Raw genomic sequence first — 144179 nt, forward strand, 5'->3', positions numbered from 1 at the left:
TTATTTATGATTTTTACACATATAGTCTTTTTTTTTTTGTTTGTTTTTTGTTTTTGTTTTTTCAAAAATGTTGAATTATTGTGTACTTAGGAAAAGACACACTTTTTTGCCTTTTATTTTTTAAATGTTCTCTGTCAACTTTGCAATATACTTTTTCACTTCGGACCCGTCACTAGTCGCTGAGGAGGAGGAGCTGTATCTTTATTAGCAGACAGTGTTTGTTAGAAAAATGTCTCAACGTCCAGTTTTCCCCTCATTCACGTGCGGTGTGTCTTTCTTTTCAGTTAGCTGTGTGTGAGAGCGGAGAGTGTGTGATGTCAATTTGTCTACCAAAAGTCTTTATTGATGGTGATTATTATTATTAGCTTTTATTTTTTGTTCATTGTTTTGTTTTTTATTATTATGATTACTATGATTACTGTTTTTATTATATTATTATTATTATTTTTGTTGTTATTATTATTCAGGGCAAAGATGACACCAAATTGAACAAAGAAATAAATGGGTGATCCCAGACAGCGCTGAGAGCTGGACAGTGTTGTCCGTCTAAAGGTTTCTTTTACTGGCGAGGTGGAGCAATCGTTTTTTTTTTCCTCTCACCGTTACGCTGTAGTGTCTGTCCACCTTATTTACACCGCCACATAAAGATAACCTCTGAACTGAAAGTCTAATAGTATTTTTTTATTATTATAATTATTATTATATATTGTTTTCCTTTGATCAGATATCATGATCGATTTATTTCTTGTTACCCCTGTTTGGGTCATAATTTGTGTGCTGTTATTTAATTTCTGCCCCCTCCCCTCCCCTTCATCCCTGCCCACAGCTTTTGGATTTTATTTTTTATTCTATATTATGGTTATTACATTTTTTTTATTCTTTCTGGTTTGTCTGATGCTGTAGTAGTGAGCTGATTGGTCAAACAACAGAGCTTTTTTTTTCTAATGCTGAGACTGTCGTGACTGATGTTGCACTTGTGATGGGTTTTATTTTGTTTTTTTGTTTTTTTTCTTTTGTTTTGTGTTGCAGATTGTTGTGCAGAGAGGAGAATGTTGGATGTTTTCCTTATTTTCTTTTGAAGTCACAGCAGTTATTTTATCAATCATAGACATCTGTGACACAGAGCAAGAAAAATGATTCTACAGTGTATTTTTTTCACTGATATTTATTTATTGGTCATTTGTATGTTTTTTTGGTTTTTTGTTTTTATGTGTATTGCTTTTTTGTGGAGGGCAAACAGGACTCAAGGTAGAGGAGTAGTCTTTCATTGGCATTTTTACCATTATGTGTACAGAAAGCAAAATATTGTATTCAACCATCACACTAACATACGATCTATAAAGTAACAGATTAACAGGTTAAAATAGAAACCTACAGCACAGTAATGTGGCTGTCTGACTTCCTGACGTCCATTATTTTGTTTACTGTTTACCCTCTCAGAAGGCCCTGACAAACAAACTGCTCCTGGGTTAAAGCTGATAGCCACAGCATGGTGTATTTGAACTCTAGTGCTTTGCTAAGAACTCACAGTTAAAGCTTGTATTGTTTGAAACTTGGATGGTTTTTATCAGTGCGTATTGAATGCCAGCAACAAAGCAGACTAGATTTTATATTTTGTTTTTAAGTTTTAGATACTTCAGCTGATGATAACTACTATGATAGTGGACTGATTGGCTTGTTATTAACCTGCACTCCCTGTTAGCGAGATGGGACACGCCTGCTTTGAATTATCATTGAGGTTTGTTTCTTGGATTTTTACTAAAAAGCAGTTCTGAGTCTAGATTGCATGACTTTGCTAGTTTGCAGGGCGGGGGGAGGATTGACTTCAGTCACCGCTGTTGCAGTTGAAAGGCTTCTTGTGTGTACGACTCCATGGATTTATTGTCTTGACAGTTGTATCAATCGACACAGCTTTACTGCCCCCCCTTTATTATTTTTTTTGTTTGTTTGTTTGTTTGGTTTTTTTTTGTTTTGTTTTTGGCTGTATTTTATCCCCTCCCTTTACCCCCCGCCCCCCTCAAGTCTCATTTCAAACAGAATAAATGCCATTATATTGTGAATACCTCAGGATTTTTTTGGAGAAAAAAAAATAATAAAACACTTAAAAATCAAATAAATAAATAAATAAAAACTCATAAAAAGTTGATGGTGGTGTTTTTTTATTTGCTAAGTGCATGTTTCATAAAGAAACAAACAAAAAAAAGAATATTTGCAATAAGTGGCCTGGCATTTTGAGGAGGAAGAAGGAAAAAGACGAATGGAAAATACAGGAGTGTCCATTAGAAGAAATTCCAGGACCATAATTATTTTAATCTTTTTTAATTAAAAACACTTTTAAAAAAAAATTGTCTCGAATCCACACACACACACACACACTGGTTGTTTTGCATCACCCAGGTTTCAAATTCACAACCTCAGACATGGAGAGCAGGTCATGATCTTGTTGAGCTACCTGTCATGTTAGAAACCATGGATGGCTGCACACTATGACTGTGGCAATCGCCAAGGCGGATTACAGCCCAGTGTCGCAAACAACATGGAGATGTCTGTAATTTATTACAATATTTGATTGCTCCATAAGTGACAAATGTTTAAAGAGCTTTATTTCCATTGACTGCATAAGGGTAGAATTCAAAGTAGTCAGAAAATCTGAAATTTACCGTCTATATCTACCATGACATCAAGATTATTTTCATGCACATTGGAGATTTATTTAGTAAGAAGCAGTAGCTGCATCGTAGTGAGTTTGGTGTCAATTGAGCAAAAACTGGGAGGAAAGAGATGTAATTATTATTAGAGTTTTTGAGGAAAACAGAGTGATGGACTTCATTATTCCTGCCAGCTCGAAGCATCTGACCATTCCTGCTCACTGGGCTTTTTTGACCCAGTTAGTTTGGCATAAGACTGGAACTACGTGCAACGTTTTGTTCATTTTCATGCATGAGAAGACAGATTTCCTCATAGAAAGAAGAAGATTGGCAAATACAACAAGGACCAGCAGCAGATCTTATCAAAATCAAAGCAGTAGACTCTTCCTGTAAAGTTAAGCTCCCATTATACTAAAGCCTACAATGCCCATACAAGTCCATTCAGGCTTTCCGTGACCCTGGTGAATTCATCTGGGTTATTTGTGGAAAGTTAAAAAAAATAAAAAATAAAAATAGTACGCCTCATAACAAGTAAACTAAATGTTGTGTAAAATCAGAATCAGAAATACTTCACTGATCCCTGAGGATCTTACAGGTGCTTCCATTCAAAAACAGAAAAATATAGTACAAGCATACAGAAATTTAATAAAAGAAAATAGAAAATAAGTAGTATGTAAAAAATGTATTCATTCTTCTACAACATAAAAAAAGAGATATACAACAATAACAAAATATATACATACAAGTGTGTAATGAAATTCGTGCCTTATTCTACAATATATACCAGTAATATATAAATAAGAAACAGCAATAATTGGAAAATATAAGACATAGAAATAACCTATATGAAATGTAAGAACTTTGTACAAAAATGTGCATTATGCTACAAGCATATATAACAGTGTAAATAATGCTGTATGTATTGCACAGGCGACTTATTGTACAAGTTATAATAATTCAAGTTAGTAAGTAAAATTTGAGGATTGTCCCATATTTCAGACTATATTCAACATGATCAGACTTTCAATATTCTCAAAATTGATCTAATTTCTTTTTCCCCACAGGCACTCACAAAAAACTGGTTGGTTATACTAAAATGCAAATTTGCAACTCAAAGGCCCTAAAATGTGAACACACTTCAGCTTGTAATTGCCAGTTTTGTCCACAGTGGGGTGCACTTTTCACTCAGTGTTAGTTTGAGACTGATTTCTTCAGCTTGGCGTATCAGTGCCATACCAACAAAGAAATCCCTCCACAACTGCCTGTTTCCTAACATTTCCAAACTGCTGTCGCTGTCTCAGATAATCCTTGAAGTACTTTAGAGGGGCAGCAGGTGAGTGATTGATGGAGTGGATTTGGCCGAGTGATACTGAGTTTGTGTCACTGAACTGCTTCACTCATTTATCTTAAATAACTCTGACATTGTAGGTAAAATCTGCCCTTTAACTGCTAAACACAGGCAGGCTGATGTGCTCAAACATGTCAGCATAAACTTTCATGCAGACCTCCAGACACCAGTCCTACAGCACTTTCCCCCACAGTGAAATTTACCTGCATGACATGACATGACTTGACTTGACATGACATGACTCTAAGCCTATTTTTGCCCCTAGTTGAAATCATGCACAACAAATAAGACATATTTTAGCTCAGTTAACTAACTTGGTTTAGGGGTGTTACAGTCTGTGTATTGTGCAGAAAAATAAGATTGATCATCTTAGACAGAGGCCATTATGAGGCGTGTGAGACGGTTTCCCTGTTCTGAAGCGAGCTGCAGGAAGTAGCCTTATATGTGGAGCAACAACAGACTGTGTGCCCTGTGGCTGTAAAAATGAGCCAACAGGATGATATCAGACATTTAGCTGACGTCCTAGGTGACATTTGTTTTCATAGTATGCACATTAAAAACACCATAATACAGTACACAAACAATGAAAGATAAATGAAAGATAAACAATGAATTTGCAAAAAATTAGCAAAACTCATCCTCAGAGTTGAGTGTTTAGCGTCACTGCGAGGGTGAATTTATGTAAAAGGAGAGATGGTTGGATGTTAGAGGGACAGAAGCTGAATAAAGGTTGTTACAGTTTAGGCTTTAGTATCTGAAGCAGGATAGAAGGAGACTGAAAAATTAACTTTTAAGAGGATAGACTCAGAGTTTTTTCAACTTTCTCAAAACAGAATTTAAAAAACCCCACTTCCAAAAAGTTTGGATGTTGTGTAAAGTGTAAATAAAAAGAGAATGCAATGATCTGTAAATCCCTTTTGACTTCTGTTCAGTTGAATACAGTACAAAGACAAGATAGTCAATGTTCAAACTGATTACCTTTATTGTTTTTTGTAAGTATACCTTCATTCTGAAGTTGATGTCTGCAACATGATTCAAAAAAGTTGGACAGGAATGATAACACAGCAGAAATGCTAACCCCCCCCCCACCACCACCACCTATTTAGCACATTTGACACATAAACAGAGCAAGGCTGGGGTGAAGCTCAACACTTTGTGAAAAATGCATGAGCAAATAGTGCAACAGTTTCAGAATGACATCGACAATCCATAATATCATTAAACGATTCAGAGAATTCAGAGAAACCTCTGCACGTCAGGGGCAAGGCTGAAAACCAACATTGAATGGCCGTGACCTTTGACCCCTAGTGTGACACTGCATTAAAAAAACCAACATAATTGTCTAACAGATTCTACATGGGCTCAGGAACTCACTATGCAACAACATGCAGAAACACTGCTGACTTCTCTGAGCTCGAGCTCATCTGAGACGGACTGATGCAAAGTAGAAAACTGCGCCGTGGTCTGTCGAGTCCACGTTTCAAATTGTTTTCGGAATGTCGTGGATCTCCGGGCCGAAGAGGAAAAGGACCATCCGGATAGTTACCAGTGCTGGCTTCAGTAGCAACAGTGATGGTATGGGAGAGTGTTAGTGCCCACTGCATGGCTAACTGTCACATCTATGAAGGGTCCATTAATGTTGAAAGGTACATAGAGGTTTTGGCGCAACGTATGATGCCATTCAGATGACATGTCTTCTATAAATGTCCTTACTTCAGCAAGACAATGCAAAGCCACATTCTGCCTGTGTTACAACAGTGTGGCTTCAAAGTAGAAGACACTTGATACCAGACTGACATGTGTGCAGTCCAGGCCTGTCTCCCATTGAAAATGTTTGATGCATTATGAGTCATATGTTGAGCACAGAAAGAAGGAATTTCACTTTCGAAACAATTAGTGTCCTCAGTTCCCAAAGGCTTGCTGGGTGTTACTGAAAGAAAAGATGTTAACACACTGGTAAACCCCTTGCACAACTATTTTTGGAACATGATGCTGGAATCAAATTCAGAATGAGTTTATATTTACAAAAAACAAAGTTAATCAAATCATTACATTCTGTTTTTATTTACATTTACACACCATCCTTTTTTGGAACTGGGGTTGTACTATAAATCTAAAAGTACATTATGATTTTATGTGATTGCCTACAATCACACCAGTCATAAAACACAGTGCATATACACCACCCACAATCCTAACATTGTGTGTGTGTTTGCTCTGTTTCATTCATGCTGCGACACGCTGCCTTTGCATTTCTATCAGCTCATCTTTGATGTGTGACAGATATGAAACAACAGGAGGACCAGGGCTGCGGGTAATGACAGGGTTTTGAAAAGAAACTTTACACCACAGCAGAACACAACAATAGACCACGCCTCCCTCCGCCTCTCAGCTCTGAAACCTCTTCTCTCTTTCTGGAAATCTTTTTCTCTTTCTTACTCTGTCTCCTCTCTCTGACCATATATGGTAGGATATTACACCAGAAGCTCATTGGTGGATGGAGGTGCAGGTAGACACTTCCCCTTGTTTGGGATATGTTGTAGTAATACACTAAGATCATGTCTTTTTTTGCCTAATTTATGTTTTGATATCAAGTAAATACAAGTTAGACTTTAATTTGTTTTTACAGAGAGGATGAAATACCAGAAAACAAAGCAGAGCGGAGACCATCATTTGTCGCTAAAACTATTAAAACATAAACATTAGAACACACTCTGTGTGTAGCAGTCGTACGTGTTCGTTTGCTCTCTTTACATCTGCTTCTTCTCTTCACAGCCAGTTATGTGTTTTGTTTCCACCCTGGACACATCAGCAGTGCCACACCCCTGCTACTGTTGCAGGTACTGACGAGGCGCTGCATTCCTACACACACACACACACACACACACACACACACACACACACACACACACACACACACACACACACACACACACACACACACAGTATCTGACCAGATGCTTCTATAATCATTGACTCTTGCAACATTTCTTAACATATAGACGCTTTATGAAGAAATTAAGAAATGCACATTTTCACTTCACACTGGGTGTTAATCCTGCTTGGCGAAGCTGATGCCCAGAATGATGGCGATAAGTCATGTTTTGTTGACGGTGATACATATTACATTGATAATGGTTATGTTGCTAGGTGATGTTGACACTATTAAATGTTCATTACATTATTTTACTGCCTTGTTTCTAAGGAGCAGCTCGCAGAGGTGTAGCACAAAATTCTGGACCCTGTGCAAAGACGTTCTTTATGGGCCCCTCCCCAAATCCACGACTGTTGATCATGGTAATATCTTTGTGGGCCCTCCTCACATGAAGGCCCCCACGCCTGTGGAAAAAATTCTTCATCTAAATAGTGAGAGTTGCTAGTTCTCTGAAGAATTACCAAGACGGTGTGATGAATCAGATCTCTTTACTTCATGCAGCATGGAGAGAAGACTCTAGCACAGTGTCCTCTGAAGGTCTTACAAAGCATCTTGCCTTATATACAAAAACAACAGTTGCTGATTCTGTAACAGTGTTGATTCAATCATTCCTTTAACAATGTGTAGGCACACTAGTCTTCCTGAGTATACTGTTCCACTGATTTGATTGATTGATTTTTCACTCAGGCTTACAGTCACCTTCCTCTTTCACAACTTAAATAGAGACTCACAAAGTTAGTACATTGATTATTCATCAAATTTGTTCATCTTCCACATTCCCCCCTTTTGACACGAAGTGTCAACACACTATATTGGGAATTTCACATCATAATTTCTTAAACTTTCAGTGTCCCCAAGGCTTCCATTCATTTTGTTCAAACAACTGTCTTTGTTTCCTCATTAACAGCTTGGTTGTGGCTGTTGTGGTGGCATCTTCTCGTGGGGCCATTTGACTCTGTGTAAGTGGCATGCCAATGCCACTTTTGATGTCATCTTCTTCTGGGGCTTTTCCACCCTGCGTTGGTGGCATGCCAATGCCACTTCTCCCCTCTGTGTCTTCTTGCGCCCTCGGTGAGTCCATGTGTTGACAGCTGTTGGTTCTGTAGGCACTGTCATCTTGTTGCTGACCTGATGGCCAGTATTGAACTCCAACAACTGTGTTGATCAACCCAATGATGAAGATGGCAATCAAGACCTTGCAACAGAATTCCTCAGCCAGTCTTCCTGCCTTAGGTCGTCTGTCTTTTAGAAGAAGCATCACCGGGGAAAGGTTTGCACTGGGATGCATGGATCCACGTGTCCCTCTCAGCTATGTGGATGGCAGTTGGAGTCGTCAGCAGCACCTGGTATGGTCCCGTCCACCGTGGATGATGCCAGTGCTTCCTTCTGAGGTCCTTGATCACTACCCAGTCGTCGGGCTGGATGGTGTGGAGTTGTGCTGATGCAGGCTCAGGAAGGGCAGCTTTTATTAATTTATTATGTATAAATGATATGAAAAAGAGACATTCAGAAAATCTGCACAGCTGTGAAGCTGAAGAATGCTTGTCATTTTTGATTGATAAATGACTTGAAAGTGTGAAGTAGTCGACCCCAGGGAGGCTTCAAACAGTTTCAGCTTCAGGGGAGGCTCAGAGAACGCAAATTATCAAAAGGGGGATCACACAGAATAGCATAAATGTGTGGGATTTGGTTAAAGAGATAGTTCAGAGACAGTATTGAAGAAATTGTACTGTTTTCGCAGTCAGTAAATTCTTTCGGACAGACCTCTTTTTTTATGTATTTAGTGTAGTCTGATGTTATGTGAAACAGCAATATTAGTCTATCTTGGCTTAAATGTTGAGTGTCTACAAGATCAAATAAAATAATCATGATCCTACAGACATCCAAGAATTGAGTGAAACTATGGGGAGTCACCTGTTCACCTTTTGTCTAAAGGGAGGTCACAACCCTAGACTTAAATGATTAGTCGATTATCAATATTGGTTGCTGATTATTTTTTCTGCTGAATGATAATCAATAAGTCCAATGATTTTCATACTGGGGTCCGTGGACCAACAGGGGTCCTTGAGTAGGTTGTTTTCAGCAAAAGGTGGAATAGAGTTTTGGAAGTTTGAACAACATGGGAAGAAATGTGGTTAGTTATTTTGATTGACTGCAATTTATAGAGATCCTAGTTTAATCATTTATAGATGGTGAACTTTATTATTTTCAACAGAAGAATAAAAAATTACTCAAAAGACAGAATCTTCTCAGACTGGAGTATGTGATCTAATTCGCATCTATTGTGGGGCCCCTTGACATGAAAGTTTGAGAACCTCTAGATTAGTCGACCAGTTTTTTCACCTCTAATAATTAGATTTTATATTTTCTTATGAATTATTATTGAGCACGTAGTATATCTGAAGTATGTAAAATCTGCCTCAATTGGCTTCATCCACCAGTTTGCAACACCAAGACGCATCTATCAAAGTGATGAGAACACTTCTTCAGCAGCTCCTCCATTGTAGGAATGGGATCCGCTTCGGTTCAGAAGCACTTGTAGCGACAGCTCTTTTTTTGTTTTTTTCCGTAGAGCTCTTGAACGCAGCACAGCCCGAGGGGGAGGGGGCGGGGCGTTCCCTTCAACTTACCTGCGAACAGTAAAACTGGGCGTATTAAAGGTGCGACCGCTCATCCTCGCCGATCTCCGCCTGAGCAGCTGGAGCGCATGAGAGAGAGCCGAGAGACGCAGCTGAAGACAACAGACAGAACAGACGAGGCTTCACCCTCCTCTCCTCAAGTAGCAGCTGCCTGTTTTGTTTTTGTGAACGTTGTGTCGTCGAGCAGGACTTCACCGCTGCTGCAAACACGGACACAAGAAGACGAGGCAGCCAGCTCACCTACAGTGCCTGCAGCTGAAAACCAGGTGTGTGTTCTCGTTTGTTTTCTGCAGGGCAGACAGAGCTGGGTGGTTATTAACTGTCTCTGCAGCAGGAGGGAGTTCTTATGAGCTGCCGCACTGTTAAAGTTGTAGAGTTTAATGAGGAAAAATACAGTTTTTGTTTAAAAAGACAAGTGGAAGTCTTTTTGGTTTGCCGAAGATGAGAAATGTGGCGCACCTGGCCAGGAGTTTTCATCAGGGGACGCAGAGGAGCCCCCCCAAAACTGCGCATGCTCACCTGAATGTATCTAAATATTGATTTATTTACAGTATGTAAGTTGATAAAACCTTCCAACAGGACTTAGTCTGAGTCAAGATAATTACTGCAACATCTAATTAGGCTTTAATAGAGATTAATCAATTACTTGTCAAGTATTAAATTGATCACCAGCTATTTAAAAGAAAGTCAATCGGTCAGTCTGGTCTCAGCTTTTTAAATGCGAATAGTTTAGTTTCTTCACCCCTCTGTGACATTTAGCTGAATATTTTTGGGTTGTGAACAAAACAAGACATTTGAGAATGTCATCTTGAGCTTTGGGAGTCACTGATCAGTAATTTTTACCATTGTCTGACATTTTATGCACCGAACAACTAATCGATTTATCAAGAAAGTGACTGACTGATTAATCAATAATGGAAATAAGTGTGGGTTGCAGTCCTACATCCAATAGCCCATTGAATCACTTATCTTCATGATGACAAACAGCCATCAGTGTAATCAATGTCAACCAGTTTTATTTTCATAAGGAATGATTTATAAGGAATTATATAATGATTACTTTCAACTCAAACTGTTCTGTGAAATAAATGTTTGCTTATGCTTAGTTTGTATGGACACAACTTTAATCTTTTAGGACGGTTGTATGTTTCATTTGTTAACCAAGAATAATAATATTCTCATTGTCAAAAACAGGAAAATCAGGCTCATCCTGGGTTATGAAAATTCAGGGTTTCTTCTTCACTATTTAGACTTTGGCTTATGTCTTATATTTACCTAGTTTGGATCCTGCAGTGTCTCTTTGTCTTGTTGTTTGTCAGGTGGTTTGCACGAGATGATTTCTTTTTTTTTTCATAAAACAAGCTGCACACACCCTGCTGCTGTCGGTGTCTCTGCCCTCAGGATACAAAATTGACATGCAGTCACAAAGAGGATTTAGCTCGGCGGTGATTAATGAGGAGTTATGTCGTGACATGAGTTTTCAACATGATCTTTTAAAGACGTCTCTACTCATGTGAGAATAGTTGGCTGAACAAAATCTAGTCTTCCTCTTTTTGTTCAGTCCGGAAATTGGACAGCAGTGCTGCCACATCTGGAGCCACAGCATGTCACGTGGTACTGTCTCATCACCTTTACTTAATAAGGTTAAATTCTGACTTCTCTCCCCTTGTTTCCACCCATTTCACATCTTCAGCGAGCACACAGAGCATCTATGTATGTGCCCATTCCTGCTCCACCCCAAAACCTGAAAACATTCATTCACTGAGCTAATCCCCAACCTCAGCGCCAAAACACTGTCAATCTCTTATTAGTCAGTCACCCCGCCAGCCTCGTATCAGCAGCTGAGCTGCAGATGGCCGAGCTCGTGCCCTCTGTGTTAGGTAAGAGCCACGGATAAAGTGGGGGATTGACTGGAGGCCAAGAACAGGAGATGCTGTTGTAAACGTGCAGGATAAGACAGCAGAACTACAAGAGACCCAGATTAAACGGGTCCGTGCAGATAATGCGAATGCATCTGCAGCGAAAACTAAAAGCTTATTAGGTCAGCGAGGTTAACAAGGTCTGCAGGGATTCTGTTTCCAGACGGGGTTAAACTTTGTTCCTTGTGGGAAAACTCATGAAGTCAGACTTAATTCTCCATCCTGACCTCAGCAGAGGTGTGGGACGTGTCGTTTGGACAAGAATCGATGCGGAGGAGGGCATGAGAAGAGTGAGGTGGTTCATCTTGTCATCTTGAACCGCAGAGTGTCAAAATATGCAGAGGCTGGGTTTGTGCAACTTCCTGAGGAAGTTAGCCCATGGATAGCTTTAACAGTGAAGCTGCATGTGTGAATGTCACAAGTTTTCTGCGTAGGCTTCTTGTTTAATGATTCTGAGGTTGAATATTAATGATGCATTCATACCCATCTGTAAGTATGTGATGCTTTCAGTTGTCTCTCACCTCTGGTGATGCTTCAGCTCTGCACACTTTACAGGAACTCAGCACTGCAGAAGAACTGTTAGTGTGCTCCTCTTCCTCCTGCACTGATCTTAAAGAGTCTGAGCACATAATGAACTTAAGAGGGACACAGATGACACCTTGTGCACTGATCCCTTTATCCCTCTCTTTATAAATGCACACACACACTGTGTCTTTATCTCTCCACACACACACCCACCCACACACACATCCTCCACCTGAGTGGAACCAGCTGCTTTTAAACTTAAGCTATACAAACACTGATATGTAAATATAAATGACAATGCCTTGCTTGGTTTTAATTCACAGTAATTATAATGTGAATTCTCATGTTTTAGTAGTTCTCTGAGATTTCTTACTTATTTTTCTCTGTTAATTTTTATTGTGAAGTTATTCCTTCTCTGAATTAAGGGTCTAAGGCACAGACTATGAGAACTTCAAAGCAACAATTTTACTTGTATTCAAATTTTTACTTGTATACAATTTTTTTGTATACAAAATTGAAAATACTGACGAGTGATACTGTTCTTGCACAGTGAATCAGGGTGTGGACATTATTGCTATTTATTTTGGATTATGTAGATATTGTTTGTTGTAATTTACAAAGTCCTTTTTTTTTTTAACCTTTGAAGGTTTTTTACAACCGTTAGTGCAGATTTTTGTGTATGAGGCTCCTGATTGGGTTGTCTCTAAATGCCATAAGAACATCTCATTTGTTCATGTTCAAGAGCATTAAATTTAATGACTCAGTTTATTGGAGCAGTTTTTTATAACCATAGAGCTCTAGTATGTTTTATTATAAATCACTAATTGTTTCCCAAACTGGGAGTTGTAGAATAAGTCTGTGGGGTTGCGAGATGATTAAAGGGCAGCTCCAGCTGCATCCTTTTCCGGGGTTTCAAATGGAAATGCCCACTCAGCTGTAAAAAAAAAAGCAGTGATGTAGGTTACAGTATTGATTCCCTTCCCCTCCTCAGCCAAAGGTGTTTATATGTAGCAACCAAGTGGCACCTTGGTTGAATGCACACTAATCACAAAGAAGGAACACTGTGCTTTGTATGAGCTGAAGTCTTAATTTATTTTATTAGTTTATAAAGTCATCTTGCAAGCCATCACCTTAGTCTCTACAGAAACGGGTACAAAAAAAAGCTTTATATTGTAAACCTCCCATTAATTGGAATAACTTGCTGTTACATATTGAATCCATAACCTCTAAGATAATTAAAAAACTAGCTTTATTTCTTAATAGAAATCAAGTTGCTCCTGCATGTAATGTTTACTTTTATATTCCAAAGTTAATATTACAATAATGATATAGTTTAAGTAATTCGTCATGTCTTTGTTTCCTACTTTGTTTCTTAAATGAAACTTTATGACTTGCAGGACCATCTTGAAAGTGAGATGATGCATCTAAAGGGATTATTCCACAAACAATAGATTAGTTCAACATGGCATTGATGAATACAGAATCCAGGTGACTGATTTTTATCTTGTTTGAGGGCATTTTAATTTTGTCTGATGAAGCACTGAGTCTTTCTCCAGGGTGTGGTTGGTTGGGGAATAATGAAATTTCTCTCTCTGCCCAGACTTGCTCCTGACATTCCTTCCTGCCTCTCTGCCTGCAAAGCATCATGCTGCCGACCTTTTACCAGGACTTTTGCATAACTTGCGGTACCAGAGGCTTTACAGGCACAGAGCCGGTCTCACTGTCCTGAAGAATGATGTGTAATAGCTGCACATTTATCTACCCGTGGCGGAAACTGCGGCTCTATAAAGAGCGTTGTGCATAATGAGGAGTGGGACAAGGAGTTGGGAATTTGTGGAATTCTGTGTAATGGGCTGGTGAGGAAGGAATGTGGGTCTGACGGGAAATAAAGGATGGAGTCATACTGTAGAGCTCAGGTAGAAAGTGACTAATTGTTTTGTCTGACTGTTAAACCTCAGGTCATGAATACACAGGCAAGGATTGAAACTCAACATGTTTGACTTCAGCTCATAAATTAACATTTGGATTTTTAAGTTTTTACCTCCTTTCTCACTTTCTTCTCTAAACTGAAGAGCTTTAACACACAGTTGGGTTTATAGGTCATAGAGTTAAGAGGTTGTGTCCTCATAATAATAATACAGTGAAAGAACATGAAACGACAGCTGTTGCGGTGATAATGTGCCCAAACTTGTACTGTAGCAGCTCATGTTACATGCTAACAAACAAAACTCTTTAAGGTGATGAAATTTACTGGACAGTCACAAGCTCATGTGACTCCTCATTTGAATTTTGACTAAAACTTTTGACATAAATATTTAACCGAGTTAAGACTTATCATACAAACTCAACAAACAGACTTAATGTCACACATGATGAGTGACAGTTTTAGTCGCATGACAAGCGATGACAGCAGCTGTTGTAGTCAAGTTTCAGGACATGCAGGCGGTACAGTTCAGGTCAGCATGATATGATAAAGAAAATCATATTGCAATTACTTTATTGTATTCTGATATGATGCATGATGAGTGGGAAGGATCATTTTTGCATCATGATTTTGATTTTCACTGAAAAAAAACTTAAAATTATAACGTTGAGGCATTTTTCGGGGGGTCTGTACCAAACAAACGTTTTCTTACATCTGGAGAACAAGATTTGTAGGCAAGAACATCTCTGCAGCACTGCACTATTTCATTATAACTGTGCTCTTGTAAATTTGCATTTTAAATGTTGCATGTTACATAGAAAGCCGTTTATAATTTGCTGCCTCCCTTTTGTAAGTAAATGTTCTCAATATAATATTGTACAATACAACGCCACTAATATAGAAAACCATAGAGTTCAGTCTATGCCAGTTGACAGGATGACTTACAGATTGGAAAGTGTTCAATGTCAGTAACTCTGACTTGGCTGCAGAGGCCTCTAAATATTAGTTATCTCATTTCTAGAATAAATATGTTTTGTGGCATGTGTACCTTCATTTGATTGTGAGAAAACACAGGAAATGAGGAAAGAAAGGTGTTATGACATTAGAACAAAGCCGGACTTGAGCAGTTCCCATTCCTCTCTCGGACGCCCCGTGTTGTGAAATTTTTAATCTGACTTTTGATCTGTACCAAAAAAACATACAGTAATAGAGAGTAACGTTTGACTGTTGATGGCGTTGGTTTTAAAGAACAGCACAATCCTGATTTTGGCCCAGGAAGGAACGTTTTCTGCAACAATGAAGAGTTATGACCACTTCAATTCATCAAGAGGTTTTTGCTCCTCTTGTGGGTTTATTATCATCACATTTTGATGGATCACTCCGAGTTCACAATTCAAGACTCAAAGGGACACTCTATCTGTGTTCTTTTTTCCTTCTTTTGTCAAATGCAAATGCCCTTTCAGCTGTTAACAAAAAGCAGTGACGTAGGTTACAGTGCTGATGCCCGCCCCTCCCTCAACCTAGGGGGTTTAAAGGTAGTAAAGTCATCATGCAGAAATCTATGTCAGGTCATATCAGAAAATGCTTATAGAGGTGATTGGGGAAAATTGCATTTTGATGCTAAAATGTACATACATTGATCAAAATTTGATTTTTCAGATTTTAATCTAAATATTTTAGGTGCTAAATTGGGAAACTTGGACTTTATTTTATTTCTATTTATTTTGTGAAGTGGTGAGAAAACTGATGTATGAAGAATGTAAAATAATAGAAAATCAGAAATGGATGTGGCTTATACTATTTGAGGGTAAATTATCAATATTAAACCAATAATTATGTTTCATTATCCATGTCCATAACCTCCACTGAACTATTTTCAAATCCTGCTGAAAGTTGTGAGAACATAATCTTCCTAGTGGAGCAATATAAGTGTTTAAACCAGGACTGTTAATTAAACATCTCTTGTTTTGTTCTAAAGCTACAATGACGGACGCAGACAAGTTCCTGTATGGGGACCGCAGTGGGGTGAACAACCCTCTGGCCCAGGCTGACTGGGCCACCAAGAAGCTGGTGTGGGTCCCCTCTGACAAGCTGGGCTTCGAGGCCGGCTCTGTCAAGGAGGAGCACGGAGATGAGTGTGTGGTGGAGCTTTCGGACTCTGGCAAGAAGGTGACAGTTTGTCTGTTAGCATTATGGATGAAAAGACAACCATTTTAATTGATATGTTAAAGTTTATCTTGAAATCACATTAAAAGTTTACTTTTAACAAATGTTTTATTGTCCAAGTCATGTCTGGGAAGCCCATTTGACAGGTGTGCTGTCTCTGTAAATCACAGGTGAAGGTAAACAAGGATGACATTCAGAAAATGAATCCACCCAAATTCAACAAGGTGGAGGACATGGCGGAGCTCACCTGCCTGAATGAGGCCTCTGTGCTGCACAACCTGAAGGAGAGATACTACTCTGGGCTCATCTATGTGAGTTTGTGTGGATATATGTGTTTATATGGTGAAAGCATGATCAGATCTCTCTTCATGTGCAGTTGATTTTTATTTTAATTAGTTGTGGTCAGTTATTTGACTTGATGCATTAAAACTCCGACTCTACTCTGACAGTAACTATCTTCTGTCGTACCCAGACGTACTCTGGTCTCTTCTGTGTGGTGGTCAACCCATACAAGTACCTGCCCATCTACACCGAGGACATAGTGAACATGTACAAGGGCAAGAAGAGACATGAGATGCCCCCTCACATCTATGCCATCACAGACACAGCCTACAGGAGCATGATGCAGGGTACCACAGTTGTATTTTTCTTAAAAAAAAAGACTAGATTAGATATTTAATTCACAATGATGTCAAAAAAAAAGAAGCAAATCTTCCAAAAAAAATTTGAGCGGCTGGATCCAGATAATGTTTTTGCTTCATTGATAACTGATATACTTGTGATGTGGACTTATTAAGGTGAATTCTCCAGTTAACTTATGAGGTAACCATAGATTTTGACCAGGAGCAGATATCATCAGGTGGTACCTGACCTTCACTGAGTGTTTCAACCCCTAACCATGACACTCTCCTCTTGGTTTTAACATTTTTGCTTCATCGATAACTATATATTTGGCGATTAATTTTCTGCTAATCAGCCCTTCATTTCAGCCGTGCATGGCTGACACGCAGAGACAGAAACAGAAAGTCCAAAGTAAAACAATCACATGCCTAATTATTCTCACCTCAGCTGTTTGTGTTTTTCTGTTATGTCAACATTTTGTCCCTGATCAACATTATTCCTCTTTCTCTTCCTCTCAGATCGGGAAGACCAGTCCATCCTCTGCACGTAGGTTACTCTGTTCTCTTGGTGTTTTCACAATAACTTTGTTTAGAACAGTATGCGGTATTTTCTTCAGTGGTCAGTGTTTTTTTGCATGCATTCTTACAGTCAGTGTCTATGGGTCATAGAATGAGTCTTGAATTTTGTTTTCCCATCAGGACTCCATTGACTTAGTTTTTTTTACAGTGAATTTTATTTAGTTTCTGTCAAGTGTGAATGAACTATGTTTTGCAATGGTCTTCAAGGTAAAATTCTACTTAGTGTGGTTTTGAGGACCTCGAAACGTCACTGGTTTCTGTTAGCAGGGAGGTGTGGCGGAAGAAGTCAACAACTCAATCTTATTGGAAACCTTGTCTTTATACTTGTGTGATGTGTTGCCTTTAATGCATTAGGATCAATATATTTCCCCTGCCATGATGTTCAGAGCGCTGACCCTTCTGATTGACACATTTGTGTCTCAATCTTTCTGTGTACTCTGTCTTTTTCTCCAGTGGGGAATCAGGAGCAGGGAAAACAGAAAATACCAAGAAAGTCATTCAGTATCTTGCCCATGTTGCCTCATCATTCAAGTCCAAGAAAGATCAGGTCAGTAAAAACTGATTTTCTGTTTAATTCCTTCCTTCCTTCACGATTGATCTGAAGTTTTGCAAAGACCCTGTTGTATTTTTCTTGTCTGATACTCCTTGCTCTTTCCATGTTGCTCCATCTCTACAATGTAGTCTACCTGTACAAGCTGTGTGAAGACTACTGCGCATTCCTGTTTCAGGCCTCGACGTGCCTGCCTCTCCTCTCTGCAGTGACTTGAAGTGAAGCAGAACACAGATGTGTGTGTGTGTGTGTGTGTGTGTGTGTGTGTGTGTGTGTGTGTGTGTGTGTGTGTGTGTGTGTGTGTGTGTGTGTGTGTGTGTGTGCGTGCGTGCATGCAAGCATGCCTGCATGTGTGCCTGTGTGTGTGCTTGTACTCTTATTCCTCATATGTAGGTTATTTCACAAGGCTTTTCATGAAATGTCTGTTAAATAATTTCTTCATGATTCACCAGGTGACACCAGATTTCCTCTGCAGTTATGTAATTTGTGTGCTGAAGTTGGTATCAAATGTGTTGAACTCTCTCCTTTTTCACCTCTTCTCCAGGGCAGTGCAGTTTTGTCACATGTGAGTTCATCTCTCTGACTCCATATGCATGGTGTCTGACCATTTATGCACATGTACTACTCTACTAACAGGAAATGTTTTGTTGTCTTTGTCTGGGTTTTCAAGGAAATGCATTAAACATTACTAAGAATAGCCTGTTGCTTTAGAGGAAGGGTTGATCATTTTGAGGCATATGCTTATTAATTTTCTTGCTGAGAGTTGGACAAGAAGATTGATACCACACTCATGCTGGTACACAAAATATGAAGCTGAAAGCCAACAACTGGTTAGCTTAGCTTAACATAAGGCTGGAAATGGGGAAATGCTAACCTGTCTCTGACCAAAGAAACAAATCTCCCTACCAACACATTGCGTCTCAATTTGATAATTTGTACAAAACCCAAAAAAGTGTACGAAATAGTCTGCTACATTTCAGTTGATTGGATGAGTACTTCTTGAATGCTGTCATCAACCATACTGTGGTTCTCAACAACATGGCAAGCAGCACTTTCAGAGGCCAAGCAATCAGCTTGCTCTGATTGGCCATGACCCAAATAGACACTGCATTAGTACTTCAAACTATTGGAAAAGAAAGCAAATAAGATTTCCGACAATGCCCAATTATGTTTTGAAAATAAGGAAAGCCAAGCAAAATAAAGATTTGTCCCTCATTTGTTTTAGATATATAAAAAAATTGTTTATTTTAAAATATGAATGAGTTTTTTCTTGAATAATAAAGAGCCTGGTATCGGTCCAGAGAATAAAGGCATGTGTCTGCTCATAATCATTTCCCTTGTGGCAGTGAACTGCCCAGCAACACAGCAGAACAGTTGAGCAGTAACCTTATCTGAGGTTTGTCTCAGATGCTGGAGCTTGGTGTTTATGCCTATAAGCTGTATTAGGTGACAGTATCCCGCTCCGCCCAGCAGCTATTTTTTTTTCTCAATCTGGTCAGTCTCGATTTTGACATTGTTGTGTAGTAGTTTGTAGTTTATTTGGGGTGTCACAGTGCACTCCAGCATTTCCTTTGGGGGATCTTGGCTAACTGGCCTGTGTGCTTCTTGTGTTCTCTTGTTTGTGCCTGCATGGACAGGGATGGTCTTTTACAGGGTTTTTGTGCTTGAGTGGGCTTGCTGTGCTGCGGGAATGTGTGTTGGAATGTGCAGGATTCAGTATTTGTGCGTGTGTGTGTGTGTGTGTGTGTGTGTGTGTGTGTGTGTGTGTGTGTGTGTGTGTGTGTGTGTGTGTGTGTGGTTGATTGGGCAATGATAACATCCCCTGAGGTGATTCTTTTGAATAGGCAGCCTTAAATACACTGAATGAGTTATTGCGCAGGTTTGTGTTTGCCAGGGAAAGATCTGCAGTGCTTCAAGAAAATGCATGATTTTAAGTTGTCCTGGTTTGACTAATGTCCACCTCATAATCATCATAAAGTATTATTACAGCCTATTGTTTGCATTGAAACTGTGTCCTCTCTGTCAGGGGGAACTGGAGAAACAACTGCTGCAGGCAAACCCTATTCTGGAGGCCTTTGGCAATGCAAAGACCGTGAAGAATGACAACTCCTCAAGATTTGTAAGAACAACTTGAAGCCCCTGAAAACTGTCTTGAATCTTGTTTGTTTTTTTTTCAAATAACATAAAATTCATGTTTAATAAGCACCAGTCAAAATAATAGTGGAATAGACGTTGTTAGTTATTAAGTATGACTTAACGGTCCTTTTTAAACCAGTCAGAAGATCACTGAGAAAACAACAAATGCAGAAGTCTCATGTAAAGTGACAAATTATTGCGTGCATGTCAGAAGCATAGACTCTATTATAAATAGTTGATGTAGCCACCTTGACATCACCCATTGGTTTGTGGGTGTCTGTTTTTAAGCCTTGAGTTTGGCATTAAGGCAGTAGCCATTTTGCTCTTTTTGGAGCCAGAAGTGACCATATTTGGATGAGAGTATGGTGCTGGGGAGAATGGGCATTGCTATGCCTCTATTCTAACTGGATGTAACTAAGAACCTAAGGAAATGCTGTGGTAGCCACGCCTAAAAGCATAGCCTTTGTTATCATCGATTTTACTCTAAATGGGACCACAGTTTACTAAATGAACATCATGCTGTATTGAAGAAGAATTATAACAAGCAATTGAATTCATTAGAAAAGGGTTTTACGATCAGACTTTCTTTGCAACTAGTGGAGTCGCCCTTTACTGGCCATTATAAAAATGCAGGTATAAGACACTTTTGTGTTAGATTCACCTTTCAGACACTGAAGCTGTGTCCCCTATGTATACAGTCCATGGTTAGAACTCATAGCTTTTAGTGAGAAGCAAGTTGAGAAAATAGGTTTTCACTGCTTTTTTTTAATGTGTTCAACCATACAAACATCACCAAGTTTTATTGCTGCATATCAAAATGATTTGATTTGTTTTCTCTTGTAGGGGAAATTCATCAGGATTAACTTTGATGTCAATGGATACATCGTTGGAGCCAACATTGAAACTTGCATCCTTGTAAAAATATGCTAATTATTTTCTCAGTTCTGCGGCCCTGGGCTGGATTAACCTGCCAGGTGGCTCTGGCCCCAAACTGAGTTTCCTCCAAACCATTCTGGGAGGGTGACACAAACCAAACAACATCCCTGTGGCAAAAAGTTTAAAAAGTAAAAATCTCCAGAAATCCTGTGGTGGTCAATCACATAAGCCTGAGATCAGACTGCTCCACAGTTAGTCCTAAATATCTTTGAAACTTTGTACTATCCAAGGGAAAGTCCCACATGTGTCCTTGCCTGGTTTATTTCAGGTATCAAGCTTTGACCTCTGGGGCTTCCTAGCAGTTTATGCTGGAACATATCAACACCAAGAAACTTCCTTCCAGTATTTTCTGGTTGTTTGACAATGGTTACGTTCTAAAGCACAAATAAACATGCCCATACTCTTGTACAGCCCTGTGCTAATTGCTGCCATGTCCAATTTGGTCTGACTGTAGTCTAATGCTCTGCTGCCTCAGGTTTGCTGTTTTGTGCTTGCTTAGTTTGTAATAATTAGACTTAGCAAATTTGTTACGTGTTAGCTCAGTGTCAGCTGACATGTTTAAAAGTATTTAAACTGTTTTGGATGCAGGGGCCCTCTACAAGACAGGGCAACAAGGTTGGGTAAAAATGCAGGGGCAAGTGCAACCTCAGGCCCTTTAAATATAAGTATTTAATCGTCCTTTAGTAACACAATTAATCACACTACAATCACCAGCCTTGCTTCTACACCACATTTGAAATATGCTGCTGTCCTGCTGCGTTTGTATTTGTTTGTCCTTAACTGAAATGTTACCAGATCTGCTGGAGAAGTCTCGGGCCATCCGTCAAGCTAAAGACGAGAGGAGCTTCCACATATTCTACTATATGCTGTCAGGAGCAGGGGACAAGATGCGCTGTGAGACATTTTATTACAACGTGACTGCATCAAACTGGGCTACGTGAATGAAAGTTGCAGAAAGTAGCAGAATAAATGTGGTTTATTGTTGGCTGAACATGACTTGCAGTTCAAGAACCAAGACATTTATTAAGTAAACAGGAAGTGGTTGATCTAGTCCACTTACGAGTTTCCCATTTCTTAGTTTAGTTATTATGTTAAATACAACAGCACTGAAGTTGTATATCCCGTGAAAATATATTGCCAGAGCCCTCTCGTCTTCACAAGTCTGTCACAATTGGTAATTTTCTCCTATTTTTCACTACCTAGCTGAGTTGTGTTTGGAGGACTACAGCAAATACCGTTTCCTGTCCTGTGGAAACGTGACGATTCCTGGGCAGCAGGACAAGGACCTGTTCACTGAGACCATGGATGCCTTTAAGATCATGAGCATACCAGAGGAGGAAAGAATTGGTACATACCATCTTATTATATTATTTTCATCGTTAGTTAAAGCTTCCCTGTGGAGGTTTTGACATCTAGTAGCTCTGAAAATATAACTTTTGTTTACAAAAAACTCCACAGGACCCCTTGAATCTGCAGATTATTTTCTCCACTAATCAATTTAAATTTGTCCATCATAATTTTCCACAGTATTCAAATGTCTTGTTTTTGTTTCTACCAAGACTCCAAAATCAAAGGTATTCAGTTGGGCAAAAAAACCCAAAAACAAATTCATTTAGCTATAATATATGACAAAGAAAAGTAACAAATCCTCATGTTTGAGAAGATGGAACCATCAAAGTTTTGTTCATCAAAATTGTTCTAATTTTCTTTCAACCAGTTGATTAATCATTTTCAATTTTTATTTCATATTTGGATATGTTTTTGAATAAAATAATACCAGTTTATTAGTTAAAATTAAACAATAATAATAACAACAACAATAATAATATTATACAGATTGTGTTTATGTTTGAGAGTATCAAATGTATGGTGACGTAAATTATTCACTATGTGATTGGTTCCTGTGCAGCACAGTGACCTCTTGTGTTTGTTTGGCTGTCAGGTCTGTTGAAGGTGGTGTCGGCGGTGCTGCAGCTGGGGAACATGAGCTTCAAGAAGGAGCGCCACTCTGACCAGGCCTCCATGCCTGACGACACTGGTACACACATTTACACAGACATACGATCACCATCATCATTTCCTCTGTGCATGCTGTCTGTCTCACTCCATTTGCTCAGAGTGTCCCAATTCGTCCAACACCCACCTTTTCATCCTATGACATGACCCCCATGTTTCACCCCCAGCTGCCCAGAAAGTTTGTCACCTCCTGGGCATCAATGTGACCGACTTCACACGAGCCATCCTGTCTCCCAGAATCAAGGTCTGCATCACGTGAAATGTTACCTCTTCTTGTAATGACTGTGGTTGCACAGTTTGTGATAGACATTTCCATGTTTTGTCTCTCACTTGATGTGTTGTCTAGACATTTTTTCCCACTTAGTTTAAACCTTTTGTTCTTAGTTTTTTGTTTCATGATCTAAATAGATAAACAAGATTTTGTCAATGAACCAGTTTCCATGTAATGATAATTATAGTATCACAGGATGACATTGGCGTATTTCTTTTTGCAGGTTGGCAGGGACTATGTCCAGAAGGCCCAGACCCAGGAGCAGGCTGAGTTTGCTGTTGAAGCTCTGGCCAAAGCCTCTTACGAGAGGATGTTCCGCTGGCTGGTGCTGAGGATCAATAAGGCGCTGGACAAGACCAAGAGACAGGGAGCCTCCTTCATTGGTATCCTTGATATCGCTGGATTTGAGATCTTTGAGGTGAGCTGTTCAGGGCCTGACAGATTGATAGTTATGGATCATAGTTGTAGTTCTATGATCAGACACAACACTCTGACGGGAGTCTGTTAATGCTAGATCCTGCAGAGCAATGTCAGACAGACAATGTTAAATCAGATGTGGAGATGCCTGCAGAGGAAGACTCATCTGTAATGATGACGTTTGTGTTTATCAATACAAACTGAGTCTCAAAATTAACTGTGATGGAGGTGGAGAAGGATGACTGATGCGGAGATCAGCTGACTCCGGTGTGCCCATTTGGCAGGAGAGATACTTAATACATAATTGACCCTTTGTAAGACCTACACTCACTTTTATGACTGTAATCTAATGTTTTCACATCACAATTGATGAATAAAGGCCACACAGCGTTACCAACCTGCCCACTGACTTGCTCCAAACACTGGGCTATGTGCTCAGCCAATCTGAGCACATAGCGTGGATATGGCGATTAATAACAAAAAAAAAAGAACCCAAAAACTGGTACAAATTGAAAGCAAAGTGAATTTTCACCTGATGTCATTCATGCAAATTTAAAAGGTGGACTTTATTCACCTCAAACATTCAATATCCCCTAAACTTACTAACTGTACAGACAGGCTTTTCTAGAAAATGACCCGCAAAATGAGCCTGTGTCCGTTTTTCTTCTACACCTTTGACTGAAGGCAGAACTCACCAGCAACTCTGGTTCTTACTGAAATTTCCTTCTAGTCTCCTTTCTCTTGTTTCCTACATTAACATTTTTTTTTAAGTTGCTAATTAAATTTCCTGTCACTTGAGTAATGGTTTCTCAAATTCTTTCCTATAGCTGAACTCATTTGAGCAGCTATGTATCAACTACACCAATGAGAAGCTGCAGCAGCTCTTCAACCACACCATGTTCATCCTGGAGCAGGAGGAGTATCAGAGGGAGGGCATCGAGTGGAGCTTCATCGACTTCGGTCTTGACCTGCAGCCCTGCATTGACCTCATTGAAAAACCTGTAAGACAGCTCCCAGTTACTATTCATCCTCCTCTAGACTTAGATAAGAAACACTGATAAGATACTGATCAGCCTGAGGTAACACTTAAAGATCAGTTACAAGCCCTCTGCAGAAGTCACTGCCTGTATTTCCTGCAACAGTTGTGTGACACATGTCAAGGCATGTCACTGCACTGGATTATTAACTCAAGTCAGAATTCCTTTGAACTGCAGACTGACGTGTGTATGTCCTGTTTGTTTTTTTCCACCGTTTGTCAAAGGCTGGTCCTCCAGGCATCCTGGCACTGCTGGACGAAGAGTGCTGGTTCCCCAAAGCCACAGACAAGAGTTTTGTGGAGAAGGTGGTTCAGGAGCAGGGAAATAACCCCAAATTCCAAAAACCAAAGAAACTCAAGGACGACGTTGATTTCTGCATTATACACTATGCTGGAAAGGTCATTGATGGTTGATTTTCTGACTTCTTGTTTTTCCTCTTGACAGTTAGTTCTGTTAAAATACAAGTTCCTGATTTATTCCAATAGTTCTGTCCATATTCTTCAAATGGAGTGAAATTTTCTTCCTGGGTTGTTTACCACAATACAAATGTACTCTAACACAAGTGAAACACAGTTTTTAAAAAAAGTAAGATTAAGTAGTATCAACAAAATGTACTTAAAGTATCTAAAGTAGTACCACTTGTTCAAGTGCAGTGTATTATTATAGTGAATATTGTTATTGTAGTTGGTGGAATTTTGGTTGGTTTATATCCTATGAAATAGTTTGAATCAGAAATACATAATTGATCCTGGGGAGGAAATTGGAGAAGTAGAAAGAAAATTGAAGAAATAAGAAAGTAATCCTTTACTTTTATATGAACAATCTTAATATACAATTTAACTTTTTTTTATATAAATGTACTGGAGTGAAAAGTACATCACTTGCTTAGATGCTGTGGAGTAGATGTATAAACTAGCATAAAATGGAAATACTCAACTACAATACAAGTAGCTGAAGAAGTAAACAAGTTATTGCTTTACTGCACAGTTTATACAATGAATTTGTACCTTAAATCAGTGTCATAAATACTTGCATTGTGCTCCAGAATAAGATGTGGCAAGGCAATAAGAACAATAGTTTGCTGGTAACCTCAACTTGGCAGGTCTTAATGATTGTTAATGAATGGTCTCCTCTGGTGCAGGTGGACTACAAAGCAGACGAGTGGCTGATGAAAAACATGGATCCTCTGAATGAGTGTGTGGCCACTTTGCTCAACCAGTCTACTGATAAATTTACTGCTGACCTGTGGAGAGACAGTAAGTGGTGTAACTGAATTTATCTGAAACTGTGAGCCCAAAGAGCTGCAGTCTGGATATCAGGATAGTTATTTGCTATCTACATGAAAAGATGTGACATATAAACATGTTTTCATTATTAAACATTAAAAGATATTCAATTTCAGTGTCCTAAAACACACTGACAGAACTATTGTTCCTCTGTGTATCGTCACAGTGGACCGTATCGTCGGCCTGGATAAAGTGGCAGGAATGTCGGACTCCATGCACGGTGCGTTCAAAACCCGTAAGGGCATGTTCCGCACTGTGGGCCAGCTGTACAAGGAGCAGCTGGGTAATCTCATGGCCACGCTCAGGAACACCAACCCCAACTTCGTCCGCTGCATCATCCCCAACCATGAGAAGAAGGTACAGAACAAAGAATGACTCTTAAGTGTCGCAGGGGTTGCAGCGTTTGAAGCATGAGTTTTGTGCTGTGGGGAGCTATTAGTAAAGAACATGGCTCATCTTTGTAGTCTGGACACGTGGTATATTAAAAGCCATTTTTACACAGAGATCGCACCATGTCGCTGTAAAGAGGAATTGCCTTTGCTTTCTGTATTTACACTTAACCAAGCAGCACAACAAAGCTGCCCCCGTGTGTGCTTTTCAATAGCATGCCGGCATCGCAGAATCAAAAGAGGTGTGACATTAAGCAACAAGTGATTCTGCTCTTTTCTGATTGAAGAGCACTGATAACCTCATGGATTTAAAACGGAAAGATTTTATGTGCTCGCGATAAACATAGTGTTGCTTCTTCTGCATCAGTTAAGTTAAAAACATTACCATGTGTGATGATCTGATGGGAGCGATTTCTCAATATCCTCAGATCCTTGATTTAGATGAGAAAAAGTCAGTACCACAACTATAAGAATAACAACACTGACAAACAATATTATTGGGATTACTCTCAGAGTCATTTGATGGACAGTGTAAACACTGACAGCCAATCAAAATTAATTAAATGATTTACCATTAGAAAAATATCTGTGTTTGACATAAAAGCGTCAGAACACACAAACGGTTCTTTAATATTGCTTTATATATTTGTTTCTTCTTCAGGCTGGTAAACTAGAGCCTCACCTGGTTCTGGACCAGCTGAGGTGTAATGGAGTCCTCGAGGGGATTCGCATCTGCAGACAAGGCTTCCCCAACCGCATCGTCTTCCAGGAGTTCAGACAGAGGTGACAAACAAATGCAGATGTTTCTGCAAACTCGTGAACTTCCATATTGAATTTTGTCCCTCACAATACATTTTTAGAAACAGATTTAAATACATAAAGACCAATTCTTCAAAGTATTTTTCCTCTCTTTTCTCTTGACCATCCTCCCACTGTAGCATTGTCAGACAAAACATGCAAGACAAACATTGAAAAAGGACAAAAACAGACCCAAAAAATTTGATAATTCTGTAGCCATTAGACATTTACAACGGTGAATGTGCCTGTAACTACAAAAGCAAATAGTAAAGTAAAATACAGTGGCATCCTTAATTCTAAAACAAATGTTGTCATTAACTAAACATTTGTAATTTTTATTTTAGAAGAAAGAGTCAAACTACTGTGATTCTGCTTGTCTGTTTCTCAGGTATGAAATCCTTACTCCTAATGCCATCCCAAAGGGCTTCATGGATGGAAAACAAGCCTGTGTGCTTATGGTAAGAACAATAAATCAGTTTAAGTAAGCATTTCATCAGAGTAAAAAAGTTTCAGTTTGCTCCGTGTCAGGCTTTTTTAGTTGTCTCAGAGGTGCTTCTGTCTTCTTCATGTCAGATCAAAGCTCTGGAGCTGGATCCAAACCTGTTCCGCATCGGTCAAAGTAAAGTGTTCTTCAGAGCCGGAGTCCTGGCCCACCTGGAGGAGGAGCGAGACATGAAGATCACCGATGTGATCATCAGCTTCCAGGCCTGGTGCAGAGGATACGTGGCCCGCAAGTATGAAGGATGAAATTGATCCAGAAAATATCACACAGCAACTTTTGTGTTTTAGTACAATTGAATAAATGGAACATAACAGATTGAGAGAACATACTTCTAGACAAAACGGTAAATATGTTCTGTACGTTTTTTTTTTTTTTTACCTCAGAGCCTTCGCCAAGAGACAGCAGCAGCTGACAGCCATGAAAGTGATCCAGAGGAACTGTGCAGCTTACCTCAAACTCAGGAACTGGCAGTGGTGGAGACTTTTCACCAAGGTAAGAGATTAATGAAGGCAGTTTGGTACTTTTTATCAGTGTGCCACTAAAGGTTCAGTCTTGGAACCCATTGTCAATTCTATAGATGGAATTTCTCATGTATTTCACAGCCATCTCCTGGCGCCCTCCTGTTTTGTTGTTTGTCCCAGGAAATTCACATAATTTGCATTGGCCTTAAACTTTATTATAAGCAATCATCATACACACATCCAGAAGATTTTTTGTTTGATTATATTAAATTGTCAGATCGATCATTCCCACACTACATAATACTAACCTTCAATATTTTACAAAAACTAAAACCATTTAGAATACTACTTGTGTGAATAGGCTAATACGTTTCTTAATGAAAAGGTAGTTCCCCTTATCTAAATTTGGAGTTCCATGTTATTCTGGTGCAGGTTTGTGTTTTATATTTTAGAATATTTATGGGTCATCAAGTTAAGTCTCAAGTCAAATCAAGTCTTCAGGCATAACAGACCAAGCTGAATTGCAGTCCTCATTTTTGTTATTATCTCAACTTGGGTCCAAGTAGGAAGTCTATAGCTCTGGATTCAGATTTTTCGATTTTTTTTATTACTTATCTTGACTTAATCTTTGACATCCCAATCCGGTCTTTATAGAGCACTCAAAGTTTATTTTACTGTGTAATGGTAATGCTATTTTACGCTTGAATATTTTTTTTTAAGATTTTTGCCTATGGTTTCTCTCCCTGATTTTTCATGAGAGCACCCAAGGAAAGTCCAAATATCACCATGTGTTATAACATTTTAATTTTTAACAGGCTAATTTGTTGTTTTTTTTTCCTCTAGGTGAAGCCTCTGCTCCAAGTGACTCGGCAGGAGGAGGAGATGCTGGCAAAGGAAGAGGAACTGGTGAAAGTGAAGGAGCGACAGCTGCAGGCTGAGGAGCAGCTCAAAGAATATGAGCACAAACAACAACAGGTAAGAGTTTCTGTAACACTGGAGGAAGCTCAGTCTGTTGTTAGTCTTATCATAAAATGGTGAAAGTCAAAGAATTTATTTGTAGATTTGAAGAGCTTTTTTCAGTGTGATTGCAGCAGTATGTAGAATGAATCTGTAAAAACGCAAATCATTATTTTGACAAGTCTTCTTGCTCCTGTCTGCCAGCTGAATGCAGAGAAGCTGGCTCTTCAGGAGCAGCTGCAGGCAGAGACAGAGCTCTGTGCCGAGGCTGAGGAGATGAGAGCCCGTCTGTCTACTAGGAAGCAGGAGCTGGAGGACATCATACATGACCTGGAGTCTCGCATGGAGGAGGAGGAGGAGAGGGTTGCCCAGATGCATACAGAGAGGAAAAAAATGCAGCAGAACATCACGGTCAGTTATGAGATGTAATGAGGAAAAATGTACTCAAAAATACAACGGCGCTGTTTAAAAAAACAAAACAAAAAAGCATTAACATTGCAGATTGTTTGTGTTGTTCCTCCAGGACTTGGAGCAGCAGCTGGATGAGGAGGAAGCAGCTAGACAGAAGCTTCAGATGGAGAAAGTCACCACGGACGCCAAGCTGAAGAAACTGGAGGACGACGTCATGGTGCTAGATGACCAGAACAACAAGCTCAACAAGGTCTCATACAACCTTTTCATTTAGCCCAGTGTGCTGTATTACTGATTAATATACAGTTCAGTCAATACGACAGTGACCATGCAGTGAGGTTGTATGAAAGAAAAGTGCAGGGTAAATAAAAAAAAAAAAGAAACAGTCTACCTGGGACAGCAAGAAGGTCATTTTCTTTTGATTTTTTTTTTTAACCTCAGGAGAAGAAACAGTTGGAGGAGAGGATGTCAGAGTTCACTACCAACTTGGCCGAAGAGGAAGAGAAGTCCAAAAGTTTGCAGAAACTCAAGAATAAACATGAAGCCATGATTACAGACTTGGAGGGCAAGTATTTGCTGTCCACGTTATTGCTGTTTTGTTTTTGTTTCATTTCATTGATAGATTTTATTAGACAATTTCATAAACAAAACACTACATTGTTGTCCCTATGGGAAGAGGGGTGTACAGGAGACATAAGAATGAAAATAAATAAATAAATAAATAAATGGTAGAAAACACTACAATGTAATGTAATACAGTCATCACTGGTGGCTACATTCTTTCTCTGCAAGTCATTCACTGCATTAACAACATCAGTCTCTACCTCAGTGCACATCAGATATAATATTTCAACATTTTTTCACAGCCCTCTCAGTAGATTATATGTAAGTGGTACATACTTATTAAAATGAATAAGCTACATCAGTACAAAACCTAGAAAAATTGAGACATGGTTGAGGTTAAAAAAAAACACAAAGCTGGCACTTATGAATCATCTTATGTTTACACAGTAAGTTCACACAAAGATTATGACTGATAACAAACAACTGCAAGTTAAATGAATAAATTCCAACTTTTAAATTGTGTTTCTCTGTCCTGTCACGCACAGATCGTCTAAGAAAAGAGGAGAAAACGCGTCAGGAGTTGGAGAAGAACCGCCGTAAGCTCGAGGGAGACTCCACTGAGCTCAATGACCAGATTGCAGACCTGCAAGCCCAGATCGCTGAACTCCGAGCTCAGCTGGCCAAGAAAGAGGAGGAACTCCACACAGCGCTGGCCAGGTTAAAATACATACATAAATAAATAAAGATTTAAGATTTAAAAGCAACAAAAATGACAAAAGATCGACAAAAATAGGTCTATCATCATAGTCATACTGTACAGGCTATCTAGATTAATCAGTTTTTCTTCCTCAGTTTGTCTCAACATCACTGAAGTTCTCTGCCACACAGTTATTTGTTCTCATTTCCAAGAAAATTCACATAGACCACCTCCATGTCGATCTCATCCCTCCACCTTTCACCTCCAGGATCGAGGAGGAGGCTGCAGCCAAGAATGCAGCCCAGAAGAAGATCAGGGAGCTGGAGGCTCAAATCTCTGAGCTGCAGGAGGATCTGGAGCTGGAGAAGCAGGCGCGCTCCAAGGCTGAGAAACACCGCAGGGACCTGGGAGAGGAGCTGGAGGCCCTGAAGACTGAGCTGGAGGACACACTGGACTCCACTGCGGCACAGCAGGAGCTGAGGTAACATTCACTTCCAAAGAGGCCCCACACTTCTGCAACAAGACTGCATAAGTTTTTCTCTAACTCATAGTGTTATTTATCCATCTAAATTCTTTTGGTGTGAGTTGTGGAGTTTTGGAGATATCTGTTGTAGAGATGTCTGCCTTCTCTCCAATATAATGGAACTAGATGGTACCCATGTTGTAGTGCTGAAAATGCCAAAAAAAAAATACATCTGATTAATCTAACAACAACATCTCTTTTCAGAAATCATGACCTGCTTACTTACTATGAGTGGGTGTAGTTTGGTAGAAAGAAATAGTTCCTAGTTGAAACTGCTCACAACAAAGTCTGTGGATTATTTTGAATAACAGTGTCATGATTTCTGGAAAGAGACATTGCTGTTGAGTTTTCCAAATGTACTTTTTGGTGGTTTGAGCACCACAAGCTGAGTGCCATTAAACTCCATTATATTAGAGAGAGGTCAGACATCTCTATGGCCAATATCTCCAAAACTCTGCAACTTGCACCAAAACTATCTAGCTCTACATGTCAGAGGAAAAATGTGTCCCTTATGGTCAAGCAACCTAATCAAAGGACAAGTTCTAAATCTCAAAATGTTGTACTTAACACTTCACCATTTGACATCATCTGAATCTGGACATACTGTATGTTGTGAAGAGATCACAGCTCAAACAAAGTGTGAAGTGTGCTCAATGAAATGTAATGAGATCAAAGTCAATAAGATTTATCCTTTGTACTCAGGGTTCGAATTACACAGTGGCTTTCAGGGGAGCCCTATTTTTCAGTGTGCACCGCTTCTGTATGCCTTGGAAGTGTGCAGCAGCGCCATTAATTGCAGGGTTATTGCAAAAACCATTCTAGTGTTACGACTACAGACAGTTAATGCTGTCAATAACATTTCATAGATGCCAAATAACAACAATACAAGGCTACTGTTTCAAACGCAAAGAATGGACCAAATCTCCCCATGGGAGTCGATCCATCAGTGGTTGAGATAATCCGACACTTTAGACCCAAGTGTTCACGGGGAAGACTGAGGGAATCACGATTGTACAAAGATATATAGATGTAGTTTTTCTCTTTTCACATATCATTCTTGGTTCATTCACTCCCTTAATCTTTCTTTCTAGGACCAAGCGTGAGACAGAGGTCACCCAGCTGAAGAAGACTCTGGAGGAAGAGGCCAAGACCCATGAGCAGCAGATGGCTGACATGAGACAAAAACACAATCAGGCCTTTGAAGAGCTCAATGAACAGCTGGAACAGGCCAAAAGAGTAAGGGATGGGTGTAAATCAGAGGAGAAAAATGCCAGTGCTTAGCAAAACATCTGAATAACACCAGTTACATGTGTGGCACTCCTGCAGAACAAGGCGTCAGTGGAGAAAGCTAAGCAGGCCCTGGAGAGCGAGTGGAACGAGCTGCAGATCGAGTTGAAGACGCTGACGCAGGGAAAAGTGGATTCTGAACACCGTCGCAAGAAGGCCGAAGCCCAGGTTCAGGAGCTACAGGTCAAATATGGAGAAAGTGAACGACAGAGGCAGGAGGTGGCCGAGAAAATGACCAAGATGCAGGTACAGTATGGACGGAGTGACCGCTGAGAGGTGATTGACAGGATGGAGGGCTGTGTGAATGTTTAGTGTGAAATAAAGGATGAGTAGGTGGTTGAAAGGTTTCTGATGATGTGTGGTGGATGATTTTAATAATGATTGCTTTTCTCTCTATCTGGTTTCTAGTCGGAGCTCGAAAATGTAAACGGCCTCCTGAGTGAAGCAGAGGGCAAGAACATCAAATCCAGCAAAGACCTTTCTTCTGCAGAGTCTCAGCTGCAGGATACACAGGTACAAACATGCACACATTTTTTTAACTACTATTGCTCCTTGTCTGTCTTTTAATCTAAAAAAAAAAAGTGGTCGATTAATCAGCTCTGTAGATAATTAATCAATTCTTCTAATCAATAATGAGAGTAATGCCTTTTTGCAGCCCCAGTCTCTTACTGTATTTATGTACTTTAGGTCAGTGGTTCCCAATATTATACCTTAATGGATTACTTTTTTTTTTTCATAGAGTAAACTGATAACCCCTGATGAACTGACATAATTTATGGATATTTCATATTATATTTAATGGATAATAGTAATAACCGTAAAGGATAACTGATAAACTGTAGAATTAACACAAACATTAAACTCAAAAACTTCAAGATGTTTGTGTAATTTGGATGAATTTTGAGCAGATTATTTCTGGTGACTATTGCATCAGAGATGAGTGTTCCTCATATTGTTTAGCAACTTTTTCTACATTTCTCACATTAAGAATTTAAAAAAAGTTAACAATCATACATACTTAATGGATAAGGCGGTGTAGCATAGAGTGAAGGCTCTCAACTTTTTATAATTAAATAATAATCTAAAGTTAAAAAAAATCATTTTGTTTTCTTCACAGAAATGAATGAAATGCTGAGATGTACTTAGAAAACTTAGGCCTCCTGTATATATTTTTTAAATATATTTTTCTTACACCCCTTAAAATCAAAAAGACCTTAATTGATGGACATATAAGTGTACAAACAACGCAGTATCTGCCACAGAGGTTTGCCACTTTTTGACTGAGGTCTGAGGTCTGAACACACAGATTGGATGCACATATTTTTAGATGTACTGACTTTCCAAGGATATAAATATCCCCAGCGTACATAAATCTGCCAAGTACTCATATAAATAACATGCTCGTCATAACTTCAGATAGTGCCTGATAATGATCAGTTTTGAAAGTTTTCCTCACTATTAGAAGTTAGAGTTCCTGTTGGCAGTGTCATCATGAATGTACAGAAACTGCCAGTAGCTTATTCACTGTGGCTTTTGATCATGCAGATGTAACAAATATGAACAAATACAGGCAAAAAAAAAAAGAGTGAAAAGGCAGAGGGTGCTGAAGAGTTGTGAGTGTATTTTTTCTCATGTTTTTTTTCTGTTTGTTTCCCTTCTCTTAACTCCAGGAGCTGCTCCAGGAGGAGACTCGTCAGAAGCTGTCCCTCTCTACCCGCCTGAGGCAGATGGAGGATGAGCAGAACAGCCTGCGGGAGATGCTGGAGGAAGAAGAAGAGGGCAAGAAGAATGTGGAGAAGCAGGTCTCCACTCTGCAGACCCAGGTCGGTATCACATGCATATATGCATATATCAACAGTGCTGCATATGTTCCTTTTCCTCTAGTGCCACCAGCTGGTTGACATTTGTGGATCAGATGAAATATCTTGACAACTATTGTATGGATTGCCACAAATAATTACTGTAGATATTCAAGTTCCCTAGAAGTTAATTTCTTCATTAAAATTTATTTTTATAGCACCTTTCAGATACAAAATTACAAATTGCTTTTCACTGGTGAAAGAAATAGACATTGTCTCAACAGCTGTTGGATGGAAATTTGGTTCAGACATACAAGCTCTCCTTGGGATGAATTGTAATAACTTCAGTGTTATCTAGCACCATCATCAGGTCAAAACTATAGTTTTTCCAGCACTTTAACATGCTAGTGTTAATATTTAACTCAAACCACCACTGTGCATAAGGCAGAGGTTCTCCAATTTCAAAAGCATATTTCTCTCAGTGCATGCATGACATAAAATGCAGATTCTGATAGTTTTAGATAACACAAAATAAAAATATCAAGTATAAGAAATAGAATTTGTAAAGTAGGCCCATTTAAACGTAAAAAGAACAATATTGGGCCTAGATTGGGACTCATCATAGCCCTATAATGTTGTTTGTGGAAAGGAAATAGTTTGTGTAGTGTAAGTAAATTAACCACTTGCCACAGAGCTTTTAGTGTGGCAGAGACTGATAGACTGTAACCCTTTTTAAAATAAGACTAAACTCTGAAACACTTCCTCTGTATTGGCTGAGACAAACAGCTAAACACTTTGGCAGACTGGATGAAAGGTGGAATGAGGAGACCAAAGCAAGAATCACAATGCTTCTAAGAAGAGGGACTTCCTCCTGACCATAGCCTTCCAAAATCCAAAATAACCCCCAACTTGCCCACATTTAATTATTGTCCTACTAATCCCCTGTCTTTTATTTCATGTCTTCAGCTGGCAGACATGAAGAAGAAGCTGGAACAGGAGGCCTTGTCCCTGGAAGGGGCAGAGGAGGGCCGCAAGCGATTCCAGCGCGAATTGGACAGCGTGACGCAGCAACTGGAGGAGAAGACCTCGGCCTACGACAAACTGGACAAGACAAAAACACGTTTACAGCAGGAGCTGGATGACCTCTTAGTGGATCAGGACCACCTGAGGCAGATCGTCTCCAACCTGGAGAAGAAGCAGAAGAAATTTGACCAGGTATCATGTTAATAGTGTATTTTGTGCAATAAAGGGCTGTTTAATGAGATGTATTGGATGTGTCACATTAAAGGGAAAGTACCAGTCAAGAAAAGAAGACAGAAAATAACTTATTTGTAGCCTCTGAGATTCTCCTTTTTTCAGTATTCAGTTTTAGTACATTTCTGACTGCATTTCCTGGTCTCTCCTTTCCCTAGATGCTTGCTGAGGAGAAAACGATCTCTACTCAGTATGCAGAGGAGCGCGACAAGGCCGAGGCTGAGGCCAGGGAGAAGGAAACGCGAGCACTGACACTGGCCCGCGAGTTGGAGACCATGACAGACCTGAAAGATGAGTTGGACCGGGCCAATAAGCTGCTCAAAGCTGAGATGGAAGACTTGGTCTCTTCCAAGGACGATGTTGGCAAGAGTGTAAGTAAAAAAAAAAAAAAGGCTTCATTTTGTGCATGGAGACCTGCAGTAAGACGTACTGGGTCTGGTTTGGGCTGGACACGGATTTTGCTAGAAATGATAAAGCTGGAAATATCTTTTATGCTTTATTGATACAATAAAGGCTGAGTCATTGTTCGCAGCAGCAGCTGAAATTAGAGTTAATCGTCACATCATTGCCCCTCTGCTCTGCTGAATGTGCTGAACAATGCAACCTCCTCGTCCACAGGTTCATGAGCTGGAGAGGTCAAAGCGTGCCATGGAGCAGCAGCTGGAGGAGATGAGAGTTCAGCTGGAGGAGCTGGAGGATGAGCTGCAGGCCACAGAGGACGCCAAACTGCGCCTGGAGGTCAACATGCAGGCCATGAAGGCCCAGTTTGACCGAGACCTGCAGGCCAGGGATGAGCAGGGAGAGGAGAGGAGGAAACAGCTGGTTAAACAGGTGCCATTCCCAAACACTTGCACATACAATTGTTGAAGAAAATGCTGAATCATGGTTTGAGTGACTAAATGTCTATGATTTACTGTCAGGTGCGTGAGATGGAGGTCGAACTGGAAGATGAACGCAGGCAGCGGACTCAGGCCCTGTCATCCAAGAAGAAACTGGAGATGGACCTGGGAGAGCTGGAACTCCAGATTGATGGTGCCAACAAGGGCCGTGATGAAGCCCTCAAACAGCTGAAAAAACTCCAGGTATAATAGACTGACACACATACATACATACACACACAGACAAAAATATTACCAGACATTAGTTTTTCCGGATTATCCATAATTAGATCTCTAATTTGACTGTGGTATAAATTAAAATAAATAACTGGAGCCTCATATCACTTAGAAATTAGATGAAAGGTCTCATAATACACAGGCTAACACAAAAAAGTTTAATGAAGTGACACAAATATATTATCTACAATCTATGACTTGAACTGGTCTCTAATATACGAGAACATAACAATAATTTTTATGATAAGAAAATAACAATTTGGTCCTTTTAAAGATATATTATACAGGAATCCAACCAGGCCAATGTGTAGGCCAAGACTGCACAGGGTGTGAGGTTGAAACTCTGTGAAAATGTATTGATTGAGCTACACAAAGTACACAAAGTATTGTATCATAACATTGATACAATACTGTACTGTGATATTATTTTATCATTATTTTTTCAGATTTACTGTTTTGTCCTCACCAATGCTGCACCTTCTCTTCATTCAGTCTCTAGCTCACTGCTTATTCTCTGTCTCTCTTGCTTGATGTGCCAGAGAGGAGAGGCCAACGTTGAATGGTGTGTGTACAAACAGCAGCTGTCAAATCCTGCATAGTATACCTTTAAGCACCTGTCCATTCAGTCTTGATGACCGTTTTTCAACCAAAGTGGTCACTGTGGTCACATACATTGATTGAAAAACTGCCTGATAGTGATGGGTGTTTTAACCTCATCTCTGCTGTCTGCATGCGTACCCTCCAGGCCCAAATGAAAGAGTTGATGAGAGAGGTTGATGAGCTGCGTTTGTCCAGAGACGAAGCCGTCGGTGCGGCCAAGGAGACTGAGAGGAAGCTCAAGTCCATGGAGGCAGACGCCCTGCACTTCCAGGAGGTATGAAAGTAATAATGGCAAATAATGACTCAGTACACTGGCTCTATTCAGTGCAATGGATTTCATTGCAATACCATTTTTTTAAGTCCTTGGTTAAAACCATGTGTAGTGTATGCAGTTAACTAGATTTGCACACTGTTCACAGGTCACTGCCCCAACAGGCTCTGCAGTATCAGGCTTTAAAGTCTTAATATACTTTTATCTTCTGCTTCCTCCAGGATCTGGCCACAGCAGAGAGACTGAAGAGACAGATTCAGACCGAGAGAGATGAGCTGCAGGATGAGATTAACAGCAGCAACACCAAGAAGTATGAGCCCAACAAACACGGTCACATTTTAGATTTTATTTTACTATATAAATTTAATAAATATGCATCCACATTCCACATAAACAAATCTGCAGTTACTACGACAGAGATTGCATAGTAAAACTTTGTTAATTAACCAAGTCCATACACAAAAAGTGTACAATGACAGGCAACTGCCATCTGGAGAATGCATTACAGTTACAGGAAACATACACTCATTTCCCTCACTTGTTGTTGCCAGTTCTGTGCTGGCAGATGAGAAGAGGAGGCTGGAGGCTCGTATCACCCAGCTGGAAGAGGAGCTTGAGGAGGAGCAGCTCAACACCGAGATGGTCAACGATCGTCTGAAGAGAAACACACTGCAGGTTGGGACACACAGCTGATAATTTTACCTTTGTTTGCAAGTAGGAGAAAACATTTAGAATGAAGGGAAGAAAGAGTTGGCTGGAATAATGATGCCCACCATGGCTGAACACATTAAAAAGAAATGTAATGTTATTAAGACAAACTCCTCAGAGTTCTGTTACTGATGACAACTGAAAAGTCATCGCAAAGTTGTTTCTTCACTGCAACACTCAGAATATAAGTGCCAAAAATGGCAAAAACTCAAAAAGTGATGGAGATCACTCTTTTAGGGTATACTTTACTTTAACAGTACCTCCCCACTGTGTGTTTCTTACATTAGACTGAGCAGTTAACAACAGAGCTGGCAGCAGAGCGCAGCTCCTCGCAGCGGCTGGAGGGGGCTCGTTCACAGCTGGATCGCCAGAACAAGGAGCTGAAACTGAAGCTTCAGGAGCTTGAGGGAACCATCAAGTCCAAGTACAAATCCTCCATCACCACCCTGGAGGCCAAGATCGCTCAGCTGGAAGAACAGCTCGACATTGAATCAAAGTGAGTGCCAGTGCAAAGAACACTTTGGTACCTGCTGTAGTCAGTTGGTAATCTAATCCACACAACTGTGGATTGTGTTTAAAGAAAACTTTTCTTCGGTGACTCAAGACCTTCATTTCTGCTTTATCTTCTTTGTAATTGTTTGTTGTTACAAATCCATAGATCCTAATTTTCAATAATTATGACTTTATATACATAATTCACTAAAGAAAGATGGCAGTGAGTTTATCAAGTGATATCAAGTGTGCTTTACTGATTAAGTTTACAAAAAACATAACGTTACATTCAGAGTCCTGAGAATGTGTACTGATTTCACACCGCATTTGCTATTCTACTCATTTCAGGGAGCGTCAGCAGGCCTCCAGGCTGGCCAGGCGGACAGAGAAGAAGCTGAAAGAGGTGCTGCTGCAGGTTGATGATGAGAGGCGCAACACAGAGCAATACAAAGACCAGGTAAGCCTCGTGGCTAATCTCCTTTTACCTTTAACTCCTTAAAGGGAGGAGAGAGACTGCACAATGAATCTGATCTGCTTGTTTTGCTGCTTGTAGCACTTGTTCTTGTTTTGGTATTCTCCACGCTAAGTGAAACCCCTTTTTTCAGGTGGAGAAGACAAATAGCCGAATGCGTCAGCTGAAGCGTCAGCTGGAGGAGGCAGAGGAGGAGGTGACACGAGCCAACGCCTACCGCAGGAAGCTACAGAGGGAGCTGGATGATGCCACGGAGTCGGCAGACGCTATGAACCGTGAAGTCAGCACACTGAAGAGCAAGCTCAGGTAGAAGAATCTTAACTTTTATCTGTTTTTCCTCTTTGTGCTTAATAGTTTTCATCTCACAACTGAGTGTGGAGCATTTAATGAGTTAAACAGAATCAGTTTTACACATAAGGATCAGTTTACTTGTCATGAGAGTATTACTCGGCCTGTGAAAAGAGTTGGGTTACTTTCTCAGACTTGTAAGAGCTGCTTCAGGGCCATGCAAGACATTACACAAGTGATACAGGAAGGTTTGTCTCAGCTGGACCATGGAGAGTGCACATGTTTAATGGAAAGCTTGTGTTACATGCTGGGGATGTGGATTGAAAGACGTAGGCGATTACCAGGCAGAGAAGGTGAATGAAAAAGGGTGGGGCACCGGGAGTCGGGAGTACTGCATGTTTAAAAAAAGTTGTATAGAGCCTTTTGTGGCCTCGGGTCATGTCACTTGAGTCGGTGACAGCTGGGGCTGAACCCTACAAGTTTTAAAATGGGACAAAAAAAGAATCTGTCCATCAACAACTGTCCATCTTGAGTCCAATAGTATTATAAAAGTGCAGTGCTAAATCAGTGTAGTATTCTTAACCCTTTAACATTGTGCGCAAATGTTTGCAGCACATTTAAGTCACTGTATCTTATTGAAACTTGTTAATTCAACCTGATTGAGCCATCTCTACCACTGGGTTTAGGCATATCATGCCAAAAAAAGTCCCCTAGATAGCGCTGTGTCCGTTAATTGAAACTATAATATGTCAAAAAAATATGCTAACCTTAGAAACAAAAAAGTCATTGCAGACATTTTCAAACTTTCTGATCAGAGATGGACTGAAAAAGCATGTAGACGTCTTACCAAACAGACTTTTTTGGATTGTATTAAGTTAATAATTGTATTGTACATTTTTTTAAAAACATTGTCACTCATGGTAAAGGTAGTAAAGCTAAACTAATGCAATTAAAATGGACATTAAATGAATCATTAACAAGGATAAATGATCAGAATTTTTTTAACCTCATAGCTTAATATTATACCATTATATGTTTTGTTATATGCTGAAATAATTTCATAGTATGTTTGTTTTTTCTAAAAACATGCTCAACTAAATGGTCCCTAAATCATATCATTTAGGAATAAAGGTAGCAATGCAAAGATAATACATTTACTTAAATAATAGTAGATTTTAAGTTTTTATTTGATCTCTTCTATAGTTTTTGGTAGGTCTATGTGACATCCAGCCTGTGTGGAGAAGGCCTATATAAAAACTGTGAGGTCTGTTAATAAAAGAAAAAACATTATTGTTAATATCCCCAAGGAAAAAAGACAAGGAATCTTTTTTTCCATAACTTTTTCCTTTGGGTGAGGATATCAAAGATATCAAATGGTTAACTTGTGTTTTTGTCTTCGATTTTGATTATAAACTCAATTATAGTCTATAATAGTGTATTCCCTATCTTTTGTTTGTTTTAAAGACGTGACATGCCCTTCAATATGCGGCGCGCCGTGAATCGCTCTGGCCTGGACAGTGATGAGGATGTGGATGTGCAGGCCGAAGCATCCGAGCCTGCGGCCGAGTGAACGGAGGGGAGCTAAGAGGGAAATATTATAATGACCACATTCAATATGCAAATATAAAAAAAACATTGGCATTGCAAGATATTAAATAAGACTTTTCTGAGAGGATTTAGCCTTGTATTTCCCTTGACAATCATCTTATAGCCTTACTGTTACATTCCATATAACTCATTTATATTTGGCCAAATCACTGTATTCATGTCAATGAATAGTTTTTCTACAGACTTTACACATTCTTTTCTTGGTCTATTTTTCTACATAATGGGTATATTATAAACTATTTCTCTTCTAACAAGCCATTTCAATTTCATTATATTTGTGCTTGAGGTGTATGTGCTCCTTACTGTACCATTTTTGCAAAAAACACTGGATCTTTTATGCTTTTTTTTGCACACAAAATATGGGTCTTTGGGATGTTTTGATGCAGTTACAAACTAGTTCACATTTGATAGTATCAGTGTAAATCACTGTATCTGTACTGTATTCCTTTCCTCTCACTGTGTTATCCTTTCATGTTATTACCTCAACCAATTTTGCACAATGCCAACACAGACGAAACACAGAGTGGAAATTGTTCAGTTCATCAAAGTGGTATAAGTCAAAATACAGCAATGTTGGTGTAAATGTTGACACAAATTTTTGTGATAGCTTGGTTGATGTATAATTTGTCACTTGTTGGTGATGGGTCAACATGTAGTCATTCTAACTGTACTTTTGTGATATGCTTTGCACAGCAGCAGGGGTTTCTATTAGTACATTAGCCTCTGAATATTTACCAGAGTAAATCCTTTATATTTTAGATTGAGTATCATACCTTAACACTGTATTATGGAGCTAATTACATGCCATATGATGCCAATATTTGAAGGCTATTCTGTATTTTATCAAATGCCTTAATGCAATAAATTGACAAACTATCAAATGCATTTGAATTCCTTGTCTCTTGGGTGAGTGAACTCAATTTTGGAAAGTTGAAGGCTTGAAGAATAGGTTTGTATTATCAGCCATACAGGATTCATCTTGTGTGTCTGAGAAGAAGGCCTCCTGAAGCTGTTATCAGACTTCAGCTGTCTGAGTTGCATTAATAAGTGTGACTGTCTTAATGGCGTTTTAGCTGAGCCTTTTGAAATGCAGAGAGGTGTAAAGCAGGGTTGTCCTTTGAGCACTGCTCTGTACATCTTAGTCATAAGTCCCCTGATTAAACTTATTAACACTGACAGCCACGTAGCAGGTACATGTGTAGGACCAGTGTACAAGGTCGCAGCCTGTACGGATGCAGATGACATCACTGTTGTGTTGTGAAATTCAGCTGGAGATGGTCTTTTTACATTCAGTCATTTGAACCTGTATGAAAAAGCCTAGAGTACTAAACTGTATTAAAACTGAAGGAGTTTGGATCAGTGCAGAGGATGACAGACAAAATATTCAAATTGAAGTTAAACAAGAACTGTGGACGTGACTATTTGTAACCAGTGATATGTTGTGAAGAATACGATACACAGCACCACCTCTTAATGGAATACTACTGATCACAAGAGTTCTGAGATAAACTAAAAGTCCATGGTATCATGTTCAGTCTGAGTTATAAGGGTGTTTTATGGTTTCTTGAATGAAAGGCTGCAATCTAAAAACAAAAAGAACCGCTCCAATTAATAATCAGCATTTTCATCACAAAGCTGTGAAAAACGGTTGTCCCATTCCATGCACGTAATTGCAATTTTACTGCATCAGAAAAATGTATTTTGATTGATATGCTGAATGTTTCTTGCTAAACTTTTAGCTGCCAAACTAAATTTTAAAAGTAAATAAATAAAAGGGGGCATCCTCACATGGCTCAGTTGTTCAAGGGCCAGGATAAGGTGAGAGTTCAACCATTTCTGAACACAGTTTCAAGGAATTTAGGGATTTCACAATCTACAATCCATGATATTAAAAGATTTAGAGAATCTGGAGAAATCTTTGCACTTTAAGGGCCAAGGATGAAAAAAAAAAAACATTGAATGCATGTGACCTGCAATCCCTCAGGGAACACTGCATTAAAACCATCATGTGTATCAAGGATATTATTCAGCTTGTATCTAAAATGCAAATTAAGACTATATCATGCAAAGCAAAAGCCAGATATCAACATCTAGAAACCCTGCCACCTTCTGGGCTTGAGCTCATCTGAGATGGACTAACACAAAGGGGAAAATTGTGATTTGATCTGACTCAGAGTCAACATTTCAAATGTGGAAATCATGGATGTTGTGTCTTTCAGGCTAAATTTTCATTTTACACACTGTACCATTTTTTTTTAAACAGGATTAAATGATACATTCTATGGGCACCAATTTCTGCCAAAAAATAAAATAAAAATAATACCATGTTAAATCATAATTGAGATAAAAAGTTGAAATATAATTCAAAATTATGAGAAAGTAATGATTATGAAGTAAAAAATAGGGATGTGTATCTAGATCGATGATACATCTTTAGTAAGTTTTACATAGTTAACAATTCAGTATAATACAATTAAGCCCCATTACAATACACAGTTTGTTAACATCTTATTCGGAATCTAATTTGTAAATAAGATACTGTAGCCTAAATGAGAATATGTACTTTAAAACGCATCTTGCAGTAAGATGACGTGTTACCCTGCTCCCTCACACCAATCAAAACCACAGCAGTCTTCAGACGGTGATGCTACGTGTCATCTGCTCTCCCAATGACATAACGTCGGTGTGGGTCGGGAGCCTCGTGGCTCTGTACTCTGCTGTCAAACACTCTTTCATACGTTATTTTCCAGCATTTTGGTTGGTGATGCGACGTCAGTCGTTTCACTGTTTGGAGGAAACTAAGAGAAGGGGGAGGAGCGCTTGTTTTCCGTGCGCGAGGCAGCGGTCGTCCAGCGAGACGCAGAGAGGAAACTGAGGAAAGTAACGGCAGCAGTTTGACGCCATAACTGAAATACATGCACGTCCGAAGCAATCGTTTTATTATCTACACCAAGTCAGAAATCAAAACGATCAAGGCAGGAGTTCGCATTTATAAAGTAGTCTCAAGCTTCGGCTCTTAATTCGTTATGACAGCTCAGCTAAATTTCAGACTCTGTAAACCCTGACTTCAAACATGTAAAGCGGCAGGAAAGTTGCTCTTACTCGAAGTGGTGTGTGGTCCTGAAAAGGACCTTTGTTTTCTAGAGATTAGCTGTAGCAGGTTTACTTGGAGCTGGTGTACTTGGTCACAGCCTTCGTTCCCTCAGACACGGCGTGCTTGGCCAGCTCACCGGGCAGCAGCAGGCGGACGGCGGTCTGGATCTCCCTGGAGGTGATGGTGGAGCGCTTGTTGTAGTGAGCCAGACGGGAGGCCTCACCGGCGATGCGCTCAAAGATGTCGCTAACAAACGAGTTCATGATGCCCATAGCCTTGGAAGAGATACCGGTGTCAGGGTGGACCTGTTTCAATACCTTGTACACGTAGATGGCGTAGCTCTCCTTCCTGGGACGCCTCCTCTTTGAGCCGCTCTTGGTGGCTTTAGAGACGGCTTTCTTAGAGCCCTTCTTCGGTGCTTTGGTTGTTTCAGGCATATTTGCTTCGAGAGTGTTTCTGACACATAACCAACCAGCCGTCTGAACGCTTTATATATATGTGCCGATGCAAAGCCCAATGTGCTGTTGCTTGCACAGGATTGGTTGAGTTGTGCTCGAGACAGGGAGCATGCGCAACACCAGAGCGACCGTTGAACTGTCTGAACACATGTCATTAAAGTTCTGAGGGTCATGTGTCGTAATAAGTCGGGACAAAGAAAATATAAATATTTGACTGTGTCTTTTACTGTGTGCTGCAGGTTTGTCAATACCCAATGTTTCACTGTTTATACTCGATAGTTTGTACAGATTTGTGCAGACATCCACCACCAGCTTCTTGGTTTTGAGCTCCCTTTTCAAAACATCCATGCAAAAATAAGCAGGTAAACCTTAACCTATATGGACAAACTCTCCAGACCACCCCCACGGCAAAATTTCTTGGCGTAACATTTCAAGAAAATATGCAGTGGACAGCACACGTGGCTGCAATTGGAAAGAGAGCCAATCCTGAAACAGCTGTGCGGGTGTATCAGTCATACATCAGACCACTGTTTGAATACACAGTGCCTGCCTGGTGCAATGTAAGGACAACACAACTCACAAAACTCCAGGTTATCCAAAATATTGCCATAAAAATGTGCTACAGACTACCCAGATATACAAGCAATAAATAAACCCACAAACTATCCGGCCTCATGACCCTGCAGGAAAGAAATTATCATCCTGGGAAAAAATATATATACAAAGAGCTGAAAACAGTCCATCATTGCAACAGACCATATAGGAGGAAAAGACTGACCCGTCAAGATACCTCTGCAGCACTCCACTGTCTGTCTTACTGAAATACTGACAAAGTACCCTGACACCATTACACATAAAGGACAACAATTTTTAGGGTTCTTATTGTAATTTTTTTTATTTCATTTCTTATACTTTTTGTTATTTTTAATCATGGGGCAGCTATGATGTGCTTTTATTCTTTGTACCACTTTTTTAAACTCAAGAAAAAGAGGGCGAAAATAAAAATAAAAAAGAAGAAAGTATAAAAAGAGAAAAAAAAGAGAGAGAGATTTGAAATGTATGATTATGGTGAGTGAGGTGAGGTGATGGTGAACTAATGGTGAACTTGGTAACCTCTTCTTTCCACCCCATTCCCCAGCCCGGACCAACTCTGATTGGAAAACAAGGACTGAAGAGGACTGCCAGTCCTGAGCTGTCCCTACAGGAACCAGCCTATATCTATCTACATAGAGAGTACTGCCTATTGAAAGTCAAAACAGTAACGATGAGAGGACAAGGTAAGGGAGGAACAGTCTATTTCTTCGTCATTACAGTCCAATGGTCCTTTTAACAGCCACACGTCCTGTCCTTAAAGAGCTAAAATTTATCTTAGAAGTGTGTTGTTGCCTTTTATCGTTGTATAATGATTACCAAGTGGTCACTGTATTATCCAAATAAAGTTTTACAAAAAGCTCCAACAGAGCCGTCACTGCAGTCTTGTGTTCATGATTCTCTCGATGGGATAGTTCTATGGAGAACCTTCCTCTCCCACAGTGTTGTTCTTTATGCCACACTTGTACCTTTAATTTATTGGAAAATCAGAATTAGCTGTTGGTTTTGTCAGTGTCAGGATGTTGTTAAAATAATAACTAAGGCTGAAGGGCAGGGTGGTGGAAAAGTAAGTCATGCAGTGTTTTACGTTTACTGGAGAACAAAGCTGTGTTAAGCCCTGACAAAACAGCAAAACAAAACAGAAACAGAGCTCCATTGAACACCTTATATCACTGCATCGACCTTTTAGTATGCAGTAACTGATTGGGTAACGCTTGTGGCACACCCAACAAATGAGAGGAAAGATGTCTTTAATCCCGTTGCACACAATTGCGCACTGTTTTGAGGAATTGTGCTGTTCAATCTGAAAAACATAGCAAAATGGTGCACAATCTTTTCAGATTGAATGTGCCCCGAGTAACAGTTGAGGGAGCTGTCCAGGGTGGTGTGCACTTGCATTCTTGTATTAATTATTATTTCATATATATTTTTTAATGTTTTGTGGGTTATTACATAGCAATATTATCTTGCAGTGTTGCCCCCTCTATTGCAAAACACTACCTGAGTCAGGGATGTATGTATGTATGTATATTACATTTTACATATAAACTTACACAACAGTTCCAATGGAACTGAATGCATTTTATGTAGGCTTGTTCTACATATAATTTTTAAAGATCAATATCTCAAAACCACTCAGAATACAGACTGAACTTGTTGAACTCCTGCTCATTCTAGTCCATTAAAATCATCACATGTGTGAGCGAGTTCTGAAGATGAAGATGAAGCAATAGGAGAAGATATCCGGTTTAGATCAGTATTTATTCCAGCAATCAAAGTTCAGTAGAGCTCTGGGTCGAGATCTTCTATTCCCTGACAGCAACAGAGTATTTGTCAGTTCACGAAGTCTGACTGCCTATTCTATCCTGACCCAGTTGTTTTATACTATACAGAGACAAACTAGAGAATGTAGGTGGCTCTCTCTTCCGATTGGCTGTTGGCCCGCTCAGCAACAGTGTGCACGCGCCTCATTCAGCTGTGTTGGCGCCCTGTTTCGAGGAAGTCAAGTTGGAAACATATGCACAAACAGCTCCTGTCTGATATCCTCTCACCTACGTCTGACCCCCAAATGACAGACATATTTTTCTTGTGTGGTTTTAACACAGTTCCTATTTTTACCTGTTAAAGCAGTACATTTTGTGCTTACATCCTGTCGTTCAGCTCGGTGTACGTGACTTTCTGCAAATTGCCTGCAACTGCTACACTTTGCCCTGCTTAGCATGATTATTCATAATGCAATATTGTAGATATTGAATAGCACACTCATAACTGTCTCAAAACTGTAATCAATGTATCAATGTATAAAAGCTGTAAATATATATATATATATATATATATATATATATATATATTAAAGGAACATGTATTCACAAACTTTAAAATTCCAATGGGGTGCCTTAATGTTGAGAAGCTAATCCTTCCTCTTCCACTGTTTGTATCTGTATCTAATATGTGTTACATTTAATTTACAGCTTGTCCTCATAAATCAGAAGTATTCCCTTTTTATTTAATGATAACACATAGACTGCTTATGGTGGAAACGAGCTGTGATCTATTTCAACCTAACTCAGACTGTCACTATGGTCTTACTCTAAATGAGGCCATCCTTGTTACCTATCCTCCAGACATAATAACAACAAAGTCATGTGACTGATCTTAAAAAGGCTTGGCTCACCATCTATAAGAGCATCTGTGTGATCCTGCCTCCTCAAAGACCAGTAAGTATTATAGTAGGCCTGTGTTCAGTTCAGTTGAGCTAAGTACCTTCCCTTCACCCTATTTTATTCATCATTCCTTTCCTTTGCTCTCCTCTCTTGAACTTCACACCTCTCCTTGTTTTTATACAGTATTCTGCATTTAGTACTTTCACTTTTAATACTTCAGTCTCTAACTGGCGGACCGCAGTCCGAGTCCGGACCTAGACGCCGTCCTATACGGACCCGGCCCAAAACCAATAAATTATTAAGAGATTTTAAATTTTGACGGGACGCTTCTATTTTAACTGGCGCAACTTTTGTAGTCTTTCCGGAAACACACAGACCAACTGCAGAGAAGCTGCGTGTGGAGGAGACTGTTGTTAATGACGGAGTTTATTAACATGATGGTTAATGACATCGACACCAACCAGATGCACTTATATAAAATTAAACAACTGTATAAGGACGTAAAACAGGAGAGTCTGTGTTTGTCTGTGAGAAACCTTCAGACCTTCTCACAGCAAAGTGAACAGGTGAGGGAGGAGAGAAGGGCAGACTGATCACTAATCAATCACTGATACCGTCGTCCTCTCGGACTGATTAAAAAATAAAAATGACAAAATTGACGACAAACCAAACCTGGATGTCCACACAAATAAAGTCTTTGTGTGACACACTGCAGAGTGAAACATCGTGCTGTTTACAGACAGTCTGCTGTCTGTAGTTTGACAGAGAGACAGAGAGGGTCGTGTCTAGAAGGGAACCCTAGACCTGCGAAAGCTCGCGCGAGTTTGATTATTTTTCTAGAAATAATGAACACAAATCTCGCGAGAGCAAATAAAGAGTTACCTTCTAGACACGAGCGAAAAAGGTGCGCAGCTCCAAAAATAGAAACAAAAATAAAACACTATTCACTGATCCACAGAGAGTCACTGAAACACTGATCACTGACCTGCTGTGATGGAAAAATACTCAGATTCTCTAAGTAAAAACACTAATACCACAATGTAAAAATACCTCATTACAATTAAAAAATCTTGCATGTTATTGTTTCCTTTTTGAAAAATCAACATTTTTATTGCTGTTGTTGTACCTTAATAGTATTCTTATCGTTATTTTTTGATGACTAAATGCAGACCTGAAAACTCATAAGAGTAGGAAAAAGTTGAATTGTTGGTAAACCAGTCCTCTGTCCTCTGTCCCCTGTCCTCTGGGGGTCTGGGAGCGTCTGTCCTGCTCCAGAACAAACATGTTGTGATTTTAACATGTTAACAAAACATTCTGGTGACTGTTTCAGTTAAGAGTTAGTAACATCTTCTGTTTGTGGTTTCTGCAGACATTACTACCTCTACTTTTACCTTTGTACTTGTAAAAAAAAAAAGAAAGTAAAGTAAAAACAGTAAAAGTAAATCTACAGTAAAAGTAAAGTTACTTTAGAGTATTTTTACTTTAGTAATTTATAGTTGTTCATTTAATAGACCTGTCTTATCTTCTTTTTTATATTACCATTGTTCTTAAATAAAATAAAAGTAGTGTAATAGAAAAAGATGCAGAACACACGTTGATACAACTACTACACTACTTCAGTAATAATTATATATATATGTATATATATAATTATTACTGAAGTAGTGTGTATATATATATATATATATATATATATATATATATATATATATATATATATATCCTCCTGAGAACCAAGGGAAAAAAGTGTCTTACAATTTCTGTTTTTTTGTGATTTCCTATATATTTGGGCCTAAAAAAACACCTTACAATTTTAATTTTTTTGAATATATTTTTTATTTTAATTTCACAGCATGTCCACTGCAGAGGACAACAGGACGATATCCGTGTGAAAATAGAACTGAATTTAGAAAATTAGAAAAAATGAGCAGATTATATCTTTAGAGTGATATTCACCCAAGAACACATTTCATTTGAACAAATACAATAAATTTCTGTATCATTCTTCTGTTACTGCTTGCAAGGACAAAATGTATGTAATAATTCATTACAATGTAATGTAAAACATGTATTCAGTTCAACAGTGTTGCTGACCCTGTCCACAGCAGTTCATTACTTAGTTCCCGCTGCTAACCAGTGGTGGACAGTAGTGAAGTACATTTACTTGAGTACTGTACTTAAGTACATTTTTTGAGTATCTGTACTTTACTTGAGTATTCTGACTTTCACTCCACTACATTTCAAAGACAAATATTGTACTTTTGACTCCACTACATTTGTAGGAAGGTTGTTGTTACTTTTCGCCTGAGCTTTGAAGTCAGCTGTTGGTGTTTTTTTCTTTTCTAAAATGCAGTTGGTCACATGCTGTGTTCCTCACAAAAGGAAACCAATCACAGAGCTCCTCTCAACTGGAACTGATGTAAAAGCAGAAATACGTCCAGGCGCTCTGTAACAAGAACAAGCAAACTCTCCCTCTTTCATTCAAACAAAAAGCGGTAATGGTGACGGCAGGAGAAAGACAAAATTAAATCTCAAGATTTTATTATAATTATTCATTATTCCAGGTAGCTTTTAAAGTTGGATTGTTTTTATCGGGGTGAAAAATACCACATAATTCATGTATATATACTGCCTCTGAAGACAGAAAGAAATCTCAGTTATTTAACAGACTTGGAGAACTCCTTACAGTTGGCTTCAATCTAATTTTATGATATGATTTTAATACAGTTGCATCAGAAAATGACAATAGCTGTTCTTTTTGGTTTTGATTGTATTTCTATGCTGAAGTTTTTATAGGTGTTTCTATAGGCTTTGTGTAGCAGAGTGGTTCTACAAGCATCAGTGCATCATTAGATGGTTTCAGAGAGTTACAAGGTTCTGTAAATGCATCATGAAAACAATACAGCGTGTATTGATATTAGAAAATGTACTTTGTAATTTGTACTTTTGAATACTTAAGTATTATTAAAAAACATGTACTTCTGAATACTTAAGTATTTTTAAAACCGAGTACTCTAGTACTTTAACTCAAGTAAAATTTTGGCTGAGCACTTGTAGTTGAGTAATATTTGACCAGGAGTATCTATACTTTGACTCAAGTACTGGGGTTGAGTACTTTGTCCACCACTGCTGCTAACGGCTCAGATTTCTCAGGCTGTTTTTATTTCCAAAACATTTTGACTCTTGATTTCTTGGGCAGTAGTATTCAGTGACACTCCTGTAGTTTGGAGCTGTCTTTGATTTGTAAAAGCTGCCAGATCTTCAAAGATTTTGTCATCTATGTACTGTGAAAAGTACTGGATTGGATTCCAGTATTCACGGATTTTGGGGTCATCTTGATTGGCAGGAAGCCCAGGTAGCACAGGTGTGAATCTGTTATGATGGATGGAAAAAAACACAAATAAATAAAAGTTAATAAAAGGAGTAGCAGTTAATTTGTTTCACATCCATTTGGATTAATGCAGTAATTTCAGTGTCATGGATGTGATATGACTCCCTATTGACCATCTTTATAAGCATATTTTTAGATAACTTGCATATTTTAACAGCATTTACACATAGCACAATACAATAATCTAACATGGTAGTAAAATTTAATACATTAGCCTGAAACTAAATAAAACATACAAGTTATTCCTGGTCCACAGAGCACGACGACTTTCCTGCTCCTTCTCTGCCTCTGACTGTCTCAGATTCTCCTGCATCTTCTTCCTCTCCTTCTCCATCATCATCTTCTCCTATCACAGGCTGATACTCATCCTCCTCATCCTTTTCCTCATCTGAAAGCTCCAAATCTGAATCTCCCTCTACTATCCAGTATAGAATCCTCTCTGCTTCACTTCTTTCTCCTACAACAATGTGCAGTCATTAAATACATTAAAATGGTCCTGGTGTCCACTACAGTTGACATTCATTAAATGACTGTTATTTCAAAACAGAAATAATGAAACTGTTTTCAGCTGTAAAAATATTGTTATTAACATATTTATGAACAAGAATATATATAATTATCATGGTAAAAATAGCAATAAATAAAGAATATTTGACTTACCTCTCCTCTTTCCATAAAATGTGCTTGTTGGTATGGCGGCCATCTTCATAGAGGAAGAAAGTAAAGTTCCCAGCATGCAATCCCACAACATGACACATCACTGGAAAGCCCAGGATGTCCTCTAAAGAACACTATAGGGGTTGGTAGGGTAACTTCAAATAGTTAAGGAAGATGCAGGTGAACAGAATGTCCATTATAAAGGACATAAATGAATGGGCCGGGTCTCAGGAGGATATATATATATATATATATATATATATATATATATATATATATATATATATATATATATATATATATATATATATATATATATATACACACACACATACACAATGATGTTCCAGACCTTTGCTTTAGGAAAATCTCTAACTGGACCTCTATGAATTTTAGTTGAATACCCCTGCTTTAGTGCTTTTCCTGATTATACTTACATAACTTTACTTAAATACATATATTTACACAATGCATTTTTATTTATTGGTTTCAGCTCCCCGACAAAGGAACTGACCCCTCCCAGAGTTCCCTTGACTTCACTGCTGCCATTACTGATACAATAACAGGCTTTAAATTACACTTAACAGTTACATGCCGATAATCTTAGGTGGAAAAGTTTTCAAATACATAAATTATGCAACATTGTGTATGTTGAATAAACACAAGAAACAGCTCTTTATCAGTGAGTGTTTGGCTCTTAAAAGAGCCTTTTTGGGGGCTGTTTTCCAGCAGGTGCTGTACTTTTACTTCTTACCGGCCTTCTCAGTTTTCTTGGGCAGCAGAACAGACTGAATGTTGGGCAGCACGCCGCCCTGAGCGATGGTCACTTTGCCCAGGAGTTTGTTGAGCTCCTCGTCGTTGCGGACAGCCAGCTGCAGGTGACGGGGGATGATACGAGTCTTCTTGTTGTCGCGGGCAGCGTTTCCAGCCAACTCCAGGATCTCAGCGGTCAGATACTCCAGCACAGCTGCCAGATAGACGGGGGCGCCGGCACCCACACGCTCCGCATAGTTACCCTTCCTCAACAGTCTGTGAACACGGCCGACTGGGAACTGGAGCCCAGCACGGGAGGAGCGGGTCTTTGCCTTAGCTCTGGCTTTTCCGGTTGTCTTGCCTCTTCCACTCATTTTTTAGATCCTTTCAAGTATCACGACTCAAAGAAACTGATGTTCTGACAGCAACAATCCTCCTTTTATGTCCGCGGAGCGCGCGACGGTTTTCGGAAGACCAACCAGAAAAGAGGCTCCAGCAGCGGTTGACTGCTCTGAGTTTGGCGGCCTTTTTGAACAGATTTCTCGCCAATCAGCAGCGGAGATTTGGGCGGTGGGTTGCACCTCCAGGCGGTGCTAAGCTCCAAGAGAAGCCCCTTACCAATCAGGAGGCGGAGGACGCGTTCAGCGTCACTGATTTGCAGCCGGTCCCACAGTTTAAGAGCGGCGTGTATCCTCTCTTCGCTACACTTTTCTCCAAGTCAGAGAAAGAAAGTACAATGGCAAGAACCAAGCAGACAGCTCGCAAATCTACCGGAGGCAAAGCCCCCAGAAAGCAGCTGGCCACCAAGGCTGCTCGTAAGAGCGCCCCGGCTACCGGCGGCGTCAAGAAGCCTCATCGTTACAGGCCCGGTACCGTGGCTCTGAGAGAGATCCGTCGCTACCAGAAATCCACCGAGCTGCTCATCCGCAAGCTGCCTTTCCAGCGCCTGGTCAGAGAGATCGCTCAGGATTTCAAGACCGACCTGCGTTTCCAGAGCTCCGCTGTCATGGCTCTGCAGGAGGCCAGCGAGGCTTACCTGGTCGGTCTCTTTGAGGACACCAACCTGTGCGCCATCCACGCCAAGAGAGTCACCATCATGCCCAAAGACATCCAGCTGGCTCGTCGTATCCGCGGAGAGAGAGCTTAAACTGTCTGCTGCACCACGAACCACAACGGCTCTTTTAAGAGCCACCTCACTCTCACTAAAGAGCTTCATCCTTTACTGTTCATCTTTGACCTGTTTAGTACTTCATCTGTAGACAGGCTATAATTTAACGTTTCAGCCTGTGGTGTTTTTGCAGAATAATTTAATGGACAAATAACCACAGATACAGAAAAAGGGAGAAAAAAAAACTTTAAATGGCCCTTTGTACTGCATACTTCTAATCTAAAACATTACAAAGAAAACATTTGATGACTGAATATAATTACATATACCTTAGACTTTATTGTAAAACTCAAAGGAGATTTTAAAAAGTGCATAAAGAGTTAATTAACTTTCATGCCTGTCATTGCTGAAACAGTTTTCAATGGAGACATTAAATAATAATAACAAAAAAACACCAGTCCAACAAGTGCTACAGTGCCTTGAGCACCACCTTTCAACACTGATGTGTTAATCACTTTTTTATTGCAGTCCTGATCTGTACTGCATCAGATTTGTTGTACTGTATATTTCTTATAAAGACAACTGGTCATTTGCTGATGTGCCATCTAAAAGTTTACCAACTGAATGTTGTGAGGTTTTACACCACCATGAAAACTGTAAATTGTTTACTTGGTAAAACTAAAGTGTCCTACTTGGTTACTTCTGTCTTTTATAACTAATGTGTCAGAGTGTGGTTTATATTGCATATATTCACACTAATCAGAGGACCTGACCTTTTCTAGTACCTCATTATATACTATAAAAACCCTTTTGCCCCAGTTTGTCAATAAAATGTTCAGAACAAGTGCTTTGGATTTAAGTTTAATGTATTTTAAAGAGGAAATAAAGCGCTCTCCATTGCTTTACTGGAAGATGTTACACTGGTTATTGTATTGACGCAGCTATCTACCCAACATCAAGCCAGGATAGTCCTTATTCATCAATTGTTTGTTCAGTTTTGTATGAAAAAGACATATGTCCAGGTATATTAGCAGCCATACCTTTAAATAATTAAACTTTAAATTTAAAAAGCAGCAGACACATTTGACATGTTATAATAAGTTAAAGATAGAAACAGTAAGACTGTAAGATGGCTGGTGGAGATGTGCAGATGAGGGAGCTGTCCAGGGTACTTGGGCTTATTGACAGATGGCCTTCCAGCTACCGCAAATATATATCCATTTTTATTTGACTTGATTCTAATAATTTGTCTTTTGTTACATAGCACATGTAACTAAGGGGAAATTATATCATCTACACCTTTTCCTTTCAGCTCCTCTGCACTGCTGCACTGCCCCCAGTAATACAAAACCAGGGTAACTTCACTGAACTGAACTGAGTTTTTTTTTTGTTTTGTTTTTTTTTTTCATCAAATTGCTTTTATTAAACTGCAGGAGAAAAGGCAAAATTAGTTGATTCTACATCTGCAGAATGGCTCAAAAGGCTAAAAAAAAAAAAAAAAAAAGAAAAAAGTGCATGTGCAATATATATATATATATAGACACACACATACATATAAAAGGCTCAGGTTGAGTGAATTTTAAGAGGCACCAATATTAAGAGGTATAGTTTTACATAATTTCTGTGTGTTTCAAATGCTATACAAAAGACAAATTATTTGAATAATGTAAAAATAAAAATGAATATACATTTGCAGAAAATGCTGCCTGCACAAGCACCACAGATCGCTCCCTCTTGTTAACTGTTCTCCAACAAACCTTTAACACTGTGATCTCCCATTTCTTTTTGTTTCGTTTTCTTTTTTTTTTTTTTTAACTTAAAGACTGATGCCACTGAGTGACTGTTGGCAGTCATCATCCTCTTTTCCACATTGTATCAAGACAGTTAACTTAAAGTTATGTTCATTGAATAGTTTCCCAGTTTCATGTAAGCTTGAACATAATTAAATGTAAAAATTTAACTGATAATAAAGGGACAGAGGTAATAATCTCATAGAGAGCATTAGAGAGGTTTGATCCTTTATTTCTGTAATAGACTTCCTGCGAGAATTATAGGCTCTTGAATTTTTTTAAGAACAAAAAAAAATTTGCAGTTATTTAACACTTCTTTCTGGGTTGCTCCACGGTACAAGAGGTCTGTTCAAGCCCTTTGTATCATGTTCAGTCTCAATTACAACTTTGTCATGGACTGCTGGAGAAGAAAATGTCCTGTTTTAACTTATCAGCACTGTATAATTACAATTCTGTACAATCAGATAATAGCTGACCTCCTTATAACCTTAGCTGAACCTCAGCACCTTCCTCAGACTTAGACACTTTTATCTGCAAGGCGTTATTACTTTGCACATTAAAGTATTACCTTGGATTTTGTGTGTATGTGTGTTTGTATTTATATACTGAATCAGACAGTCTTAAACATTTGTTTTTTCTTTCTGTCGTTCTCTTCTTTTGGGATCACTGTCATATCCACCACACCAAACAGAATTTATACTTAAAAGTTTTCTTTGGGGTTTGTTGCTGTGGTCATCAAGTACAAACTTATTTGACAGGGGAGCATATGACTTGAAGGAAGAGCTAGCTCCATGGAGGGAACTGAAAACAGAAGAAATCAGTTTTTGATAAATCCAGAATATTCATATTATTATATGAATATTGTTTTTATTATATTGTATATATTCAATAATTCATTGGCTGTCATTTCCAAACTGGTCACATTTCCTTTGAATGTAAAAGTAATAAAATTAACATTTTATATTGTGTATATTTAATGTTAACTCTGAACCAGAAACCTTGTAATCAATTGAAATGATCCTTCCATCTTTAATTTGCCTCTCTGTTGACATTAAGAAGCGTCCATTGTCATGAACACCACATGAATTATTTCTAACTGTTGCATGTGTAAATGCTCTGATGATAGATACACTGATGGGAGATGTCTTTTTTGGTAGGGTGAAGCGGTGCTTTGAGAAATCTTTAAAGGGATTTATTTAATAATTTATTTAATATGGAACTTTCAGCAGTTTGGCTGTTCCTAATAGAAAACCTTACAGGTCAGCACAACTCAAAGTACTCATTTTAAATATACTATAACGTGTAATGTTTAATTGTATTCTAATACATATTGTTGTGTGCATATAAAGTGCCTAAAACCTGTATTTTCTGGGTCGCGTGGAGAAAGTTGGACACTTTGGTTGGTGGCAGAGTTTGCTGATTTATAGTCATATCTTGGCTGTTTTTTAATAGCCTGGACTTCGAGACTGAGTGAGGTGAGTATTGACAGATTCAATCGTGGTGGCCGGGAACAGTTTTCACTCTCAGTTGTTAAAAATGTAGGCATGACCACTGAGGTACCGCCCAGTGAAGCACGCGCCTTCTGTCTTCTATTACGTCCGCGGATAAGATTTAAGAACGGATGACGTCGGGTTTAGTCTTAGCTGTTCTGTTTTTTCCGACATACTCGATTTCAGTCAGTTACAGAAAACAATCAGCAGTATGAGTGGACGAGGTAAGGGAGGAAAAGGACTCGGGAAAGGAGGCGCCAAGCGTCACCGTAAAGTTCTCCGTGATAACATCCAGGGAATCACCAAACCCGCGATTCGGCGTCTGGCTCGCCGTGGCGGAGTGAAGCGCATCTCTGGTCTGATTTACGAGGAGACCCGCGGTGTGTTGAAGGTTTTCTTGGAGAACGTGATCCGTGATGCTGTTACTTACACCGAACACGCTAAGAGAAAGACCGTGACCGCCATGGACGTGGTGTATGCTCTGAAGAGACAGGGACGCACTCTGTACGGCTTTGGTGGTTAAACCGTTTATTCTGCCTGGTGTTAAATAAAAAAAGGTCCTTTTAAGGGCCACCCACTCATTCATTAAAGAGCTGAATTTCTAACTGCATATGAAGGGTTATAAATTTATGAGAAATGGTGTACATGTGTAGCTAAGAATTTCTATCTAGTGATTAGAAATTGGAAAAAATCAATTTATTACCCGGTTGCAAATTGCAAGGGACTTTAGAGTTTAAAGATGCATGTTAATTTAGTTTGACTGAGATAGATAAAGTTTGTAGAATATAACCTGTATATTAAATCTACAAAGAGTTGGAGAGTCAGTCTGTTATAATCAATGTTGTGTATTTGTCGTCTTGAATCTCTCAACTAGTCTGAAAGGTCTTGTGTGTGACGTCCTAACTATTGAATTCATTTCTTCAAAAGGCTTCCTTGTTCATAGGCTGTCTTCTAATCTAACCTGCCAGTCAAACACGTTACTCATTAATGGCAGACCCTCTCTATATAACTTGTGGTGTTGTCATGTAAGCGAGAGTGAAACTCTACGTCGGATCACGCAAGACACAGCAGGTACCCTGTACATTTTATACTGTTTGAGGATAGTTTGAGCTCCTCTATCCTGGAGAGCTTTTCTCCGTTAGTGTTTTGTTTCAATATAACACAGGGATTCCTCTGGTCAGGACTGTCTGACACATTTTTGCTTTTTCACTGATATTTCGTTGAAATGTATATTTCATATTGTCATTATTTCATCAATGTCTGAATACCCGCAACTGTTAAAAATGAATTACAAATGTAAAGAACAAGACGGTAAATTGCTGCTGAGGTGCTTTTGCATGGATGGTTTGATGCATTTTTTTTTTTTTGTTGCTGTGCAGATGTGTTTGGACCTGTCTATATAACAGATTTTAGCATGAAAGACTTTATTGTTTGTCTAATGATTGATACTTGCTTGGGAAACTTTTTTAATAAAGCAGAGATTTACATTTAAAGCCTTGTTTGTATGTTTTTAAGTTGTTGGTAGTTTTTAGACCAAAAGATCAAAAGAAAAAAAAAGACAACTGAGGCGTTTACTGGCTATGGGAATTCCATGGCACTCTCCCTTTTCACAACAGTCATACTGATAAGAAATTGTAGGATAAACACAGGATATACCAATTAAGGTGTCATTCTCTTTAGTGTAGCAGTGCCTCTTCATTGAGGCAGCATGTGCAATATCAGCAACTTAACTATTTCACCTGAAAGGATGTATTGTAGAATGGCCGATGAGTCTATAATTTTCAGAATTAGCGCCATCAGTGATGCTGCTGGAGGTAAATTTTCATCAAAAAACGACCTGATAAAGCCCAAGTTAAATCAGGGGAACAAACAACCAAATGACTTGATCTTACTTTCGTTTACTAACTATTATTATTAATAAAAAACTAGTCGTCAGTAGAAAGAAACAGACAGTAAGTAGAAGAGGAAGTCAGGCACCATAAGCCTCAGCCATCGTCAGTGTGTTTGTTGCTGCTGGAGGGAATTTTTCATCAAAAAACGACCTCATAAAGCCCAAGATTAAATCAGGGTAAAAACAACAAACAAACAAACAAAGTACTTGATCTTACTTTCGTTTACTAACTATTATTATTAATAAAAAAAAGACAACTAGTCGTCAGTAGAACAAAACAGACACAGTAAGCAGCTCTGACAGGAAGTCAGCCACCATAAGCCTCAGCCATCGTCAGTGTGTTTGCTGCTACCAGAATAACTTCAGTTTATTACAAATTGATCATCAAAAGATGGTTGTTTTTTCTTTCAGTCCATGAACAAACACGCGGACCAGCTGGAAAGCTGCTTTTGATGGAGCTCTGAAGCATTTTCGAGCATTTTAGGACAAACATAAGTGGCAAAAGTCGCTCAGCAGTGCTGGACGCGACGGTGAATGTGTGAGTTTTTGAGGTTCTCCAAACAAAATGCAGAAAACATCAGAGACCCACATGACTTCAATATGAAGAGAAACATGTCTGCTATCAGGGTCTTCGCTGTCAGCCTTCAGCACTTCTCTCACATATAGTTTTGACTCTTTTATCGATGAAGAGAAAACACAAGTGACCCGACATTCAGACCGCACAGGGGAGTAACTGACTGGATTGAGTCTCCACGGTTCTCATGTTGCGTTTAAGTACAGCCTCCTGCTCTGTACATTTTTACAGTTCAGTCAGACGCTCGTATTGTCCAGTGTTGGAACAGAACACCAAGAGAAAATGGCAGAAGTAGCTCCAGCTCCGGCTCCAGCTCCCGCTCCGGCTAAAGCAGCCAAGAAGAAGGCAACCAAACCGAGGAAGGCTGGTCCCAGCGTCAGCGAGCTCCTCGTCAAAGCTGTGGCCGCATCTAAGGAGCGGGGCGGCGTGTCCGCGGCCTCCCTCAAGAAGACCCTGGCTGTCGGAGGCTATGATGTGGAGAAAAACAAGGCTCGCGTCAAGATGGCCATCAAGAAGTTGGTCGCCAAGGGGATTCTGGTCCAGACCAAAGGGACTGGGGCCTCCGGCTCTTTCAAGATGAGCAAGAAGGTGGCAGAGCCCAAAAAGGCTAAGAAGCCTGTCAAGAAAGCCGCTGTCAAAGTCAAGAAGGCCGCGGTCAAGAAAACTGCGTCTCCTAAAAAGACCAAACCGACAAAGAAGCCAGCAAGCGCTAAGAAGCCCACCAAGGCAAAGAAGCCCGCCAAGGCCAAGAAATCACCCAAGAGCCCTAAGAAGGTTGGCAAGGTCCCCAAGAAAGCTGTCAAGAAGCCCGCAGTCAAGAAAGCTCCCGCGGCCAAGAAATCCCCCGCAAAGAAAGCGGTCAAGCCTAAAGCCAAGAAGACTGCGCCCAAGAAGAAGTGAGCTCTCATCACTTTGAATTAACACCCTGATTCAAAGGCTCTTTTAAGAGCCACCCACAATATCATTAAAGAGCCTGTTCCTGTTTCATATAAATAACAAATTAGGATTTTTAAGGTTCTAAGATGAGGTAAGGAAGTGCAAGAATATTGATGGGTACAGTATTCTCAAATAAAAGTGCAGAGATCGATAAAAAATAGCCAGAATGAGTCCCTTAGAACCATATAAACCAGACTTTCTTAACTAGCGGCTTCTAGGGTTCCTGCTAATCAAACTGGTATGTGACTAATTATGGTAGTGTCTGATTTGAAGCTTCTTTTATTGCCTACTAGTTTTCGACTGTATTCCCTGCTAGTTGCTTATGCCGCCGGCGTTTTGTCGGTCTGTATCAAGCTCTCCTGCTTTTTCCCCTCTGGGTCTCACTACGTCTCCCTCTCTGTCACAAACACAGCAGGTGCTGCGGGCACAGCTTCAGTTTGTGCACCGGCCTCGAACACCACCACTACCCCACTGTCTCTCCTGTCTCCTGTCTCCTGTCTCCTGTCTCCGTGCTTTATGACCGTGGTACTGTCAAAGACAGTGATTGATAGACCTGGTGCGTCAGTACTTCGAGCCTTACATACAGGTGATGGGAATGATGAGCTGATATCAGGTTTTTATTTATAAGAACACAGAGGTGTACTTAATAATAGAATACTAGAATTCTCCACACTCCTCTTGTTCTGTAACATTATAATAAAATATGTTGTTGTGTCATCTTGTTTACAATAAATCAAAGGACATTTTTTTTAGTTGTAACAGAGAGCTCACAGTGAGTGAAAGAGAAGGAACACGTGAATACGGACAGAAGTTTAAAACTTTCTCTGATCGTAAGGTCTGATGTTTATCTGTAATTCTGTGGTGTATAAGAGAAATATATAAACTGCACGGACTCTGAGACAGACAAATATATCCGCATTTTACTTTCATTCCGGCACGTCTGTGTCTATGGAGGACCATTTCTGCCAATATGATGGGAAAAAGATCTACAACGTGAATCTTTCTTAAATAACAACGTGTTATTTCAGTATGATTCAGTATCTCAAAATATTGAGTTAGTATCTTAAAATGATGAAATGATTTTCTAAAAATAATGGCTTATTGACAGACACTAACTCAATATTTGGAAATACGAAATCCTTATTTTGTGATTAGTCATTATTTATCTTTTTAATCTTTTTTTTTTGTGATAAGTGTTGTCAGTAACCATAGAGCATCAGGGGCGGTTTTAGTGATTTGGAGGCCCCAGTAACATAATGTAAATAAGTACATTTATTAAAGTGCTGTACTGAAAAATAAAAATGAGGTCCTTGTACTTTACTTAACTATTTTCAGTTTCTGCTACTTAATACTTCTACTCTACTTTGTAGATTGACATTAACAATGCAAAACATGAACAAGAAATAAAGTATGATGTATCATTCAACTACCCAGCAATATGTTGTATAGGGCAAATTGGCTCTACATTTAGCAGTGTGTTTATGCATTAATTACTATGGTTCAACTATATGTCATTCTCATATTCTCAAATTTAAGTAATTTTACTTTTGATACTTTTGTATTTTTTGTGCAGCCTTCTTCGAACCATATCTAGATACAATATAATCCATGAAAGATCAATTTAATCATCTTATTCATTTACACACACACACACACACACACACACACACACACACACACACACACACACACACACACACACACACACACACAAAATCCAAGGTAATACTTTAATGTGCAAAGTAATAACGCCCTCCCAGATAAAAGTGTCTAAGTCTGAGGAAGGTCAGCTAAGGTTTTCCTCTGCAGGAGGTCAGCTATTATCTGATTGTACAGAATTGTAATAGTGTGCAATATTCATGTTTTTTCAAATCTATATCTTTCATATCTATATCTATTTTTTCATATCTATACTTGTTAATAACAATTTGTATTACTGTCTTAAAATAATTATTTAGTATTTTTAAATACTGAGTTAGTATCTCAAAATAATGAATTATTACTTATTCCTGTAACTCATTATAATGTAATCTATCCCAAAATAAGAATAAATAAATAAAATATTGAATTAATTTCTCAAAATGGTGACTTATATTAATAAGTCATATTTTGAGAAATTTTGAGATACTAGATCAATATTTTGAAAAACTAAATCACAATTTTGACAAAATAAGTCCTTATTTCGAGAGAAATTAATATATATTACATATATACATAAATACAAATTTATTGTATTGTACTGTATGTAGTATGCATTTTAAATTAATCTATCAATAGATATAGCATAGAATAAAAATGAAAAAACAATTAACATACAGGCTTAACATGTATGAGGTTATTGTAACCAGTTTGTGGTGTTTTATTCCACGTTATCAAATAATGACTTCAATCATGACACACTGACAGTCTGGGACTTTCTGTTGGAGAACACATGTAGCCGTCTGTTCTGTGCACACTTTCAAATATGAATACTTTACTCAAATATCCTGCAATGAGCAGTATTACTTTTAATTGACTATCAGGAGGTTTTGACGAACTGGTGTCACCATTTTCTGTGCATGTAATTTTCAGAATGGTCTTACTACGTTACCATCTGCAGTTAAAATCCACCACAGTGGTTTAAATATAATAAAAGTGACCATTTACTAAATAAATAATAAATAATATGCAGAAAAGTAGTCCATATACATGTTGAGAGTCACCAAAATAGCAAACAAATGCAGGCAGGGACATTACCTCAGTGCCCCTCAGGTTACACCAAAATACAACTCTAAGACTCGTTTCAACAAATTATGAAATGTTCAATTAAGAGTATAAAATCTGCCAGTATTAAAACTCAGCATACACAAAGCTGAGTAACTGACCTTTTAGCGCAGTAGGAGCAGGATACTAAGGCGTTAGTACCAAGTTTTTTAATTTCTTGTTTTGCTTGAATAATTAAGGAGGGTTTTTTACTCTCCAGTCCCTCAGTCTTTGTGTGATTTAACTTTGCACCATATGCTTGATCATATAGACTCAAGTAGTTGATTAAAACATAAATTTCTAACTGGTTCTTAATAATGACTGTGAAATCATCAGTGTAAATCGCTTAAACATTACAAGAATTTCCAATACGTGTACCAGAGATGAGAGAATCACAGTTAATTGTTTTATTTAAGGGGCTTATGGCCAAAACATATAAAGCAGTGCTCAGTGGGCAGCCCTGTGTCACTCCTCTTTTTTTCTCTATACTTTCATCTACTATATTATTTAATCTGTATAATATTATTTTAGATAATATGTTGTAGTCTGTATTCATAATATTTTAAATGTCTGTAATTCTTCATATCACTTTCATCACCATTCTTATATAACAAGCATTACATACCTTCATAGAAGAAATCAGCCAGGATATCACTGCGCAGACCTTCATTAAACATGTAGTCACTGTCAGTAAAGAGCTTTTTCCTCTGCTAATTTGTTAGGAATATTACATGTTATTATTCACAACTTATTCTCTGGGTTCTGAGTGTAAAACATTTTACAGTTTACACTTCATACTGTTTTGTATTAAGGCACAAGACACCTTATTATGTACTTTTGAGAAAAAAAATAGACTGCTGATTCCAAAATTTTATTCTGATATTCAGATCCAGCAGCTTCCCAGATTAATTTTCTCTAGAGTTTCTTTATTCTCTTGTTTGTGCTCTGTTGGATTTGTCTGGACTGGACAGACTCCAGAAGTTGGGGACATTTTCTGTTTTAATTATGACATTTCACATAATCCATGAAAAAAAGCAATTGTTGTAAATTATTATTGCTGTGAATTATACCTCTCCTGAGTCTACATGTAAATTGGAGACATACTTGTTGAAAAACTGGTTTTAAGTTGTCATTTAAAAAGCCTACAACAGCATGTCATCATCTTTTTGATGACCAACTTGTCAGATAAAGAAGTTAAAATTCATTGTATGTTTTGTGTATGATTTTGTTCATATGTCCCTTGAAATTAAGACAATTTGTTTCAAATTTAGCCCAAGGTAAGTCCTCTCTTCTATTATTCATATGGTTACAATCTTTACAGAATTTTATTCGTCATTGGTACTCACGTCTTTGACGTTGACAGTAGCATTAATATTCCATCGCTAGGATTGCAGAATGAGATCAATGATTTTCAACTAGGGGTGGGACTCTTTGCCACAAGAGGCAACATTTTTCAATTTAAATGGATTTTGGTATATGACTGAAGCAAATGATAGACACATGCATACATTTAAACAACAAAATATTGTTTATTTTGCATCAGTGTCGAACTTTAAAAATTAAAAAATTAAAAATTAAAAAACTTATTTTATTTATTTATTTAAAAATTATTTAATTTTAATTATTCAAAGTGCAGCATCTGATTATGTTTACTTGCTCTGATTTTGTTGATTAAGTCCTCTTTCCTTGCTCTTTGCGCTTCTACCATGGATACGCAGGCTACGTAGTTAAATTGTTTATTTTCTGTCTCTCTTTATGATCGTGAGTCTGCACGGGGTCTTTTATTTTGAAAATCAACCGGATTCTCCCCTGTTTTCCGTGCCTGACTTCCTGCCCGTGCGACCAGCTCTGTGCCAATTGACTCGCCATCCGTCGAAAATAGACTCGCTGCGTATTCTCCGCGGAGCGGAGCGCCGAGCCGCTTCTGGGTCGCTGCTGAGACGCGCCGCGGCGCTTCTAGTCTAAATTGCAGCACTGACTAGAATGGGAGCTATTTCTCTGCGCGTCGCGGCGCAGCCGCGCTCAGTGTGAATTCGGTGTATATTAGAGGTAGGGGTCAGTGTGATCGGTGGTCCAGGAACTCGTGCACTGACAAAAGTTCCGTGTTGTCTGGAGCGCAAACTGCGATTAAATGCGTTAATTTTTTTGACGCGTTTTTTTTCTCCTAATTAATTAATCGTAATTAATGCATTAAAGTCGCACCCCTAATTTCAACATTTTCTTTTTTTTATGTACATAAATAAGTTTGTGTTTGATCTTGACAGTAACATTATATTCTACTGGTAGGTCTGCATCTCATGAAGCATGTTTGTATAATATACCATGAAACTATATTACTGTAAATCCCATGATATAAATTGACTTTTTTTTCTTTCACTGTTGCCAGGTAGCCTAAGCATGTTAAAGAGATCACCCCAAAAAACAAAAATACATATTTTTCCTATGGTATACATGTAGTTTTGGTGTGAGTTGCTTAGACGTATAATCTACTGGAACTACTTTCTTTTTCCTCTCTCACAGAAAGCAAATAAGTCCTACATGAACCTGCTCACAACAAGCTCTGTTCATTATCTTGGGTAACCATGTCATGATTTTTAGAGAGACAATAGATAAAGAAAGATTTTAAGTGAGTCATCCGAGGATCTGATCTGAGGATGCCTATTTTTTTTAAATCTATTTTAATGTTGTTTATTTTAATGTTTTGCTCTTCTGCCCCCTATGAGATAACATATATAACCACAGAGTCATTGAGAAATTTACATATCTCAAGGAGTATTTATGGGCAAGAAGTAAATATACTTCTATTAGGCCACTATATGGACATTTTTTAAAATTAATTTATTCTTAAATCTTATTTTCTAATGGTATCAGATTTGTTTCATACTTATTGAGATACTCTTTGCTGACTTCAGCATAAATTGTAAAATAAAATATAAATATTGTGAAGATAGATATTGAAGATATTGAAGTAGAAGTGGTGCGATACCTTAGGATGTTTGCCTGATTTTTGCTATAACCCCCTGGAGAAAAGTTCACCAGCTGCCACTGGTCTTAATTCTAGACTTTCTAAATGATGTACAAGGGTTATTAATTGCTTACATTAATTATAACTTTATCATTTTAAATATAAACTGACAGAGGAGTGAAACAAAAGAACGAAAAATAAATTTAACTTAGGCATGACCTCAAGTATCCTCAGACTTGTAGGAGAGTGCCACAAGAAAGAGTAAGTCTCTTTTTCAGATTTTTTTTACATTTTTAAGAAATAAGTATTAATCTCCCTTTTCATTTTCCATTTTGATTTTGCTATTACACCTAAAACAAATTAATAAAACGTAAATATACAGAAACATCAACATGTAAATGAAAATGCTTATGCTTTTCCTTCTCCTTTGTCCACATATATTTTTTGGAGAGTCCTGTGACTCCATAAATCAATATTCATCATTCAAAAATAGATATGTGAAAATTGACATCTTTTTACCAATTTCTTGAAGATGTATGAAGAAAGGCCTGTTGAGTCTATTGTTTCTTTTATATTGCCATATATTTTCTCACTCATCATATTACAGATTTAGTTGAGGGTGGGGCAATACAACTGGACAAAATTGAATTTCACGACATCCATTGAAAGGTTTTGTTCCATCTTAAAGAAAATCATCTGCAGATTAATTCCATATCATTTTTTTCAAATCAATTCAACTTAATTGTCATTATACCCATAGCATTGTCTATTGGTGTAGTACAGTAGATGTCCAGCAGATCAGAGACAGTAAGGTGCAGTAAACCCAGGGTGCAGTAATAGTCACTGCAAAGTATGTTAGTCCAAAATATTGATATCAAAATGATTGTAGTGCTCTCTAGAGTCCGTCATCAGAAATGTGTCCATAGTAGTGATCTGTCGGTCGTGGACGATCCGGATCTTAGAGCCGGCTCTTTGAAGTGAACGACGGGAACCGGCTCTTGATTGGGAGCCGATTTGTTTTTTTTCTCCTCTTTTTTTCTGTTAAAGTCGCACATGATTGGTGGCGTGTGTGTGTCCACACTGAGTAGAAGGGGGAGGGGAGGGGTTATAGACACAACACAGTGAGCTCATAAGCAAGTGGGAGGGAGACAAGAGAGAACATGCGCTACAGACAGAGACAACACGCTTGAAAGGTGAGAAAACACACTCGTTTGAGATGAACTGCGCCTCGCCTGGAAAGTAGACGAGATCAGGCGGCCGCAGCAGGAAGTGGAGACGAAAATCTACAGTCAAGTTGGACAGTTTTCAACAGAGTCAAGAGAGAACAGAGGAAGAGACCACCTGTAGGTTACCTGTAGTCTGCAGACCACGATCATAGCTGAAGAAATAAAGTGCGTTCTTGATCACTGATTGAGGTTAAAATAGAAGAGATCCTCATTCTGATACATGTAACATCTGTTCTTTTATCTGCCTTGTAAAACCAAGTCATATATAAGTCATATATATAATCTTTATTATTATCAGACAAAATATCTGCTTGTTGACAGATTAAAACTTCATTGCACAACAGAAGACTAATATATCCAGTGTTAAATATTACAATTACACAGAAAATTAGTAATTAATATAATATGTGGTGTTTGTTGTCAACATTAAGCACTCTGCTTAATATTGTAGTACCCTCCTCCATGTTGAGTATGTTGAGTGTATAAATAAAGCCATAAAAATAATAAACATTTGATATGATGTATGTTTTTTTTACATTAGTACTTCATTTTACATTATTTTGGGTAATAATGTAATTTGAACAACAAAAAAATCTGAGGAGCCACTTGGGAGCCGAAAGAGCCGGCTCTTTTTAGGGAGCCGAGCCAAAAGAACCAGCTCGCTAAAAAGAGCCGAAATTCCCATCACTACTCTTCAGAAAAGACCATTTCATACGTTACAATATATACAATATAATAGCTCCATTATAGGACTAAGGAGTTCAGCCATTTCTAATACTCATGAAAATACATCCACTTAATCTCCCACTTTGTTGTTGAATTATTTACTAAAAATATTTGTGTACTACTTAACCTGGGGGATTTTAACATAAGTATACCCACAAGCAGACTTCTTTGAAAGTTAATTAGTATATACACAAGGTGATTAACTCAGCTATCATACAGAGAAATACATCAAAATGTGACTGATTGTACTTAACTATGCATTACATTAAGTTGACAATTCATAGTAAGCAGAAACAGAACTCTTTTCGAAGTAGTGTGTGGTCCTGAAAAGGACCTTTGTTTTCTAGAGATTAGCTGTAGCAGGTTTACTTGGAGCTGGTGTACTTGGTCACAGCCTTCGTTCCCTCAGACACGGCGTGCTTGGCCAGCTCACCGGGCAGCAGCAGGCGGACGGCGGTCTGGATCTCCCTGGAGGTGATGGTGGAGCGCTTGTTGTAGTGAGCCAGACGGGAGGCCTCACCGGCGATGCGCTCAAAGATGTCGCTAACAAACGAGTTCATGATGCCCATAGCCTTGGAGGAGATGCCGGTGTCAGGGTGGACCTGCTTCAATACCTTGTACACGTAGATGGCGTAGCTCTCCTTCCTGGGACGCCTCCTCTTCCTGCTGGTCTTGTTAGCTTTAGTGACGGCTTTCTTAGAGCCCTTCTTCGGTGCTTTCGCTATTTCAGGCATATTTACTCCGAGTGTGTGCTCGACACATGACCAACCAGCCGCCTGAACGCTTTATATATTATGTGGCGACGCAAAACCCAATGTGCTGTTGCTTGCACAGGATTGGTTGAGTTGTGCTCGAGACAGGGAGCATGCGCAACAACAGCGCGACCGTTGAACTGTCTGAACACGTCATTAAAGTTCTGAGAGTCATTTGTTGTAATAAGTCGGGACAAAGAGACAATAAAATAAATAAATATTTGACTCTATCTTTTACTGTGTGCTGCAGGTCTGTCTATACCCAATGTTTCACTGTTTGAATGATTTTGTAATATCCTGCTTTACAATCACTGTTGGGAAAGTTACACATGAAGTGTAAATAAATCCCTTTTTACTTAGTCCTCATTTAAAAACTAATAACATCACTTTACTCATTAGTTGGTGTCAGTGTAATTAGTTACATTACTTGTTATATTACTTTAGTATCTTATTACACTCCACAGTTGAACTGACAACACCTTTTGCTATTAGGTGTCCACCACTCCAGTGTGGCCTTCAAATTAGAATCCATCACTACATACCTCTGTCCCTCTCCCTCATCCCTCATCCTTTGTTTAGCTTTTTGGCTAGCAGCTGACCTCCAGGACCTCAGTTACTCAGAGATACATGGATTAGTAACTAATAGTATTACTGTTTTGCTAATAATAGTAATAGTGATCCCCTACACTACATATTACCCTGGAATATCAGTTATGCTAAATAATATCAGCTCACATCACTGTTTACTATACTTTACTATACTTTACCATAACACTATCAAAATAGTGTGAAATGTGTGTCAAGAAACAAATCAAACTTAAAGACAGTAAGAACATTCTAACAGCAAAACTATTTTAAAATCCTGATTAAGATTAAAATGGTTTCATTATTAGATATAATGGCTTAAACTTCTGTAACTTCTGTATACAAAGGGAATTATGAGCTATTAGCCATTTAGATGTTAAGCCCAATTTATCTTCATAACATCCAGGGTAGTTAATATGACACTGCAGTGTTTTTCTCCTCACCCTGGAGGGCATTCTTTTCAAATTATCATCTTTAATCTATAGTCTTTTTCCCCTTTGTACAGTGTCTTAACGACCACTACCAGCCCAAACAATATATATAAGTTTTAAAATTGAGCATATTACCACATCTTCTGTGTGTATTCATCCAAGTCAAATATTATCCAAGTATCATAATGAACATTCCAAGGGTGATATTTTCACACATTCAATTCATCATTAGTATTCTGACTCTTCAAAATCATCAGTAAAGTGATTGAGTGTTACATAATTTTCAAAGATGAACAGCAAAGGATGAAGCTCTTTAGTGAGAGTGAGGTGGCTCTTAAAAGAGCCGTTGTGGTTCGTGGTGCAGCAGACAGTTTAAGCTCTCTCCCCGCGGATACGACGAGCCAGCTGGATGTCTTTGGGCATGATGGTGACTCTCTTGGCGTGGATGGCGCACAGGTTAGTGTCCTCAAAGAGACCGACCAGGTAAGCCTCGCTGGCCTCCTGCAGAGCCATGACAGCGGAGCTCTGGAAACGCAGGTCGGTCTTGAAATCCTGAGCGATCTCTCTGACCAGGCGCTGGAAAGGCAGCTTGCGGATGAGCAGCTCGGTGGACTTCTGGTAGCGACGGATCTCTCTCAGAGCCACGGTACCGGGCCTGTAACGGTGAGGCTTCTTGACGCCGCCGGTAGCCGGGGCGCTCTTACGAGCAGCCTTGGTGGCCAGCTGCTTTCTGGGGGCTTTGCCTCCGGTAGATTTGCGAGCTGTCTGCTTGGTTCTTGCCATTGTACTTACTTTCTCTGACTTGGAGAAAAGTGTAGCGAAGAGAGGATACACGCCGCTCTTAAACTGTGGGACCGGCTGTAAATCAGTGACGCTGAACGCGTCCTCCGCCTCCTGATTGGTAAGGGGCTTCTCTTGGAGCTTAGCACCGCCTGGAGGTGCAACCCACTGCCCAAATCTCCGCTGCTGATTGGCGAGAAATCTGTTCAAAAAGGCCGCCAAACTCAGAGCAGTCAACCGCTGCTGGAGCCTCTTTTCTGGTTGGTCTTCCGAAAACCGTCGCGCGCTCCGCGGACATAAAAGGAGGATTGTTGCTGTCAGAACATCAGTTTCTTTGAGTCGTGATACTTGAAAGGATCTAAAAAATGAGTGGAAGAGGCAAGACAACCGGAAAAGCCAGAGCTAAGGCAAAGACCCGCTCCTCTCGTGCTGGGCTCCAGTTCCCAGTCGGCCGTGTTCACAGGCTGTTGAGGAAGGGTAACTATGCGGAGCGTGTGGGTGCCGGCGCCCCCGTCTATCTGGCAGCTGTGCTGGAGTATCTGACCGCTGAGATCCTGGAGTTGGCTGGAAACGCTGCCCGCGACAACAAGAAGACTCGTATCATCCCCCGTCACCTGCAGCTGGCTGTCCGCAACGACGAGGAGCTCAACAAACTCCTGGGCAAAGTGACCATCGCTCAGGGCGGCGTGCTGCCCAACATTCAGTCTGTTCTGCTGCCCAAGAAAACTGAGAAGGCCGGTAAGAAGTAAAAGTACAGCACCTGCTGGAAAACAGCCCCCAAAAAGGCTCTTTTAAGAGCCAAACACTTACTGATAAAGAGCTGTTTCTTGTGTTTATTCAACATACACATAGAAAATGTTGCATAATTTATGTATTTGAAAACTTTTCCACCCAAGATTATCAGCATGTAAATGGTAAGTGTAATTTAAAACCTGTTATTGTATCAGTAACTTTATGGTGTTCTCCCACATGTTCCCCATGGATGTTCTAAAGAGTAAGGAACTTATGTAACGCCACCTATAATCAGTTAACGTGTTGGGTCCACAGATCTCATTGAGACTTACTATTTAACATTAATTTCTTTTAGACCATAATGACTGAGAGGATGAAATTGAGTTACTTTCCTAAACATTCGAGCTTTTATTTTTCATTCCCTCTTCAATTCAATAATTGAGTTGTACTTATGTCACAATAAATTTAAAAGGTAAACTAATTTATAAGCTGTCAATTTGTGAAAAAAATGAATAATCACACAGCCTTGTATGTCCAGAAGGCTCGTCACAGAATATGAAAATTTCACAAAAATAACCTTTTAAATTTGATTGTTAGTTGTAAGTTGATGTGAAATATGCTATAAAGTGATGTTGCTTTCACCTCGTTTCTATTTCGTTGTTTTTACGGATTTGCTGGCACTCCCATGCCTGATAATTAGTCGTTTACTCCTAATTAAGGTTTAATGTCCACAGTGGAATTTTACATGAAATACTCAAGCCATAACTAATAAACAATAAATAGCTTAGTTAAATCAGTAAGCAAGTTCTGAATTTTGATTTGGACCTGCCATTTTCCATCGCCCTGTAGATTGAAAGTAATGCAATGAGTAAGTCATAATATGTAATCACTCTGTATTTCCTCGATCGTATTTTCTTTCCTAAACGGTCAGGAACAGGCTCTTTAATGATATTGTGGGTGGCTCTTAAAAGAGCCTTTGAATCAGGATGTTAATTCAAAGTGATGAGAGCTCACTTCTTCTTGGGCGCAGTCTTCTTGGCTTTAGGCTTGACCGCTTTCTTTGCGGGGGATTTCTTGGCCGCGGGAGCTTTCTTGACTGCGGGCTTCTTGACAGCTTTCTTGGGGACCTTGCCAACCTTCTTAGGGCTCTTGGGTGATTTCTTGGCCTTGGCGGGCTTCTTTGCCTTGGTGGGCTTCTTAGCGCTTGCTGGCTTCTTTGTCGGTTTGGTCTTTTTAGGAGACGCAGTTTTCTTGACCGCGGCCTTCTTGACTTTGACAGCGGCTTTCTTGACAGGCTTCTTGGCCTTTTTGGGCTCTGCCACCTTCTTGCTCATCTTGAAGGAGCCGGAGGCCCCAGTCCCTTTGGTCTGGACCAGAATCCCCTTGGCGACCAACTTCTTGATGGCCATCTTGACGCGAGCCTTGTTTTTCTCCACATCATAGCCTCCGACAGCCAGGGTCTTCTTGAGGGAGGCCGCGGACACGCCGCCCCGCTCCTTAGATGCGGCCACAGCTTTGACGAGGAGATCGCTGACGCTGGGACCAGCCTTCCTCGGTTTGGTTGCCTTCTTCTTGGCTGCTTTAGCCGGAGCGGGAGCTGGAGCCGGAGCTGGAGCTACTTCTGCCATTTTCTCTTGGTGTTCTGTTCCAACACTGGACAATACGAGCGTCTGACTGAACTGTAAAAATGTACAGAGCAGGAGGCTGTACTTAAACGCAACATGAGAACCGTGGAGACTCAATCCAGTCAGTTACTCCCCTGTGCGGTCTGAATGTCGGGTCACTTGTGTTTTCTCTTCATCGATAAAAGAGTCAAAACTATATGTGAGAGAAGTGCTGAAGGCTGACAGTGAAGGCCCTGATAGCAGACATGTTTCTCTTCATATTGAAGTCATGTGGGTCTCTGATGTTTTCTGCATTTTGTTTGGAGAACCTCAAAAACTCACACATTCACCGTCGCGTCCAGCACTGCTGAGCGACTTTTGCCACTTATGTTTGTCCTAAAATGCTCGAAAATGCTTCAGAGCTCCATCAAAAGCAGCTTTCCAGCTGGTCCGCGTGTTTGTTCATGGACTGAAAGAAAAAACAACCATCTTTTGATGATCAATTTGTAATAAACTGAAGTTATTCTGGTAGCAGCAAACACACTGACGATGGCCGAGGCTTATGGTGACTGACTTCCTGTCAGAGCTGCTTACTGTGTCTGTTTTGTTCTACTGACGACCAGTTTTGATTTAAATAAACAGTGTATAGTTCTGATATTAATGCACAATCATGTTTTTAATCAACAATTACACAGATGAATGTTGAATATTAAAACTTAAAATTATACAAACACTCTGACTCGATTTTTCAGACAGCATCAGTGGCTTGGTATACAAAATTTAATGTTACCCTGGTTTGGTATTATTGGGGGCAGCAGTTCAAAATATTAAATTAAATTACATTACATTTTTGGCACATATGTTGAGTAGACTTAAAGAGGCAGCTGTATGAAAAGGTATACATTATTAATTATACATAATATTTCCATTTGTTACATGCATGTCATGTAACCAAGACACATTATTAGAATAATATAAAATAAAAATGAATATACATTTGCAGTAGCAGGAACCTAAACACTGCCTTTCTCTTCCCATTTCCACCAGCCACCGTTAATTCTGTTTTTACAATGAACATGTCATTGTTTGCTTTTTTAAAAAAATAAAACATTTGCTCTTTGACTTTCAGTATTTAAGATTTTGCTGATAAGTGTCTTTTTTGTAAATACAAAACAAACAATGGATGAAAACGTCAGTACAGGAAGGGGGGGAAATGGGTGCTGTGTGACGCAGCTCCAGCCAGCGCAGTTTGAAGGGTACACTTTTATTTTCTACTTAAGTATCCTGTCATGACTGCCTGCCAGGTACATGCACAGATACAGTGGGTGTTCAGGTGGTGTTCATTCAAATGCTCTTTTGGCCTCTAACCAGATAAGTGCTCTTTATGCTTTTTTTTATCTATTTATTTTTCTTTTTGTTTTTTTTTATTTTGGCACATGTGACATTAATTCTCGATTTAAAACGTGTTCTAATACCCACAACTGCACTCGATTTTATTTTGAGAGGCCGGTGATATGACCATGCAAATCCAGCTCCTTACAGAGCAACACGATCCACAAGTCTCCCTAACCCCTGGTAACAAGCTCATCCTGTGCCTCAGCAATATTTGTCATTGCTGTGAAATTAGACCATTATTAAAACATCCCAGTACACACAGACTAACACAATGCAGCATTAATATTAACAAGCTAGTAAAATAGTATCAGTTAAAATGAGTAAACTCCGGTGGGAGTGACTTCCTTTGTCAGGCAGCTGAAACCAATAAATTACAATGAATTATGTGGCTGCTTAGGTCTGGTGCATGCATGACTTTACACACAGTTCCTAGAATATGTGCATTTTAATTATGTATTTTATTTATTTTTTAATTCTATTTTTCTTTTTCTTTTTTTTTACCTTAATTTCTGTTTTCAATTGTAGTCACTGCAACAGGTTATGTTCATTATTATATAATAATTAGGACTGTCAAAGTTAACGTGTTAATAAGGCGTTAACGCAAATTACTTTTAACGCCACTAATTTTGTGACGCGCGATTAACGCACGCTCTGTTAAACTGGCCTGACCAATAGTTTCAGCCAGCAGCCGGAAATGAATCAGCTCGCAGTCGCGAAAACGCGAGTTTCTGCAACAGTGTAAACAGGCTTGTCTGTTTAGACAACTAGCTCAGTGCAAAGAAACAGAAGTATAGGAGGAAGGAGGGCTGGTCAAGCTGAAACCAGGTAAAAGTTAAAAAAAAAAAAAAAAAGAGTCACAGCAGAGACAGAGGGAGAGAGAGAGCGTGTGAATATGGACTAATGAGTAGACTTGATATAAAAACTTTTTTATGATCATGAATCATAATGTTACTGTACGGTTCTGTGGTGGTCGTTGTGATTAGCGCAGGTATGTGGTTGAGAAACTGGAGAAGATCAATAAGAAGGACCGTGAGAAGATACAGAGGGGAAATCAGAAAACCGTCAGAAACCATATCTACTGGGTTGCAGCCTCATCAACCACCAGGCCAGAGGAGAGTGGTGAAATGGACCTCCATCCTGAACCATGTGCAGGACATCCATAGACATGAAGACCGCCTTTATCTCCAGTGCACACAGACTGCACCAAACAAGGGACAAGAATAAATGACTGCTAACAGGTGTGTTACATCATATACAGACCAAAACCTTATCATGACTCCTCTTTATATAAGTATTGGTAAGAATTATTCTATTAAGATAATTACACTGACCAATTCATTTAATTGGGTTTATAAAATCATCACACATAGTACTATATTGTATTGTAAACATGTTTGTCCTTTTTTAGCACCTCGTGCCTACTACAAGCTGGAGAAGGTGCTTAATTTCTTAAGTTGCTGTGCAGGTAAATGATATTGTGGTTACTTGTGAAAATGTGTACAGTTTGTCATTATTTACATCTTGATTTTCTCTGTACTGCTGTACTTTCAGACTCTGCCTGGCTGCTGTGTATTACAATGAACCTGCTGACAAACCACACATCATACCTGGTGGAGGCCAACTCTTCAACGTGCACTTCCCAAAGGCCATGAGGGGAGCCTGCAGAATAAAACCAGTGAAGACTGAGCCCAAGTTTTGTAAGTGTTAAATTCTTTTATTTGTCACTAAAATTAAGTCCTGTACACTTTGTATTTACTGTTGCACTGCAACAGTTGTTGTAAAAGTTTGAACAACAACAAAAAAGAAATAAAATACAAAAATAATAAATCATATAAATACACACGAGGAAGCCCCAGCTTATACAGCTGATAGGCTGATCTCTGTAACGACTGAAACAAGTGGAAAAGATGTCCAGAAAAGATGTTAGCCTCACAAACATCAATCTTTGGTGTGCCAAACTTTTTTCTTAGGGCTTCAGTGAATCCTTCACTTTTTTTACCATCATGGATGATATGTACATCATTTGAGTATGTTGGATAAAATAAGATTATGATTGAATATGTAACAGCAATGAATGCCAAAGCAATACAGTCTTACAGTCTGTGACATTGCCAGTTGAGCTTTCTGCTGAAGTTCAATGCTTCATACACAAAGTTAAGCCTTGAAATGTTAAACTTTGATATGATTTATGTGAAATGTTTGCTCCTCAGAGAGGTGGAGGGTCTTAAAAGAGCTGTTGGTTTGAAGTTGGAGCAGTACGGCTGTTCATTTAGAGCTGGTGTACTTGGTCACAGCCTTCGTTCCCTCAGACACGGCGTGCTTAGCCAGTTCACCAGGCAGCAGTAGACGCACGGCGGTCTGAATCTCCCTGGAGCTCTTCTTAGGTGCAGACTTTGCTGATTCAGGCATTTTTCATCCTACATACTGTACAGCAACAAAAGAGTTGTTTTGTGGAGGGGTGAGTCTTTTTATAAAGTCTGCATGCAAACACAACTGTGCAGTCCCTCTCCTGTGATTCGTTAATCTGCTTGCCAGGGCTGGTGGCGGTCTGGCTGTGGAGGACCTTGCCATGTTTCCATGGCAACCTGCTGTGTGAAAGCTGACGTTTGCTCTCAAGACAAACTGTGCATAGAGGAAGGACATTAAGACGGCGGCAAGAAAGTGGAAGACAAAATATTAATATTTGAAACTGCAAAAAAACAGTCATTCCACAGCTGACAGACTTCCTCCCTGATGGTCTGGGAGTTGTTCAAGGCAGGAGTAGACCTGCTATGAGCCAGCATCTAAAGGCAACCGTTCCATTAAAATTTATTGACCCGCCCCTCCTGTCCCCCGCCAGAGCTCATGTTCGTCTAGCTGGGGCCCCTGGTGGGGGTGGCCTGCTTCCCCTTCCAGTGGCAAGGTCTGATTCATCATGTACGTTTACTTAAGTAGTGAGTACAATTTTGAGATACTTGTAACATGAATACTTCTATTTCTTCTCTACATTTGTTTGATAACTTAAGTTCCCAGTGACTTTGCATATTCAGATTAATTAAACTCAGTCTCAAGTGCATACATGTTACAGATCTTACACATAACATAACATAAATCCCACATCTTACTATGTAATTAAACCATGTCACACTTGAATTCTCCTTTGACAAGGGTCAACAACAAATAAACAATACACATTTAACACACAAACACACACACACACACACACACACACACACACACACACACACACACACACACACACATACACACACAGAATTTTCCTTCTGCCTCAGCACTTCTTAATTATTAACGTCATTAGAATTCCCTCTACTTGATGATGCAGTGATGTCTTGAATGCAACCAGCTTGGATCACAGTCTGAGAAAGCCAATGAGAGGGGTCCACTTGCTTAACTAACAGATGAAGACTTCAGAAAGGCAGAGGAGTTCAACCATCTGTTGAGTGATGATGTAGCAGTATGACAGAATGTGGAAGGAAAGGAGACTAATGAAGAGGAGGAGTAGCCACCTCCTTGCAAGAGGGCTTTTATGTCTCTGCAGGTTTTCCATTTCAAAATTTTATACTTTTCAAGGCAGGCCCAACCCAGTTTGATCAGATCTGGGTGTGTGTGTTATATCTGGCTTCTGGATGGTCTCTTACAAGCCCAGATGGGATTTCTTCATTATTGCCACAGCCACGCCATATGTCTGTAATGACAAAGCATATTGCAGTGGAACTAATAACAAGGACAACCGTGTTTTATTCATAAACTTAAGGAGCAATGAGCAACTGCTTACAGTACTGATTACAGTTTACATATTACCATTTACAAGGGTTTACTGTGACCTAACAGTCAATGTTATGCTTTGTTTATGCAACCTATAAATCATTACTATGTATCAGGAGGATCAGTCACATCCAGGCTTCGTCTGATTTCTATTCAGTCCTGTTTAGCAGACTACAAATTAAATGCTTTCACTACAACTAATGCTAGATCATTTGGCTACCAAGTTCACCAGCCGCTGCAGAAGCGGCTGATTTGACTGCAACTACTGCTACTTTTGCACCTGCAAAAAGCCTACTCAACATTCCCACCAGCAATGGCTACACACAACACTAAAAATTAAACCATGCCATGTAGCTTACTGGCAACAGACAGCTAACAGACCCATGCATTCAAATCATTATCTAGGTGCTGATATTATTGCGGTGATTAGCCGGCATTAGCTTCAGTTTGTCAGCTTTCTAGACTTCTGGCTAACATTAGCTAGTCATTTGAAATCTAGACTGACTGACTTAAATTCTTACTGTTCATCATTCAGTGTGACAGGTTCGTTACTTGTTGTGGCTGGTGTTGGTGTTGTGCTGGTGGTAAAAAACACGGAGACTCAGGATGCAGATAATGATGTTGCAAGTCAACGGTGCTTTTGCTCTTGCATGTGGCTCACAATTGTCGCCTCCTCCATGTTGGAGTCGTTCACGTACTGAATAAATTATATTATTCTATTGTATTGGTCCCCCCATATTTTTAGTATATATTTATAAATAAGAACCAAAAATAGAAAAATTTCATGGTGTCTGCACACATTGTTTATTCATTATGTCCATGGAAACAAAGATGAACACAGCCATAAAGACATGGTTTATTTATGCAGTCCGATTATTTTTCTTTTAACTACATCACTGCATAATCATAAATGTAATTCAAAGATATTGTTGCATTTTCTTTCCAACTAATTTTTGTCACAGATGGCTGATTTGATTTATTTATAAGGGACTTGGGGACATTGTGGACAGCCATCCAGCACCAAGCTGATAGAAAACTGAAGATGTACAAAGATATACTTCCAACACCGACTCTGATAAGGCTGAGAGGAGGTATGAGAGTGGGTTTCATTTTGTAACCTTGCCTGTCTACCACAAGGAGTCACTGCTGCCCCAGAGTTAAGATGAAACACAGCCACAGTGTCGCATCAGTCTGTGCTTAATTCACTTTTGGTTCATTAAGTACAGTCTAACATTCACTCTCATGCTTTCTTTCTGGAGTGGATTTGTTACTTATAACAATTTAATTGTGTAATTCTTGGCCACTGGGCATTGTTTTTTCCCATTATTGTACAGAAATTTCTTTTTAATGTGATTTTGTTGGTCTACTCTGTACATGTGACATCTCTTGTCTGTTTGTGCTGGTAGAAGGATCCCTCCTCTGTGGCTCTTCCTTCTTCCATTTTTCGCTTTTTAGGGAGCCTTGAGGGAGTTTTTCTTTATCTGAGTTGAGGGTCAAGGGACATACATATGCTTCTAGTACCCACCCCATCCTTTCAGTCAACAAGCCAACTAGTGCACTCTGTGTTTAGAGTGTGCAACATACCATCTCTACATTCGAGGAGCAAACATTTTTTTCAAATTATTTTTACTTTATGACCCTGTATGAGACACATTCAGTGCTGTAGTGCTACAGTGTAGATGAAATTGTATGTTTTTGAGTTATTTGTATCCCAATACAAAGCCATGCAGAACAAGTAATTTGGATGAGCTAAATGTTTCTGTTGCAGGCCCAGTTCCACAACAAAATGACCAGAGGTACAACTGAAGTTAGTGGGGATGCACTGATATTTGACAGAAAAAAAGTTGTCTTAAGTAAATACGGTGTGGTGTTCCTTCTCAGCAGCAGTTTGCTTAATGAGTCAGAGTGGTGCCCATGATACAGATGAGGACAAAATTATTAAACCCCTATGAAAATGTCTTTTCTTTTTTTTTTCAACTGCTGTTAAGCAGAGCATGGGATTTTTAACACAGCTTTTCCAAACATCCTGGTTTTATTTTGGATGCTTACATTACTTTGCACAAGGAAACAAACTTACTTCATACAAAAAAAAAACTACCAGGGTCAAAATTATTAGTCCCCACGATGCTAATACTCAACTGTGTATCCTTTTTGCTGGATAAGTCTGCAGTCGTTTGTTGTAGTTGTCATCGAGTCTCAGACACGAGATTCCCAGTCCGAGACACACTGAAGCATCCTCACAGCATAATACTCCCACCACCATGTTTCACTGTGGGGACGGTGTTCTTTGGGTTATATGCCTCTCCCTTCTTTCTCCATCCATGACATAAGCAACGTCTCTATGGCCAAAGAGCTCTAGTTTCGTCTCATCTGACCAAAGGACACTCTTCCAGTATACATAATCTTTCTCCAGGTTGTCCTTAGTATACTTCAGTCTGGCTTGAAGGTGTCTCTTCTGCAGAAGTGGAGTTTTTCTTGGTCTGTAACCTCACAGTCCATTCCTGTGCAGGGTTCTAGTGATTGTCTTCTTTGAGACTACAATTCCCGACTTGGCGAAGTCATTCACTAGTGTCTTGGCAGTTGTTCTGAGGTTTTAAGACACATCTCTCATTAGTTTTCTTTCCAGAGTCTTTGAAATCTTTCTCTTCCTACCTCTGCCAGGCTTGTTCTGTACTGTATGGCTCTCTTTGAATTTCTTGATGATACTTCTCACTCCAGTTCTTGACGCTTGGATATGCTGTGATAATTTTGTATATCCTTCTTCTTTGTGAGCATCAACAATTATTTTTCTCAAGCTTAAATTGATTTCTTTTGTTTTTGGCATGATGCTTTCTCAAGTGACAGCTCAAACTCTTACTGAAGTTTTCATACTGGGTGTAAATTGGAAGATAAATCTCAGTTTTACTTGATTTTACAAACTCTGAGCATTACAAAGTTAAAGCACATCATTGCACAACAGTGGTTTGTGCTATGGCTCAATAAAAAGATCAGTTCTTAAGGGGGCTAATAATATTGACCCTGGTAATTTTTGTTTTTTTTCTGAAATAATTATGTTATTGTGTGCAAATAGAAATAATTTATGCTTTTTAAACAAAACTATTATGTTTAGAAATACAATGTTGAAAAGTCCTTGCTCTGTTAAAAAAGCACTTGGGAAATTTTTGAAAAAAAAATAAAACTTTAAATATCATAGGGGGGCTAATAATTTTGTCCTCAACTGTATATTATGATATAAATCCACAGACAGATCAGTGATGCTGAAAAAGTATTTTATTAACACCACACCTGCAGTGTCACTCATCTGACATGGAGAAACACCATTTACATGACATCATATTGACTTACTGTTGATTGATTTACCTCATCACTGTTTGACATGACTGCATAAAGTCTACACAGCTAAGACCAGTTCTCCAACAAACTGCGATTATAGTTTTTTTCAGTGTGCTGAGTGGGAGGTTTGAGAGGCTACAAGCATGTGGCTGCTTTGCCAACCTAAAACTTCATCAGGTTCCTGGAATATGAGAAACATGGAAAATGCTTAAAAACGGCAGCCATTTATAACTGACATGTATAAGGCCTTACATTTATAGTCATCATGTTACTTCACAGTAGTGTAGTAGTAGTAGGGCACACAGAGGCGAACTGCTGTGCACCCCCTTGAGATTGAGATTGAAATGAGCAGCCCAGAGCTGAGCGAGATCTCACTGTTTTGCACTATGGTCACTTCATATCCAGGTCATATAGCTCTGGCTGTGTGAACACAACAGTAACATGCACACTGATGCTTCAGTATTATGTCAATGTCAAACAGTCGAGACCTACGCTGTTGCTAAGTGTCTAACTTCATAGCGCTGCCTTTTTCAAGCATAGTGGAGCATCTGCAAAGGACTGTGTTGGAGACTGAAATTTAGTTTGTCCCTGACTCTGTTAGAAAACATTTTTCAGACACTTGAATCTTCTTTATTAAAGCTACTTCAGAGAGATCTGTGTTGACAGAAATAATATAACTGGAGATCTATGTTACCTGTAACTGTGTGTGAGGTACTGAAACAGAGAAATAAGAAAGATAACGTTAACGTTAAGTCCATCCACGTGGATATCATTTCTATTTCTGTAGTTATTCTTATTGCCTGCCACCAGGTTGGATTCTCCTTGAAACCAGATTAAAGGTGCTTACGTTTACATTTTCTCAGTCAAAGTTACAGTGACTAATATGTTAGCCAGAAACAGGAAGACGTTTTTATTTAGATCATTTTATTTTTGACATTAAATTATTTTGTGGTTACCACAGTGGAAACACTACCACTTTTGTCCACTGGAGCCACCCAAATCAACAAAATGTTAAAGTTTCTTGATGCAGCTTCCACTAAAATCCCCACATTTCTCCAGGTGATTGAGGTTATGCTGTGGTCCCCTGGCTCAATGTCACCACTGATAAAAAGCAGTCCTACACCCCAGGGAAGACAACAGGCTGGGGGTGTTTTGCATAATATTGCAATGGATGTAGGTGTTCCATTACCAGATCCAGTTTTAGGGTAGGCTATCATTCTATACTTAACTGAAAATAATCAATAACTTTATTTGGACAAGAATTATTAGTTGAAATATGTCACTTATGCTTGGACATTTTCTCTGAATGTGGCACACACAGTTTGAAGACATTTCCACATCTCCTCCTGGTTTTTCACGACCTCATCAGACACCACTTGTGTGTGTGGGAGGTGACAGTGTCATGGAGCATCAAATGGTCGTGGCTGTAGTGCAGAGTCTAATTGATCCTATTTTGACTAAATGAAAATACTGATCATGATAGTTCGACAGTAAACTTACATTTACCACATTTGTATGAAGAGGGAAAAAAGTAGGATCAGAAGGAGATAAATCTGATTTATGATCTATTCCCATTTTATGTCAGTTAATAATGTTAATGTCGTTAAATTGATACAATTAACAATGAGAAATGATTTTACATCATGACATTACTGTAAGATGTATTGACTGTCTTGTTCATGGGAACATCCTCAGTTGTAATGCCTTCATCATGTTTAGGCAGGTCATTTACACAATTACTGTATCTGAAGTTAGGAGTGTTTGCAGAATCTGACGTGTCACACTCTGTTCAGACTCATTATCTCCTACTACCGCACATCTCGCTGATGCACCCGAGGACACTGACTTAATCCTGCATTTAACTTCCAGGAAACCTTTAAATATTAATTTAGTTTAAAATAATAAGGAGAAATACACAACAAAAAACAACCAAACAAACAAAAAATCCAACCTCTTTAAAGAGGCCAAGTTGTAGTAATTGGGAACTCTTTCTGCATGAGTGTGATAAGTGAATATCAGTGATCAGTGCGGTCAGCTCAACAAAAAGGTTAGTAATTTAATTTAATTTAATGACCTCCTGCGGTTATGAGAAGTTGATGTGGGAGATTTTTGGCAGTTCTTCCAACTTTAAAACTTTTGTGACAAATACAGTTGACCATAAAAATGTTATCATTGGATTCTTCATATTTTAAAGAAAGTTGCATGATGTGAACCATTAAAACAAAAATTGTGTTGTTGATGTATACAGTACACTTTATGTACATGCACATAATATATGTTTTTATTAATCTTGTACAATATTACATTATAATCAGCTCTCCTCCACATTGAGAACCTGCAGCTGACATGTTTACTTTGTATTGATCAGTTGACCAACCACAGGTACTCACACTGAACCTAAGCACAGACCCTGAATTGGTTTTGTCCACTGACAGTTTCAATAAAATTTATTTTAAAAAGGCAACCGCCCACCCAGAAAGTTTCATTAATGAATACATTTGTAAAATATTTCTCCAGTAACATATATGACAGCAGCCATGTGAGAAATCAGACAAAATCTTTCCAGAGCCGGATTGTAAATCATTCAAACAACTAATCATTTCTCACAACCCCCTTCTTTCTGCACATCAAAAGACAACAAATTTGCCCTGATTTTAAAATTACTCAGGGGTGACCCATTCTGTCTGAACAGTTTAAAATCTGAGCTGTGTTAAAAAAAAAAAAAAAAAAAACTATTTACTATAAAGTATTGTGTAAATTAAGTCACTATGTGGTGCCCTAAAAAGTATGTTTTCTGCCAAAAATTCCAAAATGCAGTGTGCTGCTTATACTGATCATAGTTACAGGTATTAACTCAGAAAAAAAACACTAGAATTGTATGGTACAGATATTTTTTCACTGGTAAATATCACATGTATATCGAAACAAAGGTGTATTTAGGGGGTGGCTACCTGGGTCCAAGCCCCAAATATAAATAACAATGACTTGTGTTTTGACCTGTTGTGTAGTTAAATTGCAGTAAGAGGGTTATGTGTGAGAGTCTCTCATTCTTTCTGCACTGGAATGGGACGGAGTGAGCATTGAGAATACCTTTACCAAGGAGGTTATGTTTTCAGCGCAGAGAAACTGTTATTAAACAGCTGGGTTGTTAGATAATGCCATCTATCAGTAACTTACATGTCTTCAGTCTTCAGGTGTCACTGCCATTGTTCCATCCACTGTGTCTTCAATGCAGTTGTTGAGTTTCAAAGCAAGAAAAACTATCTCTCAAACGTCTTCTTCTCTGCCGGTAATTCATAGGACCCTGTGAGAGTGATCAGCATCGAAAACGATCAATCATAAGAGGGCCAGAGCACGCCTTGGTTTCCGCCCCCAAACTGTCACAAGTGTTTGATCTGCGCGAGCAGAACTCAACCTCGAGAGCAGAGAGACAGTAGCTGCAGTCCTGCACTTGCTGTCAGAAAGTCTCTCGTATGGAGGCTGCTTGTGCTCTTGCTGTATAGTTTAATATAATAATTGAGAAATAAAGAGAAAGAAAAACAATTTGACAATAAAAACCTGTTAAAGTGATCAATTTAACCCAGTCAGATATGATCACTATTGCATGTTTAAACCAATGTCATGATTTGGTCAGTAACCCAGATGTGCAGCCATTTCCGAGAAAGTGGGATGTAAACAACAGAATGGATTATACACTGAATATTTACAATTTAAGACGATTTCAGGATGTCGAAACCATGAAAAATTTCAGGAAAACTTGTGGAATCTCTTAAATCTTACAGAAAAGGACTTGGTGAGAAGAAAAAGGTAAAACATTTTGAGAAAATGAAGTTAATAGGCAGTGTCAATCCAAATGAGCTGACTCCCCCTTTAATCATTTGTCTAATAATCTACAACGTTTTGGATCAAACAGCAATTAAAACGTCCCTTGTCAACCAATTTATTAAAGAAGCCAATTGATTAAAAACTAACCTGTAATTCTCTCAAGCTTATATGTGGTTGAACAAAATTGACTGTTTAGTGCAACAATGCTACCTTCAGTTGTTACACATGGACCTGTGGGAAGTCTTTTACAAGACTTGTGGACTCGGAGCTTTCAGACAGTTACAAGGTTATGAATACTACAAGAGGTGGGCGTTCATATGAACACAACCTTATTTGAAGGCAGCAAATAATCAAGAACAGTGGTGAGTTCATATGTATTGTCTATGGTCAGTACTGCTAACATGACGGATGATTGGTGACGTGCCATGAAAACACTCCATAAGAGATATAGATGAAAAAAATTATCATTGTGTGACTCTGCAGTGATGACAATGATTTATGATGAGCATTCCAAATCTCAATGTATTGCTTGCAATGAACCATTAAGTGGCTTTCATACAGTGTGTAGCACCAATCCTCAGTCTGGAGAAGAGCATGATTGCAGCCAAATAAATGCAAAGAAACAAAAAACCTGCTAGGACAAGGAAGTGTACATATGAATGAAAAAGAAGAATCCATATACGGTGAAAAACAAATAAATTACAGGGTCAATTGAACCACTGACCCTCACTCCGGGAGCACCAATATAATCTGTCTCCAGATTTAGACCTCTTGGTGTGAAGGTGTCACAGGGATATACTGTGTAGGTTTCTCTAGGTGAAAAGAATTTAAGGAGGATATAGTGTCAACGGACAACCTTTTCAACTCTGAAATAATAACACTAATAGAGGGACTGTACCCTGTCCATAAAATGTGGTGTGTAATTGACAGGGGGTGGTGTAAATCAGATTAGCCAAAGGTCTGTCCTTAACTAAAGGTCCATTCCAGAGACGGATCACATGCTGGTATGTTCCAGTGTTTCTTTAATATATGTGGTACTGTACAGTGAGCTAGTCTGAATTCTATGCTGTCTAAGTGGTAATGAACTGTAAAGTGGGATATAATTTTATATGCTGCTTTTAGCAACATAGATTGAGAGATATGATCTGCTTTATCTTCAGCAGAGACCAACCAGCTGTGACAATGACACTGTGCATGTTTATTTTCTTTGTCAATTTATCTGTGTTGGCATTGGAACAGACAACTTTTATGCTACGTAGGTGACTCAAAGGTATGCTTCTTTTCAGTGCTTGATGACTGTGTGCATGTGTGTGCCAGGAAGTTTCCTAGATGGTGGGGATACCGTAGCCTTTGAAAGTTACTCTGACATCCATTAAGTCCAGAGGGTTTTCACTGTGATTCATCATAAACCCTACAACACAGTATCACATGTTTAAAAAAGCGTCTTAATCATTCAGTAGCTTGGCTTTTATCATTTTCAAAGAGTCATGTAATTGCTGACAAACAATGGGAGCTCGCTATTTGTTGAATTATGTGATGATTTCATTTCTCCTTTCAAGTTGTAGAAATCTGTCCCTAATGGGTTGTGTCAAGTTGGCAAGTAGTTTGACCTTTTGCTCCATCAATTGATAGATCTATGAGTTCTAGGAACACAAAGAACTCTGGGACCTGGGAAAAAAGAGGAGATTTTCTGTGCAGGAACATTTTGAATTAATATCTCCCGATAAAGTGAAGAAATTTAACATCTGCTATTTAACTGGACATTGTTAAAAGATGTAGTTTCATTAATCAACTTATTGCGACCCATATTTATCCATCCATCCATTTTCTGTAACCGCTTATTCCTGAAGGGTCGCGGGGGGCTGGAGCCTATCCCAGCTGACATTGGGCAAGAGGCGGGAGATTGGAGGTTTTAGCAGTTTCAAATATACTGCCAGATTGGAAGAGCGCATTTGGTATGTACCACTGAAAGTGAGGCAAGTCATGTGAGACTGGCAGTGCAGCTCGAGTTGACTGCCTGAACTAGTTTGCAGGTGTTGCTACACTTATTTTAGTGCAATAAGCATATGTTCTGGGGCAAAATTATATGATTTTACAAAATGTGTCATTGGCTGTGTCTGATTTATGTTTTCTTGTTGTCCTTTGTCTTTAAATACACGGATGAGGAGTACTGCATCTAATTTCATTGTATTTTGTTATTCCAGATTCTTTTCTTTTTTTTTTCTTTTTCAGATTTCTTTGTTTCTTTTGATTTATCTTTATATTGCACAGTTACACGCTAAGTGTTCAGAATAACAGAAAACATTGTATTAAGTTAAATGGGCGATATGATAAATGTATTCATGTCAACCTAAAATAATGCAGTACCATGCACACAGGATAAATACCTTGGCCATATTTTTTATAAATAAACTCTCTCAGCTTAAAACATCAAAACTGTTAAGCTGCAGTGGAGCTTACAAAAACTGTCAATTACATTTAAATGTTGTGATAGCTTAGATCATTTTTTATTTATTTGCTGGTTTTCCCTAAGAATGTCCATGTGGGCCTGCAGGACAGGGATCCTCTAATGTTGTCCATCATCTGTCTTTTGTCAGTAGAACACTGTCTCCCTACTGTAAACAGGATGGATGTTGGCACAAATGGAAGCTTATCTGGTGCCCACTCACTTCACAAATAAAAGGTTACTGTCCCTCATCCAGCAAATCAAGGCTCTTTATGACCCTTTAAGCAAAGCATGTTCCTAAGTGAATGGAACACCAACTCCTGAGCTGAATTTCCCATAAACCCCAAATCTCAGTTTACCCAAGTGTTAAAAGAGGAGGGGACTTGTGTAGAAGTTGTTGCAGTAGATGATCCAGCCTGATCCTAGGAAGTCTTTGTTGATCAAAGATGTCAGCACATCATAGAAGAGCCCCTTTCCTGATGAAATGTTGATCTGTGTAAAGCTTGTAAGTAATGGTGTAACTGTTTACATCAGCAAGTGTAAAAATACTTGGCCTTCATGTACTGCTTGACAGCCAATCTGACCTTAGTAGAAACCATCCTCTTAATCAACCGAAATGTGCTTCTTTGGATGTTCGCTGTTCATGCAGCGGTTCCTCATCATGTCTAGGAGAGGTCTGACCCAGTGGACACAGTCATAGTCCCCTCTGTAACCTTTTTTGTCATTTTCTTCATTTTCTGACGGACTCCTTATCTGTAGATTAGCAGAAATTCCCAGGAACAGGTTGCCGGGCATAACAGTGGAGGGGAAGGTCACATGGTTACTTGTTTTTCCAATTTTGATATTCCAAATGCACAGAGCTTCTGGAACAGCAAGTTCTTGATGTTGTCTGAGATGAGACTAAACTAGAGGTCTTTGGCCATAGAGACGTTGCTTATGTTTGGAGAAAGACGGGAGAGGCGTATAACCCAAAGAACACTGTCCCCACAGTGAAACATGGTGGTGGGAGTATTATGCTGTGGAGATGCTTCAGTGTGTCTGGAACTGGGAATCTTGTCAAGGTGGAAGGAATCATGAAGAAAGAAGGATATGTGAAGATACTGAAAGAAAACTTTAAGCAGTCAGCAGCAAAACTGGGTCTGGGTCGTCACTTGGGTCCATGGTCCATGTCAGAAGACCATCAAATCTGGAGGAACTTGACAGATTCACCAAAGAAGAATGGGCTGGGATTCCTCAGGAGATGTGTCTGACACTTGATGAAAACTACGACAAATCACTGCAGGCTGTTATCCAGCAAAAAGGACACACAATTGACTATTAGTGTCAAGGGAGGTAATAATTTTGACCCTGGTAGTTTTGGGTTTTTGTGAAATAATTTTGTTTTTGTGTGCAAAGTAAAATAATGTAAGCATCCAAAACAAAACTAGGATGTTTGGAAAAGCTGTGTTAAAATTAGTTGCCACTTGGCAAATACTTAAAAAAAAAAAAAAAATCATAAATTGGCTAACAATTTCGTCCTCATCTTAATGTCAACAAAGTCCCCTGGGAACAAATATCTCTACAGCGAAGTGTGACACATATCTTGGTAGCATCTTGTTTAATGTGTGCAGGAAGAAGCACTCTATCACAACTAACCAAGCAAAGGTCTTTCCATTTTTGTCAGTAACAATTGAGAAAATCCAAATGTCTGACTTTGCCTTGCTTTGTTAAAGTTAAAGTTAAAACCACACAATCCCATGAGATTTGCGTTCACAGGATCATTGCAGTCCCTTGATGAAATGAATGAATGATCAAACAAATATGGGACTTTCACCCAAGAGACCAGGGTTCATATCCTGTGTGAAACCAAAAGTCAAGGTTGATTTCTTTAAAGTTTTCAGGCAAGTTATGTCATGTGACTTGCATGACTTTCATAATACAGTGCACATATTATAACCTAAACCATATTTTTATGTCATGTGAGCTACTTTGAAAGGATCTGGAGCCTCTGCAGCTGGCACATCACAAGGCTGATCTCCCCTGAGGTTGTTGTAATTGACACAATCCATGTTCAGTGCCATGTAGCACAGGCGAATGAAATCAGCACCTTCACATGTGTACATCCAGTTAGCAGGTGTGCATTCTCAATTCATGGCTTTCCATTGTCTCTGTTTGTTCTCCAATATCCTGGATTAGGCTGTGATGGGATAAAGGACCAATCAGCCAACCAAGTGGCGTGGTTAAACAGAAAGCAGACATGGTGATTTCAGTATTTCTTTTGTACAGACCACCTAACAGCACTCTGACCAGAGCTTCACCTGTGACTGGTGGTGCTGTATCCAGTGTCTGGGATAGAGGTAAAGCCATCTATATGCAACCTCTACAGGTTATCTCAGATCCAGTGATGGAGTTGGGGAGGTATTCTCTCCAACTAGCACCTAAATGAGGTGGTACACCAAGGAACCGTCTGTGGCGGGTGAGGCTACTCATTGTACTTGTGCCCCAGCTTGCATTCAAGCTGAAGTTCAGTGGTGACAGAGGGTGGCTATTGGATATCTCTTTAAGTGCCAGTTTGATCTGAAATGCCTTCTGTGAAGCATGCCACTCCTTCCCTGGACCTGGACACCTCAGTTAGTGTGTCCAGTAAGAAGTCCAGCATGCTGCTGAGGACTGACAGTGGACCCTCACCTGACATTATGTCATTCAATAGCTTAATGAGGGCATGCCCCTCCAGAGTTGAAGGTAGTTAAGGCCTCAAGATCAAAATGGGCTGAGGGGTCAGAGAACGTTGGGGTTTTGCTGTCAAAAGCAGGGCCTGCTGGATGCGGCATCCCAACTGACAGGCACATCTGTTCTTCAGGTCCCTTGTGTGCCTTAGGGAGCTTCCTGTTACCTGAGGCATCCTGTCATGCCAGATATTTGCATGATACAGATACTGATATGACAGGCTGAGTACCAATTGAAGAATCAAGTTTACAGCTCTAGATAGGATTTCTTAAGTTAAGAAAAGACATGAGGTCTATGATAGGATAGGACACAACCACACGTTTAGGAATTGATTCTGTAATAGGAAGATAGGATATATCCTGTCTTGCAAATTTGAGTTAAGATAAGACAAGCATTTAATACATTTTTCTGAAATAAGGCCCCTGGTCAATAAGTCTAATATTCATTCTTCTTTTTGATGTCTTTTGGACTCTATGCAGAAACTCCCAGGGAAAATAAATTATTGAGTGTCCTCAACTCTCTTAACTAGCTAGTAGCTAGTGAGTACTGTTTGTTTACAAGTTATGTTATAAAGACAACATTGTCCTTAATCATACTGTGTTATCCATGTTAGCAAACAATTGCCTAGTTACAGAATCAGAATCAGAATCAGAAATACTTTATTGACCCCCAGATGGAAATTGTGGTGCTCCTTACAAGAAGAGAAAGATATGTCTGTACACAAACCATCAGATATAGAGCAGTATTAGTATTTATTTGTATGAGTTGTATTTCTGGCCGAAAAGTCCACTAGTCATTGTTCTTTTATCCATCTTTTGGTCTCCACCAACTTCTAATCAAAAAGATGTGTCTCTTTAGTTGCTATGTGCCGTTATGTTCATCAGCTTTGCTAACTTTAGCCACTGTTTAGTGGCTGGTAGGAGGCATATGATGAGCATTTTCCACCTATTCTCTTAGATGTCTGCTGCTGAAAACATGAATGATGAGAAATTGATGATGAAAAATTAAGTTGTTGCTTCTTGTTGTTGCTGTAGGACAATTCTAGACATCAATATAATATTTGGAAAAATTTTCTAACTCAGTTATTGTTGTTTTGCCTTGCTTAGAATTTCGAATAATCAGTCAACTCAGAAGAGCATACCTATATTTTCACATTTGATGTTTAATTTTTAGTGTAAAATTAAATTAAACAGTGGCACTAAAAAGACTTACATTTAAGTTGCTGATACATGAATCCTGGTTTAACATGGCAGAGGTTTCTGTCTCTCATAAAGTATTGTTGTGTGAAGTTGAGGCATCTCCAGCTTATAACACGGTTTCATTATGCACCTTTCTATTATAGTACACATCATTTTAAATCTTTGTCATTTCATTATGTAGAGCTGCCATCTTTGTTGGTGTTTTCCAATGTGTTTTGCTCAGACAAGTCTTGTAATTGAAGGGTGTTTTTATGGCGTTCTGTCGAATCTATGTATGTCTATGTTTGTGCATCTAAAATCTTGTCAGAGTGAACAGTGAACATCAATCTTTTTTTACTGTGTGTATGTGGCATTTCATTTTATTGTGTATCTAATAACATTTTAAAAATAGGTTTATATCAAGAAAATCTTATTGTATTTTGGTTTTCTATTTTTTAATACATATGTTATTTAAAGAATTATCTTTATAGAAAGCTAAAGCTATAGATAGATACAGAGATAGGATGCTAGAGGAGCCCAGATAGGCAGAGTGAAGAGAAAGAGAGAGAGCAGTGTTGAAACAGGGACTTCCCTGAGCCTCCATCATCTGCAGGGAGGGAAAAAAAACACTCACACACACACAGCCTCCCACATACACACACACACGCACACTGTGCTGAGAGCTAGCAAGGGGCTTTAAACAGCTTCACATTAAATAGAGACAAAGGGACTGTAACCTGCCACAATGGAGGAAAACATGGATGAATCGCAAAGCCAGAAAGGTAGGACAGAACAGCAATTTGTTAATTTTTTATCTTTCATCAGCTGTGCCATTCTGCCATTGTTCTTTTCATCCATCCCTCTCGGTGTCATGGGATTCCTTTGTGTGTGTTGTGAGCAGAGAGAAAGAAGACAGCATACATGTCCTGCAGAAAAATGCAAAGCATAGATTCTTGTCTGTATGTTTAATTTGCAGTTTCTTGTCACAATTCACATAAACCATTTCCCTCATTGTTTTTTTCCCAGCAGAAATGTAAAGATAGGCTGTGAATTTTAATCATGCCATCTATATGTCTGCTTGCGATAACACCACGGATTATGCAACTCTATTTTGTGGGGTGTTTTGATGAATGGATGCATAAATGAGCAGATTGTTTGGGTTGAGGATGAGAGGAGATGGCAGACACTGGAGTGTTGGTGTTGTTTGGGAGGCTGGATGGACAGATGGATGGACAGATGCATGGATGGATGGATGGATGGAGGAGGTGGGAGTGGCAGGGGGGGAGGAAAGGGGTAGAAGAGGGTGATAGAAGGAGGGAGCGTGGGGCAAAACCTTGCAATAAAGCCTAAAAATCAGAGGGAGGAGGGATAAGTGGAGCAGTGATTGATGCCTCCATTGGGATTTTCTTTGTTAGCCTCCATTGTTGATGCTTCACGCTTGTCTGAACGCCTTTTCCTCTCCTCTCTCCCTCGCTCTCAGCCTGTCTCCCTTTTTTTCTGCTGTCTGTGTCGCTCCCTAGCCTTTCCCTCCATTTTCTTTATATCTCTCTATCACTAGTCCTCTCCCTTTATGTATTTTTCCTCAGTCTTTCTAAGTCAGTGATTTTCAAACTGAATTTTCTGGGTCCATCTGTCTGTCTCTTTGCCTCTGCAGGTGTCTGTCTCCTGTTTCTCTCCGTCTTTTTCTGTCTCTCCCTCCCTAACCCTCTATTTTGACTCATCTCTCACTCACCTCCATCTCACTCTCTCAGTTCCCTCCCTCTATTCCTCCCTCATTCCAAGCCTTTTTTGCCATTTCTCTTCCTCCATCCATTTTTTGCACATTTCTAATCTTGCACATTCTGTTTCAATCAAAGGTAACCTCTTGCTGTATGTTTGTTTTTTGGCACACAGCATATGTTTTTTAATGCATCCTCCCATATTATTGTTGTTGTTGTCGGCGATGAAAATGGGCGTGTCCATTTTCTTCATCGCACCTTCAGTCTGAAATCAGACAGAAGCAGTGCTGCATTCGCAGATTAAGAAATGGAAACGACGATGGAGGTGTTTTTCCCAGAAAATGAAAGATTATTTGCATTAACCACCGTATTAACGTTTATTAACACTGTATCTATGGTAACACCGTTATGGAATTGTCTCCTGTTGTGTGATAGGAGGATTCATGTGTTTTTTCTGGAAGGAACATGTTTTAGCCAATCAGAAAGCCGAATGAGGAGGCATGATGTTTCAAACAAACATGATTTTTCATTCCTGCCACTTTTTCTTTTTTTCTTGTAGCCATCACCCCCACTCCTTCTGTTCAGCCATTCAACTAGTTCCCATCCCACATCCGTGTCATTCTTTCCATCTTCATTGCTTTCTTTATACATCCTTGTTTAATTTAACTGTCACTGGCGTACCCGTCTCTCTCTCTTCATCTAGTTTTAATAAATGGGTACACAGCTAATAAAATACAGGTGTGTGTGGGATGAAATATGGCAGCACAGGTGAGAGTGAGAGACGAAGGAAAATGCGAATCTAGAAGATTAGCAGGGAAAGCGAATGATGCAGAGCCACTATTAAAGACAAGAAAAGAGAAACAGCTCTGTATGACGTGCACGGACTTCATTTTGAAGTGATAAATTACCTTTAATTTTCATAGTGAATGTACTGGAGATAATCAATCACATTTTTAATGCTTTGATGGATTGTCAGTTTGTTTGTGTTTCAGAGGTCTTAAATCAGTTTAATTCAACGTTGAACTGTTGAATTCTGTTTCACTTGACTGAGCAAATTTCTGCACTTCTGATAATGTTTACTTTTTAGAATAACTGGCTGTTTCTTTACTTATTTTGCTAAATTTGGCTGAACAGATGACTGATGGTGTGTTGCTAGTTAATATCATTAACAATAAACAATTAAATTGCAAACAATAGGAAAATGCAATGGGTTAAATAGTCAATTACCAAAAAACACCCAAGTAAAAATACCGGTATAATTTTAAGTGTACAGTATATTTAGAGTATTTTCACCATTTACTTTGCCATCAGACAACATTATCTGAAGCAAAAGATGCTGTTGTGACACTTTCTCAGTCAACCAGCCTCCATTGTCAAAATTGCAAATTTTACTTTGCAAAACATGGAAGTTGCTGGTGTGCCACTGGCTTCAGTGAATCCAAACTAACCTTTTATAACACCAAAAATGTTTCACTGTTGTACCCATCCACAGCAGTACATTGCGTAGCTTCCATGCTGGTAGTCCTTTTTGCTTCTAAAACTCTACTGTAACTTGACATTCATTGGCAGACCTTTAATTGTGCCAATTTAACAAAATGTAAAAAAAAAAAAAAAAAAGGCTTAAACCGGAACACCAGTGCCTACCTGAAGCTGTCATTCTAGTCCATTTGATGGCCTTTTATGGGATCTTGCTCTTTTGATAGTTTTTTTTCTGTTGTCATATTGATTTCCAAATATTCCTACATGTTGGTGTTAGTATGTCTACATTGATCAGATCATCACACAGTGTCAAACTTCACAGATTGTTTTTTAAAAAAGTAGAGGGACCACAGGCTTTACATAGTCTCTGTGACATCTGAAGAGCCATCATGAAGCTGACTGTGGTGGTTTGTAACTTCAAGCCTTAATATAATTTAAAAGGGTGAGACAGATAAAAATATAGTCCCTGTACAATTGTCCTGAGTGGGGAAATTAGCTATAGAGACCAAAATTATTTTTGTGCCAAGGTATAAACATGTTTATTTCTGCTGTAAAGTTGGGCATTTTAGTATGGGGGTCAATGGGGATTGCCTCGCTTTTGGAGCCAGCCTCAAGTGGCTATTTGAGGAACTGCAGTTTGTGGCACTTCTATACTCATTTTACCCCCAAGATGCCACCTAAGAAGCAGCTTTCCATGTAAAAAAAAAAAAAAAAAAAATACCTCGGTTATCCACTTTAAAACACATGGGCATCACACCAGATGGGATTTACATTTTAGGAGGATCAGCATGTTTGCCATAACAGTAGGTAATTAATAATGTGGTGGGGGGTGAAATATTAACTCAACTTTATTTATAACACTTTAACACAACACAGTTGATCCAAAGTGCTTTACAGCACAGAGTGGATATACAGAATACAAGCAGGAAACAAACACAAGAGAAGAAAGAATAGGGTTAAGATAATAATAATAATACTCCCTCCAAGTCATGAATATTAAAATCACTTCACATTCCCCAGAGAAATAAATCCAGACCAAATGGGGCTTTAGTCTAAGTTACACCTCTCGGAATACAAATATTGATGGAATTCCATCAGGATCAAAGGGAACTTGGTCTCAAAACCCATCATCAGCTACATCACGTTATGTAAGAGTGTCTGATGTGTGTTATTTAATTTATCCTGTTAGTGTTTGCAGCAGTAACAAACCCAGGGATCAGAAAACTTTCATATTCTCTAAACTGACCTGAAAGTGTGAAAGATGTGAAAGAGAAAGTGTGACAGAGACCCACTCAGAGGGTTTAATCTGTTTTTCCTGTAGCTAGTCATCCTGCTGATGACTTAACACTGCTTTTAGAGATTTGTGGTGCTGAAATGGATATTGCAGGTCCTTTATCTAAATATGAAGCATCTGTTCATTTGTAATGTTGGGGTGAATCTCAAGTTCTTTATCTATCTCTTGTAATTTAATTGGTCTCAAATTATTTGCAGTTAATACACAGAGTGTTAATCTGTAGTATAAAATCAGCAAGGTTAGTTAGTTTGCTGTAGTTGTTGATATGAGAGATAATTGTATGATTGCGTATTTTTATGTGAAACTGTCTTCACTGCCAAAATCATTTGGACAGTAGCCGAAGTACTGACCTCAGAGTACTTATAACTGCTACAATTTTATTGATATTTGCCCCTAGATGTCTCAAATGAACTGATAAATGATGATTTCACTCCTCCCACACCAATCATTTAGCATGCATAATAAAGCAGTGGAGCAGAACTATTATAGACAGCCTCTTCTCTGTTTGCAGGAAGACTCAGTCGACACAGGTGAACACAGACGTCACCACTCACTTGATATACTGTATGCTGAATATTACAAAGAAATCTCTTTAACTTGGCATTACACTGGACTGGTCACCTGACCATAAACGTTTCATTACTGCTCACCATTTATTGATGCATGTGAAGAATGTATTTGTTCTCAGGAGAGACAAGTGAACGAAGTAAAGCTAGTTGTTATTATAGAAATGATATGTGATAAACAATCTTGACAGAAACTCTTTGGCATTAGGACTCTATAGGGAGATTACATAAACAAGGGGCTCCTGCCCTGAGCAGCAACAAGATAAATCCATCCATGGAGTCCAGACACTGGTGGTAACAGATGACTCTGCCATTGAGGCTGATGAAATGATAAAATGATGAAATGAAGAAGCTGATAAATCTGCGTAGACCAGGCGGTGATGGGATGGTGGAGGAGCACAAATACCAGCAGCAGGAAGGACTAAAGGCAGAAAGAGAGACATATTTAAAAAGACAAGCAGCAAGATGATGGGTTAACAATGAAGGTGTGTTGCTGAGCTATTGAATAGAAGTGACCGGCTGGTTACACAATTGACAACCGCAGAACATGACAGCAGGAAGAGTGAGCATGCATGAGAGAAGTGACTGGCAGAAAGGTAAGAAGAATAAACTACAGACCCTAACATGCTAAAGTACAATCCTCTGGACTGAATTTCTGCTAAAGCTTTATTTGACCTATCACTTTGACAGTTGATGGTCTCCATTAATTTTTGCACAATATGAAAATCAATTAGACTCCTGAAACTTGCTTGAATATTGGAATCCATCACGACAAATGTGTTGAAGACAGTGGAACTTTGACTGTGAAGAATCTGCTAATTGATTTTCATACCGCAAAGAAATGAGTGGAAGCCAATGGCTGAAGAAACAAAGACAAATAATGTAAACCATTTAAGGCGGTATTACAGGCTACTTTCTGCTTCTGCAAGTGCATGAGAGTCTGCTAGGGTCCATGTAAAATTCATCATCAGATGTTGTACTCACGCTTTGTGTGGACATCTGCATACCCCCAGTTTGTCCACATGGCCACTACAGATACCAAGGACATGGACTCCAGATATTAGCATAAACAGAACTGTAAAGTGTTTGTGGTGTCCACAGCTGTCTGTGTACACAACAGTTTGGGCCTTTAGAGGGTTTGATTGGCAGAATATAGCAGAAACAGAAGGCCACCTTGTTGCACCGCCATGTTTCTACAGTAGCCCAGAACGAGCATTCCAACCACTGGCTCTACATACGGCATGTCGCATTTTTTGCGGGTTTCGCAGACACAGTAGTTTCTCCTACAAGAAAGGGAGGGTGATGTGAAGTGGTTGCAGTCTGCAAGCTCACTGCTTGGTGCCACTAAATCCTACACACTGGTCCTTTAACATGGATACAGGATAGCAACGATGTAAGATTGTACTGTAAGATGGATAGCAGTGATGTAAAATTTTTGAGAGAATTGATTCAAGGAACCCCAAAAAAGCTCTGTAAACCTTATTCATCCAATACTCTACTTGACACATATTTTCAAATTATGTATAATAGTTACATCTAATTCTCATAATAATGCTGTTGATTTGTGAGTTATTGTATATTTTCACGCTTGCAAAATTATGATTAGGTCTTATATGCGAATAAGTGGCTGCAAAAAATGTTCCCATCCTCTTAAATAGATTTAACAACACAAACACCATAAAGTGTGTTTGCATTAATAGTAACTTCTGAAAGTCTTCATCATTTAATAGCCAAAACAGATTAGGCCCTGTCACACGGCTCCCCTGGTCCCCAGTTGTCCTCTTAAGCACTTACAGCTGGGGAGAAAAATGTCATTATATGCAAATAAGTTCCCACTTTAAATATTTTTTCTCTAAATAGAACAAATGAGAAGCCAGGCTGACAAGATCATTGGTGCTGGCAATAAAATAATAGTTCCTCATACTTGAGCCCCTTGTTTTATGTATTAAAGGGACAGTTCACCCCCAAAGCAAAAATACTTATTTTTCCACCTATCTGTAGTACTATTTATCCATATCTAGATAGTTTTGGTGTGAGCTGTTCAGTTCTGGAAATGTTGACTGTAGAAACGTCTGCCTTCTCTCCAGTATAATGGAACTAAATGGTACACGTCTTGTGGTGCTTAGAGCAACAAAAATACATTTGAAAAATTCAACAGCTATGTCTCTTTCCAGAAATCATGACCCACTTGCCCAAGATAATCCACAGACCTTGTAGGAACTACTTTCTTTCTACCGAACTACACCCACCATGCAGAAGAAAGTGTGCATCTGCTCACAGATGAGAGGCTCATGCTCGTGACAGCACGGGATGTAAACATTAAGAGCCTCCTCCTCCACTCACCTGTAATATTAGCACCACTGAGCTAACTAGCGCAGTGATAAGGTTGACGGGTGTAGTTGAGTAGAGAGAAAATAATTCCTTCCCAGAGTTTTTGTCAGATGTATTTTTTTTTTTTTTAACATTTTGGGCTCGACAAGCCAAGTGTTGTTTTTATTATGAGGGTGAACTGTTCCTTTAAAGTCAGGTGACCCTACTTGACAAGACTGATGACAATCCTCACTTGTTATATCTTCACAGGACTTGAGTAGTTGCCTTCAGTGGAGGGTCTGAATATGCCCATGGACGTATATCATTTAGGCCTCACTTATGATACCAGTTATCTACACGAGTTACCAAAGTAACTCTCACAGATAACTAATAGCATGTCATTTTTAATTTTTCAGTTTTTACTGGGATATTTTGACAGAGGGAGAGGGAGGGCAGAACATTACCAAAACAACAACAGTCAAAATACTCCAAGACCCAGATAAATAAACACAAAACTACAGTAAGTAACCTGCCGCAGTCTGTCTGCTGCATTTGTTTGATCTGTTTTTCATGAGTTTATTGAGTAGCACTCAGTTCTTTAGAGACTATCTCTTCTTTTGTCCAAACAAGGTGCACATCACAACTTGTGCTACTTATTACAGTTAAATTTAGTTCAGTCAAACAGGAGACACAGACCACATCTCTTCATGTTTATTCAAAGAGTTTTCCTAGGAAAGACCTGCTTGTTGCTGGGTGTTTCACTGAGGAAATGCAGAAGTTTTAAAGAATAGGCTAGTGATGGACTCCAAATAAACATTAATTGTCTAACAATTATGAAACATGATGACTGCTTTTCAAGAAAAAGTAACAAGGGGATATTGGTATGTATTTGGCTTGCAGATGCCTTATATGACCACTGCCTAAAACTGCAAAAGAGGCAATAATTAAATGCCTGGGACAATTTGAAAAATGAATTTCCACTTTAATTTAGAGGTCAATGGGGAAATTGACAGGACTCATACAGCTGAAAGTGAAGCATGTGTATGTGGTTCATATCCATTTCATTATTATGGCCACTAATAGAAAGGAACTTAATGGACAGATGGATAAGTCAATACAAATTGACTTAGCAAGCCCACAGCTGGAGAGAGAGAGAGAGGAGAGGGCAGGAGAGGAGGGGGTAAACAGATACTGGAGAAACAGATTCCTCTCTTTAAGGTAATTTCATTACCCTCCATTGACACAATAAAATAAAACTGGTTTAACACAAGGTCTGTTCTGCTGCCTGTGAGTGTATCACATTTACACACTGTGAGAGGCTGGATAACTGGGCTGTGTTCTGACCCATGGTGGGTGGAAGAGGTTTTAACTGTAAACCTGATTGCAGTTTATTATTACTTCGCTATTGGTTGGGTTGTCCAACCAACTCTTTGATCCAGATATCACCAGTTTCTGGGCAGACTGCCATGAAATTTGTTGTATCAACGCTGGCAGAAAATTTTCACTTCTACATAAGAAATATCAAAATATTTAAAGGTCCAGTGTGTGTAAGATTCAGGGGGATTTATTGGCAGGATATTACAGAACTGGAATATAATATTCGTAAATATGTCTTTATTATGTCTTATTATGTCTTTACTATATCTTGTGTCTTTATAACTTGAAAATCAGAATCATATTTTTGTTACCTTAGAATGAGCCCTTTATATCTACAGACGGCACTCTTCCTCTTGGAGTCTGCCATGTTGCACGATGTTGCATGGATGTACAGCTAAAACAAACAGGATTTTCACGTTGGAGAGTGGGGTTTGTGTCACATGTGAAACCAAAATGTTTTTAAAAATTTTAGGGCACACTACCCAAGTTGATTTGTTGCCTAAACCTACTGAAACTACAAGCATCTCAGAATGTTAACGACATGTTAAAAAGGCTTACCTCATGAGGGGTGGTGACAAAATGTCAGTATCTGACAAGTTGGGATGAGAACGGGCTGGTTCTAGATAAGCTCTAGAATGCTTTCGCATTTTTGCAAGTTTTGTGTCACCCGTAGTCTCTCCTACATGCCTGGAAGGGGAGGGTGTGGCGAGCAGTGTTCAGTTGATTCTTATCTACAACCTCACCACTAGATGCCACTAAATCCTCCACACTGGTCCATCAATGAGCTCATTGCTGTGAAGTTTTCCACATTGAATTGCTGTAGTACCACCCGTAGGTCAGAATGTCATCTTTGTACATAAGGTATCTCGATATCTGATGAGCAGATGGCCATGATATTTGAGGAGCATGTTCATCCCCCAAGGGACCTTTTTAATTGTAAAGATGCCACGACCTTCCCTTTAATACCACCATCAGAATTTTAGCCTCAAAATTCAAATCTCTAAAGGACTAAATATTCTCAGAGAGTTGTTTTTTATGAATATATTGTGCAGTTAGTCTGAGGAGTTGTGGCTGACCCCGTTGCTGTGTATGGTGTGCTTAGATGTTACATTTTTTAGACTCTAACTCCTCCTTTAATTATTCATCCTTGCACTGAGGAACCTACTCTACATAATCACACAAGCATCAAGGTGTGGTTTCCGTGTCAAATTAGCGGTTGTGCCAGATCAATATACTGTATGAGCTTGCTGTATATTGTGTCTTGACTTGTATTTGAATGATGGCGTTCCAGCTGTGAATCAGAAAAATCCTCCCGTATCACTGTAAAGTCACAGAGGCTGCTGTCATAGAGTCCTGGCAGTGTTTCCAGTTTTCACCGTCTATGGAGCCGCTCCAACATGAGTCTGTGGATGACATCATCACTACAGTCTGTCCCTGTGCCGTGTAGCTGAAACAGGGAGTGGTTCAAATTCCCCGTTTACACATTTACGATTGATGAAAAACAGCATTCTGTTTATGAGGTGTATTTCAGGGCAGATTTTCCTTGAACCGTAAGAATATCTTGCACATGAATTGTTAGTTTAATGGCCTGCTGTGTTTTATTTCTGTGGTGTTGAATATGTTGAGTGTAGGAGCTGTTTCAGTGGAAGGTTTCAGTCTCCTGTGATGGCTGAAAAATTATCAGCAGAGAAATGCTGCTTTAAAGGGGATAAACTGTGTATTTCTGGTCAGTTTGTGTTTGTGTTACTATGGCTGGTGTTTGTACATCGCAATGGGATTTAAGTGGAATTATATACAGTTAACAATATTAACAAATGTTGGACACTTTACATTTGTGTTCATCACTTTACAGGCTTTCCCCTCCCCACCTTTCCCTGGTGATGTAAAGTAACTAAGTACATTTATTCAAGTACTGTACTTAAGTCCAATTCTGAGGTACTTTTACTTTACTAAAGTTATTCCACTTTGTGTTACTTTATACTTCACTCCATTACATTTCAGAGAGAAATGTTGTACTTTTTACCCCACTATAATTATTTGTCAGTGTGATTTACTAGTTACTTTACAGATTCAAATTATTACTAAAATTATTGTCAACAAATAAAGTATGATTTTTTATTATTATAAATTAAGCTGTACCGCAGTATATAAAGCATGTAAACCAGACCCATATTTATCAGCTCCAACATTAAAATCATACATACAATAGATAGGATTAATAATCCTATAATATAATATACATTATAGACATTATTCTGGACTGTACTTCAAGTAATTTGATGCTAAAGTTTGGCTCTTTGTTACTTGTAACAGAGTATTTCTGCACTGTGGTATTGCTACTTGAGCTGAGTACTTCACTGCCTTTTCCACTCATTTCTTGAGTTTTTCTTTTGCAAGTCTCTTCTAAAAACTTCTTGGTGGAGCATTCATGAACACTCATACATCAGAGTTTTGAGAATTGGCTGCCTTAACGGCAACTTTACAACTTTACAACAACCTATTAATTGATAGTGATCTGTCACAACAGAGCTTCTTTTTACTGGAACTCAAACTGAACGCAGATAAATTGTGATGCATTCATTGAACAACTTTGTTACTTTGCAATTAATTCATACATTTGTGTGTCAGCTGGAAAAATGACAAAAAGAAAAAAATAAAATAATAAAATATAACAATAAATAATAATAAAAATGAAACTTTAAATCTATTACTAAATTTAATTTTGCAGGTAAACATGAGCAGTATATGACCACTCCAATAGTGTGACCTTTCACAACATCAGCTGTTTGATGATTATAATAATTCCTCCTGTTTACAGCCTGCCTGGGTACTGTCTGCCTGTCTGAGAGGCATCCATCACTGAAATGTGATTAGTCTCACTGGGGCTTTCCTCTCGTCCTTTCCCTTTTATTGCTGCTCTGTATCCTCATTCTCATGATTACCATAACTCTTGATGCGTTTGCACAAATTTATGGCGGACATCCCTCTTGCAAATATCTTGGTTGCTGATGTTTTCATTAACAGAAAAGGACAAAATGACCACATTATCCTACAGTTTTTGCTCACAGCCATTGTCAGAACTGTAACCAGATGACAGCTCATCTCCTCTTTGACAGGCTGGTGAAAACTGAGGACGCCTGTGATGTGTGGGCTTCCAGGAATCTTATGTGACTATTGTTTGTTCACACAAACTACGAAAGTGCAGTATTAGTAGAAACAAAAGCCTTTTGTAATACTTTTTCACAAGCATCAGTACTGAATAAGTAGCATTTGTATGCATAAGTACTGGTTTTGGGTTATAGACTTGTTGTTCTTTAATAGTGATTTCACAGGCAGTTCAGTAGTTTCTTGGTGCTTTACATTTATTCTGTATGTTAGATATGGATACAGACAGAGCCTTCTGTCCGTGCTCTGTATTCATTTTGTCCATATTTCAGCACGTTTTCTGAAAACTTACAGAAAAAACGGACCAAAACCACCAGCAGTAATGGGGGCAGAGTGGCCAATAATTCAAGCAAGATACAACCAGGACACAAACAAGAAGTTTTAAAAATCCTTAAGTATTGGCAATGGTGTTCGTCATTAATTAGTTTGTGAAAAAAAAATCTGTCCACATGGCTGTGCAGACCTGACTACAACACTGCCTCCACTTTTGCCTCTTTGTCAACAGATGTTACTACAGTTTCTTCCAGCATTGCCATGCTTGTTGCTGTCAGAGACTTTTCCCTCTTTTTTTTTTCTTTGGGGTAATTTTTGACTCTGATCAGTGCCCTCTAGGAGATGTATTGCATATCATCCATGCCTACATGAAGGAGGCATGGCAGTATGTGTGAAGTAACGTGGAAAGTAACATCACTTAAAACATACTTATTTATATTTGTAGGCAAAGGAAGAATAAATTAGCCTCAAGTCGCCTGTTGGAGGCGACATCCTGACAAAGTCCTTGTCACTACAGGAAACAACAACAACCTCCCAATTAGCAGCTGGTTGCTAACAGTACCAACGTAAACAAGCTAGCCAGTGCTGCCCTCCAAAGTGTTTTACAGGGCGCCATCACTACATCCTGGGCTTAGCCCCACCCAGACAATTGTGATTAGTTTAAAAAAATACAAACAGCCAGAGCATTTTTTTTTCCCTATAGCAGAACGATAATGTGTCGAGTTATGAAAGACTATGTGACTACTTCCCTTGTTTTGTTTAATCTGAGCCAGGCCATACAACAATGATGGCAATCATAACACATCCATATAGGGTTAGCTCTATACAGCAGCAAAAATATCGGATTGGTGCTCAGTATCATCCATTATGCAATGTTCAGGTATCAGAAATGTGAATTAAAAAAATGGATATTGGAACATCCCTACAATCTTCTCATACTCACAGCAGGAACAGGACTTGAGGTTGAGGTTATTTTTCTCAGCCTCCGTGAGTGAGTGTCAGACAGAGATGGAGAGGCAGGGAAGGATTTGTGGATGAGCAGACAATTTGATTGGCAGCTGAGAGAATCATTTCAGGAGGCCATGCCAGCAGAGAATACCACCATTAACTGTGTGTGCGTGCGCGCGCGCGTGTGTGTGTGTGTGTGTGTGAGAGAGAGAGAGAGAGAGAGAGAGAGAGCATATCCATATAATCCATAAGAAAAATTACTCTCTATAAATCTGCTCAGACTTGAACAAATAGCATTATAACTTTGTTTTAATCACCACAACCTGAAGAGAAAATTTCACCTGCTGATAAAGTTTGATTGTTTTCAGTGTTCATATATATATATTTATATTTATCTGGGTTATTCTCCTCTGTGCTGAACTGCATCTCACTCTAAATGGTGCAGTGGGGCTGAACTTGTCATTTTCCATTAGAACAGGGCTTTGACTCTTGAGTGCATCTTCAGGCCACAGTCTCTCTCCCTCTCTCTCTCTCTCCCTCGCTCTCTCTCTTTGTGTGCATGTGTGTGTGTGCTTGTGTGTGTGTGTGGTGAGACCTCAGTAATCCTCTCTCGGAGCTAAGACACAGTGATCCAGACACACACAAACACACATACAGCAGCTATGTTGTCTGTTAAACAATCAGGCGAGACAGAGCCATCCAAATTGCTGCCTAATGAGCACCAAAACTCAATGTGAAAGTATGAATGTGTGTTTGTGTGTTTGGAAAGCTAGAAGAGAACCGTGTCTGTGTTTGTGTGTGTGTGAACCTCAGCCAGAAAACACTCAGTGATTACAAACAACAAGTTCATTCCGATGATTTGGTCAAATCTGATCGTATATACTCTAAATAGTGAAATAAAATAGTGTTATTTAGAACCATATTGGGTTCTTTGGCTTGTTCACACAGGAGAACACTTGTACAAAGATTTCAAGCCTCTCCTTGGCTCTATTGGCCCTTTTTCACCAAAATAGATTTGGATCCTGAACCTCTTCTACTCAAGATTCTTGTAACCTTGGTGCAATGTAAAGAACCAGCCCGTGTTTCAACCTGTTTTGAGTTGTGAGAGCCATTGTAATCAAGGATATGATGAACAGAGGGCGCTGCACAATGCAGTAACCTGTAGAATATGACACGCCCACTCTGGTTCCCAAGGAAAACCAACTTTTCAGGTTCCGAACATTACGTGCTTGAACTGGGTCAGTTGCATGTAGATGGAAAAGGCCTATATGAGAAGTTCTACAAAGAAACCTTCTATAGACGAATCCAGCGACCACTTTATGTGTTCCGCCATCTTGCGGCGGTGGCACATCGTGTCTGTCTAATCCCGTGTCTGCTGGTTGGGTCTAGAAGGGAACCCCAGATTTGCGAGACTTGCAAAACTTTTCATGGTTTCGGTCAAAATGTTCACTCTCACTAGATCTTTGGGTTACCCACTGGACCCGGTGCTGTCGCCTGCAACATGGATAATTGGACTGACGACATTAAACAGCAACCCTCAGTAACAGATGAAGGTTCCTTTTAGGATGCCATTACTAATGATCTTCAAATTTCACATAGTAGTTACACATTGGTTGTGACAATAGCCAGAAAAACGTCCTACTGATGAAGTACAGTGTAATATATATTAAAAAATACATGAATTCACATTTTTCATCAGGTATTCAAGATTTTCAGGAACATAGTTCCTTTCTGTTATAATAATTTGATCCACAATGACACACTGTGGTCCCCTGTACAGTGAATCTCTGTAGGTTAGAGTATATGGTCTCAGACAGCAGCATGTCTTCATGAACTAGAGGCTTGTGTATTTTGCAAGTTAAAGCTTGACACGACTGTTGAAGCAGCCAAATTCCACAGATTCTTCCCAACTCCTTAGACATTGCTGTCAAAAGTAACGCTATATAAAAGATGTAGAAGTAGAATATTATAAACTTCTTATGACAGCTCTCATTAATTCACACTCATACTGTGGGGAGATGTCATCACAGCAATGGCAGCTTGTTAACTTCCAGTATTTACCGGATTTGTCTGCAGTGTGACAGTTGTAGTAAGAAAAAACTACATCCTTTAAACAATCAACATTGATTATTAGTCTCCTATGAGAACTGATCCCACCTGCTCCTCCAGCCATCTACCCTGAAATGTTGGCAATTTATGTCCCCATACTACATATACATACATATTAACCCTTACATTTCATTTTGTGACTATTTCACAAACTGCCATGACACTGGGCTGATTTGTCTGCATGTCAAAACAATAAATTTTCTAAAATATGTAAGCCAGATATTATAAAACAAACGAACAAGAAATAATATGAGTTTGGTTAAAAGAAAAACTAAAAAAAAAAAAAAAAAATTCAGTCTTATTTTGCAGAACATTTCCAGTAAAGATTTTAATCAGAAATGTAAAGAAATTGCTAAATATCAAAACATTAAGTTTGTCTTGTTGCGTCCTGCTCCTTTTCTGCTTTATAATTGTTATTTGTATGTTATGATCATGCCAATATTGTTTTATATACAGCTACGTAGACTGTTTTGTTTGACTTATTGACAACATTCAAATACACCCATAAAATTCCAACCTTTATAAAGATGAAGAGAAACGTGATGACATTAAAAAATATTAGAAAATAGGAAACCTACAATCATACAATATGAATCATGTTTTTCAGGAAGAAGATGAAGCAAAAAGTGTCATGGACATCCAAAAATAAAATCAAATAATGTGCGACAACTGTTGTATGATATACGTCAAGATGAAAATATCAAATAATTAAAACATATAAAGATACCCATATGCTATTGGAGGATGCTTTCTAGCAGCCGTTGTGTATGTAAGTGCTATATTTGAAACAACACCAAATATATTCGATTAGCTGTGTTCATCATTAAATAAGCATTAAAATGGTGATAATCAACTGCCTTATTGGTGCTGCAGATACATTAGAGTCATTTTGAATCACGTGGATCAATGGATGCTTGTTATCATATCAAGACTGAAAATATTTAGCTCTTCTTAAACAAAGAAAACAGCCACACACACTGTATATAGACGCTGTATACAGCCGTTTGTGTTTAGCCTGTCCCAGTTTTTACCAGGTCACTGGGTCTTTCCCGCGTTTAAAGCCCAAATATGGAAATATGACGAGGATTATAACATGGCTGAAATTCAGGGCACGCACTGTCACAAACACTCGGCGCGCACACACACACACACACACACTGCCAGAAACACAACTGCACAGTCATACGAATGCAGATATTTGCAGATTTGAAAATATTTAGATGCAAGACCCAAACATGCTGCATAAAACGCTCCCTCAGAAACACCTTCACACACGCTCATAACACATTTGTATCTCACTTCTCTCTGTGCCTGTCCATCTGCCTCAGAGCTGTTGCACTAATGTGGCCTGAGTTTTATTCTTTGTGTGTAAAAATGAGGGCCAAATGGGCATGGATTGACTTGGATGTGCATATAGGGACCCAAAGTTAGCATGTAGCGCATTAGCAATAAAGGTTTTCCTAAATGGAGTCAGTTGCTGCAAAATGGTAACATCGTACGGCAGAGGTTTTTGTTCCTCTGTTATCACACATTGAAATTGTACGTGGATCGTTTCCACAAACTAAGACAATGATGAAGAGGAGAACAGACTGTGTGTCGGTGCAAATGGATGCCGTGCAAGAGTGGTTCTGCTGTGTGTGTGTGTGCGTTCATCACTGTGTGTGTGAAAATGTGCATTAGTGTGACTGTAACGCTCGCAGAGCAGCGCTGTTGCCATGACAACGCTACAGGCAAAGTGGGTCAGCAGGCTCCTGCCACACCCCTGTTGGCATGGCAACAAGGCTGGTCAATTAAACCTGAGCAGCATGATGACTCACACACACACACACACAGGCACACACACGGAGACACACAAACCCCTTTCTGTGCAACAGGGAGGTGAAGGAGGGAAGCAGTGTGTGTGTGTGTGATTCTCTTTATCTTTCTCTCGCTCTCTGTAGGACTGCTGCTCCGTCTACATGTAGGCTTCAGTGAGTCGGCGAGGCTGCGCGTGTGCTTATTTTGAACACACTGTATATGTGTATGTGGCTGATACAGATTTTTATACAAAATGGAGATTTTTTAATTGAAATCTGGTGATATTATTATTATAATTTTTTTTAGTCAAGTGTTGGGTGGAGCTAGGTGTGAGCTCAGCAGAGACACCTGTCAATCAAGCATAGAAGCCCCAAAACATACCTTTCTGTAACTGAAAAATCTTAATGGGACAAGAAACCTGAAAATAACTACCAAGACAAATATAAGAAGAAATTAGACTAAAATCAAGAGACCCTTATGGAAAACTATCATTAAAGCCTGTGTAAAGATTTTCTTCTAAACACATTTATACATGTGAAAAAAGAGTTACTTGGGACAGAGGACACAGCCCCAGCAGTTCAGAATGGTAGAAACTGCTTCATTTTTTTTAATCATTCACATTTGGCTTTGTAGTTGATAACACATGTGGTGTGACTCAGAGCTTATTTATTATTGCTTTATGCAGACTTTAACTATTTTTTGTTCCAGAAGTTGGGCTTTTTAAATAAAGACATGTATATATGCAGTATATTGTTGAGTTCTGTACCTGTTTATCCTAAATGTTTCCAACAATGTTCAAACCCAGAGAAACGTGTAATTTATTCAAGGTAAAGGTGCATTTCCTACTAGCCGCTCTCATTGCTATTATGGGAAAAAGTGGGATACATCAATCAATCAATCATCATGCATCAGAGACTGAGGAGGGAAAACAGCGAGTGTGATTAAATGTGAATAAAACGTTAATATATTACCTCATCAATGAACATGATTTCTGCCTGACGAACCTCAGATAGATTTTCATTCACAGTGGTCGTTGTTTAACAGTAAAGAAAAGAACTCCCATTATCCCATGCTACTTCATGATGTCATCAACTATGTCTTTTGTTATTGTTTCAATGTGAGAGAGCCCATAGTGACGGAACATACATTTTGTGCATTTAAGGGTCCAGTGTGTAAAATTTAGGATCTATTGGCAGAATATGGCAGAAATGTTTTCATTAGTGTATAATCACTGGAAATAAGAATCGTTGTGTCTTCATTACCGTAAAATAAGTCATTTCATGGCCGCCGTAGGTTCTCTTACACACTTGAAGAGGAGATATTTGTGGTTTGAAAGCTCACCGCTAGCAGCCACTAAATCCTACATGCTGGTCCTTTAAGGTATTTTTGGAGGCAGCATCTAGAACCCTTTGTGGAACTGCAGCTTAATACACAACCACAGTGAATTTACCAGTTAGATGTGGTTGCCACTTTATTAAACCCAGTAACCCTGACCTCACCATGTACTGTTATTCTCTTCTGCATATTTGTGTCTGCAAGACAAATCGGTTAAACAATGGCATTACACAACAGTCCACATTAAAGCTGATTATTTAGTATAACATCTGTTCCAGTTGTTGTGGAGACATAGTGTGAAGGTGTTATGTTATATCGTGGAAATGCAGGAGGAAACATTTTCATTTTTCTGTACCTAGTCCTGTTGAAATGCTTTAGTGTCACCTTCTCTCCTGTCGTTATAGTTTATGTGTTTTCAGGGGGAACACATTGTCAAGAACACTGATATGTGGGTTGTTAACTGAAACTTTCTCCCCGGCACTGTGGCCTTTTTCCCTTCACTCTTCTAAAAGAAGAAAGATTACCCTCTATCTGGTAGCAACTACAGTAAATCACAGTTACAAAGGCGGCCACACAAGTGAGTCATTTTGAAATGCCCGAATTGTTGGTGCATCATTCACAGCCACTGCACAATTATATAATATGGCAGGTGAAGAACTGTAATTAGTCACATCAACACAGGAGGATGGCAAAGAGAAAGACACAGAGTGATCACAACTAATTCTTCACTGATTTAGACAGTGAGAAACTGCATTAGGATAAGATCGATCTACATTTATTTCCAAGTAGCAAACAGGTTGATATGATTTCTGCTTGTCTGTTTAGGTTTCTAATGATGTAAAGAGAGGCTAACCTGTACCTCTTTTGCAAACTCTGGATGTGCCCCCTCAAAACTGCTAATATCTGTCTAACCGACAATGTGTTTTCTCTTAAGTCCTATATTGCATCATGAAAGTTACAGGTGGCATAATGCCATGCAGATGTTTTTGTTTTTTTATGCCACCACATTTTGATATTCTGCTCCCACCCTAATACACTGGAATAGAATAGAATAGAATAGAACAGAATAGAATAGATAGCCTTTATTGTCATGGTACAAAATACAATGAAATTTGGAGCGCTACTCCTGATCAGTGCAATAAAAAGCACACATATACACAAATACCCAAAAATACACAGGGACAAAAAAAACATCCATAGCCAAATAATATGTAGAATAAAACTAGAATAATAAAGTTGAATAACAAGTAGAATACTAGAACAAAACTAGCAATCTGTAATAGAAAAATAAATAAACATAATGCAAGATGCATTTAAATGTAAATGGATGGAAGTGAATGGAATTCTGTTTGTGGTGCTCACAGCACTGAAAAACTGTATTTCAAAAATTTCAGCAGCAACATCTTTTTTTTTTTTCTAAGTTATGTTTTTGGGCTTTTCTTGCCTTTATTTGAGAGGACAGCTGAAGAGTAGACAGGACAGGGGGGTGAAGAGAGAGAGGATGACACGCAGCAAAGGGCCACAGGCGGGAGTTTAACCAGCAGCCGCTGCAGAGGACTGACAGCCTCCATACATGGGGTGGACGCTCTACCAACTAGAAATAGCGTCAGCCACTCTGGTTTAATCCATAGAACATGCTGTTGACAGTTATCAGAAGGGACTATTTTCTCTGTAAATGGATGGAAAGTACTGTTCTCACCAGCTTTCTTGCCTTACCTTTCTAATATGTGCACAACGGTGTAATTTCAACAGCTTAGAGAGTTTTTCCCCCTTGCACATAAGCTAAACTAGCATTTTCCTCTTCGTATACTTCTTAAGCTAAGCTACATATGTCCTTAATGTATCTCTGTGCTGGACAGATAAAACCAATAGTGTCCCTGCAGATTCTGGGTAAAATGCAAACAAATATATTTCCCATAATGTTGGAGTGTTCTTGGAAACTGAGCCTCCTCTCTTGTCTGTACCTACTTTACATGTTCCTTATATAACCATTACCACTGAATGCATACTTTTCACCATCAGCATTTTCAATCATCTGAACATTCTGCTGTAATCATGATGCTGAATACGTTTAAGATACTGTCAGCACTATAACTCTCTCTTTCTATGTGTGTTTAGGCTGTAAGGAGTGCTGTGAGCGATGTGTGGGCAGTCTGCCCTGGGCCTCTCTCATCGCCACTATTCTCCTCTACATGGGCGTGGCCTTGTTCTGTGGGTGTGGCCACGAGGCTTTGAGCGGCACTGTCACCATCCTCCAGAACTACTTTGAAGTCATCAGAGCCCCGGGAGAAACACTGGATGTGTTCACCATGTGAGTTACTTCTCTTCAACCATCATTTCTCACAAAGATTAAAGGACCATACCGGGAGATTTACATGGTTTATCACATGGTCAGCAACCTTTACAATCAAAACCTTTACTTTCTTTTGCTAAAAGAAAGTAAAAATCCATTGCAACTACCAAATTCCCTTCCCAAATTTCCTTCTGAGACTTTTTTTAAATTTGTCTTCCATAGCTTACCTAGGGAGACCGAGATGCAGGCTATGACGCAAATTTTATTCAAGTTACTTTTGAATAGTTAACTCACATGACTGATGAGCTGTTTCCGCTCTAACAGCCTCTTTGTTGCTCCAGTGGTTCAATAATACATCCATGTTCACTCCACACAGATCTGATGTAACCTCATATTAATACATGAAACAAACAGAAATTTTGCTTGAGCTCTAACTGGTGCTCTTTTAATCGCCTAATCTTGTCACGCCATCTTTTTCTTCAGTGGTATAACGGTTTTCTGACTGTGCAGTTGACTCCATCTGTTTCTTAGCTCTACGAACCAACTCCTAATAAACACATAATAGTAGCGGATGGAAACAAGTATTAGCTTGCATTTTGTTTCAATTGTGTCGATTACTCAAGTTTCAGCTAGTGCATGATCTGACCATCCAAGTTCTCCACTCATCGTAAGAGGAAAAGTGCTGGTAGCCCTGCCAACCACTTCAACTGCCTCAGTCTCAGATCCAGGCTCACCCTCACTTATTATCTCTGACTTGTTTATGGCAATTACACATGGTAATTTAACTGAATATACATGTTAAGTCTATGAATAACACTTAAAGATGCAGTCTAGCATGAAAATAAACAAATACTCATTAATCTGTGACACTGTGGGTGTGTTCTCTCCACAGTATTGACATCCTGAAGTACATCATCTATGGCCTTGCAGCTGGATTCTTTGTGTTTGGAGTGCTGCTGCTGGTGGAGGGATTTTTTACCACCGGGGCTATTAGGGACCTCTATGGAGAGTTCAAGATCACTGCCTGCGGACGCTGCCTGACTGCATTCGTAAGAAATCCTTGTGACCAGTAAATTTAATGTGGTATACTGAGATTTTAAATTGTATTGCCACACATTCAGATGGACAGAGTGCTTGCAGAATTTTTTTTTCTGGGGTAAGGATAAGGTAGTAATATATTTTATATTAATTTCCTTATTGTTAATAAATACCATGAAAAGGCAAAAAACAACAATGAATCAATCCATCAAAAAGATATATCTTCTTCCAAAAACACACATTGGTGAGTTAACCAGGTGACATTGTCCTTCATTACCACAAACACACACGCTGTAGTTTATTTTGACTCAATCCTACATACACCTGCTGCTGAAAATTCACACTGAAGCACCAAATGTGGATTAATACGCCATTGAAAATAGTCCCCTACGAATGCACTGTTTCTTCCTGCTTGTTTAGTAATCTTTGCTAAAAGACTACAGTGTTGAGATGTTTTAAGAAATTACTCAGCCTTGTGGAAGAATTCAACCACATATTTGTGAGCTGAGAGCCACAGACAGGCTAGGAAAGTCAGAAAGTATTAGGAAATTATAACATATTGATGGTTTTGGTGTCTCCGTGGGAAAAATCTGTTGGGTAATGTTATCTCCCTCCTGATAAAGTGATACATTTGCATTGGGATACTTTGATGTTCCTAAATGTGGCAAAATTAACCAAAGTTAATTAATGTATGTATAGCATTATGTGATGAACTGGGCTCCATCAGAGTGGTTATGACAGAAAAAACTGTTCTTTTTAGACATCCAATATCTTATGAAAGACCAACATATAAGTAATATGTCAAAGATTTGTGTTGCAAAGATACAGTAAGTGCTTAAAAAATACAACTGAAAATACAACTAATAATAATTAATAATATTATTTAAAGTATATATACTGTACTGTATATTATGTAGTGATTAAGTTAACAGAGTGTATTTGTACCTGGGTAACAATAATGGGCAGCTACTTGGCCATCCACACTTGCCCCCTTATTTTAGATATAAAGAGTGGAACTTCTTATCCACATGGGCTATTTACACCCTGGGTGCATGTTTCTGCCATTCAAGGCTACACCTAGGTACAAATAGCCACATTCACTTTTTCAACATGGGTGCAAGTAGCATCTGCCTTGTGTTAGACAGCACCGACACTGCCAACTAAAGCACAGCCGACACGGATGGAGTGTTTCTGAGATACAGATACCGTCTTGGATCAAAGTTAAGACTGGCGTAACTCAATAGATCAGCTATTAACTGAAATATTTCTTTTGTCTGTTTCTCACTGTAAAACCCGTCATGTCTTCATCTGTCTGGCATCTGTCTGTTAGTCACATCTATTCATGCACAGGAGTGAGACAGAGAGAGAGAGAGATAAGGCATTGTCCACAATCTCTGATCAAACGTTTCCCTCACATCTATATTGCTCTGTCTGTGCAGTTGAGAGAAGCAAGGCTTTCTGGTACAGGCCTCTGGAGATAACACATGCACACATACTGACACACACACACACACACACAGGTCTTTGGCCTGTGTGAGAAAGGTAAATGGCAAAAGAGAGCAGAGCAGAGAGTGTAGTGAGTTGTGCAAAGGGTGTTTAATGCCTCGCTGTCAAATGATGCAGAGAACAGACACGATTACCTTTACACCTGTGTAATTAATCACATACAGAATGAATTTAATTTCTAAGCTTTAATGACATAATGGGAAACAAAGGCTGCAAATTGCTAAAAGTACTTTTCGTGTAACGTGTATAAAGGAGTCTACTTGACCAAATAAATTCCCTGAACCCCTGTAAATAGGCAGGTCTGTTAAAATTACCTGCTAATTCTATTTTCAAGTTGTATTATCATGGTTAAAAACACACCGCTGAGGCAAAACACATCTCCTCTGTCACTCATTATTATGTCTTGTCTGTGTGTTTGCAGCTTATGTTCCTGGCCTACCTGTTCTTCTTGGTGTGGCTCGGAGTGACAGCATTCACCAGCCTGCCGGTCTTCATGTACTTCAACGTTTGGTCCATGTGTCAGAACACCAGCCTGGTGGAGGGAGCCAACCTCTGCCTGGACCTGCGTCAGTTTGGTATGTACCATGATGATGCGAGATACCTCTGAAACAGATGAACAGATTATGTTTCATATCTGACTGTCATATCTACTTTATCATTGAAATCGTGAGTTTAGCATCACTGCATTATTTTGAGTAATGCTCTTAACGGACAATTCAGACGTGTGCCTTCTCTTCAGTATAATACAACTAACTGGCACTCGGCTTGTGGTCCACATAGTGCTAAAAAAAATACATTTAAAAAACTACACAGTAATGTCACTTTCCAGACATCATGGCCCAGTTACTCAAGATAATCCACAGACCTTTTCATGAGCAATTTCTTCAACTACTAACCGTGTCACAGAAGGAATCGTGCATCTACTCATGGATGAGAGGTTACAGCACTAGCCCCTCATCCACGAGCAGATGCACACTTTCTTCTGCGTGGTGATACAGTTGTTAGTGTAGTTTGGCAGAAAGAAAATAGATACCACATGAAACTGCTCACACAAAAAAAATCTTTGGATTATCTTGAGTAACTGAGTCATGGTTTCTGGAAAGCTAAGTGCCATGCACTTCCATTACACTGGAAAGAAGGCGGGCATCTGTATCTTGGATCATGCATGGGTTAACAGCCCCGCAGGTTTTGGGTTGACTTACTAGATAATATTCAAAGTTTGTGCAGCAGTCTGAGTAAGTCATTACTAACTTACAAAAACATTGCATCCAATAGTCTATCTCCCACCTTCTCTCCCCTCCATCTGTCACTCCCCCTTTCATTCAAACACACACACGATGCTGCAGCGGTGTGCACAGCGACTAATGCATCCAGTGTGCTTTCAGCTCAAGAGATCTGTGCTCAAAGCACATATAAACAGGTTAAATCCTGGAACTATGGACTCTTTTTGTATATGGTGCAGCCAAACACAGTATGGACCTTCACATGAAGGCTACTATTCTGTTAAAATTCATTGGTAAGATGTGAAGGATGAATTATTTGTGTGTTTATGCATATGAGAGACAGAGAAACATGGAGGGTTACTTGTTTAGCTGCTATCAGTGAGTCTCCAGGCTCATCAGGGGTGTTTCTAGATGGGGGGCCTGAGAGGACACTGGCCACCCCTGAAATCTGACTGGCCACCCCAAATGCCACCCCATTATCCAAAAGTGGTCATCGGGGCCCACTGCCCTGCATGTTTTAGATGTTTCCTTTCTCCAACACACCTGATTCAAATGATCAGGTTGTTATCAGGCTTCTGCACAGGCTTGGTATTTTTAAATGTGCATTATTTTTCTTTGGGTTTTTTTGTATGTAGCCTACTATAATTTTTTTTTTTACAAGGTTAATTCGCTTTATGGCTCATTTACATCCCAAGGTTGTATAATGTGATGTTACTTGTAGTTATAAAATAATAAATCATAAAAATGAAACTCTTTTTCAAGGATTATCAAAGTCTGAGGATTGGGGTAGGATGGAATTTCTGCTCGAGGACTTAGTTAAGTAGTTAAGTATGGAAGCTTTATATTATATTTGTATGGTGCCACTGTTTATCTTTGACATAAAAATGTTTAACACAGGAATGTAAGAAACATTATGATACTGTTATGCTCTGTATGATCTTCATGACTGATAATCTCCAAACTGAAAAGAGGAAAAATATGCATTTTTGATTTTGGACTGAAGTGTCCCTTTAAAGTTATATCAGCTGATGGTCTTTGAATACAGTACGTGTGACAAATCCACAAATCCTGTTGTAAGAAAGAAAGTAAGAAAGAGAAAGGAAAGACACAATATCTTCTATGCTTATATGCCACAGGGCACAAAGACTGCTTTTGATGGTGGAGTCAGGTTACACTTTCCTCTTCTGCTCACTTCATTTCAAACACATGGGTAGCACAGAGGGAAGCATCTTCCTCTCTTGGTGTTCTGGGTTCAAGCTTGGTGAACTATGGCCTGCTTTTTCCACTGAGCTGCTCTGACCTGAGAGGAACTGTTTCCCATATTGATCTATATTCTGTGACACCCCAACTATAAATGATACATACTGAAAGAAAATATTATCTATCTCCTCCCTTTGTGATCTATTAAAGTGGAGATGGTTCTCTTACTATCCACAGAAACTGCTGATAAGTTATTGACTGTGGTCTGTCCCCGCACTGTGTGCTCTTGAAATGAGCCAGTGAAGAAATAAAGGTCCTCATAATCCTGGACACCACATTTATCCGCACGGACAGAACACACACTGTGTGTATCCTCACGCGTAGTGAAGGCAAGTTAATGGCGAGAATACCAAACTGGCACACGTGATGGAAAAACCTGTGTGAGCGACAAAATTGCCAAATTACCAGTAGAAAGCCCACGGTGTACCATGTGCCACAATGAGGCCCAGAACGTGTCACATTTTCAAGAGGAGTAATTCAGCTGAACTAACCTTTATTTTGGTTAAATTACAGAAAATTACTGATCCCAGTCTGTGTGTCTGTGTTTATTTGTCCGTGTTGGTAGAAAGCCTGTGGACTGAACATGTGTTGTGGCAGTGGTATTCCAGGGATTACACCGGTGGGCCTGTGATGTAAAGGTTAGACATGAGGAAGAAGAAAAAAGGCTATTGAATAATCATAATCATTTCCTCAACAGTCTATTCAGAGCTGTTCTTGGCACTACTCCTTTGACACTTTTTACCTGTGTGTCTGTTTAAAGACACTGGAAATCCAAATCCACAATAGACACCTGACTATGAAATTTAGGGTTTTAGTATGTATCTAAAAAGTATTAGAAATTAGATTTAATTAATTAATGTCCCTTCAACTGTTTTCAGTTAAAATAAAAGCACAATTCTATTTTTTTATTATTATTTTATGTATTTCTGAAGAATTGTGTGTTACGATTCACTGATATTCTATATCTAGAAACGAATAGCTTGTTCAGTAATATTTCTCTACCAGCAAACACAGAGTGGTTTAGGAAATTATCGAGTAACATATATGGTCAATACCCTTAAAGTGATGCTGATACCAGTAGAGTACTTCATTCAATACATTTTTTCGAAGGTCCTTCTCTGTGAAGAACACATGTGGTGATTGGCTGCGAGCAGGACCATATAATGTTTTTTTTTCTAGATGATGAAGATGAAGATGAATGAAAAATGAGCTCATTTTTGTTGATACTTACACTTTCAGTACACTGTGGGCAGAAATGAACCATTTCCAAAAGAGCAATTACAAAGAACAGTGGGCTCACAGGAAATAAATCCATATGAATAAGCATCCACCATAAACCCATATTAATTACTCAAAGTGGAATGTAATGTTTGATTTTCACAACACCTACATTTCAAAATTATTCAGTTCACTGGATAACATAAAACTTTATACACTGACATCAATATTTAAATAGACAGGATTTTATTGAAATAAACACTGAGTGTATTATAAATGACACAGTAGAGACTTTTGGGACGCTCAACCTTTGCAATAGAGAGCAGAGTGGTTTATAGTTAAATTCAGTATCTATGACAACATATTAAACTAAACCATGAAAAGACTGATTCATTCTAGTTACCTGCCTTTGCACTTGCAGATAATATTTTTACTGTATTTCAAGCAGATATCGTAATGGTCATGTATTATTTTACATGATGCAGTCACAGCTCTGTCCACCATGTTGTTCTCCAGCAGGCCCACATAAAACCAAACACACACACACACACACACACACACACACACACACACACACACACACACACACACACACACACACACACACGCTAAGAGGCCTTTTGTAGCACTGCCACCTACTGTCCAAACTGCACATGGGCCTCCTGTCAGCAAACTAATTACTGTATCTAATGAACAGTTCTCAGGGGTAATAATTACAATATTTCACTTAAAAGAAAATTGCTGGTTCATAAAGGTTTGGATTCAACACTGTGGTAATTTTGAGGTTACTGTGAGTGTATTCCCACCAGCAGCACACTGTGGTCATACTGGGCAGTTCCCAGTGGCCAACAGTGCAGGACCAGTGAAGCATTAATCTCTGTCAATTTTAATTAAACACATACAGAGACTCAGGGAAGTTATGTCCAAAGCATCGTCGGCTCATTCATCAGCCTTCTTGCAAATATGGAGTTGCTGAAGTAGAGATGGCCAGAGTGATGAAAAGTTTGTGTTCTTAATGCCTACCAGGAGCCGTGACCATCTCTGAGGAGAGGAAGGTGTGTACAGGATCTGAGAAGTTCTTCAAGATGTGCGAATCCAATGAGGTAAGAGGAAAGAGCGACGAACATGGCTGCTGTTCTTGCTGTTTCGTATTTGAAGCGATATGCAAATTTAATGATTTGTGACTTGTATCAAGACAAACAGCAGAAGAATCTGAATTCAATATGAATGACATTATGTGTGTATTGTGTTTTACAGCTGGACTTGACCTTCCATCTGTTCGTGTGCGCACTGGCAGGAGCAGGAGCTGCTGTCATCGCCATGGTGAGGACCAGCAGCACACTGTTGCTATGAAGAACAGACCGTTGTTATGAATGCAGTTCTGATAATAGACTCTGGATGAGCACATAATCATATTTAAATCTACAAAATCAATTTTAAATCAATATTTTGTGTCAGTTATTATTATTTTTTGGTAACTGTGTATTTAGCGGGATAATATACAGCAAGCAGGTCACTACTTAGAGCCTGAGCCTGAATTTTGGGGCTGATGCAGAAAACCAATATTTAGAAGTAAAACAATGATATTAATGTATCATCCAATATTCCTTACGATGACATCATGGCACTGAAATGGGAAACTTTAACTGGTATTTTTCATAAATCTACATAATCTGCATTATGTTACAACTGAAAATAGAAACAGGCCTCATTCTCATTCTCAAACCCACCTGGAAGGAGACAGAGACACAGCGAGACAGAGAGAGGGACACAGAGCGGGTGAATCTGTTGTGTGTCTGCAGTAATACAGACGATGAGTCACCAAGGTGTGGAGAGGATCAGTCCTGTCAGATATATCCTTGTCCACGCTGTATGCATTCAGCAGCCGGGCCTCATTACAGAAGCTTCCTTCTTCTGAAATCCTGCCTTATCTGCGTTTAGAATGACATTTTGGATTTTTGCTGTGACAGCAGAGGTAGTAAAAGTAGACACATTCTTTACTCAAGTAGAAGTGCAGATACTTGTAAAAAAAAAAAAAAAAAATGCTTTAAAAAAAGAAGAAAAAAAAAAGTAGAAAAGTAGAAGAACTGATACCACCTCTTTACTTAAGTAAAAGTGAAAAAGTACAGGTGCTGAAATGTACCCAAGCCATAAAAGTAAAATGTGTCCTTCTCTATTGGCTGTTTTTGTGGAAAGCTGCCTGCCACCCTTGTCTGTTTCATCCCATGTTTTTTACAGCGTTTCCATCATGTTACATATGTCATACATGATATTCCCTGATGGATGCACCAAGGAATCATCTTATTCTAGATGTCCCATCCATTTAGGTTGAAATCAGTCTTGATGTTGGGAAGAAAGGTGACTGACATGCAGTGACGCAAAATAGTTAGAGTCTGTATTACAGACATATGTTTCATAATTACATTTAGGGAAAAATTCAAATCTTAGGGTTGGAATTTAGCTGTTACTGAACCATCCTAGCTGAAGATTTACCTAAGTTAGGAATCCTGCATTAGGATGGCGTAGACCCTGTGTTTGAATCAAAGTAACTGCCAAAAAAATATTATGACTGAATGGACATATATGGCCTGCAAAGACGAGTCACTTTGAATTGATAGATTTGATTCAAACCTTTATCCTGAGCCAATAACTGGGAGGAAACCCTCCTAAAAAGGTGGTGTTTCTTCTCTTCCTCCGACACAATTAATGCCTCCGACTCATCTAACCTAAAGATTAACGCCTGCCTTTTCTTGACCATTGTAGTATATGTACTAAGTCTGAAGTCTTTAATCTAGTTAGGATTTCTCAGTAAGATAAGATAAAATAAGATAAGATAAGATAAGATAAGATAAGATAAGATGTCTGAGATAGGATAGGAGACAGTCATGATTTAAGGAAGAGAGACTTTTACATATATCTTGCAGCTTGAATCACACTGCAAAGGATGTAGAGTGGGATAATGGGAGTTGTTTTCGTCATTGAATTTCCTTTACAGCACTCAAATCAGTCAAAGTATGAGGCTACAGCGCCAGTTTTTCTTAACAAACTATTTTTAGACATTTTTTATTTTCCACAAAAACACCTCAAGAACAACAAGTTAGGAATTTCAGATCTCCACAATTTTTCACATAGTCTGGAAGGAACCGTTGAATAAATGATGGATTATTCTGGGTTTGAACATTATTGGAAACATTTGAAATAAGGTACTGTAAGTACACAGGTCAATTAAATATATAGCATTTGTATGGCAGTTTTAGATACTTTAATGCAGAAATGTTACATATTATAGCTTTCGGTTAAGATAGGAAGAGAAGTTTGAACTGTTTTCTATAATGAGGCCCTGTGCCTGCTCTTGTTATTTAACGTTATTTCTCTCCCCCTGTTCACCACCAGAGCATTCATCCATCTATTTTCTGTACCTGTTTATTCCTGCTCATAGTCACAGGGGGTTGGAGTCTTTCCCAGAAACACTCCCAGCCTCCCCCACTGTTTTCTTCTAGAGATACAAAATGCGAAGCCTTTAAAGACTAAAGAACCTCAGCCGAATGAGGGACATCTAACACTGAAAGTGCTGAATCAGATTTCTGCTTTGTGGAAGCTGGTGTGGTAGGTTTTCCTCCTGCTAGTGATATGACATGTAGAGTATATCAAACAGGGTGACACAACAAAAAAAAATAAAATACACACTATATGTGGTGAGCATGTAAAAAGGTGTCTTCATGGTGGATTTGTAGAGGAGAAAGCATTCAGAAGACTACAGGTTTGTTCATTTACTAATGTAATATAATACAAAAAAAATCACCTGGTGGAAAAGTCTCAAAGGGAAATGAAAGTAACAAAGGTTTAATAAATGACGTCTAGTCTAGTTACATAAACCATTTAGGTAATTCAGATCCAGAATATTTTTGGATTAATTAAAGTGCTTCCCTGTATTTGTTCAGCAGGGGGCACCAGAGTTCAACAAGAGGGAGGGGAGTGTCTTAAACCTGCAGCACCACTAGTCTCTACTCTGAAATCAACAGCTCTTGTTTTCCTAACCTGTGATCCATTAGTATTTCTGTGCTCATCTTGAGTATGCTGCATGTTCACACTAGAAACAAATTATGTACATTATATTTCAATGTAATTCATACCTAGACATTTAATGTGTAAAATCGTCTCGACCCGTGTTATATGTTTTGTTGAGTTGTGTACTTAAATGATCCCAGCTGTTTCCATTTAAACCCAGAAAAGCCTGTAATTTTATTCAAGGTAATGGTGAGTTTCATTTGGTGGCCTGTCAATAGCATCATATCCTTTGCCCTCTGAACTAACTTAAATAACTTCCAGGGTTAGGATTAGGAATACCTGAGGAAGGAAACATGACTAAATATAACATGAACAAGACTTTAAAACGTGAAACATGAAACTGTCCCAGTTTAATACCAATGCCTCTATATCATCTATATAAGCAAACAAAACCATCAGAGGAAAGATCAGCTAATTCTGTATAGTTATTTTTAATGTCTGCCACTGGGTCGGATTCTCCTTAAAATCAAATTAAACAATCGTGTTTATATTTTCCCAGCCAAAGTTAGAGTGAATAGAACATTTACTAATAAATAAGAAGCAGCAGGAGATTTTTATTAAGACACATTTATTTTTGACATTACATTTTGTGGTGGTGGAAACACTACCACTTATGTCCACATCAACAAAATAGAAAAGTTCCTTGTAGTAACTTTAATATAAAAATCTATTATAACAACTTTAAAGTATACTCAAAAGAAATCAGTATGCAAAGTAAACACTGTTTTGTTTTGTATTTATGATTAGTTTTCTGACATTTTTGCCTTTATTTAATAGTTGACAGCGTAAAGAGACAGGAGAAGACAGACAGATAGCATGGAGTCATAGGAGTGCCACAAAAAAGGATAAGTCTGTACAATAAGAAAAGAAATGTAGACAGAAATAAATAAAATAATTAATCAGTAAATGAAAGAGGCCATTTATTTCATTTTGTAGATTTAATTTGTTTTCACTCATTTTCATTTTTATAAATATATAATGTCATTTATTTCTGTGAAGAGCTCAGCTGTCAATCAGATGAGTGGGTCATCCTGCACACACCTTGTATCTATGGCTTTTTTTTTTTCCTTATCCATGTGAAGTAAAGGTGTCAGTGTGCTCAAAACAAGCTAATGGCTTGATATCTGGTACTGTGTGATCCATATAACATTTATTAACCCTGACTTTTCCCCTCCTCTCCTCTCTCAGGTCCATTTCCTGATGGCTCTAGCTGCTAACTGGGGTTATCTGAAGGACGCCAGCCGGATGCAGAAGTACGAGGACATCAAGTCGAAGGAGGAGCAGGAGCTGCATGACATCCACTCTACACGCTCCAAAGAACGCCTCAATGCCTACACATAAACACACATGCACAAGAAACGACACACACACACTTACCTGTCAGACACACACAAGATGATACATGCACACACACACACACACACACACAGACATACACAGGACCTGACACAACCTTAAGGATACATACATACATGATACATGATACATGAGTGAAAAAAAAACACAAACACACATAAATAAAGACACGAGTAGGCAGAAATCAGTCGATAACAATAATAAGATGAAAACACAGACGCCATCATCATCCTTGTGTCCGCAGCAGATCATTGGCTCAGACAGTCTATGCTAACACTCTATGTTTGTGCTCCATACTTACTGTTTATTTTTAAACTTTTTAAGTCACATATCTCCTTTTGAGTGAAAGGAAGCCTTCAGCTTTACCTTAAAAGTGCTAACAAGAAGAGGCCACCTTCCTTATCAGAGGATTGTGAACCAAAAAAAAGACAAAACAAAAAAACTAACTGATAAGATGCTCAATAGAGGATTGCTCAAGTAAAATAGCTCCAAAGTTTTTTTGGGGGGCTACGTCAATCTTAATGAGTTCATGTTATTTCACCCAGAAATTTTCTTGACATAGAGACATAAATGTACCAGGGCCGGCCTCAGCCTTTTTGGAGCTCCTCTTCCCTTCAACCCTATTGTCCCAAAGTGTCCAAAGAAAGAACTATCAACTACAACTGGCCTGAAAACCTGGAAAGAAACAAAAATAACTACAGAAAAGTTACTAAAAAAATGATCGGAAATAATATAGCACAAGGAACACACAAAATAATAACATTTTAAAAATACCAAAAAAATTAACAGAAGAACCCAAAGAAATGTAACATTTAGATTTGTTTGTTTGTGGCCCCGTGGTGGTCTTATACATCTAATTAGTTTTACCATGTTTTGGCTAGCTGTGCTTTTTGTTTTAAAGATGCCAGATTTTCCTTAAAAGTTTAGGCTTTTCTTTTTTGTCAGTTTTACTGGCTCGCTGTCACTCATCATGCTGTATGGAGACCATCACAGACGCTATGAGCTGTCAGCGCAGCACGCTCAAGCCAACAATCTACGGCAAATGCATGAATGACGTTTGGTGTCTGTGAGCTCATCGTTTAATGAGGGAGGTCACTATATCCTCCCCACCAACAGCCTCAATACCTACAGTACACACACTCACTCACTCTCACACACACATACACATAGATGTGGCTGAATGGTCGGTGTTGTGCAGGCAGTGTTGTATGGTGGTGTCATGCTGTGTCGTGTCGTTTCGCCACATTATGATGACTGGTATTGCAGAGAAATATGGTCCCCGAGGAAATTTGTACCTCCTGGGTACAAATCGGTAGCTTTGCTAACTTCTCCTCCCCTCCCCTCTCTTCTCCCCCTCCTTTTTCCTCGAACCCCGCCCCTCCTCTTTCTCTACTCTATGACCTCTTCATCTTGAGCCCAGTTTCATTAGTTGTTCCACATATTCTTGTCACGCATACGGACTGGTATGTCCCACAAGCGGCCGTTTGCAGGGCCAGGGGAGGGGTCTTGAAATGTAGTGCAGGCTTAATAGTTTATTGTAATTATAGTACCAGAAGCGTATATTGACTGATAAAATATGCAGATGAATTGATGTCATAAATTCTCTTCTTTTCCAAATTCCCCCAACATTGCTTTATTTGTAATGTTTATCAAATGTTGGGCTCCTTAAGCTCACTCGAACCTTCAGAATAAAAGCACTTAAGATGGCAGTAGGGATTTCAAAGAGGCCATTTAAAACAACTAGTGAAACGGGGCTTTGTGTCCTTCCCCTTCATCCCCAGTTTGTATAAACTTGTGATTTGTCCTCAGAAACAGCACATCTTAGCAGCACAAAGTCTTTTTAACATTTGTCATGTTCTCATCGGTCTGATAAACAATGTTTTTTCTCACTTTTTGAAATTTTGCCACATTTTTATCAGTATTATTTATGTGTAATTTTAGCATTGGGGGTATTTAAATGGGGCAGATGTGTGTGTGGGAGGGGGTTGTATCACTTTCACATTTTCATGTAATGATTCTGTATTTCAGTGGTTCTGCACACACACAAAATACACACAAACACACACATATACACATGCGTATACACCAATCATCTTGAGAGTTTCAATTCTCGTATTGTCATGTTTTCTTTTCTCTATCTTTCTTTCAGCAAGCCCTAATGTGACCAAAATGACCATTTATTTGTAAGTTGAAGATACTAAAAGTCAACTTGTCACTGGTGACATGAACAGATGATTACTGTGAACTCTGGGTGGTGTCTTGAATGAAGGTTGTAAAGGCTGAGCTTGTTATTTTTGGTCTGAGAAGGACGTGTTTGAAGATGGAAGACCCATTTCCCGAGAGCATTTTAAAGCGTAGATATTTGTAACATCTTATAAGGAGTTGGGTGGGAGTTTGGGAGGTGGTGTGATGGGATGGAGTGGTGTAACTTGAGAGAGGAGGGATTTAAATGAAGGTGAGGGGCTGAAGAAATCAGGAAAAGAGCTCAAACTCAGTATTAATGACTGCAGGGATTGATTTAACTGGAGGAGTGTTATTGGGAATGACCAAGATGAATGATATCCCAGCCAATAAGCTCATGGTTCAGGAGTGATTTGCTTTACTGGATAGATTTTTTGGTCTTATATTTGATGTCACAGTTGTCTCCAAGGTGCTTCTATATTGGCTGCTGTATACTTGAATCCTTTTGGATCAGAAGAACAGCACTTACTGGGATGCAGTTTTAATTAACCTGTTCAGATTGGATCTTAAAAACACTAAAATGTGATTTTCAAAGCCAATTCTAACTAAGCTTAACCTAGATTTAATGCACTGCCATGTTTTATAAGAGGCTAATTAGAGCTTTTTAAAATGGCAAAAATCAGACATATGCATTCGTTTAGTTCTAATGCAGCGTATACAGCACTTCAGATTTAAAAGAAGGAGATTTGGAAATGAAAATACTTTAACTCTCTGTCAGCAGGGCTGTTCTGTTTGTATTATATGTTAAGTTATGTTGATCCAGTCATTAGAATAGGAGGATTGTATGTTTTGTCCTGGTTCTAGCTGTGAAGGAACGTGATGATTCTCTATCTGCCAGTAGAGATGACTGAGAGGGTGTTCAGTTTGTCTTCAGAATGATTACTGGAGTGATGAAGATGAAGGTGGTGGTGGTGGTGATGATGATGGTGTTTGAAGGGTTTGATTTGATGAGACTACCAGCACACACACACACACACACAGAGAGACACACACAAAGACGAACACACAGACACACACATAAAGACAAACACACACACACACACAAATACACGCACACACTCCACCACCGCCATCACTCTGAGCCATAATTCTTTGCTCTTTTACTTTTCACCGATAACATTTCACTATTTTATTATCAACTTTAAATCTTTGAAACTTTTTAAATGTGAAATCATTTAATTAGAAAAAAGAAATGTGTTTTCTTTTTCTTTTTCTTTTCTTGTGGGCAGTATCAAGGCACTGTACCTACATTAACTCTGTATAAAGATATACATATATGTGAAACAGTTGAGGTGAGCAGCCGGGAAAATGATTCACTATTGGTTACAGAGTCTGGAGGAGGTGGTTCAGTCACAATGTCCTGAGCTTTTACTCCCTAAGAGAGCTGCATCAACACACACAATGTTCTTAAGTCTTTGCAACACAACGGTTATACAAAATTATAGAAGGAAAAAACGGATGTGTGCCACAAATTAGTAAGCTCTGCCTCTCTGCAAGATGATAGTGGATGTACTGGTGGATTAAACAATAGTAAAAAACATTGATGTACTTTAATAAAGGTTTGGCTTAATGTAAGTACACAAGATTTGATCGCAGCAGCAGAGGTAAACCATGCAAAAATACATGTATAGTCCTTTAGGAGGGAGAAATAGTCGTAAGACGGCGCCTCAGCCTCTCATGAAATGTGTCATAGTAACAACCATGAGCAAATCAGAGGAGTGTCACACAGTATTAGGACACTGTCTGTTTGATACTTGTGTTTATATTAGTCATGCAGCGCCTTTGAGGTCTCACACTTATGGAGAGACAAATATAAATCCCAAACTGAGTCGACCAAACATGCAATAACACTTTCAATGGCTGAGTGTCCATACAGGCACTGTTTTTTCTCACACATCATGTGGAATCTAATTTCTCCCAGGATTATAACAGAGACTGAATCTGGTTCCTTGTGTCATGTTAATGCAGCTGAATTTGACAAACATTTTAAAACACTTACCATCAGTGTCAATGACCGGAGACTCCACCAGATTTGTGTACTGTTCAGGTGTGTCTCGGCTGCGTACAGTCAGTATTTTTAAGGGTCTAGTTTTACAGTAACAGTATTTTATCATTTCATTGCCTGACAATGGATGTCTTGTCAGTGTTTTTAACCTCAGATAAAAGAAAAAAATAGTTTTTTGTGCACTTATTGACCATTGTGAGCTCTCTCTCTCTCTTATTCTTGGTGTGTAAGTGCATTGAGATCCCCATTGTGGGACCTGTGTATAGTCTTGCAGCATTGGTTATAACCTGAAGAAATAACAATGATGAAAACGAATGAATTCATAATAATGAAGATAATCTTATACTAGGTTAAAAAAAAAAAAAAAGACAGTGAATCTAGTTGTTGTTTGTGGCATGGTTATGCATTCAATGGTCATAATTTTAATGATTAAAACAATACAAAAAAAAAAATCATTCTTTTCCACTGGCGCTGTTCTGCTGTTTTTGTTTTGTTTTCCACTTTTCTCAGTGTGCAGTATTGCGGTTCCTGTTGCTAATGGTGTTGCTAAGCTAGCTTGCTTGCTCAGTTGTTTACCACCAGAGCAATATATTGTAGCAGTTTGACAAAATCAAGACATAAACAAGAAATCCATACACGTAAAATTTCTGGCATACAAGTGCATGAATCTATGATTGCAAGTCTTAAGTGATATGATCATGGTGTTCTTTATTGTTTATTCTAATAAAGCGGATTTGCAGATGTGGTGTAATGTATTGCTCTGGCCACCCATTATCCCGCACTCACCTCCGCTCACATCCTCTCCCTCGTTCTGGCTGTTCAGGCTACAATCACACCACAGCTCCGGATGTCCAATCCAATCCAGATTTTTTTTTTTTAATCCAAAAGTGACTCATGTCTGATTTCCTGTGTGTTTGAAACAACCTGCATGTGTACACAAGAGTCACTGATGCATAAGTAAAGCTCCACGTAACCAGGCAACAAGCACAGTCTGCCCAGCTCGCACTGCCAAATCACCATCTGTAATGGATGCTAACAAGGCAAAATAATAATTCAGGCCTCTTCCAAAGCAGATTTAGAGCTGCACAGTCTCATTTGAAGGAGAAGAACACCGAATACTGGCAGATATGAGATCCTTCTTGAATTTGGTGTCCTTACATGAATGTGGCCTAAAATACATCTGAAAATATCTGAGTAAAAATGTCAAAATGGATTATCTTTGCCAGGTGGTGTGAAGGTAGCCTAAATTAAGCCAAAGCACCTGAAATCTGGTCTTCACTGTTTCAGGAAGAGGATGTGAGCGGACCAAACTTCATTTGATTGAGTTTCCTCATTTACTCTCTAACCCCACGTCTCCTTGTAAAGATGAATCTGTGTATTGACACGTACTAATCCTGCGTCCTTCTTGTCTACCCACTGACCACGGCTGATCATGGACTCACTTACCATTCCACGATCCTGACCGCACGCTTTTGTGAGCAGGATTCAGAAATCTGACCATGTCAGCACAATAACGCATGAATTTCAATAAGATGAAATCTGATTTCTGACCCTCTGTGAGAGAGATTTGATCTGTTTTTGACTGTTTCTGCAGCTATAAAAACCTCAGCTCTGTGTCACAGGATGAAAAATCAGATCCTCTGTGCCTGAACTAATTCAGCTCTTGTCCATCGTGAACTGAAACCACAGATTTAAAAGCTGATGATGTCAGTCTGTGACCTTAAACTGATCATCACGTGTTTCAGATCCATGCATTATGTCAGGTTGGACATTTTGGACGTTGGGAGTAGGTTTTTTTTTTTTTTTTTTTTCTGTTTCTCCATAGTATTTTAGACTTTTTGTACTCCACTCTGGTTGCTTAGTAGCAGGCTTTATCTGATTCACTCCTCCATTTTTGTACATATCTGTGCCAACAGCTTGGGCAGACAGTGGCTTTTTTTATTTGTAAAGACATAAACTTGCTTGCATATATAAATAAAATGAAATAATACACTTGTGTACTTGTTAATAAGGGAACATTTGGAGTTTGTGTCTTCATTTCACATTATTAAAATCTTGTGGTTGTCTGAATAGCATGTTGTAGGATTCTGTTGATTGGTCAAAGGGATAGTTTGAATTATTTGACATGGGATTGTATGAGGTACTTATCGATGAACTGTGTATTATCCACAGTAGATGATCCCAGTATGGAGAAGCCAAAGTATCAGTAAAGCTAAGCAATATACTGCTGTGGACAGCAGCAAAATGTTTTTTGTTTTTGTTTTTTTTTATCCACCTAAAGAAATCAATAACAATTTTACACTATATTTAAAATATTGTCACTGTATCACCTTGTTGTTAGACAGCCTTTTCCAATGGGAAACCACTGCTATACTGTATTGGCAAAATATTACCCTCCAAAGCAACCACTCCTCCTTTGGCAACAGTAATTTTACCTTGCAGAATACAGGAGTTGCTGGTCTCGATCTGTTAGATTGTTTATGTTGTTGTGTGATGTCTGTGAATCCACTGAAGTCATAACACAAACAAAATCATCAAATCAGGGTTATCATGTTCTCTGAGGTAAAATTACTGATTTTTGCCAGAGGAGTCTGATTAAGCAACAAAGAGCAATATTTGGCTTATATTATGGCAGATTCCCACTGGAAAAGGCTGTCTGACAGCAAAGTAATGCACTAAAAATATTCTAAATAAAGTGTATACTTAAACTTCTGTTGATTTTTTAGGTGTCTAAAATATGTTTTTCTTGCTTGCATTGCTTAGCTTCCTACATCGGTTCTCCTGCTGCTTCTCCAAACTGGGGTTGTGCCAACAGCCATCTACTGCAGGTCACACACTGACTATGGATGAGTCCTCATGCAACCTGCTTCAAATCATCCGAACTGTCCCTTTAATGTTATCATAACAAATAATCAGTTAAGTATACATTGCACATTACTTATCCTAACTCCAGGTTTCAAGATTGGGTTTTCAGCTACATTTAAAATCCAAAATATCTCTCAAAACATAAAAGGACAAAACAGTATTTTTACGGCATGTCATGTTAAAAGACGTAATCAATACTGGCAAGAGATTTTAACATCTCTTTTTAGATTTTTTAACAGCCCAGTGCAGCTCTAAAACACAAGAAAACCTATCTACATGTGTCCCAAAGGATGTGGTCTTTTTGTGTGTAGTGACAAAAGTAAGACACCAAATAACAGTGACAGAACTCATCAACATTCAATACAAGTGCAGTAGTGGAAACCTGAACATGTCGTCCACAGCAGAGTGAAATGCTGCCCAGAGGCCACATCCTGGGGGAAAATTATTGAGTCTCAAGTCTCAAGTTCTCCAGCATTCAGGAACGCGTACACAGTTACAGGATATTCTGTAGCTCTGCCAGTGTCCGAAAATAGAGATAATTCTACTTGATAAACAGCCCCATCTGGTGGAGAATATAAACCAATACATTTTCACTAAAATTGTCCAAATAGTTTAGATTATTGTGAGTGTAATCATAGTTATGTGCATGACAAGACTAAAATTTATGGCTACAGAGGTTTAATGTAGAGACAGACGTGTTTACCTTCTGTACACATATTTACTGTATACATACATGTAGCTGACCACAAAATACTGTTTTTGTCAAGGAAAGATAACACTTACAAGATGACACATCTGATAAACATGCAGGTCAAATACAGCAAATTAACAATTAAAGATCATCTTATCATGACAAAACATCCAGGTGACAATACGTGAATTATGTTACATGAACATTACATGTGACAAAATGTATTTGGTACATTCAAACACAGAGGGTTTCAACTGGACTGGCTGGGAGACTCTGGAAACGAGTCCCACTGTTCTTCCTCTTGGGAAGAATAGAGACATTTTTCAGTGGCTGAAATTTAAAAAAGTAAATATGTCATTGGAAAGATTCATATTTACAGAGTGACTATAAATATGTAAACAACTCATAATTACACTCAAACAAGGTCATTTGGCAGAATACCTCTATTACAATCTGACACAAACACCAGCTTAATGCACAAAAGAATTACAGAAGAAAAAAAAATCCTACCGTGAAGTTTGGGGGGTTCTGAACAGACGCTGCCCTGCAAAACGGTCAGTTGTTCACTTGAAAAGTCACCTCCCAAATGTTTGCTCTTTCATAGCACCACTCATTGAAGTACATTTTAATGTGGTGTGTTAAATGTTGTGGCAACAATTCTATTTTTTCATCTGCTGACATGATAGTAACACTGCATACGTTTAGATATGCCATTAGCCCAACAAGAACTATGCCCATCAAATAAAAAAAGTAAACAGCCTGTATCCACATATAATATTCTCAAACCAAATTCCAGACAGAACTGCAAATATTCTTTCTACTAAATATTTTATACTTTTTTACTGTTAATTTTGGCACATTCCTACTCAAAATCTGTACTCTATCATTTAAATAAAATGTTGTACATATTTGTTTTATATATACACACACATATTTTATTTAGTCAATTGTATATTTATGCTTCTTGACTTTTAGTACTTGCTTTTATCTTTCTTTATATTTTTCTACTTACTATGTTTATTGTTATGCACCAAAACACCAAAGAAATTCCTCATATGTGAAAACTGATTTTATAATAAACCTGGTTCTGAAAGTATGACTCAGCTAACCCATGAACTAATACCTTATAAATATGTACAGTAGGAAAAAAGAAACAAGAGTTAAAGGCCATATATAGAGCCTGTGTTTGGTTTGTCCCTTCTGGGCTTCTGTAGAAACATGGCAGTCTTCACAGAAGAGGACCCGCACTTTCTATAGATATAAGATTATATTGTTTTTTCACCCTATTCTGCCAATAAAGTCCCCCAAATGTTACACACTGGGTCTTTCAGTTAGTTTTTATGATTCATATTTATTTATTAAAAACCTTTAATAAAAGTGCTGTATCTTTTGCTGTATAGCGACACAGTGTGGGACAGTGGTAAGTACTAGATTTGCTCAAACATTTACACTCATTAAAATTAGTGAACTGAGTCAACAGGTTAATATTTTTTACACAGGAATATATGTGTGAACCTTTCAAACATTAGCCACTGTAAGCTACCAAATGTAGGCGGCAACAGACCTGAGTGTGTTGAAATGACCGACGGTTTTTCATTTTCACTTTAATTATATTGTACACTGCTGAAAATGGGACAGTATCTTGAAAATGCTTTGACCAACATATGAAGTTGAAATAAAAATATAAAATAATATTTTTGAAAAATACATAGATTATATACAGTGGTTACAGTATGTGTGTATGTTGTACAATTTATGTTCAGATGGAAACGGGTGACTTTGACCACATGGAGATATTCTCTATGAAAATGACAAACACTGATTTCATCTTCATACAGCATTATTTACAGCACTTTACATAATTTAATAAAAAACAAAATTGTCTGATATATTCTTTCCTTAAAACATTCTTGTCTGAGTTATTAAGCAAAACAACATCTTAAACCAAACAACACACACTAACATTTTAATATATTGTCAACTTTAAGGCATTACAAAAAATATTCTCAAGTCTAAAAATTGCCATTCGGTGTATAGATCCTGCCACTTTATCTTTGGAACTACTATTTTCAAAATATTTACAAAACCTTTTATTTGGTTCTATATGAATTTGAAGAAGAGCTCCACCAATTTCATACCTCAAAGTCTGTTGGTGTGGTACTACTGCATTATGTGAGAAAAGCCTCTTGTGGCCTCAGGGGAGAGAAGTGTTGCCACTTCAGGCAGCGTTGTTTGGGTCTGAAAACTACAAGGCTGGAAAGGTTGAAAAGGGGCGAGGCTGCGTTAGCCACCACCAGCACCTGTGACAAAATGTCAGCATTTGACAAGTCAGGGTGAAAACTGGTTGATGCAAGGGATGTTTGCGATTAGTCAAGTAAATGATTTAATGCCACCACTCTCGCTATAGGTGGCACCAGAAATACGAGTCGGTTAAACAGTTTATCAATATTTTATTTGTGGACAATGCCAGTTAACTGTTGTCTCTGAGGTGTTACCCAGCCAGCCAGTGGCGGTGGTGGCGGCTCTCGCCCGGCAAGTCGGACATGTATACAACCACTCAACTAGAGCAATGTGTGACCACATTCAGCACAGACACTGACGTTAACCTGCAAGCAGAGCCGCCTGCTGCTGCTAGCACTGCTAACATTAGCCACACTGTGTATTAGGCTGGCAGCTAACATCAGCTCCAGGTAAAAGATTTTTTAAAGGTGAAGCATTTGGTGAGCTGTTGTTATGTTTTGTAGGTTAACGTGTAATGTTTGTACTACATGGAGCAAAGTGACATAGATTTCAGCAGCATTTAAAATACAATTTACCGATTGTTGACTGTGATTAACGGCTTCAAAAGGCTCTTAATACACATTTGGTTCAGGTTTTTAGTATTAAGCTATACATGGCAACTGAATTAAATGATGCCCAGGTTCTCGTAGATGACATCATCAAGAGACGGGTCCGTGGCAGTGGTTGTGCCCATACTGGCAGTGACAGGCGAAGAAGAAACAGAGCAGGGAGAGGTGGCGGTAGAGGATGAAGTGGGGCTCGATGATGGTTTTGTTTTGCAGACTTGAGCATAAAGGTGGGCGAACGGGTCTGGTTTGCTTTCATTTTTATGAGCCACCTCCTCTTGCTTGCTCATGGGCTCAGTATAAATGGGTTCATCATCCGCAAAACGCTTTTCTCTGCTCTGAGTGAGAGTTTGTTTATTCTGAACCGGACTGATTTTATCATACACTTCAGAGTAGACTGAATCTGGGCGTTCGATGTCAAAGCAGGGATTCGAAGCAGAGGAGTTAAGAGGAGGTGGGGTGGCAGTTGTTCTTGAAGTGGGGGGTGTGAGCGGGAGAACACATGCAGGGTCTACATACAGAGCCATGGTCGGTTGCGGTTCCGGTACAGATTGAATGCAGTCAGCGGGGTCAGCATATACAGCTTCTGATTGGCCACTAACATGGCCTCCAGAGAGGCCGTCGTGTGTGGGGACCAGTGGAAGAGGCATGAGGGTGATGGGAGCCGGCTGCGCTGATACACTCTCTGATGAACCAGTCAGATCCTCTTGAGCGTGTGTGCTATCCTGTGTCCTCAGTTTGTTCTCCAGAATGGCAGCCATGCTTGTCATATCAGGTATTTTGGGGAGAGGGGAATGAGCCTGTATGTTGGGTATAATAACTTTCTCCCCATCTTGATTTTGGTTGCCCAAAGTAGCAGATGAAGTTTTCCGTTTGATGGTACTCTGAATCAAAGAGAATATTTTCTCAGCCTGCTGCGTCTCAAAGGTGAACGATCCAGGACCAGAGTCACAGCGTCGACCTGCTTCGATGGTTAAGGCCAGCTGGTCAGAGGAAGAGTCATATAAAGCATGTTAGTAAGTTTTACTGTACTCAATATGAGCACACTGTTCATGATATTAAAAAGCTTACCTTATCTTTTCCATATCGTCTCAGCAGTTCGTATGGCCATTCTCTGACAATGTTCTTCGTCTGTGTTTCTCTCAGCAGCAGTGCTTCTCGCCCCACCTGAAGCCAGTATGACCCCTGCAGGCCGCAACGTGTTGCTGCGTCAGTCCTCTGCACCACCACCCAGAACTCTGAGGCTGGACAGAAGACGGAAAATATTCTTTGTCACTGCTGTGCAAATAAAAATTAAATTTACAGGCCAAATGTTTGACCCTATCATGTAAACATACTATTAAAAAGAGTGGCAACATCAGTTTACAACAAAAAATTCTAAAATTTTGCCAATAGTTCCACAAAATCATTCACACTGGACCTTTAACAACTAAAACATGGGTATAAGAGGTTCATTTTTGTTAAGTCATGTAAGGTTTGGACCTTCAAAATGATCTTTTTTCCTCCAGTTTTAAAAATATCCTATTCAGTTTTTTCAACACATTCTCACTTCCAACTCATCTAATACAGCAACTTGGTTAGTAGTTCTGCGCTTCAAACTATGATGCTATTGGTCCCCTGCTTATGCCAATTTCGCAGGTGCAGGGCTCCACTGACAAGATAACATTAATAATATATGTATATAATATACAACATCTGGTTAGACTTTTAGAATAAAGCTTGCTGAAACGCATTTCACATTTTATGAGCTTTGAACAAGCAGGAAAGACAAAGTCAAGTGACCTTTGTTGTCATAGTCAGGTGACCTTCATCGCCATGATAATGTTGTGAAGCGGTGGCAGTCTGGTGGCACCAAAACTACTTTGTTAGGTATGTTAATTAGTACGTTAGTCATGTTATGTACATTTAACATTAAAAAGTCAATGCTGACACAAACCCTGGTCTCCTGGGTGAACATCTTGTGTTTGTTTGACCCACCAATCCACACCACCTCCTCCATACATGGATGCTCTTGCTGTTCATACTAGGGCACCTAATTAAAATAAAATGCTAGAGGGGTGCCTTTAGAGATGATGTTAAAACCGCTGAAAACTTGGCTTTAAGTAGGGAAAATGCATATATGATATCAAGGTTTAGTTTCTCATTAATCATCTACAAAAGTCTGAATGAAAATGAATGTTCATAACTACTAGAAGTCCTGGCTCAAAAACTGTTCATTTTGCTGTTCAGACCATTTTTCAAGAGTGTGTGGGCGTCAGCTCACATTTGATTGACAGCTGCCTCAGACGTCCCAATAAGGAAACTAAGCAAAATGCATTTTAGCACCTAAACAAAGCACCACCTAAAAATATCAATATCAGTTTAAGTGTGTGCTATATTTATAACATGTTCACCACTTTACTTTGTCGCCAGACAGCGTTTTCCTACAGGGAACTGAAGCCACCATCTCTGCTCTCTTTACAGCCACTAGACTCCACGCTCCATGGACAGAAACCATCTTTTTATCTCGCAGGACACAGAAGTTGTAGGAGTTTGTGTTTGTTAGTTAGTTTGTGTTACTGTTTGACTTCGGTGTGACTTTGATGTTCTAACATGTTTGTTCAGGTCTGAACTAATGTTACCTGCTGCGTATCGAGCCAGCAGTAGACCAGCAACTCCAGGGCCCTGCAGTGCAAGTTTTGTGGCCCTGAAGAGAGCACTTCAGTGGCTTCAGTTCGCTGCCGGTAAAGGCTGTGTAACCGTAAAGTTACCCAAAGTGGGGAAAATATTCTAAATACAGCGTATATTCAAACTGATTTTGGTTTCAGCCAGGTAAAATCACTATTTGTGTTAGAGGAGTGATATAATAGCTTCAGCTCCACGTTGTTGAGTTGGCTCAGACTCACAGACTCACAGCTGCAGCAGCAGGAGAAGAGCACTGACACAGTAACTGACGTTGACTTTTTTCTGACTGGTTTGTGGAATTAACTGCGTAATTTTTCGTAATAAATCTCAAGCACAACCACACCCAGCTTCAACCCAATACAGGAAAGTTCATTGAGAATATTTAAAATTTGGATTAAATCTGATTTCTAATACTTTTATAAGATTACTATTATGTACACAAGACCCTAAATGACATGGTTATAGTGGAATTGGGTTGACAGAGACTTTAAAAGGGTTTCTACAGTATCATAGTTTGAAGCACAGGGGGCAAGATGCTGTGTTTGACACAATGGGAGTAAGAACAGCCTGGTTTTAATCACTACTTTCACAAAAATATGTTGTTTGTTCAATTATTTATCTTTTCAACATATTCAAACAGTTCAAAACAGGACAAAGAAAGTTCAAGGGATAAAAGATTAAGTATTAGGAAAAATGGAGGGAAACAGTTGGTGAAAGGTGGGAAGCAGAAATGAAAATGTTGAACAAGATAAAAAGACAGGAACAGAAGCTTTACCATCATCTGCTGAGGCATATATCTGGTTCTCCTCCATATGTAGCTGATTAGAGCCTGAGCCACCTCCTCGCTGAGAGAGGAGAGGAGAGGGGGGGTTACTGAGTTGTTAAATATAATTAGAAAAGACTGCCCATACAGCAGGTGTCGAACAACAATCAACACGACTGATGTCTGTTTTCCTCTCACCTGAAACGTGCTGTGACACAGTTTTTCAACCCACTCCACGCAGTCATCTTTGAGTGCAGCAAACACCATTGTCCTGTCCTGCGTCTCCACACAAAACGCTGACATGTTCTCCTGCAAACGGCACAGATGGCAGCTTGTAGTATAAATTTAACTTTCTCTTATGCATGTGACCAGCATAAACAAGCAGAGAGGCTTACCATGGGACAGGCCTCTGCGTTCGGGGGGAGTCTGAGGACACTGATCAGCTCAGACAGTCGTACCACCTTCAGCTTCCTGTCCACATGAGGTTGGTGGTGGTGTCTCCTGACCCCAGCACCGTGATCGGCTCCAGTACCGACACCTGGAGGACATGATGGACAGACATAGGATTGTTATATTAGGATTATTTACTGACAAAATCACAATGAGATAGATAATTCCCAACATAGCGTTGACACTGTATTAAAGGACTTAATTAAAATAATTTTCTTTTTCAGCACTTAGATAGATGTTTATCATGTTTTGTTCCATTCATTATTCCTTACCCAGTATAAAAACATAAATAACACACCACGCATCTGAGGTCAACACTGATTTGTCTGTATGTGTGTCAATCAATCAGTGTGTCGTTGTCAAGACAAGCTTGCAGCTCTTTCTGTCACAGCTTGTCAGTATGCTCATGATTAACTGTCATGCTGAAGAAAAAGTCTGTTATTTCAGAAGTGCTCCTGGGGATTTATTTACTCTTTCCTTTGTAAAGCACCTGGCAGTGGAAATGCTGTGTTTATAGCGCCCAAAAGGTGGGCTTGGTAAGTATACTACGTGCTAAAATAAATGTCTCCCGCCGATTAAAATGATTATGGTCCCAGTTTGGGAGTCTGAGAATATTGTCTTCTAGTCAACAATAAATTATGTAAAGGTAAAAAGCAAAGGTGAATGATTTCTACTCACCAAGACCAATGCAAACATTTCAGTCTTGTGTCACTGAATGTCACATCACTGTTTTGACTGATGCCCAGGATGATGCTTGCAAAGTGCAAGCACGATCAACAGAACACTGACTGCAGTTCACTTCATTAATCTGGACAGTAGATATTTCATAATTTATCCACAGCGGTCATGTACGGCTTGCACTGTGATGATTTGATTTTAAGAGAATATTCTGCACAGACCCTGTCAGGGAGGAGACGCTGCATGAGGCAACTTGCTTTCCTGAATGCCAAATAGCCACAGGTGATAGCTTCAAGTAGGAGGTGTGAAGAGGATTTTGGCTGAATGACAAATGGAGCAAGCCTGAGAAGATACCGAGGTTTAAATTCAGGTGCTTTTTTTTACCAAGAAAAAAAATATACATTTCTTTTGCTTTAAAATGATGAAAATATCCCTAATCAACAAAATCACTAGGATAAATCAAGATACCTGCTGAAGAAAAGCAAAACAACAGCATTTCTTTTTACATTTTTTACTTAATCTTAGTAATGAAAAATTAATCTTGTTTACAAGCGCTGTAATAGTGTGGGACTCACAGACCAGCTCTTCTTATGTTTACAGAAGCACAAACATAGCACATGCGTAGGCTGGCTCACATCATTTGCTCAAATTTCATATTTTTTTCAGCAGTTTAGAATAATATATTTAATAATCATGAATATCAGGAATCATTAGGTGAGCACGTGCATGCAATGATAGTGTAAGGTGACGTGGCACCATCTTATGTAATGTTTGCTAAAGGCACACCATTATTATTTATAGGGCTGCTATAAATCCTGCACGCATGCTAATAAAATGAATACATGTTAGTGAGACATCTTCAGTATTTTCGACAATAACAAATACTGACATGCTGAGCTGTTGTGACATCAGTGGGGTTTTGTATTTAATGATTTTTCCAGCATATTCAAAACTTGTGCTCTTGGTTCTTTAAAGCAGGAAACAAGAGAGAATAATGCAAGGTGATTTCTCAATCACCCCTCAGGGTAAATCTTGTGTTTTTCCCAGTGCAACTTCAAGCATTCCCGCATCTTCATACCCCTACTTGGCAAACGCAGAAGACACTGTGTTGCACTTTGGACTTTGCACACACACACGTGTTTTAAAAGCTTTTGACAGACAAGGCAACTTTTCAATTAATTCTCACAACCAACACAGTTGAGTCTTTGGCTTTAGCAGGCCTGTCTTCTGTTGAATCCTGCTGTTTATTTTCTGTTTATTTGTTGATTGCAATTTACAGTTAGACCTCTGTGGCATATATTTCCCATCGAACCCCAATACATCCCAAAATTATGTTATCCTACTTTTGCTCCTCCCAGACTTTGATGAGAAACGTCTTCAGGTCTTCAGGTGTCTTGTGCAAAACAGCCAAGAGTCATATATCTCCAGACAGACACTACATGCTGATAATAAATTTACTTTCTGCAAGACTGAACAAGTGACTCGTCTGTTGCCTATATTACTTTTTGGAAAGACTCATTCAATATATTGTCCAAAACAACACATGATTATCATTGAGCCGAAAACATTATCACCTATTTTGAAAGTAACAATAACAATCTATGCACTGCTGATTTATGTTTTTTATGCTATTAGAGAAATTCCATGTTCATAAAGCCAGATTTCTTAATTCAAGTTCCATGTTTTAGGGTGTTTCTAATTTAAATTGAATGTAATTTTTAGTCACTTAACAATTAAGATACAAATTTCAGTAGATAAAATTTACTCAGAGATGTTTGATGTTGATGATTTGTCAGCAAAATGTATCTTTTTTGTCTGTTTGTTTGCGTGTTGTGTGATTTATTTTTGTATTTATTTAATAAGCTGGTATGACTAATTGATTGTACATTCTTACTACAGCAAAAATCTGTTAAAAAAAACAATTAAAGAAATAATAAAAATAATGAAATAATACAATTAATTACATACATTAATAGGCCTAAATAAATTGTATTTACATGAAAAGTCAGAGGACAAATGATACACAAACACAAAAAACAAACACTAGAGGTCACCATTTTCATTTTTATGTGTTCAGCTGAGACTTTTAAAAGCATGTAAGTTATTTGATATTTTGTATGTGAGTATTGGAAGAATAATTTAGTTTCACAGAAGGTTTCCAAAGAAGAGACAGATGTTTTTAGAATACATATACATATTATTCTAAATCCCGGATTTGCCTTGACTTATTATTATTCATTAAATATCATATTTATGGGAAATTATCTGTTGAGAAATAGCTGCACACTGTGAGATATCTATTGCTGGTATTAAGGAAACTCTAGCTTTCACACAAAATATTACTATGCAGGATAAAGGAGATAGAAAGTGAAGCTGCTTCCTTGCTCTCCCCTCCTCAACCAGCTCTTAGCACTTAGACACTTTCAGGTCAGCTCACTCAGCTGGGAGGCGTACAAATCGACTGCAGTCCTACTGTCCTCATAAACACCCCATCTTAGTGTTCACCCCCGTCCTTTGGGAAGGACCGACTTCACTTGACATGTGGTCGTCACACACGCACACGGGTCATTGTTCATAACAGCATACACACAGACTGAAACCCACTGTGCTGCACCACACTTCACCCTCCTGACTGCAGCTGAAGTACTCAGTGCCTGTCAGCCTACAACTGTACAGTGAAGTACTCGCCACCACTTACTGTGTCACGCCTTTCGTTCTGATCTAATGGCTGATCTGAGAGTTCCCTGTTACTTTACTATAGTTGTAGGCACAGTTATCATCCTCAGACTCCATGTTGCTTTTTGTTCCTTGGATTATTTAATATGTACACTCTATGTAATGTGCATAAGTACAGGCTGCACGTGACACGAGACAGATCACTGGAGAGGAGCTGCATCGTGCAGATGCATCCACTGAGCTTACATAATGTCATCACCAATTCTAGACTCTATTTAAGCTGTCAAACTCTTGCTGCTCATGTTCTGCTGCTGTTTTTCTCCCCATTGTTGTATATATGTCACAAGCATCTTCCACCACCACCCAGCATCCACCTGTGGGCTGTTTCTTCATGATTCCCCATGACAGCCACTGCACTCATCTCCCCCTGCTCATATTTCTTTTCTGGCTTTACATCTGGCTTCCCAGGAAGAGATATGAAAAAGTTTTGAGCCACTCTTCTACCAGGTTTTAGGATGCACATGAGGTGGGTCTCACTAAAATGTTTGGATGGAGTTTGATATACTTTAAAATGAACTGCATATCCCTCATTTAATTGATAATTACTTTAGAAATAAACCTGCTATCTATATGTATCCTACAATAATTGCTATTTCACAGTGCTTTAAATAATTATATAGCCAAAGAAAACTAAAAGGAGACTAACTCTAGTAGTTTTTTCCAACCTTTTTTGCTTGCAATCCATTGCCGCAAGTTGTCTTCCAGTTGAGACCAATTCAACCAAAAAGTGATATTATATCCATTAATCCATCTTGTGACCACTTTGCAACCCTTTGTTCTAGGAATCTCCGCATTAAAGGTTGCATTTTTGTTGCACTTCCATACATTTGGGAGGATTGCAAGAAACATTAAAGAGAAAAAGGTCAATGAAACAGAGGCCGAGCTACCTTGAATTTGTGTCCCTTGTAATGGTCGAATTCCAAATATACTGAAACCTACATTTCCTATAATACAATCAATAGGATCTTTCATCACCGGCCCTCAATCTTGAAACTCATCTTCTAGCATCTGATGATGATTCAGCCTCGGCCAGTGTTTTTCGGGGCTTCTGATGTAACCAGCGGATATCTTGATAACGACTTTCTCTTCTGTGCACTGGTCTTTGTTTACAGTCTGATTAGCAAGTTGAGACAAAAGAATGGAGTTGGAGGCTAATCTCTAGGAACAGATATCTACAGAACTGATGCTTCTGAGATTCCATTTAATGTGTTCCACCTCTTTTGCTCTCCTGTTTACCGACTGTTTCCCTACTGTTTACCTGCATGCAACCAAAGAGGGCTCAGATGTGACTGATCAATACTACTCGGACTACAAATTGGACTACAAACAAACTACAAACGGCTGATACCAAATCTTGTCCCTTGCCTACAGATTCTGCATTCATGTGCAGACATCTGTTTAAAGAGATTATGCTCTGCCTGGTGAAATCCCACATCTTTTAAACTCCATGCACCATTTTTATCTTAAAAATTCTCAAGCTCAAACTAAAATAACCTTGATCAACTCATCTAGACGGTTTAGAAAGCTTCTTCCAGAGCCACAGATCATACAACAGTTTAGACTTTATCGTCCCTAAGGTGAAGCTCATTTCCACAACACGGTACACATCAGTCAGCAAATAAACACACAATAACATATATGTAAACAGAACTTCATATGTAAAATTTGTGAAGTGGCCCTTTAAAACCTCTGCTCATTTGACTGCTTGTGTTTTTTTGACTGTAGCCATGTCACAGACTTTAGTAATTAATTTGGTGGTTTTAATGTCTAATCTTAACTTTAACATCACAGTGGGACAAACGGTGATAGAAAACATGACGGTACCTCCCATATCCTGGATCTCCAGTCGACCCACTCCACTGCTTGTATGGGGAAACAGAGACAACCACACCGGCTTCCATCTCTGACAGGTGAGACAGACAGACATGGTTAATGACAGAAATGACAGCTCAGGATAACACTGGCTACAAGGTGTCACCTCGCCAGCATGTAATACGTTACACAGTTGTCCAAGTTTATGATACAATGCATAATTTTACTCCTACACACGAGCATCACTCTCAACCTCACCCTTTCCCCTGTTAGTTTCAACCCTCCCACATGACACAGAGAGGTAAACATTAGTCACATCCACTCTGCGTTTTCAAGCCCAGAGGAGTGTCAGGGAGGAAA

At 39.0% G+C, this 144179-nt stretch overlaps 10 protein-coding genes, 1 long non-coding RNA gene and 2 pseudogenes across 11 annotated transcripts in view; 7 read left to right on the top strand and 6 right to left on the bottom strand.

Moving 5' to 3' along the window:
• Positions 1-9693: 9693 nt before the first annotated feature.
• LOC146330162 (myosin-9-like) lies at positions 9694-41312 on the top strand. The gene is made up of 43 exons (XM_084715656.1): positions 9694-9836; positions 15917-16107; positions 16275-16415; positions 16577-16733; positions 17244-17271; positions 17757-17850; positions 18398-18418; positions 19880-19972; positions 20833-20896; positions 21721-21819; positions 22129-22272; positions 22868-22963; positions 23109-23185; positions 23436-23630; positions 24457-24630; positions 24891-25064; positions 25808-25922; positions 26119-26309; positions 27003-27124; positions 27528-27597; positions 27713-27873; positions 28025-28133; positions 28946-29077; positions 29264-29470; positions 29583-29720; positions 29912-30035; positions 30580-30751; positions 31000-31212; positions 32346-32490; positions 32581-32787; positions 32950-33054; positions 34212-34364; positions 35307-35555; positions 35753-35965; positions 36213-36425; positions 36515-36676; positions 37455-37583; positions 37802-37890; positions 38132-38255; positions 38576-38784; positions 39129-39237; positions 39386-39558; positions 41005-41312. The coding sequence occupies exons 2-43, from the start codon at positions 15922-15924 to the stop codon at positions 41108-41110; spliced, it is 5883 nt and encodes a 1960-aa protein (XP_084571782.1). The 5' UTR covers positions 9694-9836; positions 15917-15921; the 3' UTR covers positions 41111-41312.
• A 2949-nt stretch (positions 41313-44261) lies between these two features.
• Positions 44262-44842, bottom strand: LOC146330163 (histone H2B 1/2-like). The gene has a single exon (XM_084713286.1). The coding sequence runs from the start codon at positions 44677-44679 to the stop codon at positions 44311-44313; it is 369 nt and encodes a 122-aa protein (XP_084569412.1). The 5' UTR covers positions 44680-44842; the 3' UTR covers positions 44262-44310.
• Positions 44843-52741: 7899 nt separating this feature from the next.
• On the bottom strand, positions 52742-53468 carry LOC146330164 (histone H2A-like). Its single transcript, XM_084715657.1, has one exon. The coding sequence runs from the start codon at positions 53127-53129 to the stop codon at positions 52746-52748; it is 384 nt and encodes a 127-aa protein (XP_084571783.1). The 5' UTR covers positions 53130-53468; the 3' UTR covers positions 52742-52745.
• Positions 53469-53488: 20 nt separating this feature from the next.
• On the top strand, positions 53489-53991 carry LOC146330165 (histone H3). Its single transcript, XM_084715659.1, has one exon. It carries the CDS (start codon positions 53492-53494, stop codon positions 53900-53902), a length of 411 nt encoding a protein of 136 aa, XP_084571785.1. The 5' UTR covers positions 53489-53491; the 3' UTR covers positions 53903-53991.
• A 3354-nt stretch (positions 53992-57345) lies between these two features.
• Positions 57346-57720, top strand: LOC146330166 (histone H4). The gene has a single exon (XM_084713299.1). The coding sequence runs from the start codon at positions 57355-57357 to the stop codon at positions 57664-57666; it is 312 nt and encodes a 103-aa protein (XP_084569425.1). The 5' UTR covers positions 57346-57354; the 3' UTR covers positions 57667-57720.
• A 1580-nt stretch (positions 57721-59300) lies between these two features.
• On the top strand, positions 59301-60771 carry LOC146330167 (histone H1 pseudogene; annotated as a pseudogene).
• A 7748-nt stretch (positions 60772-68519) lies between these two features.
• Positions 68520-68937, bottom strand: LOC146330168 (histone H2B 1/2-like). The gene has a single exon (XM_084713324.1). The coding sequence runs from the start codon at positions 68935-68937 to the stop codon at positions 68569-68571; it is 369 nt and encodes a 122-aa protein (XP_084569450.1). The 3' UTR covers positions 68520-68568.
• A 1244-nt stretch (positions 68938-70181) lies between these two features.
• Positions 70182-70754, bottom strand: LOC146330169 (histone H3). The gene has a single exon (XM_084715660.1). It carries the CDS (start codon positions 70752-70754, stop codon positions 70344-70346), a length of 411 nt encoding a protein of 136 aa, XP_084571786.1. The 3' UTR covers positions 70182-70343.
• Positions 70755-70768: 14 nt separating this feature from the next.
• LOC146330170 (histone H2A-like) lies at positions 70769-71504 on the top strand. The gene has a single exon (XM_084715661.1). It carries the CDS (start codon positions 71117-71119, stop codon positions 71498-71500), a length of 384 nt encoding a protein of 127 aa, XP_084571787.1. The 5' UTR covers positions 70769-71116; the 3' UTR covers positions 71501-71504.
• Positions 71505-72362: 858 nt separating this feature from the next.
• LOC146330171 (histone H1 pseudogene) lies at positions 72363-74127 on the bottom strand (annotated as a pseudogene).
• A 1553-nt stretch (positions 74128-75680) lies between these two features.
• LOC146330172 (uncharacterized) lies at positions 75681-76333 on the top strand. The gene is made up of 3 exons (XR_014769249.1): positions 75681-75720; positions 75891-75947; positions 76034-76333. It is a non-coding gene; the product is annotated as an uncharacterized LOC146330172 (long non-coding RNA).
• A 15971-nt stretch (positions 76334-92304) lies between these two features.
• On the top strand, positions 92305-124175 carry LOC146330173 (neuronal membrane glycoprotein M6-a-like). Its single transcript, XM_084715662.1, has 7 exons — positions 92305-92517; positions 112225-112417; positions 113292-113448; positions 115365-115518; positions 119671-119747; positions 119902-119967; positions 123901-124175. The coding sequence occupies exons 1-7, from the start codon at positions 92481-92483 to the stop codon at positions 124051-124053; spliced, it is 837 nt and encodes a 278-aa protein (XP_084571788.1). The 5' UTR covers positions 92305-92480; the 3' UTR covers positions 124054-124175.
• A 10400-nt stretch (positions 124176-134575) lies between these two features.
• The window catches only part of LOC146330174 (docking protein 1-like), a 10633-nt gene continuing 1029 nt past the window's right edge, over positions 134576-144179 (bottom strand). Inside the window, exons 2-7 of the mRNA XM_084713351.1 lie at positions 143832-143910; positions 138539-138681; positions 138342-138452; positions 138156-138225; positions 135788-135960; positions 134576-135699 (exon numbers count right to left, since the gene is read on the bottom strand). Coding sequence (XP_084569477.1) covers positions 134776-135699; positions 135788-135960; positions 138156-138225; positions 138342-138452; positions 138539-138681; positions 143832-143910 — 1500 coding nt within the window. The 3' untranslated portion in view covers positions 134576-134775. The remainder of the gene's footprint in view (positions 135700-135787; positions 135961-138155; positions 138226-138341; positions 138453-138538; positions 138682-143831; positions 143911-144179) is intronic.

Source organism: Lutjanus erythropterus, chromosome 3 (assembly GCF_056507025.1).
Source record: "Lutjanus erythropterus isolate fLutEry1 chromosome 3, fLutEry1.hap2, whole genome shotgun sequence".
Classification (NCBI taxonomy): domain Eukaryota; kingdom Metazoa; phylum Chordata; class Actinopteri; order Lutjaniformes; family Lutjanidae; genus Lutjanus; species Lutjanus erythropterus.

Coding starts and splice junctions, on each gene's coding strand:
- LOC146330162 (XM_084715656.1), top strand. CDS start 15,922: ATGACGGACGCAGACAAGTTCCTGTATGGGGACCGCAGTGGGGTGAAC. Junction 20,897..21,720: donor TGGAGCCAACATTGAAACTT/GCATCCTTGTAA, acceptor AAATGTTACCAG/ATCTGCTGGAGAAGTCTCGG. Junction 22,273..22,867: donor ACCAGAGGAGGAAAGAATTG/GTACATACCATC, acceptor TTTGGCTGTCAG/GTCTGTTGAAGGTGGTGTCG.
- LOC146330163 (XM_084713286.1), bottom strand. CDS start 44,679: ATGCCTGAAACAACCAAAGCACCGAAGAAGGGCTCTAAGAAAGCCGTC.
- LOC146330164 (XM_084715657.1), bottom strand. CDS start 53,129: ATGAGTGGAAGAGGCAAGACAACCGGAAAAGCCAGAGCTAAGGCAAAG.
- LOC146330165 (XM_084715659.1), top strand. CDS start 53,492: ATGGCAAGAACCAAGCAGACAGCTCGCAAATCTACCGGAGGCAAAGCC.
- LOC146330166 (XM_084713299.1), top strand. CDS start 57,355: ATGAGTGGACGAGGTAAGGGAGGAAAAGGACTCGGGAAAGGAGGCGCC.
- LOC146330168 (XM_084713324.1), bottom strand. CDS start 68,937: ATGCCTGAAATAGCGAAAGCACCGAAGAAGGGCTCTAAGAAAGCCGTC.
- LOC146330169 (XM_084715660.1), bottom strand. CDS start 70,754: ATGGCAAGAACCAAGCAGACAGCTCGCAAATCTACCGGAGGCAAAGCC.
- LOC146330170 (XM_084715661.1), top strand. CDS start 71,117: ATGAGTGGAAGAGGCAAGACAACCGGAAAAGCCAGAGCTAAGGCAAAG.
- LOC146330173 (XM_084715662.1), top strand. CDS start 92,481: ATGGAGGAAAACATGGATGAATCGCAAAGCCAGAAAG. Junction 112,418..113,291: donor ACACTGGATGTGTTCACCAT/GTGAGTTACTTC, acceptor TTCTCTCCACAG/TATTGACATCCTGAAGTACA. Junction 115,519..119,670: donor CCTGGACCTGCGTCAGTTTG/GTATGTACCATG, acceptor AATGCCTACCAG/GAGCCGTGACCATCTCTGAG.